Below are 144,179 nucleotides of genomic sequence, written 5' to 3'. Positions count from 1 at the left end.
ATGGCAGGGTAGGGATTGTGAACACAAGGTTTGGAGAGCAATGTGCTCTTGATCTCGAACTAAGCGACACTCTGATGAAAAAGACAAACATGGGGGTACACCGATGGGCAGCTAACAACTTGGGAGAACACAAGATGACACTAACTACTACACGAAACGAAAAGTAATTATTTTATTCATGTGTTTCACTTATACATTTTTGCCAAAGCATCAGCCTTATACATTCCATAAGACAAACCACAAAGGTCCTACAAGAATGCATAAAAGGAAAGTGTGACCGCTTATACATTTCATTTGACACATGAGCCTCATTAACTTTTTGCAAGGCGTCTGCTTATTAGTTGACTTATACATTTTATGAATAATCAGCAATAGAAATTTGCCAAAAGGTATAAGGAGATTTCTTTCCGTGTAAATCCTCAGATCTATCCGTTTTAAAAACACATAAATTAAATTCAAATAGTCGAGATCTCGGCTCGCCAAGACATCTCTAACAGGTATAGCGGGTTGTTTTCCTCGGGCCCTGAGGGATGTGGATAACTCAGATCTGGCAACACGGTGTAAGGTACACGACCAAACAACATGCTCGATATCGTGATAACCACTGCCACACGCACATAAATTGCTGCCTGAGAGCCCAAATCGATAGAAGTGCGAGTCTAACGAGCAGTGATTGGACATGAGCCTTGATATAACGCGTATAAAGTCGCGGCTCATGTCCAACCCTTTGAACCATGGTTTGTTCGACACCTGTGGGAGAATAGAATGTAACCATCTTCCCAATTCACCATCATTCCATTTGTGTTGCCAACTGATGAGAACTTGCTTACGAGCAATGGAGAAAAATTCGTTGAGGACGATTTGTCGCTCAAAAATATCGCCTTCTATAGCCGCCCACCTTAGTCAACGAGTCCGCTTTCTCATTACCCGGAATTGAGCAATGAGATGGGACCCAAGCTAAGGTGATAGTATAGGAGCAGTTAGATAAAGCACTCACTTTAGATCGTATTGCAGGCAGGAAATACGAGGAGTGCTTCATCGGCCTCATTGAACGAATAATTAATTAATTTAATTTATCTTTATTAGGGAGGCTTTCAGCCTGAGGCTGGTTCGCCTCCAAATTGAACGAATAGCCTCCAATGGCTAAGACTATCCGTAAAAATGAAATAATGGTCAGAAGGTAGTGAGGCAATTCGCTCTACTGCGTAAAATATAGCTGCGAGCTCCGCAACGTATACTGAGCATGATTTCTGCAGTTTATAAGAGGCGCTATGAAATTGATTAAATACATCAAATCCAGTGGAAGCATTTATGGTTGACCCATCTGTGAAAAATCTTTTATCGTTACTTACATGGTGGTACTTGATTGCAAAAATTGAGGGAACAACCATCGACCGATGGTGATCTGGTATTCCATGGATTTCTTGCATCATGGTCAGATCAAAATTTACAGAGGAACTATAGATGGCTTGGAAGCAATCACGATTGGAGATTAATGAAGAAGGGCCAACCTCCAGCGTCATGTACTCATAGTACAAACTCATGAATCTTGTTTGAGCATTTCGGTCGAGCAGCTTCTCAAAGTTTTCTATTATCAATGGGTTCATTACTTCACAACGGATAAGAAACCGGAAGGACAGTTCCGCGAAACGATGCGTCAGTGGGAGAACACCCGCGAGTACTTCGAGGCTCATCGTATGCGTCGAGTGCATACAGCCAAGCGCGATTCGGAGGCAACGGTATTGAACCCTTTGCAGCTTCAGGATGTGTGTTTTTGCCGCGGATTGAAAGCAGAAGCTACCGTACTCTAGGACCGACAAGATGGTTGTTCGGTACAACCTGATCAAATCTTCCGGGTGTGCTCCCCACCAAGTTCCAGATTTTTGAGCAAGTTGAACTTGACTCTATCCATTCCTGGAGCTGAGTTGTTACATGAGAGGAGAGCAAGTGAGAATTCCACCATCGAAAACGGGAATCTATTTCGTTACTACCCGATGGACTATCACGAACGTTGGTTTGCACTGACACCGAATCCGGGCAAACTTTCCGCGCGAAGCTGAATATCCAACTGTCTGAGTACTCCTTGTCTTCGTTGACCGGTGATGACGCGTTTCGCATTCTCCTGCCAACATTCCAGAGTGTTCTCATGGAAGTCTCTCGCGAAAAACCATCGACGAACCTACGCCAGTAACCGCGTTTTTTTGGCTCTAATGAAACCCTTAAAAGTTGTCTCGAGGTCGGTGTACCGCTCGAAATCCTCGACCTTACCGTGTTTGCGGAAGCGTTTAAACGCGGCGGACTTCTCGCTGTTCGCGTCGGTGCAATCCTTATACCACCACGGAGTGAGAGGTCGTTTGCGAACGAAAACACCCGGAACGCGTTTCGTCTGTGCTTGAAGAGCGCAGTCAACGATAAGTCGCGATAAAAAGGAATACTTATCCAGCGGAGGGAGTATCTCAACCGAATCAGTACCACCGAGAACCGCGGATGCAAATTTTTGCCAGTCGATGTTTTTCGTGAGGTCATACGCGATGTCAACCGAGCGAGTGGAAGATGGACCATTGGTAATAGAAATTTTGATTGGCAAGTGGTCACTACCGTAGGGATCTTGAATTACTTTCCACGAGCAATCCAACGATAGTGAACTCGAACTGAGGGAGAGGTCTAATCTACTTTCTCTTGCTGGAGGTTTGGCCACTCGTGTTACTTCCCAGTGTTTAGAATTGTCATATTGAAGTTATCGCAAAGGTCGTATATCAGGGTTGAGCAGTTGTCGTCGTACAGTTCCCCCCAGCCTGTACCGTGGGAGTTAAAATCTCCTAAGATCAACCGAGGCTCAGATAAAGCTGAGCAGATATCTGAGAGACCTTGGCGAGAAATCGCAGTTCTTGGAGGAAGATATACTGAGGTAATACTGAGGCTTTTACCTCGAATATTTACCTGACATGCGACAACTTCAATGTCTGCCACGGAAGGCTGATCGATTCTATAAAAGGAATGGAGCTTATTAATCCCGAGAAGCACCCCTCCATACGAATCTGCTCGATCAAGGCGAATAATGTTAAAATCGTGGAAAGGGAGATCGGTGTCTGAAGAAAGCCATGTTTCATAAAGAGCAAATGCATCACAAAGTGAGTTGTGAAGTAAAAATTTAAATGTGTCAAGTTTCGGTATAAGACTTCTACAGTTCCACTGAAGAACAGAGATCATATCCCCGACCTCATTCGGAAAATTATCCATCAAAGGATATGATCGACGCAAGGAAGGACCACCTAGAAGCTAGTTGCTTCAAAAGAGTTTTCACAAATGGAATCACTAAATTAATAATGTTCCTAGTTGAATATATTGAAGATGCTCTCCACAATTCCAGAAAACGTGAACATGGCATCATGTTCTTGCTGGTTATTCAGCTGTTTTTCTGGCTGAAAAACTGGGATATCTGGGGTTTTAGATGATCCCGGAAGCGGCGGAAAGTCTTTGTTGAAATTACAAACTTTAAATCCCGGTGGTGGGGGTTTTGCTAAATTTCCGCTACCTCTTAAATTTGTCAAGGTAGGTTGAGAGTCCGTTCGAGAGGCCTTACGAGGTTTTTGGGTGACGTTTGTTTTGGATCGCTTCCTCGTGTTGCCGTTGAATACAAAAGGACTACTCCCACCAACCTATAAGTCAGAGCCCTGATCATCATCTGGCAGGAGGTGTAATGTTTGTTGCTTTTTGGGGTGGTTTGGGAAGATGAACCGGTCGTTTTCAAAATTTCTGCTAACGAGCGCTTAGAGCGAGCTTGCAAAGACCGCTTTAGTTTTTCTCCCTGCTGTTTGTACTTCGGGCAATCACTCAGAGCATGCGGAGCATCCTTACAGTAAACGCATTTTGGGGTAGCATGACAAGGACCCTCCGTATGCTCCTCCCCACATTGATCGCACCGCGGTTTATTGGAACAAAAGCCCGCGGTGTGACCTAGTTGTTTGCATTTCAAGCAATTCATTACCCTCGGTACAAACAAGCGTACAGGTAGTCAAACCTTCCCAATTGTGACGTAGTCAGGTAATGCCGATCCTGAAAAGGTCACACGAAACGAATCTGAGAGGGTATACTTTTTGTTAGTGCCTATGAGCGACACTGACTGCAGTTGAATGCAGTCCAGTATCTTGACTTTCGGGAGGGCACGGTTTTTGAAAATGCCGAAAGATTCAACTTGTAGGAAATCCTCACAAGTCAGACTCGATTCAGTGACCACTCCTTCAATTTCTACGTCACAACTGGGGACGTAGACTCGATATTCGATCGAAAAAAGCTCACAGGCAACAATCCGGTTTGCGCCTGTTTCAGGTCATCAACGGTAACGCGCAGTTTGTTTGACGTTACCTTAAAGATATCGGTTACGACCGAAAAATGTTTTGTCAGATCCTTCGAAATCCGAGAAATATTCAAAGGTTTTTGTTTGGGACGGAAAAAAACAACGGACCTTTTGAGTCGCTTGGGTAAGCTTTATGGCGGGGGGTCGCAGAAATTTTTAAGGGATCGGTTGGAGTAGGGGGAACAGGTGGACGAGGGGGCGATGGTGGAGAAGGGGGGGGGGGCAGGGGGTGAAGGAGGTTGTTGTTTAGACATCACCTTTGGGTAAGCTCCAGTGCTCGTTTTGGGATCTGAAGTAGAATCCCCTGAGGTATCCATTTCCTCTTCAGTGGTTTGGTTTTGTTTTTTTGGTTTCATCCATTGCGGGGTCTTAAGAACCTCCGCAACAAATTTCGACATAAAAAAGGAAATATATATATATATACATATATCATAAATATATATAAATATAAATATATATATAAATATAAATATATATATATATATATATATATATATATATATATATATATATATATATATATTTAATATATATATGCGTTGAGAGAAAAAAAAATAATAATAATAAATAAAAAAATATATAAGAAAAAAAAACTTATCCAAAAAATATAACGGTAAAAATAATACTTAATCCGGAACAAAAAATTAAAATGGAAAAAAATGTGCCAGGAAAGTTAATCAACACTACAGGGAGATTAATCAACTTGCAAAAAAAAACAGTAAATGAAAAAAAATTAAAAACTTTTTCAGGAAAAAACAAAAAGGTGTCAGAAAAGTTAATCAGCACTGTATGGAGATTAATCAGGTTGCGTAGAACGGAAAATAACCGTTTGTTACTTAACTCTCCACACAAGCGCACGGAGTGTGGCTGATGACGATGATCTATCCTGATGTGAGGATGATGGTGATGATCGTTGCCCTCGAGTGTTTGCAACAAAGCACCGCCCAACTAACAATTTTAGCTGCAGATTAGCTTATACAGCCAAAAATTGGCTTATACAGTTAATTTTTGCCTGTATAAGCTAGTCTGCAACTAAAATTGTTTGTTGGGCGGCTGGCTCGCCGGCTGGTGAACTCGATGACCTTGATTTTGCCGTTTCGTGATGCGATGAAACTTGTTGGTTAGAGATGTACAGCTCATCTGCCGGACTCGGCCGGAAATGACTGCTTCCTTTTTCGAACGATTGAGCGGCAATTACAATTTCGCGATGCTCACTACACTGTTGTAAACTACAATGATTGAAAGCGGATTGAAAAAAAAACTCAATAGGGGAAAAAACTAGTACCGATTACGGAGTGCAAGCAATACTTGACCGAAACAGTCGAGCTTTCGATGCCCTGATCATAACTATACTCCATTTGAACTTTTAATTGCAAGAAATGCCAATAACCCGATATTTATAACACAAAACACAACTATGAAACATATGATAAAGAAATAAAATTTAAACTGCAGGTGGCTCACAAAAAAGTATTAAATGCAATTCAAAAAATTAAAGAGAAACGGTCTGAAACTTTATATAGAAACAAAAATCAGGAAGAAATAAACGTAGACGATATAGTGTATCTAAAACTAGAAAATCGAAATAAACTAGATCAAGTCAACGAAGGTCCATATAGAGTTGTAAAAACCACATTTTCAAACGCTGCGGGAGCATTTCCAGTCGATGGTGTGTTATAATGCAATTCTTCTTTACTCAACTATTGGGTAAAGCAACACAATAGTTGGGTAAAGAAGAATTGCATTATTACACATCATCGACTGGAAATGCTCTCGCAACGTGGGGCTTTAGGTAGTGATGAAAACGTCGCTAGAACTATTCCACAGCTGCAGTCAGTTTAGGAGCAAAAGAGGGACGCACATTTTTTGCCTGTAGACTTGGAGACATACTTCAAGTCTCCGCGTACATCGTATGGGTTAGGCAAAAGAGTGCGTCTATCTCTAAAAACTGTCGCATTAATGGCCCTTCGCTCATTTTCAACTTCTATTCAATTTTCATACTGCCGTACTCTAACGGAACTATTCACCTACTCTCTTCTAAAAAGATCATTCTCTAGCTAATAAATTATCACACTAAAGCTTCATGTTAGCATTTCCAACCAACTCTGGAAATACAGTTAATTTTATACAAATCCAATAACACAAGTAATCAAGCAAAATTTGTGAGAGACATTTGAAGCTGAATCAAACACTTACATTCAACCTCTTGACCCGTAGGGGGATGGTGTGACATGTGCGTTTCACATGTCATAGTTTCCCAACAAAAATTATCAGGATGCGTAATTTACAGAAGACCTCACATCCATAAATTTAACACGCCATCGAAGTGCTTATGCAACGAGTGCTTACGAATGCATCAAGTGGTTCGATGACTTCAAGCAATTCTCAGCAATTCTGACCCGACACCCAATAGTGTCATATTTCCTATTTTACTGTCGTCAAGGCACACATGGTGCCTTGTCCCACGACGCGCTCAGCGTGATTTGCCTTCTCCGTTATGAATATGTTTGTCTCTTTTATCTTTACCAAATTCGAACGTCGATCGCTGATTGGTGATTGAACGCATATACTTAGTAAATAGCCTGGCTTCAGATGTCTCCCGTAGGTCAAATTATATTTTACATTTTCATGAATAAATACCTAGATTGATTCCAACCGTCTAAGTGATAACATGTCTATTAACGAGATATCATAAACCCGTTATCCCATGGACGTAACATTGGTGTATTTAATCAATTTCGTAACGCCTCCTATAAACTGCAGAAACCATGCTCCGTATACGTTGCGGAACTCGCAGCTATATTTTACGCAGTAGAGCGAATTGCCTCACTACCTTCTGACCATTATTTCATTTTTACGAATAGTCTTAGCCATTGGAGGCTATTCGTTCAATGAGGCCGATGAAGCACTCCTCGTATTTCCTGCCTGAAATACGATATAAACTGAGTGCTTTATCTAACTACTCCTATACTATCACCTTAGCTTGGGTCCCATCTCATTGGTCAATTCCGGGTAATGAGAAAGCGGACTCGTTGGCTAAGGTGGGCGCTATGGAAGGCGATATTTTTGAGCGACAAATCGCCTTCAACGATTTTTTCTCCATTGCTCGTCAGCAAGTCCTCATCAGTTGGCAACACAAATGGAATGATGGTGAATTGGGAAGATGGTTATATTCTATTTTCCCACATGTGAGTGTGTGTGTGTGTGTGTGTGTGTGTGTGTGTGTGTGTGTGTGTGTGTGTGTGTGTGCGTGCGTGTGTGTGTGCGTGTTTGTGTGTGTGTGTGTGTCTGTGACAAGGCAAGCGGCTGGTGATCGGAAGGTACATGGTTCGAATCCCATACAACGTCATGTATAAGTATTTAATAAAATTTCTAATATCTGTGTGGTGCGAGCACAATACACTTAAGAAACACACCCTTCCCTTCCCTGTCCCCGGTCCCTCTTATTTTTGGGTTAATTTTCCCACGGTTGAATAATCGTTTAATATAAATGTACAATAAAGTCTAATTAAACGTTACTTCGCATGATAATCAACCGTATACAGAGCATCACTGTTTTAAGGAAGCAGTGATGTCTAATAAACGCTAATATCGTATAAACTCTGTTACAACTCATATAAGTCGAATAAAAGCTTCTTGATATAGCTTATACAACACCAAGTAGACCAATGTTGTGGTTTAATAAATTCTCCAGATTTGTGTGAACAAAGCCTGAACAGAAGTTATTATTAAAAATCGTACAAGTACTGTTAAGCATGCAGTTGAATAAAATGGCCAAGAAGTCGTTTCTTCAATAGACGATTGTTTGTTGGGTAGTACTTCAAAAAGGGTAACTTATGAGGCAAGGCAGGGTGTCCTCAACAAGTTAAGGAAGCAGGATGAACTAGATGTCCACAACAGGTACAGCAAAACACCACATAGACGCCCTTATTCACACTAACTACTCAGGGGGTAGAAGGTCAAGAAGAGCCACCGCCACCAACTAAATCTAGAACCGGGTACCTGGGACTCCCACGATATACCCGCGGCAATGGTCAGCAGACGATGCCATGTGCGTATTTAGTATGTAATATGTTTTATTTGGATACACAAAATGTTTGAAGTCATGTGTCATCTAAACCATAATTTGCATCACCACAAATACGCTTGTCAATAATCTTCAACTGGAACGTACTCACCAAATCACTTCACCCGGGAGCGCATTCCCGATGCTCTCACGCATATTTTTCACTCCACTCCAACCACACAACAACCAAATATCACTTTTCTTTTTCAAGTCACTCCGTGCACAAAAGCAATGCACATCGCAAAACCCTAAGAATTGATCAGCGCCGTTCTCATCACCGCGTAAATAAACAAAAATTAAAATTTTCACTCGCGATGCCACAAACCATATTCTATTCTCCCGCAGGTGTCGAACAAACCATGGTTCAAAGGGTTGGATATGAGCCGCGAATTTATACGCGTTATATCAAGGCTTATGTCCAATCACTGCTCGCTAGACTCGCACTTCCATGGAATTGGGCTCTCAGGCAGCAATTTATGTCCGTGTGGCAGTGGTTATCACGATATCGAGCATGTTGTATGGTCATGTACCTTACACCGTGTTGCCACCCTAATAATAAAATAACCATAAACGAACGATAACCCTAATCATTGAACTATTCCACAAATGGTTTGGATGATACCCAGAACACGTCGTTAAGCAAATTAACCATACAATTTTTATTAGGGCAGATCTGAGTTATCCACATCCCTCAGGGCCCGAGGAAAACAACCCGCGATACCCGTTAGAGATGTCTTGGCGAGCCGAGATCTCGACTATTTGAATTTAATTTATGTGTTTTTAAAACGGATAGATCTGAGGATTTAGTAGTTAGTGTCATCATGTGTTCTCCCAAGTTATTAGCTGCCAATCGGTGTACCCCCATGTTTGTCTTTTTCATCAGAGTTTCGCTCAGTTCGAGATCAAGAGCACATTGCTCTTGAAACCTTGTGTTCACAATCCCTACCTTGCCATCCATTTGTTACAATTTGTTACCCCTAATCTCGAGATAGCCGCGAGTAATCGGCACCCGCTTTACTGACGTTAGTTTTAATTAATTTTGTAATCTAAACCGAGATCTAAACAATGAATATCGGCTTCGCAAAGCTACAGCAAATTAGCCTGGAAAAATAAAAGCAATATAAAATAAAAACCTTACTTGAAAATCTTTATAAACAATGCAGAAATTCATATGAGAATAAACTGCCAGTTCTACTGTGATCTGTCAAAAATTCTTGGTAAACAAAAAAGTTGGCTGATCGCAACTGTCTCGTGGACAGCCTTATAGCGTATGTTCGCTCTTCGATAGACTCCAAACTAACTTTTATAGAACATTATAATACTATCATTAGTAAAGCAAACAGAATGCTAGGCTTCATCAAAAGGTTCAGTCATAATTTCGAAGACCCATACACTATTAAGCTTTTATATACCACACATGTAAGGCCAATTCTGGAATACTGCCACCTAGTGCAGTAATCCATACATTTCCATACACGAAGAACGCATAGAATCTGTCCAAAAACAATTCCTTTTATATGCTTTACGTAAATTGAATTGGACTGCATTTCCATTACCATCTTATGAAGCGCGCTGCATGCTCATCAATATACAAACACTTAAGGAGCGCCGCCAATTTGCAATGCTTTTCTTCATCAACGACATTATTTCAATGCGCATAGATTCGGCAGAAATTCTCGCACAATTAAATTTTTACACACCTTGTCGATATCTTAGAAACATCGTACAGAACAAACTATGCAAAAAATAGCCCAATCAATCGAATGATGCGCCTATATAATTTGCATTGCGGAACTATTGACATCACTATGTCCAAGCAGCAAATACAAACTAAGCTAAAACAGAATAGAATTAATGCATAGTATGTAAGTAAACATTGTAATAATCATTGTATGTAGTCTACACTGGCTTGATGAAATAGAAATAAATAAACAACACGATAAGCTGCACACGCGGCGTGGAATATGGCCACAGAAAACGGGGGAATTCGGATCACTCGGACGAACTATTAATTAAACGCGTGGACTAGTTGGCAGTTTATTCACCCTCCTTACCTAGCTTGCCCTAGAGAGTATGTGTTCGGGTCAGACTGAAAAAATGCTCTCTTCTCTACACTAACACAAATGATTACAAGTGATAAGGACAGATAACAAAAGACATCAAGAGTAACTCTACACAAAACATCGAACCTTCTACCTAGCTATTCTAGTCGTTTTGTACTGAACATGCTGCTCCCATTGAAATAGAATGATTTCAATCTATTCGTTCTTAGTCGTCGTCGTCGTCTGCGTGGAGCTCATCATCGGGATGCACATTGTTGTCGTCGATCGGCAGTAAACACAGCTTGGCTATCGGTCGTCGGATCACCCTACTTCCAGTTCGCACGTTTGTTACTCGCACCAGTTCGTCTTGACCAGGGAATACGTCCTCGATTCTCCCAAGTTTCCATTTCATCGTCGGCAAATTGTCTTCTCGGATGATCACCGTTTGGCCCGGCTTCACAGGTACGGGTTTGTGCCATTTGTTCCGGTTCTGCAGCGTCGTGATATAGTCTTGCGACCAGCGAGCCCAAAAGTGTTGTACCATCTGGGTCTGCCGCTGCCAGCGCGACAGTGTTGTTTCCTTTCGGTCCGAAAGGTCTGGTTCGGCGATATCAGTCAGTGGACGTCCCACAAAGAAGTGTCCAGGGGTGAGAGGACTGGCATCATTAGGATCTTCCGATAGCGCAGTGATAGGCCTTGAGTTTAGCAGGGCTTCGATGCGGGCAAGAACGGTTGTGTACTCTTCGAAGTTCATGTTGGCAGTTCCAGTAATGCGCTTCAGGTGGTATTTGGCAGATCGCACGCCGGCCTCCCACAGTCCACCGAAGTGCGGGGCGTGAGGTGGGATCAGTTGCTATTCGATAGCGGACTTCGTGCAGAAATCGTCCAGTTTGATTTTGAGTTGCTGGGACTGGAACATGTCGTACATTTCCCTCAACTTGTTTTTGCTACCGACGAAATTAAGGCCGTTATCGGAAAACAGTTTTGCACATTTACCTCTTCGAGAGACGAAGCGTTGTAGGGCCGCAATAAAGGCATCAGCAGTCAAATCACCCACTAGCTCCAAGTGAATCGCTCGTGTAGCGAAACATACAAAAATTGCTACATACGCTTTGTAGGTGACGGTAGATCGATTGTTGTGCTGGTGAATGTAGATCGGTCCACAAAAGTCGACGCCCGCGTTAAGAAAAGGGTAGACTCCTTCCAAACGGGATCTGGGTAGGTCGCCCATCATTTGCTGCATCACCGTCGGCTTCACCCTGAAGCAAGTGACACACTTTCGGATGACGCTGCGAACAGTACTGCGACCGTGAAGAATCCAATAGCGACGTCGCATCGTTGCAAGAAGCATTTGTGGTGGAGCGTGTATGAGTTCGATGTGATACGATCGGACCAAAGCTAGCGTGAACGGGTGACCAGATGGAAGTACCATGGGATGTTTCTGCTCCACGGGAAGAGCGGCGTGACGAATTCTTCCACCGACCCGTAGGACGGCAAAGTGAGATTGGTCTAGGAACACAGAAATCGAGATTAATTTGCTTTTACTGTGAATTACCTTTCCACATTTCAGGCGGTTGATTTCATCGGAGAAGGTTTCTCGTTGAGCGATGCTGGTGAGGGCCAACGTTGATTGTTGAAGTTGAAGTCAATTCTCCGCATCGGTGCTCCTTTCGATTTCCTATTCGAATGTGATCGATGAATCGTAGTATCCATGCCATTGTTCGTTGCATTTTCCGGAACTTGCTCTCGATCTCGAACAGGATGAACGATACAGGAGGATCAGTGACTGTGAGGTTTACTGTTAGCTTTTTCGTTTCCGGGAGTTGCTCTGCGGGTGTGGGTTGCGGTTGGCTTGGCCAAGGTGAATCGATCTTGCGCAGGAATGGTGGTCCTGTCCACCATTGATCACACTGTTGCATCTCACTAGGTTGGAGGCCACGCGAAAGTACATCTGCAGGGTTGTCGAGCGTGTTGACGTACCTCCATTCCATATCATGGGTCAAATTTTGGATTTCAATGACCCGATTACAGACGAAGGTTTTCAGTCTGCCTGGGTCGGTCCTGATCCAAGTCAAAGCTGTGGTAGAATCGGACCAGAGAGTGATTCTGGAAAAGGCAATGTTTAAATTGTGTGTTATGTTAGAAATCAATCGTGCAAGTACAAGCGCACCGCATAGTTCAAGGCGTGCGGTAGTCAGTTTAGCGTTTTTGAGGGGTGCGACTCGAGACTTAGAGGTAAGCAATAGGATAGAGCACTCGTCGTTGCTGCCCACCGAGCGAATATAGGCACATGCTCCATAACCCAAGTCGCAAGCATCGCAGAAGCCGTGCAGCTCAACCAATCGTGGTGATGCATGTGGTAGTACGCAACGTGGAACCGAAATTTCGCCCATGTTGATGATTTGGTTCCGGAAAGACTCCCACGATTCAGCTTCTTCGATGCCCAAGACTTCATCCCATTGCACTTCAAGCTGCCATAACTTTTGTAGTCGAACTTTAGCCGCAAAGATCAGTGCACGGAGAACAAATTATAGCAGACGCAATTATTTTTCCGGTCAAAATAACTATATTGTTCAATTGTTTTAGAGATAACTCGAAACTATAGTTGATTTGACTATATATAGAGAGCAACAACTATATTCCATAGTTGGTTCAACTGTATTTTTCAGTAGATGAACATACGTCAAACTTCAAAATACAACTATGCTTTAGTTGATTCAAGAAAACTATTGTTAGAAAAACAAAATTTTACAATGTTTATTAGACGAACTGCTCTTCATTATCGACATATTTATGAAGTTTGTTTTGCTTCTTTATCGATCTCAAAAACACAACTGCAAAATCATTAAAAAGTGAACAAGAACATTCAAGTTAGGTTTGAACCGTGTTCATCTGCGTGAGAGCCAGCTATCTTATCGCCTGCTTTATGCATCACAAGTTAAAGATATGTGGATTTGTGATGATCACTTGAAACCAAATTATGTAAATAAATTACATTTGACGGTTGTTATAATTGATCAAAGTTATAGTTGAATTGAGTATAAGGTGGACAGTTGAATCTATTAGGTAGATATGATTGAGTTGACGGTCAAATTAATGTTGGAATAACTATAGGTTTCTTTGAAACAACAATCTTTTTCCATGTGAAATTAACTATTAGGATTGTTATCTTAACTTAACGAATTTGTTCTCCGTGTGGGCCAAGCAAGCCCAGTGGATCGTACAGTCTTGCAGTATCCGAATAAACGGACCATTTCGTTGGTTGCCCGTTGTGGAACTGAATCTCGTGAAGCTTGGTCAGGAACACATCGTTGCGAGGTTGCCAGGTTAACCCCAAGGTTCTAGTTGCCTTCTCGTCCTCGAAGAATGCAACTTGCTTCGTGTTGGAATTTGGCACAGACTGCAGAAGCGTCGGATGATTAGAGGCCCATTTATGCAACACGAATCCACCAGCGGTCATCATTCCGATGAATTCTGTTTGCATTGCTAATGCTTCTTGGACAGTATCAGCTCCACTCAAAAGATCGTCCATATAAAAATCTTCGGTTCCCGCCTTCGACGCTAAGGGGAAACGCTCATTCTCGTCTTTGCACAATTGCTCCAATACTCGCGTCGCCAGAAAGGGTGCACAAGCAGTGCCATAGGTTACCGTTGCCAACTGGTACACCTCTAAGAAAGCGTCTGGATGTGAACGCCAGAAAATTAGCTGGTACATGCGATCAAGTAACCTGATGAGAATCTGCCTGAACATCTGCGTAATGTCAGCAGTGAATGCGATCTTCGGTATTCGGAACCTCAGCACAGTGTCAGCCAGCTTTCTTTAAACCACGGGACCGACGTAGAGGTGATCGTTCAAGGAGGTTCCTGTTGTTGTGATGGCCGACGCATCGAACACAACTCGTGTTTTGGTTGTTGTGCTCGCCGGATTGAACACCGCGTGGTGAGGCATGAAGTAAGCGCTATAAATTGCCTGATTGAAACGGCGCCGGTGGTGTAGTGGTAAGCGTGATTAACTCTCACCCCAGCAGGCCTGGGTTCAATCCCAGTCAGCGCCGCCAGGATGTTCTGAGGCATAACATCTCTGATCACGCCTTCCTTCGGATGGGAAGTAAAGCCGTTGGTCCCCGGTTCATGAGTTGATGGGTCGATAGGTAGGGTCCAGGTGTGGGAGCTGCCTTCCTGGCACGTCGGTAGCATTGGTGCTCAGCACGGAAAACAAAATCGACGGAAAAAACAAAACCAAAGGAAAAAAAAACTGCCTGATTGATCTTGATTATGTGGCCTTGCCCATAGTAGTCTTCCATGAATGCTCGATACTGCTCGTAAACGTTCGGGTTGTAAATCAACCTCCTCTCGATCTGTACAAATCTGCGTAATACCATCTTCTCACTGTTGCCTAGCTCTCGGATGCTCTCCTTTACCGGAAGTCCAACTTCGTACCGTCCGTCTGGAAGTCTCCGGCAAGTGTCCTTGAAGCTTTGTTCGACAGCTTGCTCTTCTTCGGTCATCTTACGTGGTTCGGGAATTGCCTCAGTTTCCCAGAACTTGCTGATCTGCTCACTCAACGCTTTGTTTGTCACAACTCCACAATGGTTCACGGAAGACTGCTCTGCTTCCTGCTCGGTTACTGCACCACCAACTACCCATCCAAAAATGGTCTCCTTACACCAGAAAGTGTGATCATCTGTCAATGAAAATGTTTGACCAGTGAATAGCTCGTTGAACACTTGGATTCCCAACAGCATATCGATTCGTCGCGATCGATTGAACGAAGGATCAGCCAGTACTACATCTGCTGGGACTCGCTCAGGATCTACCTGGAATGATCGTATCGGTAAATCGGTTGTAACCATTTTCATGACCAGGAACTCTAGGTTGATCGGACATGAAGGTAGAGCGGATCGTTGCTCTGACCTTGCTCTTGATTATTTGTGGTGTCCCAGAAACACCTACAATGCTGACGTTTGCATTTGATCTCGGTAGCTTCAACCCATTCACAATATTTGTGATGATCAGATTGTGCATTGACCCACAATCGAGTAAAATTCTGCAGTTGATCGAGTTTCCATGGGCGTCCTCGACTAACCCTACTGCAGTGTAGAGAACGTATTGACTTGCTCGGGGGTTCGACAAAGCGACAGTCCCAACTAACGAATTGATCGACGAAGTAGACGGAAAAGATGTTCATCGACTTCCCGAGCTTGGTCCATAATGTATACGATTCTCATTTGTGGTGAACGACGAAGAATCAGATTCGTGAAGCAGTGTGTGGTGCCGACGGCCACATTTTCGACATGAACTACCTTTGCATTCATGCACGTGGTGTTTATTACTGAAGCAATTCAAGCAGAGCCCCAAACCCTTGATTTTTGCAAAACGATCGTTTGGTGCGAGCTTCAAAAACTGCTCGCATCTATTTAGAAAGTGTGAGCCCTTGCAAACAAAGCAGGTCACATTTCCATAGCTGGATTTTTGAGGATTTGATTTATCGGAATAGATTTTCACGACGTGTGATCCAGATCATTCTGGCCTGGAACGAGTAGACTGATTGGACCCTGGTTCTTTTCCATCCTGTTCAATGCTCTCCAGACATCGGCATCGAGACTGAAGAAAATCCAACAATTTCTCCCAAGACGGTAGCGCATTGTCGATCAATTGAAGCTCAAAATCCTTACGAGTGCGAGCATCTAGGCGAGTACATGTCAAGTGGATTAAAAATTGTTCCGATAATGGTTCAAGCTTCAATTCGAGATTGGCTAACGCTCGAATATGCCGAGTGACATCATTTAGCAAGCATCGCAACGCAGAACCAGACTCGCGAACAATGCGCTTCAAGTGGAACAATTGGGCAATGTGCTTGTCGACAAGGATCCTTTTATTCTCGAACTCCGAACAAAGGGCTTTCCAAAGGGATTCGGTCGATTGAACATGGCGAGCGGCACCATCTTGGACGGCAGCCTTGAGGTAGAACAGCTTCTCGCTTTCCGAAAGACCTTCACGACGCTTAACAAGGGCACAAAACTGATTTTTGAAGCTAATCCAATCTTCTAGTTGACCGTTGAATCGAGAAAGAGGAATGTCTGGCAGTTTGGGATGCGATGGTTGAGAAGTAGAAGCCACAACTGGTGCTGAAACGGGCTTCGGAGGATCAAGTTCGCGAAGCTTGTCCCGAATGAGACGACGCGTTTCATCAAACATGTCCTCCAACTTTTCACTCGTCATTTGCCACGATTCAACCTCATCTTTCTTGATTACCCCATAAAGCTTGACCTCTGTCTCATGAAGGTGGGAACCCATTTCTTCAACTGACTGAAGCTTGTCTTCGAGAAGAGATTTTTCTTGCTTCTCGGGATCAAAAGAACGCACAAAAATTAGCAACTTCTCCGCACGGGACTCAATACTATCCACCATGCGAGAGTAAGAAGTAACGGGAATCCTTCTCTCGGCCGCCATTGTTGGCTAATAGTTACTCCCGGAAACAACGCACCCACTTGCACGATCTTACCTGATTTCTAACCTTACCGATTCCACCTAGGATCGACCTGAAAAGCATGAAGGGCATCAGCGATCAAACCACGAGGCGATCCAGCTGGAACTCATCAATGGCACACAACACCCCTAATAAACGTGTACCATATACTGAAGATATCTTAGATGGTGCGACTATACCACATAAAATTGGGATGATATCCCGAATTGGTGGTTAGGCGCATCTTATGGTTATTGTTTATGCGGGACCGCAGGCCTTAGACCTTCACAGCACGATATCCCACTCACTGTATGATTAGTGAAAACAATTAATTTGCCCGTAGGCCACTTTTCGATCACTTGGCGTGCACTTTGATCGGGATCAGCGTTTTTCGATTTTGTTCGATTCGTATCAAATCGTTCTTTTGTTCATGCAAATAAATCGTACAGAATAGTACATACAATCACACAATAAAGGGTGATACGGTCAAAATTTGGTCAATATCAACTTGACGTATTTCTTTCAATTTTGCATTTAAAAAACCTGAACACCCCTCATTTTGAAGGTAAGTGTGTGTAGAATGTTGCTCCTATTTTGATTTTGGAATTCACTCTTCAGTTGTCAAAATGCCGTCGAAGCAAGAAGAGCAGCGTATCAAAATTTTGCTCGCGCATCGCGAAAATCCGAGCTACTCACACGCAAAGTTGGCAAAATCGCTAAAAGTTGCCAAATCAACCGTTACAAATGTAATTAAAGTGCAGGGTGCCTTCCATTCATTTTGGCGAAAAAAATGTTTTATGAAATTACGGAATAATAAGACATTATGATAATATTTTGTATGTGTAAGTAACAAGAAAAGATTGTATAGTTTATGTTTGACACACAAAACATGCAAATTTAGCTTCAACAGAGTCACAATGAGCGATTTTCTGATCGCCTCTTCGCGAAGAGTGAAGAGCGAAGAGTGGGTGAGATAAATGACAAAATCGCTTATTGCGACGCTAATGTATCAAAATTGGCAGGTATTATGCGTCAGACACAAACTTCACAATATTGTCTTGTTGCTTACACAAACAAAATATTATCATATAATCTTATTATTCCATTATTTCATAAAACATTTTCTTAGCCAAAATGAATGGAAGGCACCCTGTTAAAGTGTTTGGGGAACGTTTGTCGACAGCCAGGAAGTCTGGATCGGGGGGAAATCGAAAACCGGAAGCCGCTGAGACGACAAAGAGAGTTGCCGGTAGTTTCATGCGAAACCCTAACCTCTCTCTCCGAGATGCCGTAAATAAGCTGGGTGTATCGTCTACAACCGTGCATCGAGCCAAAAAACGAGCCGGACTATCGACTTACAAGAAGGTAGTGACTCCAAATCACGATGATAAACAAAATACGACGGCCAAAGCGCGATCCCGGAGGCTGTACACGACGATGCTGACGAAGTTTGACTGCGTGGTAATAGACGACGAAACCTACGTCAAAGCCGACTACAAGCAGCTTCCGGGACAGGAGTTTTATACGGCAAAAGGAAGGGGAAAGGTAGCAGATGTTTTCAAGCACATGAAACTGTCAAAGTTCGCAAAGAAATATCTGGTTTGGCAAGCCATCTGTACCTGTGGCTTGAAAAGCAGCATTTTCATAGCTTCCGGGACTGTCAACCAAGAAATTTACGTGAAAGAGTGTTTGAATAAACGTCTGCTGCCTTTCCTGAAGAAACACGGTTGTTCCGTACTGTTTTGGCCGGATTTGGCATCTTGCCATTACGGTAAAAAGGCCATGGAGTGGTACGCCGCCAACAACGTGCAGGTGGTTCCCAAGGACAAGAACCCTCCCAACACGCCAGAGCTCCGCCCAATTGAGAAATACTGGGCTATTGTCAAGCGGAACCTAAAGAAGACCAAAAAAACTGCTAAGGGCGAGCAGCAGTTCAAGGCAAACTGGCTTTCTGCGGCGAAGAAGGTGGACAAGGTGGCTGTACAAAATCTGATGGCAGGGGTCAAGCGTAAGGCCCGGCAATTCGGATTTGGTAAAGCGGAAGCCTAACTGAATATTTTTCCTGAATTTTATACTAATTGAGCTTGAAAAAGAAATTTAATTTGATTTTTTAAATAAACGATTTCACCGATTTACACGCGTTTTCCCTTGACCAAATTTTGACCGTATCACCCTTTAGGCGCACAATGTCCAGCGTTCATTTCACAATCACACAATGCACACGTCCGAACCCCACGTTTTCAGTGGTCACCGTCAGGGAAATTGTCCAATTGTCCAGTCCAGAACATCACCGGAAGGTAACATCCGGCTCGAAGGACCACTTTTCTATGTTCGCTCTTCGATAAGCTGCACACGCGGCGTGGAATATGGTCACAGAAAACGGGGGAATTCGGATCACTCGGACGAACTATTAATTAAACGCGTGGACTACACAGAAACGACCGTATCGTGCGGTGTTCAAAAGCCTAGTTGGCAGTTTATTCACCCTCCTTACCTAGCTTGCCCTAGAGAGTCTGTGTTCGGGTCAGACTGTAAAAATGCTCTCTTCTCTACACTAACACAAATGATTATAAGTGATAAGGACAGATAACAAAAGACATCAAGAGAAACTCTACACAAAACATCGAACCTTCTACCTAGCTATTCTAGTCGTTTTGTACTGAACAGCGTGTATACACGGAGAAAAAAATACTACCCAAACTTTGAGTTCTTGTTACTTAATTTTGAGTTGAGCCTCTCACCTGCACTCGATATTGTTGTCATAAAAGAAACGAGAGATTCGACCCAACGATATAGTTCAGCCCAATAAGTTATTTTTGAGTAAATTGCATATTATCAAATTAACGTGAATTAAGCTTAATTAGGGTAGAATATACTTAAGAGTAAATATTTTTTTGCTGGTGTTAAATGGGAACTACCAGAGACGATGTTTAATAAGAGACGCGCGAAGACTGAAGCCAAAAGTTCCAATCGAACCGTCAAACACGATTCCAATCGAGCAATGTAAATAAACGTGAGCGCTTCACGAGGAAAGCGTGAGGAGTATTGCGATGGCGGTTGATATTTAGCATTGGAGATTAAAATAATTATAAATTAGATTGCGTATGAAAAGTGCAATTGGATACTATTTGACTTTTGGAATACAAATAAAAAACAAGTAAATTTTTTTGAGATTATTTTTTATTTAGATCAATGTCAAATAGCAAATATTTATTTATTTTTTAATTACAAAGCCGCTGATCGACTGTCATGTTTTCAATCACTGGATTTGCATGGCTGATGAATGCAAAGTCAAAACATTTTGAACCTATCATCTAGTTTTATGTGAACATCGTGACAGTCTTCAGAAAAAAAGATTTGCAATAGCATCATAAAGGTAGCAAACTGGGCGGAAATATTATTGTTTTGACCAGCTGTATTCTCGTTATGTTCTCACGATATATGCACTCCAGTACAACGACACCCGGCGCCGGTGATGTAGTGGTAATCGTGACTGCTATTATACCCCAATGGGTCTGGGTTCAATCCCAGCCGAGGTCGGTGGGATTTTTCTGAGGCATAAAAATGTCTGGTCACGTCTTCCTTTGGAAGGGAAGTAAAGCCGTTGGTACCGGTCTATTTGTGTTTGAATGGGTGCAATATTCTACGTAGGTGTGGAAGCTGTCTTCCTTGCACATTCGACTGCCGTGAATGGATGGTAATCTATGTCCGTCGATGATTGGCACTAGATTGCGGAACAGAGACCGACGTTAAATAAAGGAATGAATGAATGAATGAAGTGCAACGAAAAACATATACACCGGCCCTGTAACGATAATCAAGGCGTTTCCGGTGTAATCTGTCAAGATAGTGAATTTAGTGAAAGACTTCAAAAAATGAATTTCTCGATTACTTTTTTCAAGGGACGTATCTGCTTATGTAAACAATGCATTTAATCGTCGGTTTAGCGTTACTGGTAGCTCACTCACGTAAACTAACACCACTAGCAGGTAGTGATGGTAGTGTTAGCATGCGTGGGTTAAGCCAAATCGACGAGTAAATGCATTATTTTCAAAAGCAGATACGTCCATTCGAAAAAGTAATAGAGATTTCATTCATACAGGGTAGGAAGCATGAACCGCAGATTGCATAGTTTTACGCAACAGTCTGTAAAATATTCCCTCCAATGCACAGAAAAAAAGTTGTTGAATATTACATCCAAACAGCTGCACGTATTTCATGCATCAGCTTGAATTACGTTGGTCGATATTAAATTTATTTCTGCACACCAAATTTTATAAATCTAGTTCGGTACTTTTTTGCTGGATTTGTTCTGTAAAATACAATTTTAACCGAAAGCTTAGTAAAAAATATTGTTTTACCAATTTTCGGCAATCGAAATTGCTGAATTTCTGAATTTACTGAAATTTACCATCAACTGTAATTAAAAATTACAGATTAAAACTGTAAATGGCTGAAATTCCGCATTTCCGTAAAAATGTGACGAATCAACTGTAAACCCAATATTTTACAAAACAAACAGTAACTGCTCAGCTGTCCCACAGCTGTCTACAGCAGCAGTCGATTTTTTATTTCGGTGTGAACCACGCGTTAGCCTGTTTTCGAGACTCGCTATTATATAGTTGTCCTTTGTTCGTTCCTAGCAGTTCGGTGCCGTTTGTTGCTACGGTGCAAGATGTGTGAAGTAAAAAACACCATCAAGTTTAGCTTCAGCCATTGTGATGCTAAACCAAACATCGGAGAGATTGTAAATTTCGCCAAAGCACTCGACGCGGATCCGGCTGAAATGAAAGCTGTTTATCGCATTGGTGAGGAAAGGGGAGTCTTCATGAAGTTCAAATCAGAGGAAGAGATGATCCGTGCTCTGACATTCAATTCGGATGATTTAATCTTCCACTATGCGAATGGAACGACGGCAAAAGTACGCATGTCGCATGCTGGTGAATTCATCCAATATGTGCGTGTATCCAACGAGATGGATAAAGTTCTGGGGAAATATGGAAAAATTAAACGCATCATCCGGGAGAAATTTCCAACTGATCTGTGTTTTGAGGTATATACAGGGATACGCGGTATATATATATATGGATGTGAAGAAGGAAATCCCCACGTCATTACATTTCTTCAAACGCAAAGGAAATATATTTTATGATGGCAACAAAGATAAATGTTTTCTGTGCAAGGCGGACGGACACCGGAAGCTTTCCTGCCCCAAGCGGAAGGCTCGGAAGGAACCGGAGAAGCAACTTAAGGAAAAACGAAAGCAGCAAAGTGAAATAAAACAAAACAGCAACAGTGCGTATGCTGGTGTAGTGGTGGTAGGTGCGTCCCTAGTCATTAGCGACCAGGAAACGGACACGGGGTTGGAGATGCTGAATGAAAATAACGAAATGGACGTGAAGACCCCGACAACCGACGAGGGTAGCGGAGAGCATGCAACGGGAAACGACGTTCAGAAGCAGCAGCAGCGATCACGATTCGGGTTCAATGAAAATCAGGAACAAATTCGGGAAAGAAAGAATTTGCGTGCACGGGAGAAGATCGATTTTTCACCGCTTCGATCGCACGGACGATGAAAATACCAAAACAGAAATAAATATTTTTGGGCCAAATTAATCTTTTCGTTTCCTTAGAGAAAGAAACAATGAATTAATCAATTAAAATCCTTTTTTTATCATTCATTCAGGAAAATAAAGTACAGTTATTTCGGTAAATATTATACTCAACGCTATTGGGATATTTTTGACACACCGTTTGATGGAAGAAGTAAGAAGGGATCGCAGAAGGCCGCGCTCGAAAGCTGACGTGTTTTTCTTTTGCTGCGTATTTTTCGTCAGCGAATTAAACATTTTTTGCTTTAAATTTGCTAATTTGTGTGCTGAAATTTAGTTTCAAGTGTTCATAAAGTAATCATTTAATGATATATCGTGTTTTGCCTGTGTTTGCCTTGAGTGACCTGGTTGACCTTGAATCTACCCTCCAAAATATACAGCGCAGCTTCAGTTCCATTGTTTGGTGCCGGTTTTGATTACCGCCCGGCAGCCCGGTTCTTCGAGTTCGGATGCTACACTTTCGGCGTGTAGTTCTATGGAGAGATCGGTCCGGTTGGTGAATTAGCCCGGTAGCTCGTTTTAGCCAGTCTCGTGCCCAATACTGCAGCCTGCAGTTCCAACCTCGGAATTGACATCGCCTTCAGAGGGGAAACCTTTGATTTTCCCGCCACGAATGCACACCTTGGTTTACCATCTATAATAACCCTGAAGTAGACGCATGCGAATGCCTACTCGCTTGCATCAACAAATACATGCAGCTGTTGCTGTTGCTGTGCAACGGAGAAATAACAACGGTCCAGTTTACGTAGTCAAGCTGATTGAAAAGTCGCGTCCAGATTCTCCAGTGATCCAGAATATCCTCTGGAATTGCATCGTCCCATCCTATTCCGGATCTCCAAATGTCCTGTAGAATTACTTTGGCATAGAACACGAAAAAGGCGATCATACCGAGTGGATCAAAAACACTCATCACGCATCGAAGCGCTTCCCTCTTCGTTGGAACCTTTTCACCGTAAACCACATCTTGAAGATTCGGTCGCACTTCCTTGGAAAAAGTGAACACGTCATCCTTTGGGATCCAAATCATTCCCTATACCCTTTCGCTTGTCGTTTCAGCTTTATCAAAAACAACAGGCATTTCCTGTTCAACACAAGTTTCCCCGACCCGTTCGAGAACTTCTACACTATTCGACATCCAGTTTCTAATGTGAAAACCTCCAGCAGCTTGAATCTCTTTCACTTGCAGCATCAATTGCACAGCCTCATCGACGGTATCGCAAAAATTAAGAAGATCGTCGACATAATGGCTTTTAATTATTGCTTCAGCCGCTCTCGGAAACTTCTCGGCGTGGTCCTCAGCATTTTTGTTTTTGATGTACTGTGCTGAACTTGGTGAACAACATGAACCGAAGGTTGCGACATCCATGATGTACGTGTCGGGCTCCTCGTCCAATGAATTTCGGAATGCAAAACACTGTGCTGACTTGTCCTGGTGTCTTATGAGGAATTGGTGATACATTTCCTGAATATAACTTATATACGCCTTTGACGGAAGCGGCCTACTACAGCTGACAAGGGAGTCAAGAAGTCCGGTCCCTTCAACAGCATTGAATTCAAACTGACACCTTTAACAGTGACCGACGCATCCTAAATTATTCTGACCTTGCCTTGCTTCTTTGGACTTACGACAACTCCAAGAGGCAAAAACCAAGTTCGTTTTGGATCCATTTCCTTCAACTCTGCAACCGCAGCCTTATGAGCATATCCTTCGCCCTGTTTTCTGACGTTTTCATAGAGATTTTCATCCTTTTTCAATCTTCGTTCCATACACTGCAGTCGGCGGATTGCCATGTCGTAGCTAGCCGGAAACTCGAACACGTCATAGCGCCAAAGAAGTCCAGATTCAAAGCGGTTTGTTACTCGAATCGTCGTGTCTTGTAGAATCTTCCGCCTATGGCATCTACTGCAAAATACGATTTCACTAGCTCCTGAAGATGCTCTTCAGAACAGCAGTCGCACCACCTCACCCCATGATAGCTCACCAGATTCTGCTTGCTCGAAGAACCCCCAAATACGGACCATCCCAATCGGGTTTTTACTGCTATCGGTTCACCAATATGACCTTCTCTAGATCTCATCGGAACCAGAAGATGCGCGTTGTCAAATCCAATTAAAACTTGTGGAATAGCATCCTTGTAACCTTTAATCGGAATTCCATCCAGGTGTGGGAACGCCTCAACCAGGCTTCCGGTCTGCATTGTCTGCTTAGGAAGTACCAATTCCGAGACTGTTCTGGCGTTGATGAGAGGGTACTTATCTTTGGCGTCATATCCAGACACTTCCAGATTCATCCTTCTAGAGTTGGGCTCAGTCCTGGTCCTATTTGCTGTCCAGACTAAACACAATGGGTCAGCTTCACCTTCTATACCCAACAGCTTGACGAGATTCTCTTCCAATAAGGTAACCGACGACCCATCATCCAACATGGCATAGGTGTGCACGACTGAACTTTTTCCATGCAGTGTGACTGGTATAATCCGGAATAACGCTGCATGTAACATCCGGTGATGATTAACTACCGCAGTTGTTTCGTGCTCCGACGGTCTTGAAAATGGCTTAGAATGCAGCCTATTATGTATTCTTGAACAACCATCAACACCGAGGGGGGCGACACATCTAAATCTCCATTCTAGATGCTCAAAAAATCTCACACTAGCGAATCAATCTTCGAAAAATCATCTTTCATCTCTCGCATCTACTTGCATCGTGCTTCATCTTTTTGCAGGAAATCCTCAAAATCGACATAAATTTTTCTTCTATCTACTTAGCGTGCGTGCAGCTAGCCACAGCAAAACACAATCTTTTCTGCGTCGTAGATAGAGTCGTCCCCATCGATCAACACCACAGTCCTCTCCGCTGGGGCTTCAACAGCCACGTCGAATATGCCTGCGAGAAGGCTTCGAAGGCCATCAACGCGATAGCTAGAATCATGCCGAACAACGCTGGTACCAGCAGTAGCAAGAGGCGTCTTCTGGCCAGTGTGTCATCATCGAAACTGAGATATGGAGGTCCAGCCTGGGTTCCAGCGCTGGAAACGAAGCAGAACCAAAGGAAACTGAGCAGTACGTTCCGGCTCATGGCCATGCGAGTCGTGAGTGCGTACAGAACCATCTCATCGGAAGCAGTATGCGTTATCGCCGGTATGATCCTTATCGGCATCAACCTGGCGGAGGACAGCGAGTGCTACAGGCGGAGAGAAGCCGGAAGAGTACGGAAAGTTGTGAGAGTGGAGTCATTGACTAAGTGGCAACAGGAGTGGAACACGACGCAGAACGGTAGATGGACACATAGACTAATACCGATTCTTTCGACCTGGGTGAACAGAAAACACGGAGAAGTCAATGCAGTTTATGTCTGGCCACGGCTGCTTCAGGGAATACCTGCATCAGGGAATACCAGCGTCACCCTTCTGTTTGGAGTGTGGCAACATCGATGAAACGCCGGAGCATGTGGTCTTCGACTGTCCAAGGTTTGAGGCAGTGCGAACGGAGATGCCCGTCCTTAACGTGGAGAATGTCGTCGTTGAAATGTGTCGAGAGGAGGGCACTTGGAATGCCGTCAGCAGGGCAGTCACGCAGATTATGTCAGAGCTGCAGCGTAAATGGAGAGAAGAACAGCGATCTAGCAACGCCAGCTAGCGCTGAGAGTACGACAAGTGCATGAGCACACCCGAAAAAAAAAATTACAGTGAAATTTTCAGTGGAAACAATACTCCAACATTAATATTTATTGTCGACAATAAAAATGATTGTTATAATGTTGTACTCTTCGAAAACGGCAAAACTGCTACCTAGATGTACAATGAATGTGCATAATAAAATGTTGTTACAATGATTTTTATCGTATTTTTCATTTATTTTATTGTTAACATGATTCGATCATGAACAATAATGAACAACTCTATTACAATAAAAATTGTTGTTACATTAAATATTGGTGTATTTTCATTGTGGGTTACTTCACGAACAATAAAAATAAATCTGATTGAAGCATGCAGACTATGAGAGGGTCAGCAACACTGCCAATGTAATTAAGATAGGCGCTGCTCGTATGGCTCTGGCTTTGACAGTTCGTTTGGCTCAAAACCAGGCAGTCCGCGTTCGCTCATATCTTATCCTAGACCCTCTCTAAAGCTTAATGGAGACCTTTTCCGTGCAGTCAATAATCATACAATAATAATAAAAAATTCCACCGCTTGAAGATGTCAGGAAAGAACTCTCAGGTGGAAGCATATTTCATGAGCGATTCTCTCCAGTCGAATGCATTAACTTATCAACGACGCTCAACCACCAAGGAGACGTGACCTAGGGATATCGAGCGCAAGGGAGTTGGCCTGTATTTCTCACAAGTTCCGGATCGAATCCCGATCCATAACCAGTAAAAAAAGGACCACTTGTAACAGACATACCACCCCCTTCCCTTCCCGGGGCAATGTTTTATTTTTTCGATTTATTTTTAAAGTCGATAAAGTAGATCTGTCATGCCAACACATACACTCTAAAGTACACTGTTATTTTTTTTAATCAATAAATTCGCCAACCAACAGTAAAATAACAATAATATATAATGTTATTGAAAAAAAAATATATGGGAAAATCACGAAAATTTCATTGTTATAATACTTAACAACCCCCCTTTTTTATTGTAAATTTTCCATTTACCATGAAATTTACTGTTTTGTACAACATAAATCAAGGTAAATTTATTGTAGACGTAACAATATAAATCATTGTTAGGACAATAATTTTTGTCTTATTGTTACATTGTTTTTTAATGTATTTTTGTTGTTATTTTTTTCGGGCAGCCACCCCCCGAAGTAGTCGCTTCACAGTGGTCCCGGGGGGATCCAGGTAGAGGAGAGAGTAAGGAATGGGTTTTAGTGGAGCTGCACTAGGAAACTAGTGGATACCACACCGTACCAACTTCACTACAGGCCAGGCTTCTTGAAGCTTTCCTAAACCTTACTATAGAAAAAGGGAAAACACACACACACACAATTGCGGGTTGCCAAACCTTGCAGACAAAATAACTTTATTGGCCGTGCAACCAGATTTACTTTTATAAGGTGATCCAAGAGACGTTTCTCAGTGGAACTGACAGCTAGAAATCTAGAGTATGTGAGTGATATGTTGTTAATGGTGCTGAATGTAATTATAAACAAAGCAGAAATTGATATGAGAATAAACTGCCAGTTGTGATCTGTCAAAAGTTCTTGGTAAACAAAAAAGTCAGCTGATCGCAACTGTCTAGTGGACAGCCTTATTCTCTCCGCGCGTCTTTTATAAAACATCGTCTCTGGGAACTAATATATTCAATTTACTAAAATTTGGGTTATTGGGCTGAACCCAGGAATTGAGGGAAAGGTACTTCATTTTAGATAGATTCATCTCCGTATAAGTTATTTAGTATTGCCGCTATAGCGGTTCAAAGGTAGGGGATACTAATAAAAAATACCATGAACGAACGATAACCCAAATTATAGAACTATTCCACAAATGGTTTGGATTATACCCCGAACGCGAAATAACCATACAAATTTTATTAGGGTAGTCACAAGCATTAAAACTTAAATATCACCGTTATAAGCAAGTATACTGTTATTATTTTTATTTTTTGCACGGTTTGAGGACCACTATTACTTTGTTTCGGATTAACCATGAGCTACTCAGTCACCCTCTATAACCTTGTTTTTGTTCCTTCAAAATAATACATGGTTTTAAAATGCTGTTAATTTTCGACTGTTTTTTATTAAATTAAAAAAAATAAAAGACATATTATTAGCTACAACTGGACAATAGAACCAAGACATATCTGTCGGTGTTTTGTATTCTGGAACAAAGCCCTTATAAGGTGTTTTATCTCCTCGGCTTTATAGTTTAATGTCAGTGGCCCTTTGCCTTCAGCCCATAGTTCAGTGATTTCGATCAAGGATGCATCCAGAATTTTATGCAGTTGCATTAGTTTCATCCAATTTTTTACTACAATTGATATGTCAGTGGGATCCTGGAATGCATTAAAAAACGTTAACAATCTTTATATGTATACACTAGGTTCGATATAATAGTCCGAACCGATTTCAATTTGACTGTTTCTAATATTGTTACGTGTGTGTGCTGTTATGACAAATATGTTCAATTTTGCGTGAAATATGAAATTGATACTCAGCGAGATAGGGTTTTTCATCTAATTTCCGTCCTACTGAGGAACAACCAGTGCTTTGTCTCTCTTTTTTTGAACGGGTTTGAACAAAAAAATTAATATTTCTGTCAAAGATGACTTATAAATTTATTCACCTTTCCATACGTACCGTTGGTTTGATAAAGAATAACACATTGTTGAGATTTTGTTTAAAATCTAATACTGCTTCTTGATTCTAAATTCGTTCTACCAGTTTCAATTCCTTCCAAACGCATTGAAACGCCATTAGATTTTCTTCGTCCTACGGATAAACGTAGAAAAAGAGAATTCGCTAGGACCACTTCTTTTGTTTTGAGTACAATAAGCGTAAATGTTCAAACAATTCTCTCTAATAGGATTTATGTTGTAGCTTGTGAACTAACGCATCGGAAAAAAAAACCTATTATTGATTTGTGGACGGTAAAATAATTGATATTATTGATCATTTCTGATCGAAAAAACGGAAATGGGCGATTACGACGAAGTAGCACTCTAACCTACTCGGTTCAATTGTTCGAAATAATATCAGATCTAGAATTGCGATTTTAAGAACGACTATTATTTCGAACAATTTTATTTATTTTTGACGAAGGAATGGCGGAAAGGAGGATTCACCAGTTATAGTTTATTTCATGCTACATTTATAGAGGGATCAATTGAACCGTGAACTCCCTTTTGTGTTATAAAAAGCTAACAAGCCAAATCCCTCTGCTGTGTACGCTCTATATTGGAACGTTGGAGGCGAACCAGCCCCAGGTTGAAAACCTCCCTAATAAAGATAAATCAATCAATCAATCTATATTGGAATCTGCAGTGATAGTCCATACAGCAGAAACTGAATCGACCGCTTCGAGTTTGTACAGAAAAAGTTTGTGCGCCAAGCTCTCCGGCACTTAAGGGTTCTATAGATCATGATTAAGACTTGTAGAATGCTATAGAACCTCCTTAAGCACTGTGTTTTGTAGCTGCGCTAAGGGCGTATCGTTTGCACCCTTTGAAAAAAAAAAAGATCTTCAGATATTTATGTTATTGGTAGTATAAATTCTGAGTATTTAGTGAACATAATAAAACACCCTTACATTATGACATTCCATTGAATAAAACCTCCCTTGATTTTCTGAAACATTAGTTTAAAACATTTAAGCATTTTCATTTGAAATGCAAATCAATTTTAAAATGATTAACATCCAAATCCCAATAAAAATAAGGTGCATAGAACAAATTACCATGCAATAAATTTAATTTGAGGATTTCATTTTAATGAACAATATACAGGAAAAAAAATCTTAGGAGTATTCAAAAGAGTTCTAAAGATTTGTTTACGATAATTCCAAGGGAATTGAATTCTGAATTCCGAGAACAGTTCCAACATAACGTTGAGGAACATTTCTAAGGAATTTGTGTAATAATCTGGTAATCCGGTGATAATTTTAAAAAACTTCAAAAGAGAGTTCTATGAAAATTATGAGGAGCATGTCAAATAATTTATGGGAATTATGAGCAGAACTTAAAAGGAATTCCTTTGTTAATTCCACGGGAATTTCATAAGAATACTGAGTGCTTACTCCAAGGTATTTTTCAGGAGTATTTTTCGGGAAATTTCTAGAAGTATTAATAATATGAAGAGCATTGTAGAGTGAAGTCAAAGAGTGTTCTACACATGGGCCGGGACCAACGGCTTTACTTCACTTCCGAAGGAAGACGTGACCAGAGATTTTTATGCCTCATAAAAATCCCACCGACCTCGGCTGGGATTGAATCCAGACCCATTGGGGTGAGAAAGCAGTCACGCTTACCACTACACTTTCTCGTATTTCTTGATCAACTGATCGAAAACATCTCATTTCTGCATCAAACCGTTGTGCAGTACAGTCGGTTGTTTAATTCGCTCGCTCAGTGCCAGTGATATTAATAGTGCTACGCGTTTGTTCACGTTTTCGGTCGTTTCGGTGCATCGCGTGTGATGTCGAAGCGGAAGAAGAATACAGACTCGAACCAGGGTTCGAACCCTGCAACCCAGTCTAACGCTGCCCAAGGCGGCAAAAAGACGAAGAGAGACGCATCCGACCGTGAATAGTAGTCCGCAGGATAACGCCACAGCAATCAACGCTAGTGACGTCGGTAATTTCGGCGGGTCCGTTGAAAACTTGACCACGGGGGGCCAGAACGGTCCGAAAGTGAAACTTCCACCTCTGGTGATGAAGTCAGTACCACTCGACAAGCTGGCTCAAGAGATGGCATCCCTTGGCGTCGCTGCCGAGTACAAGCTGTGCGGAATTGGCACGAAAATCATCCTCCACACAAAAGCGGACTACAACAAAGCTTTGGCTTCGCTGAATAATTCCAAAGTGGAATTTTTCACACACGACATCCCGGGCGACAAACCATTTAAGGTAGTCATCCGAGGCCTTCCGAATTTCGAAATGAAGGTGATCGAAGCTGAAATTAAAGATAGATACAAGCTAACCCCCATCGCCGTCCTTCGGATCAAGAGGAGGAACGAAAGCCAGAGGAAGTACCAGGATTGCCTTTTCCTGGTACACTTCAAGAAAAGGACGGTTAGGCTTAATGCGTTGCAAGCAATCCGCTCGCTCTTCAACGTCATCATCCGTTGGGAGTCCTACCGTGGTGGCCGCCGCGATGTAACGCAGTGTCAGCGCTGCCTCAACTTCGGACACGGCACCCGAAATTGCAACATCAACCCACGCTGCAGCTTCTGCACCAAGGACCATGCCTCCTCCGACTGCCCAGATGACAGTCCTGAGGTTATCAAGTGTGTCAACTGTGGCGGTGCTCATCAGGGCTCTGACAGGCAGTGCCCCAAACGCGAGGAGTTCAAGCGTATCCGAAAGGATGCATCGACCTCCAACCAACCAGGACGTAAGAAAAATAAGTCCCCGACTTTCGGGCCAGGCGATTTTCCGCCTTTTCGAACCAACCAGCAACCGCGAGTGCAACTCGCTCCCCTCCAACCAACGCCCGGTGTACAAATTCCACTCTCCCTTGGATCCTGGAGAACACCACCAACGCTAGAAGGTATGTCCTCGATGGACGAGTGTTGGAACATGTTCGTCCATGTTACAAGCGTCCACAAGTGCATCAAAAAGAACGAACAGTTCGAAACTATCGTTAAACTGGCTATGCATTATGGCGTCTAAACCACTATGCATAGTCACATGGAACGCTTGCTCCTTAAGAGCAAAAACCATCGAGCTTGCGGACTTCCTCCGCAAGCATACCATCGACGTGGGCCTCCTCACCGAGACCCACCTCAAGTCCGGCGACAGTTGCTGGTTACCGGACCACAACATCATTCGGCTTGATCATACCAGCTCCAGGGGGGGGGGGGGGTGGTTTTGCGATCATCGTCAGAAAGGGGATAAAATACCGCAGTCTCTCCCATATCCGCACCTCTATCATCGAGGCCCTTGGTGTGAAGGTGGAGTTGGCGACTGGATACGTCCAGTTCATCGCCGTCTACTGCCCTCGACAGTGTGCCGCCAGCAGCGGACTAGCGACTAAGTTCAAGAAAGACCTGGCCACCATCACCCGTACCGGTTCCCGCTTCGTTGTTGTAGTAGATCTGAATGCTCGCCATGAGGCCTGGCGGAACTACCAGCAGAACCAGAAAGGTTGTCTGCTGTTCGACCATTCGCAGCATGGGCTGTACTCCGTTTGGTTCTCGGACGAGCCAACATTCATCTCACCGGCAGGCAACCCATCGACGCTAGACCTGTTTCTTACAAATACTGGCTTGTCCAAACCGGGAGCCTTGAACGAACTCAGCTCCGACCAGTGGTGGCTGAACTGGGATACAACGTAGCTCCTGCTCCAAGCCTGCGCAAGGACTACCATCGCGTAAACTGGGCCCAGTTTGGACGCGTGGTAGACAGGCACATCATCGACAACCCGCCGCTTGACTCCGTGGAGGACATCTACCGAGCGTTGGGGGGACTTCACCAAACCATAACCGTGGCTGACGAGGCGTGCGTCCGACGAGTTCCTGTGAGGGGTAAGTTTATTGCCATTGATTCCCACACCCAACTATTGATTCGACTGAGAAATGTTCGTATACGCCAGTTCCAAAGAACCGGAGATCTAGCGTGGAAACGTGAAATGGCCGATCTGAACAAGGAGATTGCTTCCAGAATGGTCTCACTCCGGAACGAAAGTTTCGGGCGGCTCATCCAGAATCTGGACGACTGCTGCAGATCATTCTGGAAGGTTGCCAAGGTACTAAAGACGCACCCCAAACCCATTCCTCCACTCAAAGATGAAAATGATGACGATCGGCTCATAATCACCCCTCAGGAGAAAGCAAATGTGATTGGTGAGCATATTGCCAAATCGCACTTGCTTGGCTTCAACATCCAAAGTCCGCTCGAAGTTCAGGTTGAGCAATGCGTACTCAACCTTGATTCCTCCCCTTGTGCCATTCCTTCCGGAGGATAGAATCACAGTGGAACAGATTTGCTCAACGCTGAAATGCACCAAAAACATGAAGGCCCCGGGTTTGACGGAATATTCAACCTAGTATTGAAAAATCTCAGCATGAAGGTTAACTCTCTGCTGGCTGCTGTCTTCAACAGATGCTTGGAACTGCACTACTTTCCAAGTATCTGGAAGACAGCGAAAATCATACCTATCCGCAAACCCGGGAAGGACCCAACGCTAGCTTCAAGCTACAGACCAATCAGCGCTGAGCAAATTGTTCGAGAAACTTATTCTCAATCGTTTGCTCAAGTTTGTCGAGGAACACAACATTCTCCTACCGGAACAGTTCGGGTTCAGGAAGGGGCACTCCACAAATCATCAGCTAGTACGGGTGATGAATAACATCCGAAGTAACAAGGCTGTATCCAAGTCTACAGCCATGGCATTGTTAGACGTTGAGAAAGCGTTTGATAATGTCTGGTACAATGAGCTTGTATACAAGCTTTGTAACTTCAACTTTCCTTTGCATCTTGTTAAAATCACCCGTAACTACCTTCAGCAAAGGTCGTTCAGGGTATCGTTGAATGGTTGCAATTCAAGCACATTTTCCATCCCAGCAGGTGTTCCGCAAGGAAGTCTGTTGGGCCCTTTGCTATACAGCATCTACACTTCCGACATTCCTCCCTTAAACGGTTGCGTGTTATTTCTGTTCGCAGATGATACTGCTATAACCGTCAAGGAAAGGATGCCTCGTGAAATAACAAACAAGCTTCAACGATGCCTTGACGCCTTTGCTGATTATGCCACCACGTGGAAAATCAAAATCAATGCTTCCAAAACCCAAACATCGGCAATCTCCCAAACTAAAACCAGCTCCCTCTTGTACTGTAATCATGGATGGCACAAGGGTTGAATGGTCCGCCGAAGTAACCTATCACGGGATGTTGTTTGACGAAAAGCTCCTATTCCGCTCGCATGTGGAGAAAACCGTAATCAAGTGTTCCACCTGGGTTAGGTCTCTGTATCCGCTGATTTGCCGTAGATCTCGCCTCTCAAGGGTGAACAAACTGGCTGTCTACAAACAAATCATAGCACCTGCGATCCTCTACGCAGCTCCGGTGTGGGAATCATTGCGCAATAACATTGCGTGAATTCAAGTGTAAAAATGATCGTCAAAAGTTTTGTTACGCGTGTGGCAACTATATATTTACAAAATCGGTCAATTTCACTGCTTCGTTGCAAACTGCATACAGGCTTTATTTTAAAATTGATCCTGGAGACTTTGACGAACCGTGGATTCCAAAAGTATTATGTAGTTCGTGCAAAACGTGCTTGGCTAGGTGGATGTCAGGCGCAAGGTAAATTGATTTTTTGAATAACTTTCATATTGTTCTTTCCTGATCGACATTATCTTACTTCATCTATTTTTGATAAGTGTTAATGTCTTACTTACTAACTCACTTATTTGTTATCTGTCAGTCGCTATTTGTCCTTTGACATGCCCACCATATGGCGTCGACCGTTTTGTCATGCAACGGAATGTTATTTCTGCTTGACAAAAGTTAAGCAACAAGGACGTCACAAAACAGTTGAGTATCCACAAGTGGCTTCTATGACAAAACCTGTTCCACATTCATGTTCGGTCCCGTATCCTGTTTATCCAAAGCGGAAACGAGCGCCCTCTGTTGAATCGACCATTACAAAAAGTGAGGAGGAATTCAAGGAGGAATGCGAGGAAGACTTCGAGGTGGAATTGGAAAGAAACCCAAAACTGTTTACACAATCCGAATTTAATGATTTGGTGCGAGATCTCGACTTATCGAAGGAGAAATCCGAATTGCTGGCATCACTCTTGAAAGAACACAACATGCTGAGCAAGGAGGTCAAAATTTCTTGTCACAGGAATCGTCACAAGAAATTTGACAAATATTATTCTACAAAGGACAAGGCATGGTTTTGCCATGACGTAAACGGCTTGTTTGAAGAGTTTGGTGAGCCATATGATCCAGCTGAATGGCGTTTATTCATCGATAGCAGCTAGTTGAGCTTGAAAGCCGTTTTACTGCATCAAGAGAATGAGAAACCTTCTATTCCATCAACTCATGCCGTTAATATGAAGGAAACGTATGAATCAATGGCTCTATTGCTCAATTTGATAAATTACAATCAACACAATTAGAAAATTTGTTCCGATCTTAAAGTGGTTGCCATGTTAACTGGATTGCAACAGGGATACACAAAATATATGTTTTTTTGTGTAAATGGGACAGTCGAGCTCGTAAGGAACACTACGTCCGAAAAGATTGGCCAAAACGGGATAATTTCACAATTGGTAAAGACAACGTTAAAAATGATCCTCTTGTGGTAAAAGAACGCATAATACTTCCACCACTACATATCCAGAACAACATGTGAAAAGGGCATACAAGCTTTTTGTAAACAAACCCTTGTAGGCCCTTTTCTCACCAACCGAGGGTCGCCCACGCAAACCAGTAATATCATCGGGAAGGGGAAAATGTCCCCTACCCGGTGATGTTAAAGGTTTGCGTTGCTGTCATATGGGTGGCGAGAAAAGGGCATAAGAAGGTTTGTTTACAAAAAGCTTGTATGCCCTTTTCACATGTTGTTCTGGATATAAAACTTGGGCTATTCAAAAATTTCGTCAAAGCCTTGCAAAAAGAAGGACCGGCATTCCAGTACTTGAAATCAGTATTTCCAAATTTATCTGACGCAAAGATAAAGGAAGGTGTATTTGTTGGCCCACAGATCAAAAAACTGCTCAATGATTCCGCATTCAATACAGTTTTGACACCAGATGAGAAAGAAGCCTGGAAATCGTTGCAGCGTGTTGTCACAACCTTTTCAGGAAATTTCAGAAGCCCAGATTATGAGGAAGCCGTCGATGAATTGCTCAAAAATTATAGGTATAATATAGGTATAAATCAAAAATATTGTGTTTGTTACATATAATTAATTTCAAATCCTTTTATTTCACTGAACACAGGTGTGAATATGTCTTTGAAGATACATTTCCTACATTCTCACATGGATTTTTTCCCGGAAAATCTTGGTGACGAGAGTGATGAGCACGGCGAACGTTTTCACCAACAAATGAAGATGATGGAACGTCGTTACCAAGGGTTTTGGGATGAAGCAATGATGGGTGACTATTGTTTGTTTCTGATTCGAGAAACAAGTTCAAAACATCGAAGATAAAGTCATTCGATTCTCAATCATTTTTAATAAAACCTAAATAAATTTCTTTTGTATCAACTCGGTTTTAAATCCTGATATGCCTTAATCAAATTGATATGTAGAGAAAAGAATCTCCTATGAAAACTTTACATGCGATTTGGATGCTTACAGCGACACCTAGAAAAGGAACTCTAAAGCTGTTGTATTTCAGCAACATTTTTAAGTGTTTTACAAAAATGCTCATAACTTCGACAATTTCCAACCGATTTCATCCATTAAAGGCTCATTTTCTCCGGTTTTGAATGGACTTTAAGAATAAATTATGGAATGATTTTTTGAATCTTTTTATCCCATTAAAAATGTTGATTAAAACAAGATTTTTATGGAAAATTCGCAGGAAAAATAAAAAAAAATGCTGTAAATTTTTAAATGACTTCAAAATTAAATTTTTAATTAAGACATAATATTCTAGTGAACGATAGCAAATTTATTTAGCTTCACTTTCATAAAAAAAGATTTAAAATTGGTGCACTAGTTCCAAAAATATTGACATTTTAGTAATCGTACTTTTGTCCAAAATTCAAAAAATCAAAATTTTTGTATATCTCAAAAATGGCTCTACTTTAATTTTTTCTGACCACGGCATTGAATTCAGCGTAGGATTTTGCATTGGAAATGATCATCACCTTACCGAGTTCAAAAATGCTGTAAACTAGTGTTATTGTTATTTTACTGTTGGTTGGCGAATTTATTGATTAAAAAAAATAATAGCGTACTTTAGAGTGTATGTGTTGGCTTGAAAGATCTACTTTATTGACTTTAAAAAGAAATCGAAAAAATAAAACATCGCCCCGGGAAGGGAAGGGGGTGGTATATGTCTGTTATGGATGAGTCCTTTTTTTTTACTGATTATGGATTGAGATTCGATCCGGAACTTGTGAGAATTGCAGGCCAACTTCCCTGCACTCGATCTCCCTAGGTCACGTCTCCTTGGTGGTTGAACGTCATTGAAAAGTTAATGCATTCGACTGGAGAGAATCGCCCATGAAATATGTTCCACTTGAGAGTTCCTTCCTGACATATCTTCAAGTGGTGGATTTTTTTTTTTATTATTATTGTATGATTATTGACTGCATGGAAAAGGTCTGCATTAAGCAGGATTTAGATGAGGCAGGTGAGTTGAATTCAACTCAAACCGATCTGGTCGTATGCGTTCAATTTACTTGGCAACGAATAGAGCAAGTCCGATATCGGTGATATTTCTGGACGTTCATTTCGCAGTTCAAGTGAATTGAACGCTGAATTTAACCATCTTAACCCAGCTTTAGAGAGGATATAGGATAAGAGCTGAGCGGACGCGGACTGGCTGGTTTTGAGTCAAACGAACTGTCAAAGCCAGAGCCATACGAGCAGCGCCTATCTTGATTACATTGGCAGTGTTGCTGACTCTCTCATAGTCTGCATGCTCAATCAGATTTATTTTTATTTTTCGTAAAGTAATCCACAATGAAAACACACCAATACTTAATGTAACAAAAAAAATTGTAATAGAGTTGTTCATTATTGTTCATGATCGAATCATGTTAACAATAAAATAAATGAAAAATACGATAAAAATCATTGTAACAACATTTTATTATGTTGAACAGCTAGGTAGCAGTTTTGCCGTTTTTGGAAGGGTACAACATTATAACAATCATTTTTATTGTCGACAATAAATATTAATGTTACAGCATTGTTTCCACTGAAAATTTCACTGTAATGTTTTTTCTTTCGGGTGTGGACTTAGATACATCTTTGTTACTTCGGATGTTATTCATCACCCATACTAGCTGGTGATTGGTAGAATGCCGTTTTCTGAATCCAAATTGTTCCGGAAGGAATGTTATTTTCCTCGACAAACTTAAGCAAACGATTGAGAATGAGTTTCTCGAACAATTTGCTCAGCGATGAAAGGAGGCTGATTGGTCTGTAGCTTGAAGACTGTGTTGGATCCTTACCGGGTTTGCGGATTGGTATGATTTTAGCTACTTTCCAGATGCTTGGAAAGTACTGCAGCTCCAAGCATCTGTTGAAGATAGCAGTTAGAAAAGACTGCACTTTCATGCTGAGTCTCTTCAAGATCAAGTTGAATATACCGTCAAACCCGGGAGGCTTCATTTTCTTGGTGCATTTTAGCGCTGAGCAAATCTGTTGTACTGTTATCATATCCGCCGGAGGCACGACACAAGGGGAGGCATCTAGGTTTTGAACGCATTGCGCAACCTCATCATCGAGCGGACTTTGAATAGTCGAGCCAAGCAAATGTGATGAAGCGACATGCTTACCGATCGCATTTGCTTTCTCCTGTGGGGTGATTAAAAGCCGATAGTCATCGTTTTCCTGAGAGGTGGAACGGGTTTGGGATGAGTTTTCAGGACCTTGGCTACCTTCCAGAATGGTCTAGAGCGGTCGTCCAGATTCTGGACAACACGACCGAAATTTTCATTTCGGAGTGAGTCCATTCTGGAAGCAATCTGCCTGTTCAGGCCATTTCACATTTTTTTTGCCCAGATCTCCAGTCCTCTGAAACTGGCGTCTACGATCATTTCTCAACCGAATCAGTAATTGGGTGTGGGAATCAATAGCAACAAACTTACCCCTCACAGGAACTTGTCGAACGTATGCCTCGTCAGCCATGGATATGGTCTGTTGGAGTCCTTGCAACGTCCAGTCGATGTCATCTACGGTGCGAGCGGTGGATTCTCATCGATGTTGCTGTCCACCATTCGTCCGTACTGCACCCAGTTGACATGGTGATAGTCTTTACGCAGGCAGCTTCTAGCAGGAACCACGTTGACACCGACTTCAGTCACCACCGGTTGGTGGTCAGAGCTGAGATCGTTGTGCGCCTCCGGCTTGGATGGCCCGATGTTTGACAGTAAAAAGTCCAGGGTGGAGGGATTTCCCGCCGGAGAGATGAAAGTGGGTTCGTCCGGAAATTGCACAGTGTACAGTCCATGTTGTGCGTGATCGAACAATAGACATCCGTTCCGGTTCCGCTGGTAGTTCCTCCAAGCTTCATGGCGGGCGTTCAGATCGCCCCAACGATTAATCGGGAGCTAGTACGAGTGATGGCGGTCAGGTCGTTCTTGAATTGGATGCCTAGGCCGTTGCTTGTGGTATACTGGCGTGGGCAGTAAACAACGATAAACCGGACGTTTCCAGTTGGTGATTCCACCTCCACACTAACGGCCTCGATGATAGAAGTGCGGATGTGGGGAAATTTAATCCCTTTCTGATGACCGCTACACCATCCCCCTGGAGCTGGTGCAATCAAGCCGGATAATGTTGTGGTCAGGCAACCCGAAGCTGTCACCTGACTTTAGGTGGGTCTCGGTTAGAAGACCCACGTCGATGCTATACTTGCGGAGGAAGTCGGCAAGCTCAATCTGTTTAGCTCTTACAGAGCAAGCGTTCCAGGTAGCGATAGTTAGCGGTTTAGACACCAAACTAGATGATGAACTTACCGAGCTTTTGGATCTGTTCGGGCTTATTGCGGAACTTACGTAGAGCACTGGTCAATTTGATGAAAATCTCCATCAATTCATCCGCTGAGAACAGATCGGGATTATTTGGTTCAGCTGTAGGTTGCCTCCAGAATCCAGGTGGGATGGAGAGCTTTGTCCAGCAGAAGATCCAGACGTTTCTTGAGAGGGGGGGGGGGCGGATCGCACCATTGGATGTCCATGAAAAGGTGGAAAGTTCTCCGCCCTGAAAGCCGGGGCCTTATCCTTCCTTCGTGCTGGTTGATTGTTGGTGGACGCCTGATGTTCGAGACCTAACACCACTGCGACCAGTAATTTGATCTATTGTAGTATATCTCGTGTCCTTAGTTTAGTGCATGTCGTATTACTTCGTCACTATTGATAAATGATGAATTATTCGATTTTTTTTACAGTTGTCATTCTTGCATTTATCGCAAGAATCCGACTCAATTGAAAGGTCCCGCTATTTATACCCCCCTGGAGCTGGTGCAATCAAGCCGGATAATGTTGTGGTCAGGCAACCCGAAGCTGTCACCTGACTTTAGGTGGGTCTCGGTTAGAAGACCCACGTCGATGCTATACTTGCGGAGGAAGTCGGCAAGCTCAATCTGTTTAGCTCTTACAGAGCAAGCGTTCCAGGTAGCGATAGTTAGCGGTTTAGACACCAAACTAGATGATGAACTTACCGAGCTTTTGGATCTGTTCGGGCTTATTGCGGAACTTACGTAGAGCACTGGTCAATTTGATGAAAATCTCCATCAATTCATCCGCTGAGAACAGATTGGGATTATTTGGTTCAGCTGTAGGTTGCCTCCAGAATCCAGGTGGGATGGAGAGCTTTGTCCAGCAGAAGATCCAGACGTTTCTTGAGAGGGGGGAGGGGGCGGATCGCACCATTGGATGTCCATGAAAAGGTGGAAAGTTCTCCGCCCTGAAAGCCGGGGCCTTATCCTTCCTTCGTGCTGGTTGATTGTTGGTGGACGCCTGGTGTTCGAGACCTAACACCACTGCGACCAGTAATTTGATCTATTGTAGTATATCTCGTGTCCTTAGTTTAGTGCATGTCGTATTACTTCGTCACTATTAATAAATGATGAATTATTCGATTTTTTTTACAGTTGTCATTCTTGCATTTATCGCAAGAATCCGACTCAATTGAAAGGTCCCGCTATTTATACCCTTCGGAGTGTTGAAACATCCTCCAAAGGCACGCCCCTTTGTCAGTCAAAATTGGATTCCTTAGCAACAAATTAAGGAATGACACCGATAATGACCAGGCATCAGAACCCTAGTCTCAATGATTTCAAACTAGGGAACAACGAATAGAAGATTAAGAATCACATAGATGAAGATTAACTAACTAATTTTTTCCTTGTTTCAAGATCATCCTCGGTGGACAAAGCCGAGTCTTGTCACTGTCAACAAGGCATAAAAAGTAACAAGGACGAAGATGTGTTCCTTTGATTACTGAAAAATCCTGTTCCCCTAGTTTGAAGTAGTCAGGACCAGGAATCGGTGGTAGATCTTACATCCCGTAACGTACCACGAAAAGGTGATCTACCCACGTTACGGGGCATGATGGAATTTATGAAGCGGATGGCTTATCGGTCGAGCGTTATCGTTCCCTTCTGGAAGTGTACCAGGAAAAGGCAATCCGGATACGCCTTCACACTTTCGTCCTTCGTTGTCATCCGATAGACGGCACTTGGGGGCCAGCTTGTACCGGTCCCTGATTTCAGCTACGATAAACTTTGGGTCGAAATTTGGTAGGCCCCTGATGGCGACCTTGAATGGTTTCTCACCGGGAATGTCGTGGGTGAAGAATTCCACCTTGGAAGTACTCAGGTGGGCGACGACCAAGTCATACTGCGCTTTGGTACGGAACACCACCTTGGTGCCGACTCTGCCCAACTTGTATTCGGCTTTAAAGCCCAGCGTCGCTAGATCCGCGATGAGCACATTAAGATGGGCACTTTTCACTACCAATGGAGGTAGCTTCACTTTTGCTGCACTCGAGCCGGCAGAGTTTTCGTTGTCGATGGCGTCGCCGAAATCACCGATGTTGCTGGCGTTCGTCGCTGTGACGTCGTCACGTCCACTCGCAGCATTGGCCTTGATTTTTCTTCCTCTTCTTGGATCGCTTCACCGTGGCGGAGATGGTATTCTCAACATCGGTGGGAAGATTAGCGTACCTATTTGAAATAGGTACACTCGTGCTACCTTCACCTGATTGCTTGCAATTTAGAACGAAACGTGGATCTATAGGTCTACTTTCAGGAATGGACCATTTTCCCGGTGATTCCGGACCCTTTTCTGGTCACTTGTATCGATATATGGTGATGGCACATGTTCTCTTTGCTCATGATTGCTTGCAATTTAGAGAAAAAAATCGCAAATCTGCAGGTCTACTTTCAGGAATTAACCATTTTTCCGGTTATGGGGCTAATAAGCACTGCACTCTGGTTGTACAACCGCTATGGTTTTATCATATACCGTATGGTACAACCACATTGCAGTGTGTATTGGCCCCATTATTTACGCTAAGCTAGATAAACTTGAAAGCAGGTCGTCTCAAATCTGCAAAACTGTTGTTCTTCCCAGCGTTTAGGTTTAATTTTTAACCATTTTACCTAGTACCTTATAAGGTGCTTCCAAAAATTTTATATTTCGAACACGCAAAATCGAACATGTTTGTAGTTTTGTCATCGAGATTTCAACGCAATTCAGCATAACAAAACAAGGTTGTGACATGTTGGCTAGTTTACACAAGAATCGGCATATATTATAATATCGAACGAAAATATGTATACATGTACCTCGTGATTTGTATTGCTCTCCAACAAGGTTGGAAATACTCGTTATTTGTAATTATGTTTTTTACACGATTATTATGTTTTCAATTATGTTTTTACACATTTTTTTCGATTTGGTCCTAATTTAGGATGAATACAAACGCTAATACTACTATTTTTCTTTGATTTTTTTAAAATTATTTTTTTAATCAAGTTGCACTAAATTTGATAACAATATAATAATAAAAAGATAACACGATCAAAATTTCGGACGAAAAATATCGCTTAAAAAAAGAATTGAGTGTATTTGAAACCATGCTCTTTATGAAAAGATTAATGGGCTGAAACTTTGCAGGATGTGCATGAACGTTTCTAAAATTTTACTGCTAGTTTATCAACTATTCAACATATGGTTTTGGGTGTGATTGGATGAGTTTGTATAAAGTTTAAGCAAAGTTAAATGTTTTTTAGTGCCCTAAACTGCTATTTATCGAGGAATTAGCCAAAAATTAGCCCATTTGTAGTCAATACATGTAGTATTTTTTCCTTTTTATAACGTCGACCTCTGCAATCGAGTGCCAGTCACCGACGAGCGTCGATAGCAAGGGAAGCGACTTCAACATCTGGAACCTATCGAACCCATCAACACTTCACTTCCTTGCCGAAGAAAGACGTGACCAGATTTTATTTAACCTCAGAAAAATCCTAGCGACCTCGGCTGGGATTGGACTGGAATTGGCACTGACAGAGCAATCAGGCGTAACACTCAACCACTGACGTCGTCTTCTGCCTCTAATTATTATTTTTCATTATGTAGTCAACAAACTTATCATTCCTGTTCTAAAAATACTTATATTGTAGTTTATTCAAAACTATTTTCAAAACTGGAAATTATCATTTGGAGTCATAAATTATATTAAATTAAATGAAAAAAAAAACCAAAATATTGTAACTTTTTCATTGTGAACGGATTAAATTTAAAGGCGTTTAAAAGATCAATATTTTGACAACAAATGAGCAAAGTTTCAGTTGATTTATTAATTATATTTTACGAAATAGCAGTTTAAAAAAGGATTATCACAAAAAAACATTTTACTAAAATGTTCAACAGTTGATGCAAAGATTGATGTACTAGCAGGAAGGAATTAAAAATATCTCAAAATGACGATCGATCAACGGAGAGAATTATAACGCTATGTCAGAAATGAAAAGCAATAATATAATCTTTTTACCTGTTTTCCATGTCAAACTGCCTCTGAAATATAGCTTGCTCGAGCCGGTAGAAGGAAACGACCAAATTTTTGTCAAGCTGCTTCATGAAGTTGCGCCAAAGATGATACACGAGTGTTAGGGAATTTTTGATTATGTATTTTCTCGATTCCGATCAAGCTATGTCCTCAACCGTATATATTGCAAAAAAGCAGGCAACCAATATATCATTATGATTCTACAACTTCGATCAAGCTATATTACAGAGAGAGTTTGTCGTGGTAGTAGTAGCAAGCGTTTTGTTTTTATCATTGGTTGCTTTATGTGTTTAGATTCACTGACTAGCAGTCATGATTTCAGAAATTTCGATGCATATCTTGAAAAGTTACAGATCATTGAACTGTTTCAGAGAGAAACAAAATAACAGGTGATATGCAGTTTTCCACGGTCGGTAATCTCAACTCGTATGGGTTTTAAAATGCATCGTTCATTGTACTATTCGACACTAGAGGTTGGAAATCGTTTTCATTTTTCTGTGTTCTAGGAGAAGGGAAAAGGAGAAGTGCAAGTCCAAACCTCCAGATTGGGTCAAAAACTACAGTGAAAACGATGCATTTTAAAATCTGTGCAAGTCGCCATTACCAAGCGTGGAAATCTGGATCCTTTGTCCGGTGGTTAAAAGTGACATTTCGAAAGTTATTCTTGATGTTTGAAAATCCGGTTTTCGAGAAGAACTCAGTCACGGTTGTCAACATTTAACTTCTTGTCTGTCAGAAATAACCACGCTCGGATAGCAGGGTTAATCGATAACTTTCCATCTGTTAATTTTTAACCAAAAGTTAAAATAATCCACCAAATGGTTCAGAGCCTTAGTTATCTGCTACGAAAGAACAGAAAATTATTCACTACCATCAGAAATTTCGTGTGTTGCCTAATTACGCTCACTCCCTTAATTTTACGCAGTTTTCCTACTGTGTTACCGGACTTATGACGAATACTACGAAATACTATCAATATACCAATCTCTTCTCATGCCACATATACCATTCCGGTTTAAAAAATAGCTATTTTTTGGATAAATTGCTATAGGTAGATAAAAGACTTTTAATTCAATGTATACACATATCGCTAATTGAAAGCAAGGTTGCAAATGTTGGAGGTGAACCAGCCCAAGGCTGAAACTGAGGGGTTCAAGATTTTGTGACAAGCAATGCATTAGGTATAGGAAAAACGTCACGATAGGGGGGGAGGGGGTAATTTTTTGCTCGATTTAGCGTGACATAATTAATGCATGGGCCCTTATTGCATATCGCATATTAGCTTATTGTGTGCTCTCAACTTAGTGTTCTAGATGCACTTCCACAGTTATTAATTGAGAGCTTTCGATGCCTGTACCATTTTTGCATTGATATGATTGTGTGGCAAGTCCAATCATATTTCTATGCCCAGGGAAGTCGAGAAATTTTCCAACCCGAAAAATTCCTAGACCGAACCGGGAATCGAACCCAGCCACCTCCAGCATGGTCTTGCTTTGTAGCTGCGCCTTTACCGACTGAGCTAAGGGAGGCCCCATAGCATCATAGCATCTAATTATTTCATAATTAAAAAAAAAAAAACATTGTTTTAGCTGAAATGAGTATTTGCAACCTTGATTGAAAGACTTTTAATTTACAGTCCGCTAACTTAAAGAAGTTCACCATCAGACACTTATCTGTCAAATGTGTGCTTTCCAAATTGTTTAGTTTTCCCAGCTGTACACGAGACTGAACATTGTTGCATTTTAAATGCAGGGGGCGACTCCGGCGTAGTGGTTAGCATCCATACCTCTCACGCCGGAGTCACGAGTTCAAATCTCACCCCCGGACAAGTCACGAATGACCCAAGAGTGTTAAAGTGACTATAATAAAAAAAAAAAAAAAAAAAGCATTTTAAATGCTTTTGACAGCTAGTTTGACACATGAAATAATGTAAATAGATGTAGCCACTGCATGATGTGATAATGTATGTTCGCGGATCGTAGCAATACCGTAGACCTAAAACAGATCAAAGCAATCTACGGTAACTTTCAAACTTCATTATCAATTAAACCGTTCACAACTAAAGACGTGTTTCCTTCATGTTCCCTGTATTACCATCAGGTTATGAGCCCAGAAGACCATTAGCATAAACTGAAGATCTGAAAATGAAAGAGTTTAAAACTTTGCTGCAGACTTCAACTATCCAGTGTGGAAGTTTCGAATGGAATGATTCAAGAAGAGCTGCAGACCGTCGTGAGTACACCGAAGCCGAAGGATGCGGATGCCACTTGGTCGGCAAACGACGCGAGAACACGAGCACTTATCGGTCTGTCGATTGACGATAGCCAGCTTTATGACGTCATTCGAGCAGAAACTCAACTTGTGGGACGGATTACGGATGTATCACGAGTGGTCATCACTTTCGAGCAAGGTTCACGTACTTCGGAAGCAACGACTGCAGGAAGGAGGAAATATGTCAGACCACCTGAAAGCGTAACGGTGCTGACGAACCGACTGATGACGATAGGCGAGGAACTCAATGAACATTTTTTTCGTGGCAAATGAATCAAATGGGTGAGACTTAAGGTGAGACTTCATTCCCAAATTTCTTGGAGTTGAGCCAGTCCAAATCCTTGTGATTCGCGCAACGAGATTTCTAATGATTTTTATTTAGTTCACTTCAAGTGATGCTATGCCTCAGAACATCCCAGCGGTGCCGACTGGGATTAAACCCAAAGCTGCTGGGGTGCAAGGTAATCACGCTTACCACTACACCACCGGCGCCGATGCTATTGCAGCTGGTAGAAATCAAAATAAAAATTCTAGCCATCATAAATTTAACGAAAATTTTGATGTTTTTGACTTAGGTCTCTTGACCTAAAATTTAATTTTTATAGAAATCATTTATCGACATGATAACTGATATGCTAAAAACTGACTCCATGTTTGATGCACTTCAAACTGGAGTTAAAGTTGCGAACTTTGAAAATTTAGTAATGAATTTTAAATCATTAATTTTTTTGAATTTCCATCTATTAAAAATAATGAGACGAGCTATATAACTTTTTGAGATTTCATAACGTGCATATCGCTGTTATAACTGAAACGTTCCTCAAACCTGACCATAAGGTTGGAAAAGACGTAAATTATTTCATTTATCGAAATGATCGTGATGGCGTTGCCATCAATGTTCATTTCCATTGTTTTTGAAACTTTGGGAGTTTCTGACTAAACAAAATGTGAACAACTTACGTTTATAGCTGCCTGTTTGCCGTTCCAATGCGTAGGCCAGAAACATAATATTCTCAAGGGTGACCTTCAGAAACTAACTCGTCATAGGTCTGAATATTTCATTATTGGTGATTTTAGGCAAAAACACCGCTAATGGAATAATGCTCAAAGCAATTCAAATGATAATATTCTGTTTGATGATTGTTACACTATTCAATGTCCAAACAGCCCAACATGCTTTTCTTTAACAAGAAATCCATCAACCATTAATTTGGTCTTAACTGATTCATGTCAATTTTGTAGCCAATTGGCTGCTCATGCTGACTTTGGTTCTGATTACCTTCCAGCAACTTTTGAAATATCCCAAGAAATGATTTCTAATCGCAACAGCTCTACTTTCAAATACCAGGGAGAAATATCGAACATTTATGGAATAAAACTTTGATCCAAATATTCCTTTGTAAACAAAAGATGGTAATAATAATGCTCTTGAATCTCTTACTACTTCTATAGTTGAAGCTAGAGCTGCATCAGTACCAAAATGCGAGGTTAAATTTGATTCAATTATAATAGACGACGATCTTCAGCTTTTGATCCGTCTGAAAAATGACCGTTGGCGGCAATATCGAAGAACTATTTTAAATTAATTTAATTTAATTTTTAATTCCAACCCCTTTTGGAAACTCACAAAAAAAAACCTAAAAACCTATTATAGCGCTAAATTGACCACAAATTCGGAAAAAAATCTCCGAAACTTGCTAAGCAATTCGAGAGTTCTCTTAATTTCAGTTTGGGTCTTACTAGTCCTATTGATTCTCAGATTGCTTAAAATATCAAAAATATGTTTGATAACTCCTGGGGGACTGATTTGGATGAAGTAAGATCTATAACTAAAAACTTTAAAAAACATGAAAGCTCCACGTGATGATAGAACTTTCAATATCCTCATCAAACAAAAACTCGAAGAGAGTGCCTGTATATCTTGGTAAAATTATTTAACAGATGTTTCCATTTGGCATACTTTCATGATAAAAGGAAAAATACAAGAGTTATTGCAATTTAAAAGGCGGATAAAAATCCAGCTAAAACTTCTAGCTACCGTCCAATAAGTCTGCATGTATCAGTAGTAAGCTTTTTAAAAATATAATTTTGAATAGAATGATGAAATCTTCCTCTTCTTCTTAACTCTGGAACGAGCTGATTGACAGCTCAGGTGAGGGCTAGTCAAGTCAGTTTCACTATATGCCCTGTTGCTTTTGCGATGCGTTAACATCTTCCAATTTGACGCTTATAATTCCAGTTTACAGTTTCTAACGAAGCCGGCAATTTCCTTAAAACTTATGTATGCTTAAGCACATCCACTAAAGTTCCATAAGTACATTCGAAGCTGTAAGCCATTCTCATGTGGCCTAACCTTAGACATTTAGATGATCAGCTTTCTCGTCTTCCTGGCAAAGTTCATATTTCCCGTCTTCCACAATCTTCAGCCAGTAGCGTGAATACTTATGTCCTGTCATTAGTCTGTTGATCAACATTATTTCTTTGTTATCTAGCCTTTTCCCATGGAACCATGGTTTCTCATAGTATTCGTTTTGTATTACGAAATTCGCTTGCCCTCGAATGAAAAATCTCTATACCACTGCATCGTGGTCTGTAACATTTGGGTTTTAAGTATGTAGTAAACATCTTTCGCGAACAGATCGTGCTTCAACATCACAGCATTTGGCCTCAGTCCCAGCCGAGCTAGTTAATCTGCTAGGTCGTTTTCATAAGTACCAACATGGCTCGGTATCCATTGGATCGATACATCCCATTTGTGTGCTATCTTCTATATTATATCTGGTATGACAGTTTCTGCTTTTTCGTTGTTGTTTCAAGTGAATTTGCTACCATGTGACACGCAGTCATGAAGTCAGTTATCTTGAGTTGAGCTTCCTCTATTAATTCTAACGCCGTTTTTAGACGTTGGAGTAATACCATAGAGGTAAGACCAGAAGGTCCCGAAGAAAGATGCTCAACTTTTTGGCTCAGCTCTGGTACTCTCTTCGGTCCCAAACTAATCGATGCACCCCTCGAAACATAGGAAAATCCACGAACCCCAAGTTTGGAGAACGCTTGGGGTAATCGGCGTGACGGATCACTAACCGTCGCACCCAAGGAAAAGTATGCAATAAAGATCATCGAAAACATGACTGCTCTCACGGATACAACTCCGGTCATCGTTAAACTCGACCCCAACCTCAAGGGCAGTTGTCGCCTGCAGACAGCTTGCCAACCTTGAGGAAAAAGACATTATTTCGGCATTGTAAAACCAAAACGTCACTAAGGTACAACACATATCCAAGGCAAATGGTGACAAAAAACGAATCAACACCGGCGTCGTTATCCTGACTTTCTCACACGTGATACCGCCCGACAAGGTAAAAATCGGATGGCGAGTGTGCCGTACGAGCAAATATTACCCCAGACCGATGCAGTGCTACCGCTGTTACGAATATCAACATATCAGCAAAAATTGCAAAAACGAAGAACGCTGCCGAGACTGCTCTAAACCCGCCCATAAAGAAGACGAAACATGCAACAAAGAACTGTGTGCATCAACTGCTCTAAAATCCACTCCTTAACCAGCAAAACCTGTAACGTATTCCAGACAGAACAAGATGATGATGATGGTCCCACCTCTTACAAAGGTTTGAGCTGGACGATTTATCTTTAAGATAATTAAATGTAAACATTTTAACCAGGTAATCAAAAAAAACGAGCTGGTTACATTTACAGATATAAATTCCCTCTAGAGTTTACAGTTGCTTCACAGCGATATAAATGTGAAAAAGCTTAGGCATCCACGTCTTAGTTCGCCTTTTTGTCCACCTAAAATATTCATAAGTATTACAAGCGATCAAGAGTTAATGAACAATTAACAAAGCATCCTATTACACTAGCAAATGCTATCATAATTTTCAGCAATGTCAGGAATGCTCACGAGCCCCCAACATTTGCCAGAAAACTTATTACTAACTCAAGGTATCTTCCAAATAACCTTCAAATTGCATTTTTTTTCAAATGTTAAATTCAGTCCTCTATATCCGTAAAACACGCGCACGAGGCTCAATCCTTTGTAGACTACTATTTTTGTTTACTACTACTATTAAATCAAATATCAAAAATACATCATCACCATCGTGGCGAACATGGCCGTTGGAGGCGAACCAGCCTAAGGCTGAAAGCCTCCTAAATAAAGCTAAATAATAATAATCGTGGCGAACAAAATAGTTTTTGCAGTGCTACAATAATTATTAAAAAGTCGTTATAACAGATATCCATACAAAATAATCCGTTAAAAATAACTTCGTCAAGATACATAATTTGTCAATACATATCACTGGATAACCGTTCAAAAGACAGTTTTAACGTGTGAAATGCAATGTCTTTTAAATTCTGCTAATGTTGTTGCACGTTTAATGTGTCTAGGCATCCAATTGAAAACATTTATTCCTATAAAAAATTATGAATTCTGTGAAGCACAAGTCAAGAAATGTGGTGTTCTTATTTCATCCGCGTTTGTAGTATTATATCTATGATAGTCACTTCCTCTTTCAATTCGAGCACACAAATATCGAGGCAGCAAATATACAATTCTTTGCTTCACCGACAACCATTGTAAGGCGTCTAGCATCAAAGTTGAGGAAGTGAATCTATTGCATCGCAAAATCAAACGCATTATTTTATTCTGCAAGCGCTGTAATCTCGATATTTGTGTTTCATTGGACAGAAACAGAGATAGAAATTCTTACTCAGCTGCACGATAAACATTTCCTCACTCAAGCTACTTTTCGGTGAGTTGTGAACCGTTCAAATTTTCATCTCTCCTTTTTCACCGATAATTCATTATCCTCTCTCATACATAATCCGAAAATATATCTCTTCAAACCCAACGAAAATACTTTTTCATCACCCATTTGGCACCAAGAGCGAAAAAAATACCACCTCAAATTGTTCGGCTCCAACCCAATGTGATGTAAACAGTTGAGGCTTGAGAATTCACCGTCTCTTTTGTTCTTCCGCTTATTAAATGATTGACGGAGTGTGACATCATACTGTGTTATCCATTTAAACAGCGGCAGAACGAAAGGGACAACGATTTCACATAGCCTCACCTGTTTGCATTTCATTGGTTTCAACCAGCCGGCAGATTTTTTTATTATTTCCTTTTTATACCTTCTGTCAAATCATAAGGGTCGTCCATAAATGACGATTCAATTTTCTTACCAATTTTAGACCTTCTCCTCCCCCTTCGTGGCGTTTTTTTCTATACCTTATGCATGGTCCGTCACAAATGTTGAAACCGCCTCTTCATTACTGCTCAGATTCTACGAAATTTATGGAAGTGCCCTAACTGTTGTTTTGGTTCTAAATTTCGGATTATCGTTTGCGTGCGGAAAGTGAATTTTCTGGTGTATAAAAGAAGTGAAAAATCATTATCGGCATCAAGAGTTCACTGAAAAAGAAACGATTTATCTGCAGCTCATGCTCTCCGAAAAAAATAAATCGTTGTTGCTTTTCTCGCGAAAACTGATGTGAGCGTATAATATTCTCTAGCTTCTCACATTCTCATCTATTTCTCCTACCAGGTGAAAAATGACGTTTCTCTTCTCAAGAAGGCGAAAATTTCGAACTCTGGACAGAAAGCAAAAGTGTAGATGATGAGAGATGATTGATTTGTATAGCTGTATTTTACTGGCAATAGTTAAATCGTTTTTCAGTCGACATAGAATTCCATACTTCTTGGCAATTTTCTTGATGACATTGTCAATGTGAGAGTTGAACTTAAGTTTGTCATCAATAATCACGCCAAGATATTTAATCTCCTGAACGCGATCAATAGTCTCATCATCAAATACAACAGAGACGTTCTCATTTAATCGATTCCGTGAAATTACCATAAATTTAGTTTTACTTGTATTCAATTTTAACTGCTTACACTTCAACCATCTACTTAGATACTGAAAATCTTCATTCAAGTGTGAGACGGCAACTTCTAAATCCTTAGCTGCAATAACACAGTATCATCTGCAAAAAGATTAATGTCGCAAAACCGTAAAACACGTCGCAAGTCATTAATATACATAATAAATAACAGGGGCCCTAATACACTTCCCTGGGACACTCCAAGGTTATTCCAGAACAGAACAGAACAGAATCATTAAAAACAGTCCGTTGAGTTCTGGCAGACAAATAGCTTTCAAACCATTTATATGCAGTACTCGTAATTCCAAAGCGCTTTTTTTTAACTCTTTATTTGTTTCAAATTCAAAATAAATTACATTTCATTTTAACCTAGGTGCTCGAGTTACTACAGTAACTTACCAGCCTTAATTGTTATGATATATATCTAAGTATTTTTACATTGTTCCTGTCTTGGCAATTCAGTATTTTAAACAGCTTTTTTAAACCTGCATGTCAGCATAACAATTGATATCTTAAAACTAAAAACTAAAACTAAATCTTATCTGAAATTATTAATTATTTTGTTGGACATTTGTTCTAAAGTCTCAACATTCGAAATTCTATGTACTTCGGTAGTACTGTACCAGGGAGGCAACTTCAAAATCATTTTCAGAACTTTGTTCTGAATCCTTTGAAGTGCTTTTTTCCTGGTAGTGCAACAACAAGACCATATTGGCACAGCGTAAAGCATGGCCGGTCTAAAAACTTGTTTAAATATTAGAAGTTTATTCGTCAGGCAAAGTTTAGATTTCCTGTTTATAAGAGGATACAAACATTTTATATATTTGTTACATTTGGCTTGAATGCCCTAAATGTGATCTTTAAAAGTTATTTTTTGGTCAAGTATTAATCCAAGATATTTCACTTGGTTTGACCAGGAAATTGGAACTCCGTTCATAGTGACTATGTGACTACTACTAGGTTTCAAAAACGAAGCTCTAGGCTTATGTGGAAATATTATAAGTTTTTTTTTTTTTATTGCGTTTATTTATAAGGCCCCCTCGCCTATTAGGCATTGCTTGGGCCGATGACCATTATTTACAATGAGGTCCCTTCCCGCTTTTATTTTTCAAATAAAACGTATTATCCCCTATTTGATAAGTTGCATTATTTTCATCTAAACGATCTATTTGCTGACCAGTCTTCTGGGTGCACTGATCAGCACGAACTTTCTTTTTTTCGTTCTCCTTGTGTTTCGACAGCCGGCGTTTGTTGGTCTTTTCATTGAAATCCTTTGTTGCGTTTGAAGACCTGGTGCTAGAGTTTTCGTCGTTGCTTGAAGTGTGATGATCCTCGGTTTGATTGTCGGTGTTTCGCTGTTGTTCTTCTGCTGAGAACCCGGTGAAAGCAGGAGATGATTGACCCGATGTCGTTGGCTGGTTTTGTTCGATATCAATCGACGGGAAATCATCGAGACTGAATACCCCCTCGGTTGGTGGAGCTGCTGGAGCGGTGCTATTGTTCGATGTGGCTACATCCAAACATTTCTGTTTGGGATGTGCTGCTCGGCCACAATGGCGGCACGTTTTTGGTTGCTTGTCATACGTTACCAACGTTGTTTCGTTGTCGACCGTGATGTACGATGGAATGGCGCTTTCGAGTCGCATTCGCAAAACTCGAACACCGCTCATGAATCCTGGGAAGTAGTGCTTCCATTTCTCATGTCGACTGGAAATCACTGTCCCGTACTTTGCCATGTGGTTCATAACAGTGGCTTGTGGCCATGCCAGAGGAAGATCATGCACTCGAACGGTCACTGCTTCACAATCCACATATACCGGGATTTTGAACTCACTCTTCGCACAGAGAATCGCGTGTTTATAGTTGTGCGCCTTTTCATAGCGCAAGGCAACTTCATTGTCTATCATCTCAATAAAAACACAATTTCGGACGTTATGAAACTGAATGCATCTAACGTCCGAATATTGAAGCTTAATATAGTTCTCGAAGAATTTTTGCACTTTTCCCGCATTGGGACGAACTGGAAGGACACTGAAGTCAACAACAAGTGTGTTTTTACGAACTACACTCATTTTCGCTACAATATTTCACCAAGTTAAGCAGAGCAGAAAGAGAACACGTCCGATGAATACGAGTAATGGCTGTCGAATGAAATATTATAAGTTGAGTTTTGGAATCTTCCATTTTTGTAAATAAGAAGAGAAAATATCTAAACTTTTCTGTAGTTTGCTGCAAATAACACGAAGACTTCTTCCTTTAGCGGAAATGCCTGTATCATCAGCGAACAAAGATTTGTGGCAACCCTGAGGCAAATCAGGGAGGTCCGAAGTGAAAATGTTATACAATATAGGCCCAAGAATGCTACCCTGAAGAACTCCTGCACTAACAGGTAGTCGATTGGATTTGGAATTTTGGTAATTTACCTACAGAGTTCTGTCAGTTAAATAATTTTGAACTAATTTCATAATATAAAGTGGAAAATTAAACTTTTTCAATTAAGCAATCAAACCTTCATGCCAAACACTGTCGAATGCTTTTTCTATATCTAGAAGAGCAACTCCAGTTGAGTGGCCTTCAGATTTGTTTGAACGAATTAAATTGGTAACTCTTAAGAGTTGATGAGTAGTTGAATGCGAAATCCAAACTGCTCATCTGCAAAAATTGAGTTCGTATTGATGAGAAGCATCATTCTATTTAAAATTATCTTTTCAAAAAGTTTACTTATTGAAGAAAGCAAACTTATTGGACGGTAACTAGAAGCTTCAGCTGAATTTTTATCCGGCTTCAAAATTGGAACAACTTTTGCATTTTTCCATTTATCAGGAAAGTATGCCAAATGGAAACATCCGTTCAATAATTTTACCAAGAAAGACAAGGTACTCTCTGGGAGTTTTTTGATGAGGATATAGAATATTCCATCATCACCAGCAGCTTTCATATTTTGAAACTTTTTAGTTATAGACCTTACTTCGTCCAAATCAGTCCCCCAGGAATCATCAAAAATATTTTCCCGAGACAAAATATTCAGATAATCCCGAGCAACCTGATTCTCAATAGGACTAGTAAGACCCAAACTGAAATTATGGGAACTCTCGAATTGCTTAGCAAGTTTCTGAGCTTTTTTCCAAATTTGTGATCAAAATTTTACCACCTTCTTTAAGCGCTGGAATAGGCTTTTGAGGTTTTTTCAAAAATTTTGTGAGTTTCCAAAAGGGTTTGGAACTCAAGTCTAATTTAGAAACATTATTTTCAAAAGTTTTGTTCCTCAGGGCAGAGAATCGCTTTTTAATTTGTTTTTGTAAATCCCGCCAGATAACTTTCATGGCAGGATCGCGTGTTCTTTGATATTGTCTCCTACGGACATTTTTAAGACGGATCAAGAGCTGAAGATCGTCGTCTATTATAATTGAATCGAATTTAACCTCGCATTTTGGTACTGAGGCAGCTCTTGCTTCAACTATAGAAGTAGTCAGAGATTCAAGAGCATAATTAATTTCATCTTTGGTTTGCAAAGGAATGTTTGGATCGAAGTTATATTCCATAAATGTTCTATATTGCTCCCAATCAGCTCTATGGTAATTGAAAATAGAGCTGTTGGGATTAGAAATTATTTCTTGGGATATTTCAAAAGTTGCTGGAAGGTGATCAGAACCGAAGTCAGCATGGGTAACCAATTGGCTACAAAGTTGACATGAATCAGTCCAAATCAATAGTTGAGGGATTTCTTGCAGAAGAAAAGCATGTTGGACTGTTTGGATATTGAATAGTGTAATAACCTGCAGAACAATCGTCAAACAGAATATTACCATTGGAATTGCTTTGAGCATTATTCCATGAGCGGTGTTTTGCATTAAAATCACCAATAATGAAGAATTTAGATCTATGACGGGTAAGTTTCTGGAGGTCACCCTTGAGAAAATTCTTTTGCTGGCCTACGCATTGGAATGGCAAATAGGCAGCTATAAACGTAAGTCGTCCAAATTTTGTTTCAACAGAAACTCCCAAAGTTTCAAAAACTTTGGTTTCAAATGAAGAAAGAATTTTATGTTTGATTCGTCTATGAACAATGATGGCAACGCCACCACAGGGTCCATCAAAACGATCATTTCTATAAATTAAATAATTTGAGTCCTTCTTAACCTTATGGTCAGGTTTAAGGAACGTTTCAGTTATAACGGCAATATGCACGTTATGAACTCTCAAAAAGTTATATAGCTCGTCTTCATTAGCATTCCAATTTAAAATATTTAAAGCTTTAAAATCCATTACTGAATTTTAAAGTCATGACAATATTATTAGCAAATTTTACTCCAGTTTGAATAGCATCAAACATGAAGTTAGATTTAAGCATATCAGAAATCATGTCAATTAAACAATTCTGTAAAAATTCCATTTTAGGGGTAGTAATGCTTCCTAAGTCAAAATTGTCAAAATTTCCGTTAGAACGTTGCTTAGTATTTTGATTTCTACCCGGTACAATAGGTAGCTCCATTAACTCGCTGAACATTGTTAGCAGCGAGGGGAGTAGGTACAGATGAAACATTTGAAGCAGGGGTGATATTTGTACCTACCGGTACGAATGTAGAATTTGTTCCTCGCTGACCGTTGTTAACAGCAGAGGAATTTGTACCTGGTCGGAAACGTGGAGCGTTTCCTACCTGACGATTAGAACGAGATTGTAGGATCGCTTTGCGAGTCTTACATTCCCAAAAATTGGATTTGTGGTTTTCACCACAATTTGAACATTTAAATTTCTTAGGATCTTCCTTCACAGGACAGTCGTCCTTTGCGTGAGAGGAATCACCACAATTCATGCATTTAGCTGGCATGTAGCAATTTTTAGTTCCGTGACCCCATCCCTGGCACTTACGGCACTGAGTGAGGTTTTGGAAATTTCCTCCAGTCTTCCTGAAGTGTTCCCACTTCACTCGGACATGGAGCATAAGGCTAGCTTTTTCTAAGGCCTTAAGGTTGTTTAGTTCACTAGACTTGAAGTGAACTAAATAAAAATCATTAGAAATCCCGTTGCGCGAATCGCCAGGACGGGATTTCATTTTCATTTTGATTACTTAGAGTGGCACAACTCCAAGTAATTTTGCCAGTTCATCTTTAATCTGATCCAGGGATTCACCACTGGGCAGTCCTTTCATGACAACCTTGAACACACGTTCAGTTTTAGTGTCGTAAGTAAAAAAAATTGTGCTTCTTCTCAGTAAGATACTTGAGAAGACATTTAAATCCGTCCAAGGTTTCAGCCAATACACGGCATTCACCCCGACATCCAATTTGTAGTGAAAACTTAACTTTCACGAAATTCAAAAGTTCCATGCGAAGAGCATGGAAATCGGAAATGGTTATCACAATAGGGGGAATTTTTTCCTTCTTGGCATTAAGCCGGGAAAGTTTACTAGATTTTTTCTTGGATGATGGATCATTCTCAGCATCCGTGAGCAAATCAAATTGATTACTCAAATTAATTTCATCAGAAGGGGGATCAATAGTTTGCCCCTTTCTTTTGCGCTTAGGCGCCATGGCGGCAGTAAATTTTTATCCAAATCGACTTCCAAGCAAATTACTATAAGAATCTGAAGGATCGAAGAGGAATTTTCCAAATCGATAACCAAGAAGAATTACCTCGGGTAGGGTCCAAACAAGGATCGAAGAGGAATAAGAGTTAAACAAGGTAGAAAATTTTTGCAGGTTGAGCACTGAAAAGTGCTGTTTAAATTGGTTGTAGCTTTAGGTAGTAGTAACACTTCCTTAAGCAAAAAGCAAATAGATCCGCACGGCAAGAGAGCACGATGCGGACTGATTCCAAAGCGCTTGATTGTACTTAACAGTAAGGGCCTAGAAATTGTTTCAAAAGCGCGTTTCAGATCCAAAAAAACAACAACAATCGTATCTTTACGCTCCAAGTGTTCTTTCCACTTTGCTAACACCAAATTCAACGCAATTTCACAAGAATAACCTTCCTGGTATCCCGATAGTTCTGGTATCAACAAAGAGTTGCTATGGCAAAGATTTTCTCTAATGTGTGCAACATGTTGATGGGACGAAACTCTTCGGCTTTAATCGTTCCAGCAACTTTTTGAATAGGAACCACTAAGGATTCCTTCCAAATTTGTGGCACATGTCCATTCTGCAATGATTTATTAATTAGATCCAGAAAGATGTGACCAATGACATGAAAGCAATCTTGAATAACTCTAGCATTAACAATATCTACTCCAGCCGATTTTCCTAATGAAAAACAAATAACTCGTTCATAAATGTAATTGGGTGAAAAACTTCAAATCTACAACTACTATTAACTGGCTGTTTTATTTCGTAAGGTTCATCGACCAATTCAATTGATTGATTATTCAATGAAACACTTTCGACAAAATAATCACTAAACTTAGATGAAATTACTTGTTCAGACTGTTCTAATGTGCCATTAAAAGTAATGGACCGCGGTTTGCAATTACTAGGTTTTAATAAAGATTTCAAAATTTTCCATAACTCTTTGCTGTTGTTTTGATGCTGATCAATCTTCCTTTGTACATATTCACAACGAATTTTCTTAATCGATTGTGAATACTTATTACGAGCGATTGTGTACCTAGTCCAATGATTGTCATTATTAGATCTACAAAACTTTTTGTACCATTTGTCCCTTTTCCGTTCAAGACGCAAAAGATCCAAATTGTACCAGCTGTTCGAGTTTTTTAAAGAAACAAACTTTTGCACAACTAGTTGATTGGTACACGTTTTCAAAGCGTTATTAAGAACAGCTGTAGCTTCATCTAAGTTACCGGCCGCGAATGGAAAATCCAGGCTCCTCTAAACAAGATTCAAAACAGCTCGCTTCGAATATTTCCTCCAGCATTTCAATTTTACAAAATTATCGTCATCGTTAACATGGTCTAAGATATTAATCACTAAAGTCTCATGATCGGTTATTTTCAAATCAGTATCCGTAACTGAACAAATGGAATCAAAATTGGAATAAACGTGATCAATTTAAGTTCTACTGTGCCGGGAAATACGCGTATATTCATTTACCGTTTGCTTTAAAATAAACAAATAACTCAGCTAAACGCTTCAAATGATTCGAATTATGTTTATCACGCCAATGAATATTAAAATCACCAGCCAATATATTTAATTCACTAGAATCAAGGAATTTCTCGAGCCAGTTCTCTAAAACTTCAACAAAACGCTGGTCACTAGAACTGGGAGAATGATACAAAACACCATAATTACCCATCTTTATGCCACGTACAACTGTAATGCCATCAATAACTTCGTTGGTACAAAGGTTGAATTGAACTGATTCTTTGACATAAATAGCAACACCGCCAGTGTGTCTAGAATGTGATAAACAAGCAGCAACAATATATCCCGAAATACTATACTGATCAAAAGCTTCAGTTTCTACAATATGAGTTTCAGATAATAAAAATAAAAGAGGACGTAAAACCAGCGATGCCAAACGACTCATTATGGAGGCACGTTTTAAATGGGAATGAGAAATGGAAGAAAAAATTAAATTTATAACTGAGAAAATGGAGGAACACATTCGACAGCCATTAATCGTATTCATCGGACGTGTGCTCTTTCTGCTCTGCTTAACTTAGTGAAATATTGTGTAGTTCGTAAAAACACACTTGTTGTTGACTTCAGTGTCCTTCCAGTTCGTCCCAAATGCGGGAAAAGTGCAAAAATTCTTCGAGAACAATATTAAACATCAATATTTGAACGTTGGATGTATTCAGTTTCATAACGTCCGAAATTGTGTTTTTATTAAGATGATAGACAATAAAGTTGCCTTGCGCTATGAAAAGGCGCACAACTATAAACACGCGATTCTCTGTGCAAAGAGTGAGTTCAAAATCCCGGTATATGTGGATTGTAAAGCAGTGACCGTTTGAGTGCATGGCCTTCCTCTGGCATGGCCACAAGCCACTGTTATGAACCACATGGCAAAGTACGGGACAGTCGACATGAGAAATGGAGCCACTACTTCCCAGGACTCCTGAGCGGTGTTTGAGTTTTGCGAATGCAACTCGAAAACGTCATTCCATCACGGTCGACAACGAAACAACGTTGGTAGCGTACGACAAGCAACCAAAACCGTGCCGCCAACCGATGGAGGGGGGATTCAGTCTCGCTGATTTCCCGTCTATGAATATCGAAAAAAAAACCAGCCGACGACATCGGGTCAATCATCTCCTGCTTTCACCGGGTTCTCAGCAGAAGAACAACAGCGAAACACCGACAATCAAACCGAGGATCATCACACTTCAAACGTTGAAGGCAACGACGAAAACTCTAGCACCAGCTCTTCAAACGCAACAAAGGATTTCATTGAAAATACCAACAAACGCCGGCTGTCGAAGCAAAAAGAAAGTTCGTGCTGATCAGTGCACCCCGAAGACTGGTCGTTTAGATGAAAACAATGCAACTTATCAAATAGGGGATTTTCCTTTTTATTTGAAACATAAAAGCGTGAAGGGATTTAATTGTAAATAATGGTCTTCGGCCCAAGCAATGCCTAATAGGCGAGGGGGCTTTATAAATAAACGCATTGAAAAAAATGAAGGAACTCTCCAGAAAGAAAATGATGTCAAAAAATGGATAAGTTACGTCAAGAACAAAGAAAATAAAATGAAAGCATTTATGGAAAAAAAAAAAAGATTTTACGGCCATTGAAGCACACTGCAATTATTTGAACAAACGAAACGCAAAAGAAAGATGAGCTGATTTTGACACTCAAGCAACAATTGGAAAAATAAGAACAAAAAATAACATTGATCACACATGAAAAAACCTAACATGGAAAAAAACACGACTCAACCCCAGAACGGGAACTTGACGGTACCCCTAAACGCAAAAAAAAAAACGGAAAAAATGAAAAAAATAAAAACGAAACACAACATCTAATAGCGAATTCGTTTATTATTCAGTTCCAACCTGGATCGGGTATCAGGATTGGGTCTGCTTGTTTTCTGACAAACGTCAGTTTGCTCGTTTGTTTTTAAAACCTAGCTCAGGTTGAGGTTCGCACTGACAAAAAGTTCGGTTTCGCACTGGATTGGAACTGGTTCCAACCCCGATAATAAACGAATTCGCTATAAGATTCTGAATCTGATGACACATTGAAACCCACAAACAAATAGCCCAATAACTACGATAATTCAATGGAACTGTAACGGTATCCGGAGCAAATACCCCGAACTTCAACTACTGATCAAAGTCACATCCTACACGACCCCACAATAATCGCACAACAAGAAACAAAAACGAAACCCGGAACAATCATGAAAATCAAAGGATATAACATTTTATTCACACACCGCCCTCAGGACAAGACGACGTAGCCATAATGATCAAAAATGGAGTCAATGTCACCGAGAACAATTTAAACACTCGCATGGAAATTATTTTCATTTTACAGCGTTTGGTGGGGCAATGCGAGCGCAAGTCAATCCAAAGCCGAGGATAAAGGAAGGGTCATGGCTGAATAGTCTATGCGGACCACTTGAACGCCATGGGAAAAGGAAGGGATTGAAGAGGGGGGAAAACACTCGCATGGAAATTATTGCAATAAATGTAAAAACACCGTACAAAATAACAATTGCATTAGTATATCTCTCTGCAAACACACCCATAGACGCAGATGAATTCGACAAAGTGATCGCTTCATTAACAAAACCACTAATAATAACTGGATACCTTAACACCCATCATCACAAATGGGACTCACAGAAACGAAATTCGAAAGGAAAGAAAATAGCCAAAACTGATAGAAAAGCACGGGCCACCATTAACGACGGAAATATCACTTTCATCCACTCAGCAACAAGAAACGATCAATGCAGTAAGTAAACAATAGATGCCACAATATGCAGCCCTGAGCTTGCTGCAAAATTAGACTGACAAATACCTAATAAACGATCCACAACAGGGACCCTTTTAAAATAGCCAACACCCGAAAAAAAGACAATTACCCAAATGGAAAATTGATGAGGCAGATTGGAACAAATACGAAGAAGAAATCGAAAAACTAATTCTAACAGACCAGGAATACACTATTGAAGAAATTACTGATTCAATTAAAAAAAAAGCTGCCACCGCAGCCATTCAAAGAACCTCCAACTATACCAATCCTAAGTCAGTTTCCTGGTGGAATGAACTTACAAACACCGCTGTCCGAAATAGACGAAAAACGCTTAGAAAACTAAAAAAATACGTCAATAGATAACTCTAACTTCAAACTTGTCGAGGAAGAATTCCGAAAAACGAGAAATGAAGCAAGAAAATCATAGAGGAAGAAAAACAAAAGTCATGGCAAGAATACGTCTCCGGAATTAACGAAAACACAACTCCCAAAGAAGTATGGAGAAGGATCAGAAGTATATCCGGAAAAAATCAACCGACCCAATATGGGCCATAACATCAGAAAACAGAAGCACAACAGATCCCCAAGAAATAGCAGAATTTATAGCAATCCACTTCGCCAAAGAATCAGCTGATGAATCATAGACGGCCCACGAAAAAAAGACGAAAGGAACAGAAACCAGTAATATACCCTAGTCAAAGAAATGCATCATACAACAAGATATTCACTATTGCCGAGTTACTATATCAATTGGACACGCTTAAAGGTTCATCGCCGGCCCAGACGAAATTCATAACGAAATGATTAAACGTCTACCGTTCTACATTAAAAAGAAACTACTTCAAGCTTACAACCACAAATGGACATCCAACAGCTTTCCATAAAACTGGCGGGAATCATACGTAATTCCAATCCCGATACCAGGAAAACCGACAAACGAACCCAAAAACCTTCGCCTCATACACCTAACAAGCTGTATTATGAAACCATATACCACGTTCACACTACAGATTCATAACATGTTATAGTAATTAACGAACAAGAAAAATGTCATCAAGATGGGCTTTTGACATGGTATAACTGCTCAGTCTGACCTAGAACGCTAAATAAATAACGATAAATAAATAAATAAATTAGATGAAATAGGGTAGAGAACTACTTCGGCCTAATCACCCGTTTTGGGCCTATCGAGCAGAAAACTTCAAATAAATCCATTATTTCAGAGTTAACAAGTCAATTATGCGTTTGGCACGATACTTTAGTTAATAAGTTACCGAACGAAGTCAATGAGAACACGTGATATGAAGGTTTATTTTTATCTTCATCCGATAGGCCGAAGTCAATGCATTGGCGTTTCAATGTGCTAGGCCGAAGTGAATGCATTGGCGTTTCAATGCGCTAGGCCGAGTTTAGAATCCGTAGGCCGAGTTTGGCGTCAAGAAGCAGTGTTAGACTTTTGACAATATCTCAACGATTGGTTTCTCTTTACCAAATCTTACGGTACATACGGAAAGGTAAATAAATTTGGAAGCCATCAGTAATAATAACATTCCGTTTGGTGCTAAACTACGCTAGATAAAGAAGGACTAAGTGCGGGTTGTGCTTAATGGGGTAGTTAACCCTAGATGTTCCCGCGGATTAAACGAATTTTTGTTATGAGTCAGGTAACACAGTAGAATTAGATGAATTATATTAAAATGTCATCTGCATGCTTAGGGTAAGGTGGGTTACTTAGTACATTTAAAAATTTAATTGTTATTCATTATCATTCAATGCAAGCAACCCCAATAAAGGTTGGCTACATTAAGCCTGTTGGCATAAAAAAAAAACAAGTAGATGACCCATCTTGCCCCACTTTACACAACATTTTGATTTTATAACATAACGCCACTTGGCCACAAGCTAGTAAATTTTTATGCTCGTCCATAAACACTTCATGCGCGCTTATGGCCGAGCATGTCTAACTGGGCAGGTAAGTATGTACCAGGCTTTTTTTTCTGGTACACTCGTAACATAATACAATGAGAAATAAACATGAACTTCATCATCTTCATGGATTTTGTTTCGTAGTTTACGTTTTGCTATTAAATGAAAATTTTCCTTAATGCACACGATTTTTTTCTCAAATTGAAGGCTCTATATCAAGAGCCACATGTGAAAAGGGCATACAAGCTTTTTGTAAACAAACAACCGAGGGTCGCCCACGCAAACCAGCAATTTCATCGGGAAGGGGAAAGTTTCTTCAACCCGGTGATATTAGAGATTTGCGTTGGTGTCATATGGGTGGCGAAAAAAGGGCATAAGAAGGTTTGTTTACAAAAAGCTTGTATGTTGTGCTTGATATATGATTATTTTAAGACTGAACCCAATTATTACTTTGAAAAGCAACGGTGCTTTCTCTTTGGCGACATCGATCACACTAACGAGGCCACTTCCGATTTCTGCGGTGATGTCCTCCAGGTTGAATATTCTCTTAATAATCTCGGCACTGAAAATCGTTATCAATCCACCGATGCTGCTTTTATAAGTATTTTCAGGTAAAACCGTTTGCCACACGCTTTTCAATAAATCTAATTGCCGAATACACTGCCTCACTGATTTCTGCGGCTCAGGACCAAGCTCGACGATGCCATTTTTAAGTTCTATAATGTAATGAAATGTAGAATTAGTTAATCAAACACATATGCATTTCAATTATGCGGAACCATATGGTGGTAACTAAGGCTGTGTTCCAAATGGATTACTGGCAAGGATTATAACAAGTAGCCGTAGCGAGCATAGACGCGGGCCTGCTTAGATTGATATGTGATCACGTTTTTATGCTGGCTACGGAAAGAAGGCGGCGTGTCAGGCCCTTGACTACTGGATGCTTTCAGCTTTGATTGCACAACTACTAACAGCATGGCATAACTTTCCTACTCAGGGTTTAAAAGTGAACCAAGAAAATAATATGTGGAACATTTTCCAAATTACAAGATTTTACATGTACAAATCAAAGCCACCAACACTACCAATTCAATGTTGCTTGATCAAACTACACAGTTATAACAACAATCAATACGAAACTAACGATTTTAAATTGGCTCACTACTTGACTAGCCTATTGGTCCCAAGCAAACGATTAACGTACCCCATTCTAGTCGAAATTCTAGTACTACGCATTGTTTGTTTTGATTCGCTATGAAAGTTTGACAAATAAAATGAGGGGTTATTGGGTTTTCTTATGTTTCGAGGGGTGAATCGATTAACTTGGGACCGAAGAGAGTACCAGAGCTGAGCCAAAAAGTTGAGCACGTTATTTCGGGACCTTCTAGTCTTAGAGTTACCCCTATGGTTATAACATGTTATAATAATTATCGACAAGAAAAATGTCATCAATATAGCCTTATAACACCTCGGTTATAACTCTTCAGTCTGAACTAGCATTATGCTATGATCGCACTACAGAGTTATCGAGGGAGTTATAGCATATGCTACAAGGCTAAAACCATTTGTACGACCTCTTTATCAATATTTACCTTAAGGGTTATGAATCAAACTGGAGGATGGTTTGATTGCAAATCCATTTTTATGAAGCGCCGTAGTGACTACCGGCTGAAGCGGCTTCTATCCGTTTTAACCGTTGGATGTTGCTTTTGCATAAATCACAGGTTAAGGTATTAGACTGGCCCACAAAAATAAAAGTTCAAATTTTCCACGGGCCAACCCCTATATTTGTGCCTTTAGGTGAGAAAACCATTCTCTGGAAGTTTCAGCTTATTTGGTTCTAAGATGAGCTGGCGCTTTTAGTTTGAATTTTGTATGGGGAATTTGGATAAAAAACATGAAAAAAAATAACACACCTACCACAGACAAACAGACATAACACTCATAAGTTGCTCATCAAACAAGCATTTAATGGTCACTTTGAAAGTATCTCAGTTGGTAGTACTACCACCTGTGGCGTGCATAGCAAATTCCCTTGCGTTTGACGTTTACACACTACCGCCATCTGTTCAGCGTACTACCCACCACAGTGTACTTAACAGATGGCGGTAATGTTTTACAATGAGAAATATGCGATGTGTCATGTATGTTTGTCTGTGCACCTACACTCTATCGATCATAAAAAAGTTTCCTTGTTCTCGATTTGATTCAGATTTTCAAAACTTGTAGTTAAGGAGTTTGCTGAAGATTGCATCATGAATCCAGTTAGTTTTATTGAGATATTCGATTTTGAATGTAAATGAGCATTTTCTATATAAAAATATCAACCAAATCTCATATGTGAACATTAAACCAAAAACGCCAGCCCGTGTAACGTCAAAAAGGGCTGAAACATTCAGAGAGTGGTTATCTCATTTACTGACCCGAGTCTGGATGTTGGACTGTGGAAAATATGAGCTTTTATGTTATTGGTAATCTAGTTAATATATTGAATAAGCTGCCTGTATGTTTTTTGATGCATATATATATGCATAATGAACATAATTAATTAATATCTCCCTAATACTAACTTGAATCTTGATGCTCTCTTCAGCAAAGTTGTTACTTATAGTTGAAGCTACGTGTGCTGAAATTTTGAGCTTAATCGAGTTTGCTGAACCAGTTCTACGAAAGAGTGAAGGAATGTTATTTCTCCATACATTTCAACCAATATTCCCACATAAATTTTAAATCAAAAGTGCCAGCTCGTGTTACATCCGAATGAGCTGAAATTTTCAAAGAGTCGTTTCGACTTTTATACCTAGGGGATGAGTACTTAAGGGGGTTAGATTTTGATAAGTTCTTTAGTGGGAATGACACTGATGAAGACTGCACATTGTAGTCGAAATACGTATCTGCTATGTTTAGTGGTAACTAACATAGAACTTACGATTTCTTTTAGTGTACGGACTAAGAAGTATATCAGTTAACTTCCAATTCAAGACTAATCTATTCAATCCATTTATTCAGTTTTTCTTATACTCTACTTCGAAAGTGCATATGGCAAGAAATACAAATTTAGTTCATTCGAAAGCTATTCAAATTGACGGTTAATTATATAAAGAAATGCTATTACACATCAGTATCTGTCATGGATACCAACATTAATTAAGTGGAATTAAATGGAAGATAACCTTTTTTTGCTGTTTTATTCAAAGAGTCGTTTTTTTCACCTAATGGCACAAATCCGTTGAAAAAAATTATAAAAATTTCCCCCATATAAATGTGGACGGTATGTAAAGAAATTTTGAAATATATAGACTCGGTAGTTTTGAATGTACTTTTGCTCGAATATCAAACGCGTCGGCGATTATCCCTACCATTCGTGGTTTCTGCAACTTAACACCGAATGTCACTTCCCCAATCGCCATTACACCGAATAGCCACTTCCCCGAATGATATTCTGCCTTTTTTTGATTGCTGCTCGTTCTGTTCACGTTTAGGGAAGGAATTGTGTTTATTCCATAAAGAAAAAAAAATCTAATCTTGAAGGAGATTATTATAATAACTCATATTAATACGGAATCCATTGGAACACAACCTAAGTGATATAAATTGAAATTTAAAATTAAATACCAGCTTTATTTAGAACATTTTATAAACAGAGATAGTAACAAAATTAGTCAATAATTAACATAAATAATACGCATTTCTTTAACGTTGAATGTCATAATACCGAATATATACGACAGTACTATTAGTAACCATTACCGTGACAGCACCATACTTTGCACGGTTATTTAATCTGCAGACTAAATCATTTTAAAATCAATATTTTTAAAATGTTTCCACTTCAAAAACTATTTCGAAAATATCTTGTCAAAACCAAGATTCGATCGAAAATATATGAATGCGCAAGTAGTAAGCACTGCGTAAAGTATGGTACATGCCCGGTAAACCAAATATCATTACCTTTATGGGCGCATACCCGAGCAAAGTCCAGCATCAAAATGACAGCAAATTGAAATCAAGTTTTGATATCAACATCAAACTGAAATCCTAATTTGATTTCAGTTTATGCAATAATAAATTTCGTTTTCATTTTGCTGTACATTTGCTCTACAAAAATATGTTGTTGCGGGTTTGTTTTCATTGCCTTAGCATAACATCAAATTTATTACTTGTTTTGTTATCAACAGGAAAAATTGATATCAAATAGAGTTTTCAGTTTGCTCTCACTGATAGCAGAAATAGTTTTCAATGTGATGTCACAGGAACATTTTTTTGCTCTCAATTTTGATATTTTAACCGTTAAAACGACCAAAACGACAGCAACCTGAGTAATCATTATCAGCGAAATCACAACATCAAATTTAGATTTCCATTTGATCTCAGACTTTGCTCGGGATGGGAAACATCATTTCATTTTGCCTTTACTAAATGAGCAAAGTCCAGCATCAAAATGATAGCAAATTGAAAGCAATCTTCCTGTGACATCACATTGAAAACTATTTCTGCTATCAGTGAGAGCAAACTGAAATCAATTTTTCCTGTTGATAACAAAACAAGTATTCAATTTGATGTTATGCTAAGGCAATAAAAACGCACATCGTTTTCTTAGAAAGAGAAAGTATAGTTTGCTCTCTCTTTTTACTCTTCACCGATGGCAGACATGAAGTGACTGCTGCCAGCCGTTATGGAAGTTTCAGTTGCATTCTGGTGTAAATCAAAAATTATGAAACTCAATCTCACCACAGTTTGTTGAGATTTGCAGCTGGTGAGTTTTGTTAGCTTGATATTCCGAGCTGCGTTATCACAGCTTGGAAAATCAACCGCAGTTGTTTGCTTGTTGATTTTTGTCTTCGAAAATCAAGCGTGATCTTGGGCGTAGGCCAGATTTGATTTTTTGATATTTTCCCAACACTGTTTACTAGTGACAAAAGTCACTTCGACTCTCGGAATAACCCCTAATCTCTATATAAAATAAAAATAATACAAACAATACATACAAACATATTAGTCTTACCAAATCCTTTTAAAGATTGCAATAGCAAGGCACGCTGATTTTGCAGCTGGTTATTAAACATCTTCGTACTCTGGTCACGGAGTGCACTTCCAATTAACATAAACGAATTATTACCGTCAAGTTTACTAGCATTTTTCTGCAGCCAAAATGAAAGATACATACAGTTGTTATGATAGAGAGCGGTTTGCTGTGGAATTTTCAACAATAGCTTTTCATGATTTTTCTCAACTTCGATACAGTAGCGTTCCAGAATGGTTGCAATTGTTTTCACCAAACGTTCCGATAGTTCCTTTTCCGCAGAGGAAACTTCTGAAAGAATTTTATCCAACAATTTTTTCAATTCGATTGTACTTTTCGAAACCATACAACTAGAGAATATATCCGATCCGTTGGAGAAATGAGTTTCACGCTCTTCGACAAGAATCATATCGTGTAAATCTTTCCTGATTACATCCAAAGCAGTGGACACTATGTTGGTACAAAACTTCTTTTGAAACAGAAATTCAACTTTACTGGCATACTCATCCAAAACATGGTCGTGCTGATAATCCAAAAAAAACATTTCCGTCAAAAATTTATTAAATTCCTGAATGGAACGAACCATGCTCGATTCGTTCATTTCGTCGATTGTGTCAGGAATATCGTTTTGCAAGCAGTTTTCGATCAAAAGTTTGCACAATGTTCCTTTGATATGTTGTGCAATAATAGAGAAGATGCACTGTCGTTCCGAAATCAATATGTTCATATGTCCCAAGCAATAGAAGGTCTCCATCATTCGCTGAAATATGGTCTTATGATTGGGCCGCAAATCGTCACTTGACTTCAATTGATATGATAATTGGATTGAAGCATAACCTGCGTCATCTTCGTTGCACGTTAGAGAAACTGGTCGCGTTATAATAGGCTCAAAAACGTTATCCATAAGAAATTTGCACATTCTGTGCACGTTATAGTTGGTATTAACTAGGGCTACAATGACTTGATGCAGTTGATCTTCATTTTTCTTGATTTTGATGGTGACAGCTTTTGTGTTTTGGAACAGTTTTTCGTTGAAGTGTATTAATGATTCAAACTTCTTATTCAAGTTATACAGAAGCATTTGATATTCCTCATGATATCGCAACCTAATGCTCTGGTAACAATCGAGTTTTGAAAAAATAGGGTCACTTCCATCGTTCAGCAGAAGTTTTATTTTATCCATGATACTTATTAACTTCTGATAATCATCACCGCTTCTTGGAATCATCTCAAATAAACTGTGAATTGTTTGCAATTTATATGATGTTTTGTATCCTGTGATTGCATCACTCAGTTCCTCACGGTGCTGCTGAATGTGCTCTTGTGCCATAGATAGCTGCCATGTGGTATCATGATTAACCATTGTAACTACTTTATTGATCTCTTCCTCAAGCATTTTGCCATTTTTCATTATAGTCATGTTATCATAGCAATTGGGAAGAAAATCGCCGTAATACCCTGAAACGATCTGCTTCACCTTATCCTGGTAATCTTTTATTTTGAAAACGATTCTACCAATTTGTTTCCTTGCATCCAAATCTTGCTTCAGAATTTCTACCTCCATGCTTTCATCAGAAGTGATCATTTTTGTGTGACAGCAGACCTAAAAAAAATATTAAATCATAATTATACATACTGAAAATTAATCGAGAAAAATTGATTCTACAACATTCGCCCAATGAATGGGTCATTTACCCGAAAGGACCATTTCACAACAATCTCTCACATTGAACAATTGTATATAACGATGGAAAGCAGTAACCTTGAAATACAAAATATATCGAATAGTACTTTCTAAGAGGTTCAGTGAGTAAACAATAGATGTAAGTCCGTTTAATAAAATAATACAGAATGAACCCGGATATAGCCCTTCTTATGGACCTACCCCATTTGGCTTGGGTGCCGTTCAGTATTTATTATGGTGAACATACATTTTATTGCCGTTATGGACCTGCTGACGGTTTATTACAATCTGTACGATCTTCATAAAATATGGAATAACAGCTCATGCTCAGAAAAAAGGATAAAATAAATAAAATTATGCCCTTATTTTGGTACAGCCGTGAGACTATAATACTACTAACACTTTTGGTACTTTTACTCAGTGTAAAGGCATTTGAAGATACGGAATTTGGGGTGCTGGCATACCTAATGCTACACGTAGAAAAAAAAATCGATCTTATTTTTCATTTTTCATTTTGCAGCGTTTGGTGGGGCAATGGGAGCGCAAGTCAATCCAAAGCCGAGGATGAAGGAAGGGTAATGGCTGAATAGTCTATGCGGACCACTTTAACGCCATGGGAAGGGATTGAGGAGGTCGGTTTTTGGGGGTTTTGAGGAAATGACACATAGTACTAGATTTGTGCTGCAAAATGTAAAGAAACCGAAAATCCATCTCCCACCCATTCATCCTTTCACATACATACCAAATTGATATTTTAAAGCAACCATCAAAATAAACAGACAATATATGAAAAGGCTAGTTGCCTCCCTAAGCGGACCCCCGCATCCTAACTCTTTTGTTAATCTACTTAATGTTATTAGGCTGTCTAAATTTTCTTATTTAAGTTCGTTTGATGATTATGATATCTCATTAGCCTAATTTAATAAATAATTGAAATCTCTAATCTACCTAATCAATTATAGCCCATGCTTTATTAAGTACCTGGACTTGTGTATGTAATCTAAAATTTAACGTGTATCAAATTGTTTTTGCCTTTGACCTATATTTATTATATATTTGTTCGTCCCAGGTGACACCTTCAAGTGACTAAAATGCTTCACTTTGAAGATAGATTCCTAACTGATTTTTAAATTATATAGGATATATGCTCCAACTACGCTCACACGTTTCCACTATGTCGTCCCACAAAATTACGTATGGATATGTCACAAGCACGCCACAATGTGTAACCGTGCGGGAAAACTTCCTGAGATAATTGTAAACACGGTGGCTTAAGCGCCACTCTCACGAAGAGAGACCACCGGTCGTGTTAAACTTGCCCGACACTTTGAGACTAAATCTCAGAGGACTCCCGTACGGTACGATTCTCGAAGTCCCTCAACGAATCAGCCCCGAATTTTCGCTAACGCCTGAGATCAAATGAACACTTTTATCCGCACTTCCTTTTATCACGAAAAACCTGCAACCCCGAAAGGATCCAAAATGCTAAGCTCCATCCAAACGAATCGGGTTAAAAACAAATATGTGTGAATCGAGAGAGATCTTACGAATGGAATACACAGTGTCGTATGAAACCAGCTAAGAGACGCAACGGTATGAAGGAAAACTATAGACTTTACAACAAAAACAACCAATTCAAACTATATTCACGTATTTGATAATTACATTCGTGTTGTGTTGGACAAACCCAATAACAACGGAAAAACTAAATTCATGGCCTTAAAAACAAGAATACGGACATACCTGCGCAGGATTTAGGTTCCGTGAGATGCGATGCGATGCGATGCGATGCAACGGCGACGGATGAAGCGGTGATGGCGACGGATGGATCGGTGATGGCGACGGATGGAGCGATAATGGCGGCCGGAGACCTTACCAAGGTCCTAGCGATGGCGACTGTCGACCTTCCGATGACCTGTGATGATGGCGGCGGTCTCGGAATGGCGCCGAGCTAGCTGCGGAAATGGCGTGCAGCGACGAAAAGTGACCCGTGTGCGGTATGGCCGAAATTAGAGGTGCGGAGGTAGTGGCGGCTGGACGGAAGGCTTCCGATTTTCTTTCTTGAGAGCTGAGCATCGACGCAGTCGAGCTTTTCCCGGGAGATTCGCTCCGCGGAAGAGAGAGACCAACGTACCGTCGCACGGCTTCGCGTACTGTGTTTCCGCTTTGACCGCCCGAGATGGAATGAAATCCTCTCCTCTTTGGTTGAAATCCGAACCGAGGTACGCGATTGGCTTCGTACTCCTACGGTCCGAGCCCTCGAATGTCACGGTCCCCGGGGTTGTAACGGGACCTTACCGACGGCTTTTGGCGACCGTCGGGAAACAATTCGCTAAGCAGAAATTTAGCGTCTACACTCTCCTCCGTTTGACTACCTACGAGAGGCGGGCCTTCGCTGTGCACACGGGTCTGATCCGTCCTTCCCGGACAAAAAATGTGGCTTTGATGACGCCACGAAGCCAAAGTTCCGGCGATGATGACTGCCGAACTCATCAAAAATCCAGCCCGTACAAAAAAAAGCCCGTTGAACGAGCTGTCCAACGCGAAAAACACGAAATTACAAAAATGCTAATGTTTAAAAGTTTTACAAATTACCTTTTTGTACGATAAAACACTAAAAACGCAGATGTCTGCGACGCAACTACTTTGAACAGTACAATTAACCTAAACGTACAAAAAAAACCACACGTTAGATCACTGAGCTGGCTCAATTAACTCCTTTTAAACTAATCACCTTAGAGTACGTAGATTACTTTCACAGAGTCCACTTAACGAACTTAAAAACCGCGTCACACACATCTGCTTTCCAGCCGATTCGTTAGCGAAATGGAAGAGATTAGAAGTTTTGTTCCCCAAGAAACCACAGGTTTTCTTCAAGATAAAAGAATCGGATATGGCGCGAAAACATATGTCGATTAGCCATCTTATTTATGTGTTCATTTGAATCCTATCTCTTTCGCGTATTTAGCAATTCTCCTCTTTAGCCATCTTATTTATTGTTCCATAAAAAACGCTAGCTTGCTATAAAACCTTACAAATGTATATACAAAGCTAAATGTAAAACATAGCTTAGACACAAACCAGCTTCTTCGCACAAGATTACAACCTATATGACAACACACGTTACCTAATATTTACAACTTATACAACTCATCCCTAATATTTACAAATTCCATTCTTTTCCACAATCTTTACCGCCAACTCAATTGAAAACAAACGCACAGCGTTACAAATGGAAATCCCAAATCAAAATGAAGCACGAATAAGATTAGTTACAATACCATGTACAAAAATGGTGTTTAACATTGTTCCCTGAGTAATACCTACTTCAATGAAAACAACAATGAAAGCTTGTCACACAAATAGAAGGAGCACTGTTGGGCGTTTTCTGAAATATTCCATTTATATAATTCCCGTGTAAACCCAAATAAATCTATCTGCGTAAAAAAAATAAGAGTGATTTGCGGCAAAACCCGCCAGTATCACACCAAACGTCAGTGCCTATACGTAAGCGTACTACGACGCGGCTCTCAATCAAAGGAGTAACAAGTGTGATACTATCACTGCTAGACTAGATCTTTGGTTCTCTCATGCAGTGGTGGAGGGGAAGCTTAGTAATCCCCATTGCGTGCCCATGGCGCCATTCTACAGCGGCATGAGCCGGCAACGCCGGCCAAAACCTACCGTCTCCAACACTTTACTAAATAGCATGAAATTAAGCCCGCTCACCAACAGCAAGGTGCAAAAACTAGCCAAGGGGAGGGTACACGTAGAAAAAAAATCGATCTTTTTGAATCAAAAATAAATATATTTGGGATATATTGTAGTGTCAAACTTATGGTTATTAATATGAATAATTTTCGGTTGTAGCCCCAACGATGGTTTTTGTTGTTTACACGCAGAGTAATGATTTTTAAATTCAAATGGATATATTTTTGGCTCAGGGCCTAATATATTTTTGGTATTGATTCTAATATATTATTCGGTTAATTCAAAGAAAAATATTTTTGAATCAATAAACAGATTGAAGAGTCAATACTCTGTTTGTTGATTCTAAAAACCATTTTGTTGATTCAAATTTTTTTTTTGTTGAAATAGTGATACAATATGTTTGAAACAAAAACAAAATACATTAGGCCCTGAAACAAAAATCCATTTTTCTGCGTGTATGATGCATATTTAAACAAAAAATATGTAGTACACATTAATTTTTATTTTTTTGTTTTCAAAAACTCTTTCAATTGATTTAAAAATAAAAATTTAGATTAAAAAAACGAATTTCACTTTGTCAGTGTATGTGTATTTTCAATATACGCTCATGCGCGGTTTCACAGGGCAGCCTTAAGTATGCACCTTTAGAATTGATAAAACGATCCATTAAATATTGAAAAACGTTCCATTAAAAGCATTCAAATGATCCATAAAACATCGGAGAAAATCCCTAAAATAGTGTGGATGATCCATAAAAAATATCAATATTATCAATATTTTATGTAAAATTTAGCAACACAATTGTAAAAATGTACCGCTAAATTTCTAAATAATGAGCATTGGAATTCTACGAATTACCCATAAACATATTGCAATTGATCCATAAAACATTCAGCAATTAACCTTAATCTAAAGAAAGTGATCCATAAAAAATCAAGTTTGGGCACTTAAAAATATAGGCATGATCCATGAATTAAACGTATATTATTTATGTTTAGGACATTATTTTTTAAATTTTAATCCGTAAACCTACTCTTTTTGATTTTTTGATCCGATCTGCTTAGATTTACTGTCCTGCCCGTTTATTTTAGGTAGAGGTGCGAAGCGACGGGCAAGCGTCTAGAATTAGCTTCCAAAGAAGATTCTATAATAATATCTTAAGAAGCATCCTATGGAAGCGTCATTTAGAAACTTCTTTAAGAAGCTTATTCTAGACGCTCGCCCATCGTTCCACTCTTTACACAAAAAAAAAACGGGCAAAACAGTAAACCTAAGTAGCTACGCAGTAATGTAGCAATTTTCCAAGGTTTATTTATCAAATTTAAAAAAGTGTCCAAAACATGAAAAACATATGCAAATCAGTAAATCTAAGTAGCTACGCAGTAATACAGAAATGTTTCATGGTTTATGGATCAACATTAATAATATAGTGCCTCAAACGTTAATAGTATAAGTCTAACGTCAGCGACAACCCTGTGGGAGATTCGGAGAGCTACGGTAACGGTCGCTGTCAGAAATGACAGACGTCAGGTTTGGTTCAACAGAACTGTGAACTCACAATTCTATATTTGCTTAATCTAGATACTACAATTTGAACCTAAAATCTGGTAACCTACAATTTGTTTCTAAGTGCTATATACTTGATTTACTCTAAGTAACTAGTAAGTAGCTCATTCTACATCGTTTGCGTTCTTAACTAAAATAATAATTGATCTAGCCAAAATTTTGTTGAAAGAGTGACGGAAGATAACTCTCGGTTTGAAAAATCTCCCACTCAGCCTCCTATCGCTTTTCATGGAGGAATTTCTCTTTCTCCAGCGCTTTCTCCTTTGCGCTTTTCTCCTGCTGCAACTGGTCTAGGGATTCCTCCAAGCTGACCTCATTGGTACTTCCTTTTTCCAGATTCGGATCCGGCATCACTCCTCGCACTATTCTTTCTGCTAGGTGGTTTCTTTGGAACCTCCTTTACAGATGTTGTCTTACCAGCACAACTTTAATGGGTCCAGAAATCGCAGACATCACACTGGACCATATCATCTACGTGGTCATGGCCTTCACAAAGTGTACAGTTCCGATCGCTGTTCTGTTCTTCAATCAACGTTGGTGTTGATCCCTCTGACATTTTGAGATTATATCCGATGTTGTTCTTCAAAAATGTTCAGATTAATGAAATTAACTTTCTCAGAGCAGTCTAGTTTTGGACAGCTGTAAGCTGAAATAGGTTTTATTATAAGCATTAAGATAAGATTGGTTTAGACTTTATATTAGTTCAATCCGAACATGGCAATATTTTAAAGTGCGCAAACTTGAATGTGTTATGGATCAATTGCAATATGTTTATGGGTAATTCGTTTAATTTCAATGCTCATTCTTTAGAAATTTAGCGGCACATTTTTACAATTGTGTTGCTAATTTTACATAAAATATGGATCATATTGATGTTTTTTATGGATCATTCACACTTTTTTAAGGATTTTCTCCGATGTTTTACGGATCATTTGGATGTTTTTTATGGAACGTTTTCCAATATTTTATGGATCATTTATTGGTTTTTATATTCAAAAGTATGTTTGCCGTTTCACAGTCGCCATTTACAGACTTTCTTTAAAACGCAAAATTGACTCGTCGGAAGAAGTACTTTTCGCAGAAGTGGAAGTAGTTAACGACGCGCTAGTCGATTTATTTTTGAGTGTTGCACTCTCCGAACAAACCGTGAATTGCTTTCTTGATGAGAATGAGCATTGACGACCATACATTTCAGTAGTTGCTACTCCGTGATTGACCAGATTTAGCGAAATTTGCACAAAGAACCATAGGAATGGGACTTGGGACTAGCAATCCATCACATAACATATGTGGAACTTCATGCAAAAAGCTGACTCAAATCTGACCCCTTTTTTGTTTTGCTTCACTGGTATAACTGGCATAGTTGGACATCGATCTGTCAAAATAAAATTTTCGTGATATCGACACTGAGCATTCATTAAGACCAATGTCGAAAACATAAATAATGGCTTTTTTCGTAAATGTTTCGTAGGTCAAAGTCAATCCATGTAAGCCACTAATTTTATCGGATAGGAGGACTCTTTCTCTATACAATCATGGTGTTGGTTTTCTTGAAGGAGTTTTCAGTTTTCGAGAAATTCACACAAAAAGTAATTGTTTACGTTTGCAGCATTGGCCTTTACGAAAGTAAGCATTGGCGTTGACGGCGACTCTGCAACTCTTTACTCCTGGTAAAATCCGATAAGCATCTGACAATCTGTGCATGAAATCTAGCGGACTTTGTCTTCATCTCTTCATTCCTCCAGCAAGCCGCCGTTTATTCACGCAAAGATGGACATAATCATATGAGATTTTCATAGAAGTGAAAGGGTAAGGAAATGTTCACCAAGTTTCACGCACAGACTGATGTTTGCTTATGGGATTTTATCATAGGAGTGAAGAGTTACAGAGTGACCGAAGAGGCGAATTGTCAATAGTCACGGTAATGCGTAATGAGATGGTGTTCGTCCGCTGTTAAAATGCTTGAAGGATTTGGCATTCTTTTTTCGACTAACTCGACAGGGGGCTTTTGAAAGGATTTTTAGCTAGTATTTTCAATTCGATCAGAAGCCAATAGAGAACGTTGTTATTCAGTAATATTGCCTATTTACAGATGCGTTATTTCTTCGTCTAATTGGTTTGCATTGGATTTATGACGGAAATTATATTAATTGAATATAATTTAATGCAAACAAATCGAAGATTTAAGGATTACTTTGAATAGGTGTAAAACTATCAATTTACCCGTGGTATGTTGAAATATTGTGAACTGTGCTTGTAGTGAGTCAACTTATGATTACATCACGAAATATCGAGTTGATGCATATTAACGATTATTTTCGTTAGTAAATAGTGTTTAACTTTGATACAGCTAGCTAGGAGTCCCACCCTGGGACCTTGGCCATAGTAGTCGAAAAGAAGTTTGTTATGATTGTGTGTAGCTCCTCTTTTGCCTTTTCAATCAAAAAGGATCAGCCTAACCATGTTTTTTGTTAAAAAGTAATTGGAGTAGTTCTTTGTGTTGGAATTTTTGAGGAAATTTACATTTGACGGCAATTCAGAAACATAGGGAAATCTTGGATATTGCAGGTATCGATAAGCACTTGATTTTATTTATAGTTCTGCTTACAAAATTCTTACGAATGGAACGATGCAAAGTCAGCTCAAAACACTGAATATTTTTCAAATGGTACTTCTGACTCTTGTTCCAAATTTTGCTGCTTCTCTCTAGACTTTTAAATGTAAACACTTAATTCCAAATTTACGCGGTCATGTTTTTCCTCCTATACGAAACCTAATGAAATCAAAGTTTGATGCAATTGGTTCCAAAAGAATAGAAAGTGTTCAAGGAAGGAAATGTTACATACATGTTTCTTCTAAGTTTACCACAGTTTTGCTGTGTGAATCAAGGTGATGAATTTGATAAAGTTGCTGTATAATTATAAATAAAGCACATAAAAACTAGGAACACATAAAATTATAAACCACGATAGAATCATTCAAAAGAATTGACAAGCCCCTTGATCCCCTTTCTCATTTTACAGCTGGTATAATCAATTTGACTGATCGATGTCCTTCTATACCACTTGAAATCACTGAAATGGGGTCGATTTTTGATGATCGAGTTCCACATATGTTATGTGAATCCATTCTCAGTGTCCATATTTTTGAGGTCACGGCCACGTCCTTACGGTCATCTGGGAGGGAAAGGATTGTTATTTCAACAACCGTTGCTACTAGAGACCGAGTAAACCTCTGCATCTCCATGGTTTTCACGGGAAGGACGTTTTTGTTAGTGGGAAGGGTAAATTAGATCTGGATTCACATAGGAAAGTGATGCGATCTTTTAAAACCTGTTAAGCAAATGACACGACCCTATCAACTCAGTATTGTAAAGAGGCTTGGATTACAACCCACGATCTTCTGCTCAGTAAGTCGGACTAAGACCACCGTGCCCCTTACATCACAACAAGCTACGATCGACGATCGTTCATTATCGGTTACAAGAAGCTATTACAATAAAATGAAATTATCCAAAGTAGTTAGCAATGTCTTCCGAACCGATTCAGGCGTACGTCACATTTGCCTAAATATAGGGAAATGAAGGCAATCGAACAAGCCGTGAATTGCTTTCTTAGTAAGAAACCTAATATTTGCATTTGAATAAGATTCAGAATGACTTCTTTTTATTCATTTTCAGCAAATCACTAAACGTTGGAAAAATTGTTGAACGGAAGCAAACAGAAGAGCTGATATCACCGCCAGTGTTGGGAAAATATAAAAAAATCAAATCTCACCAACGCTCAAGATCACGCTTGATTTTCGTACACAAAAATCAACAAGCAAAAAACTGCGGTTGATTTTGCAAGCTGTGATATCGCAGCTCGGAATATCAAGCTAACAAAACTCACCAGCTGCAAATCTCAACAATCTGAGGTGAGATTGAATTTCATGATTTTTGCTTTACACCCGAATGCAACCGAAACTTTCATAACGACAGGCAGCAGTCACTTCATGTCTGCCATCGGTGAAGAGTAAAAAGAGATAACAAACTATACTTTCTCTTTCTAAGAAAACGAGGTGCAACGGAATCATTTTTGTGTCGAGTCAACTCTCAGCTTGATTTTTGCACGTTGTGAATAGTCTTGCAATATCAAAGGAGCTTGTAAAATCAATATCAAGCATGATATTTTGTTCCAATATCACGCGTGATATTGCGAGCGCATGAGAGCGGGAAAATATCAATTGATTTGTGATTTTGCCAACACTGATCACCGCCATTTTTTGCTGAACGGACTAAATGCATACACGGATTAAAGGCATGAAAGAAGCACATGTAAAATTTTACGAAAAACTATGATTTATGACAATAATTAAGACTGATTCAATTATAATCAAAGGGATTTCCACTGTTATCGCCGACTCAATCATTGGACAATTTCACGGTTTCATCGCAACCGGGGAGGGAAAATTTTAAAGCAGCAATTCTAACGCGAGAACGTTGCAACGCAAATTATTTTGGTCAAGTGCTGCTAAGAGGACCATCACTCATAACGTGGTTGATGATTTTAAGGATCGATCCGGAAAACTAATCCCATCTGAGCTGCGGAACAGAGCATCCGAGCTGGGAAAGCTATTTCCAGGCGAGCCAGAGGTAATTTACTATTCCTCGACGATCTTAACAGCTTGGAAATAGCCATAAATCGGTTTTTTATACATCCCCCGAAATTAATGCATATTGCACAAAGTAAAATAATAAAATAAACGAGTTTTGATTTCTGTCGATCTTGTTTTCCGTGTCGAGCACCAATACTACCGACGCCATGGAGGCAGCTCCCACACCTGGACCCTACCTATCGACCCGGTCCCGGTCTCAGTCGCGCGGCATCTAGTTTTTTTCGGTGTTTTTTTCCGCCCGAGCGGTTTTTTCACCCCCCCCCCATTGGGTGCCCCAAGTGACCAGTGTGCAACAGAGGAAGTGGAATTCCATGGGCCGAGCCCATTTGCCTCCCTATTGTAGTTTAATTATGCCTCGTGGCGCGTGACTCTGTCTCTCACCCCTGGTAGGGGAGTATGGGTCATAGTGAGACAACTTTTTGCAAGTAGATATAAGTTTTTTTTTTTTTCGATTTTTTTTTTCTTTTTGATTTGTTCGTACGTCGGGCAAAAAATTTAATTACTAGTAATTAAAATTAATTAAATAGTGAAGGTTTTAATTTTTTCCCTTCTTAAGTGGTTGCGCACCGCGTTTGCGCAACACTTATGGCATCTTCCGATGCCTACGTTACGCGAACCAGATACTATGAACCGTCTTCGAAAGGACCATGGGTTGTCTTTTTTCGGCCCAAAAATAAACCTTTGAAAACTCTCGACATAACGAGAGATTTGCTGCGTAAGTATCCGGGAATCTTGGTACACAAAGAAAGATTCAACAAACTGCGTGTAGAAGCACCGACTTATGATGTGGCAAATAAAATTGCTGAACACGAGCTTTTTAGTGTTGAGTATAACATCTACATCCCTTCTCGAGATGTGGAGATAGAAGGCGTGGTCTCCGACGCGAGTCTGACTGTCGAGGACTTGAAACATGCCTCGGGAACTTTTAAAAACTCGACATTCGCTACCGCACTAGTGAAGATACTGGATGTAAGGCAACTGCATTCAGCATCTTTGCTAGACGGTAAAAAAGTTTATAAACATTCAGACTCGTTCCGGGTGACTTTCGCAGGTTCAGTTCACCCAAACTTTGTTAAAATTGATGGTGCTTTTTTTCCGGTGCGGCTGTTTGTACAGAGGGTATATAATTGTACCAACTGCAAAAGGCTGGGACACTCGGCCAGCCATTGCGGCAACAAAACTCGTTGTGGCAAATGTGGTGAAAACCACAAAGAGGATTCTTGCCACAAAGAATCAGTAAAATGCGCTTACTGTGGCGAGAATCCTCACCCCTTGCAGGAGTGCCCGATGTACAAGCAGCACTCCGATAAAGTGCAGCGTTCAATCTCTGGACGCTCCAAGCAGACTTATGCGCAAATGGTGAAGGCTGCATCAGCCGTCCAAGATGCAAACCAATTTTCGATTTTGTCAGCTGAAGAATCGGACTCTGACTCATCGGATGAAGGTGATTCTACGGTGGTACACGCACCTTCAAAAATGGACGGATCCTCAAAAATAAAATGCCCCTCCCCGAAAGTGCGCCGTAAGAAAACTAAAATCACCTCCAGAAGATTGCCAAATTCCCAGGGTAATGGGGATGAAAAAACAAAACCGAAGGCTCCTGCTGATCCAATCCCTGGATGCAGCAAGAATTTTCCGCCATTGCCCAACAAAGATAAAAAAAATAAAAAAGCTGCTCCTCAAACTTCTCAAAAGAAATCCAAGTCCGAACGAGGTTTGCTAGCTTTTTCGGACATTGTGGAATTCATATTAAACATGTTCACCATACAAGACCCTCTAAGAAGCTTAGTTTCTGCCTTGCTTCCAACGTTAGAATCATATCTTAAGCAATTGACTGTTTCATGGCCCCTCCTTGCATCAATCATATCTTTCGATGGATAATTCGTCGAACGAGGTTGAAGATATGATCACTGTGCTACAGTGGAACTGCCGTAGTCTAGTGCCTAAACTAGACTCGTTCAAATTTTTACTTCACAATTCTGATTGTGATATATTTGTTCTCTGTGAAACATGGCTTTCTTCCGATAAAGAACTCAACTTCCACGATTTTAACATTATTCGCCTGGATCAAAAAGTGCTACCCTTTCTACAAAATTTCCCTTCCTGCTCTATCAGGCGTCGAAATCGTCGCTTGCCAAATAAATGTGAAGAACAAAGATCTTTGCATAGCTTCAGTATACGTTCCACCAAGAACCTCCATTAGCCGTAGTCAACTCTGGAATCTAGTTTCGATTCTTCCATCCCCAGTATTAATTCTGGGTGATATGAACTCCCATGGTACTGGGTGGGGTGATCTATATGACGACAATAGAGCGGCTATTTTTTACGATTTATGTGACGATTTCAATTTGACTATTTTGAACACTGGTGAAGCGACACGTATAGCAAAACCTCCGGCTCGAGAAAGCCGACTCGACCTATCTTTGTGTTCAAGATCGCTATCATTGGATTGTCAGTGGAAGGTTATCAATGATCCCCATGGTAGCGATCATTTGCCAATCATCATTTCAATAAAGTGTGGCCCTCACTCTGCAGAACCATCTCGAGTTCCATTTGATCTTACAAGGAACATCGACTGGCAGAAATATGCAACGGCGGTGACAATCGGTGTCGAATCAATAGATGCGCTTCCACCATTGGAAGAATATCGTTTCCTAGCCGATTTGATTTACAAAAGCTCACTGGAAGCACAAAAAAGAAAAGTTCCAAGTGCACCCTTTAAAAGGAGACCAGCCACACCTGGTTGGGACGAAGAATGCACAAAATTGTATGTAGAAAAATCTGATGCTTTCAAAGCTTTTCGTAGACACAAAACCTCCACTTACTTCGAGGAATATTCAAAGCTTGAGACAAAGCTGAAACAATTAATCAAAGCAAAAAAACGCGGTTATTGGCGCAATTTCGTCGAGGGACTCTCACGAGAAACCTCAATGAACACCTTGTGGAGGGTGGCTCGCAACATGCGTCTCGCTCATCTTTCAATGAGAGTGAAGAATACTCCAACCGATGGATATTCGATTTCGCTAAAAAGGTCTGTCCGGACTCAGTTCCAGCACAAAATATTCTTCGAGAAGCGTCTCCTAGCGGCGGCTCTCTGGATAGACCATTCACAATGCTGGATTTCTCTATGGCTCTTCTTTCATCGAACAACTCCTCACCGGGAAGCGATATGATTAAATTCAATCTTCTGAAAAATCTCCCAGATATCGCTAAAAGACGCTTGCTAGATTTATTCAATTCCTTGCTAGAAAACAACATTGTACCGCCTGAATGGAGACAGGTCAAAGTAATAGCCATTAAAAAACCTGGCAAATCAGCGTCTGACCATAACTCATACCGTCCGATTGCTATGCTTTCGTGCATTAGGAAATTGTTGGAGAAAATGATCCTTCGGAGACTCGATCACTGGGTCGAATCAAATAACTTGCTATCAAATACACAGTTTGGGTTCCGCAAGAGCAAAGGAACAAACGATTGTCTAGCGCTGCTGTCCACAAATATTCAACTGGCCTTTGCGCACAAGGAGCAATTGGCTTCAGTATTCTTGGACATCAAGGGGACTTTTGATTCACTTTCCATTGAAATTCTGTCAGACAATCTGCACAGATGTGGACTTTCTGGAATGTTAAATAATTTCTTGTACAATTTGTTGTCAGAAAAGCAAATGAACTTTTCTCTTGGAAAACTGACAACTTCCAGAATTAGTTACATGGGCCTGCCCCAAGGCTCATGTCTCAGCCCTCTTCTTTATAACTTTTATGTCAAAGATATCGACAACTGTTTGGCAGAACAATGCACGCTAAGACAACTTGCAGATGACGGTGTGGTTTCCGTAAGAGGTCCACATGCCGTGGACTTGCAAGGACCATTGCAAAATTCCTTAGATAACTTGTCTTCTTGGGCTATGAATCTAGGGATCGAATTCTCGCCGCAGAAAACTGAACTGGTAGTGTTTACTCGAAAGCGGTACCCAGCCCAAATGCAGCTTAATCTTTTGGGCAGAAACATTACCCAATCATTGTCTTTCAAGTACCTTGGGGTCTGGTTTGATTCAAAGTGCACTTGGAATGCCCATATTACGTATTTGAAGCAAAAATGTCAGCAGAGGATCAACTTTCTCCGTTCAATTTGCGGCACATGGTGGGGTGCTCATCCGGGAGACCACATAACGCTTTATAAAACAACTATTCTCTCTGTTCTAGAGTACGGCTCTTTCTGCTTTCTCTCGGCAAGAAAAAGTCACCTAATAAAATTGGAACGAATTCAATATCGTTGTCTGCGTATTGCTCTAGGATGTATGCACTCAACGCATAACATGAGTCTCGAGGTTCTGGCAGGAGTAACACCCCTCCAGAACCGTTTCTGGGAGCTTTCTCTCAGAATACTAATCAAATGCGGAGTGACGAACACACTTATAATTGCTAATTTTGAAGAAATTCTTGGGCTGAACACACAATCTCGATTTATGAGAATCTACCACCACTACATATCATCAGATATGTGTCTTCCTTGTTATACTCCAGACCGTGTTCACTTCACCAATCGCAGTTCCTCAATTGAATATGATCTGACCATGAAACAAGCAACTCATGGGATTCCCGATCAACTTCGACCTATTATTATTCCGCGTATTTTTACTGAAAAGTACCAACAAATCAATTGCATGAAAAGATATTTTACAGACGGGTCCCGTCTCAATGGATCCACTGGCTTCGGTGTCTTCAATGAAAACTCTAGCGCCTTCCGCAAACTTCAGGAACCTTGTTCCGTTTTTGTTGCTGAGCTGGCAGCAATCAACTTCGCATTGGGGATGATTTCCAACATGCCCGCAGACCATTACTTCATCTTCACGGATAGTCTCAGTTCGATTGAGGCTATTCGGTCGATGAAACAAGGTAGGCACTCATCTTATATCCTTTCAAAGGTAAGGGAGCAGATGTGTGTGCTGGTCGAAAGATCATATATGATTACCTTTGTATGGGTCCCCTCACATTGCTCAATCCCAGGCAATGAGAAGGCGGACTCTCTCGCAAAGATGGGCGCGCAGGAAGGCGAATTGTATGACAGGCAAATTTCACACGATGAATTTTACCATTTAGTGCGTCAGAGTACCTTTTCGAGTTGGCAAACCGATTGGGACACTGGAAATCTTGGACGGTGGTTACATTCAATTATTCCTAATGTTTCTTCGAGAGCGTGGTTTAAAGGCTTGGGCTTAAGTCGTGACTTCATTCGCGTGATGAGTAGACTTATGTCCAACCACTACTCGCTAGATGCTCATCTCAATAGAATAAACCTCGTGGACAGCAACATCTGCCGGTGTGGAAACGGTTACGATGACATCGAACACGCAGTTTGGCAATGTACGGATAATGACGCCGCCAGAGAGCGACTTTTGAATACCCTCGAGGCCCAAGGAAGACAACCCTATGTTCCTATCAGAGACGTGTTGGCAACCCGTGATCTCTGCTATATGCAGTCCGTTTATGTTTTTCTTCAAATGTCTAGTATAAGAATGTAATTCCTTTTGTCTTTTGTCTCTCTTTTTTAGTTTTTGTTTCTCTTGTCCCCCCGTCTCGATGAGTCTCATCGTCACCCACTGGTCACCCACCATAGCCGGTCGAACTCCGGACGAAGCTAGAACAGCACTACCGTTCATACTGGCGACAACGCTCTGATGAGACAACGAAACCCTACCCCAAGCTCCTCCCCTGATCCTATCCTTCGAAAATGTACCCTTCTAACCTCGAGTTAGCCGCGAGTAATCGGCCTAACTCCTACTAGACATAGAATTAAGTGAATTTTGTTACACACAGTGAACAATGAATTATCGGCTCCGTAAAGCTAACGCGATTGAGCCTTCCAAATAAACGAACTAGAGAAAAAAAATAAAAAAAATAAAGTTATTAAAAAAAACTTTCCTGAGACAATTTTAATTTTTATTTGAAAACAATAATATACCATAAATAAAATAAAGAAGCGAAAAATACATTCTCTCGAATAAACCGTAAGTATATTTCCATTTTATACTATGGAACGCATAAACCATTTTTATACTAAGTTTGCATTCTCTCCCTCTATACCGACCTTTGCGTCGGTATGGAAAGTTGCAATTTAGCGTAACTTTCATACTATTTAGATTTCAATATTTTGTGAGTGTATATGTTTCCTTGCAATATGCATCAAATTTTTCCGGGTTTATTGGCTCTTGGCAGTTAATAGCAATTAATATATTCCGGAATCTGAAAATTAAATCTTCATCAATGTTCAGCACGGAGCTTAAAAGCTTGGGATTTCCAAATGCTTTTCGACAAACGTTTCCTGTAGTACTGGTACCTGCTCCACCCGATCGAGGTTGATCTACTCTTACTCCAAATTTTTCGTAAAGCTGTGTCGTCACATGTTTTTTTCTTTGTTCGTATAGTTCTTTGAACGGTTTCGTTACCTTCCATTTTTTGATATCCATTCTGTATGCAATATGCAAAAGGCATTCGAAAAATCTTATCCAAGCATGAAGTGGAGATATGCCGTAATGCAAGGCTTCTTCGTTTGATATAAATCCTTCCTCGAATTTCTCTGCATCATTCATTACATTTGGTGTTGCCCCACATATTGGACAATTCTGCATCGACGAATTTCCAGTGATATAAGTTAAGACTTTTCCGTCTATCATACTGAGGACAAAATCAAAATCAACAAGTATAAACTTGTCGTTTGAGAGTTCAATTTTCACTGGCGTTAGTTCACTCATTTCTTTTTCTACATCCTGTTTTGTAGCCAGAATAACTTCTTTACTCTCTTTAATGAATTCAAGGATGAATGGCCTACAAAATCGAATACTTTGAGGCATGGGATTAAACCACATAATTTCCTTTCGATCATTGTACATGAACAACTGAATTGGTGTTAAAGTGGACGAAAATGCATCTGAATCATCCTGACATCCTTCTGGTAGCACTTGATGATATTGCGAATATCCAGTTGATCCGTCCATACCCCAGCTACATAGAAGAACCAGTTCCGTAGAAACTAGATCGTTGCTATCCATATACTCGTTGAGCTCTGCATCAATTATTTGGACGATTCGTTTCACTGTATTTTCCATCAGCGCCTGGAGTTTCACTCTTATTTTCAATGCACTTTCTTCGATGAATTCACTAGGAGGGGCGCATATTTTTTCACTGCTCCGATCACATAGTAAGGTGGAAATCTTGAAGGTGATTCACTATGTATTACTTCGTATTGAAATCTACTCAATCCAGCCTCGATAAGTACACTAAAAGCCTCTTCTGGTGACATCATTCCTCGTTGATCAGTTAGTTGAGCCAGCATGGTTTTAGAGCTTTTTTGGTTTTGTTTAAATATGCCCAATAACTTTAACTAAATTAAAATCCTTACGATTATAAGCGGTCCGTCTTGCAAATAACAAAGCTTTCTCGATGGTATCGAATTTTGGATCAACTGCTTCTGTTTTCCTCTTTCACTCAAATCCCAGAAAGGTTTTGAAGGTCGTCCACGTTTTGTTCCCGAGGCCGAGGTTGAGGCAACACATTGCTCCTGTTCGATGAATTCCTCGATGCCAAATTCTCCATCAAGCCAATTCCGAAAATACGACTCAAATCGCTCTTTCGTGCGATTAGCTTCATGCCATTTGTTGATGTATTTAAAGGGTGTCCACGATGAAATTGCCACACACAAAATTGATTCGCAAAATTCGAGTTTTCATCCGATTGCCATCAAATTTTCAGGGATTGAGAAATAACTATTAAACTTCATTTTACCATTTTACTCGTATTTTATTTACAGTCCATACGCAAATGCCCGCACCTTGGCCTTAACCCCGGCCATAAGATTCTGCACAACCTGTGAATCAACCGTTTTTTGCATGTAAACCCATACTTTCTTCAGTTCCTCGACTGTCTTCACTACCTTAGGTCGTTTAAGAAGGTGCTGCTTCATAATCGCCCAGTACTTTTCGATGGGCGGAGCTCCGGAGTGTTGGGAGGGTTGAACATTTTCGGCACGAAATTGACCTTATTGTCCGCATACCACTTCAGCACGTCCTTGGAGGCCAAATCCGGCCAGAAGATTTTTGGGACGTTGTGGGCCTTCAGGAGAGGAAGCAGCCGCTTCTGGAGGCACTCTTTTATGTACACCTGTCCGTTCATCGTGTCCTGGGTCACGAAAGGTGCACTCCGCTTCCCGCACGTGCAGATGGCTTGCCAAACCAGGAATTTCTTCGAAAATTTGGACATCTTCTGAGTGCGGACATGCTCCGGAACGCTGAACTTATCCTTGGCCGTGAAAAACAGGTTGCCGGGGATCTGTTTGAAGTCGGCCTTCACATATGTTTCGTCGTCCATGATGCAGCATTCAACTTTCGTCAGCATGTTGAGGTACAACTTCCTGGCACGGGTTTTGGCGGACTTGTTCTGCTTCTCGTCGCGATTAGGGGCCTTTTGTACCTTGAACGTTCGAAGCCCAGCCTTAGTTTTGGCCTTCTGGACAAAACTTCGGCTTAGGTGCAGCTTCTTAGCCACATCCCTAACGGAGGCGTTCGGATTTCGGTTGAAGGCCCCAACTACGCGGTTGTGATTTTTGGTGTTGTACGGAATACTTTTTCCTTCACTTCTGGGCTTCCGATCGGTGGTCAACCGTTCCTCGAACCGCTTAATCACTCGCGACACCGTGGAATTCGCGATTCCCAACGTTTTAGCGATGGAACGATGCGAGAGATCCTTGTTCTCGTGATGAATGCGCAAGATTTTATCACGCACGAGCTGTTCTTTCGACTCCATTTCCGCGAGTTTTGATCACAGGACTTTAAACATTGCAGGATGTAAATAATGCACTATGAACTAAATCCACCCAAATTTTCATTAAATTCTACCCAACGGTTAAAAAGTTAGAGCAATTTCATAGTGTGGCAATTTCATCGTGGACACCCTTTAGTAACGATTTTATGGATCTTTTCATCGAGACGTTTACGTTTTTCCACCGAGATGTTATAATTTTCACAAATGAATTCAATGGCTCTGTGAACATTGTCACTATGGCTTAATTTTGCGTCTAATAGATTAATAATGGTTCTATTATCCATGCTCACACTTGGTCTCAACCGTAAATTTGAATTACACTGTAGTAGTTTAAATAAAAGCTACACAAAATACACTATGGCTTCAAATTGACACTACAGTAGGTTAAGTACAGACTTAGGTATAAATTAAACTCATCCGCGCATATGCGTAGGTACATACTTACGCATATGCTTCTATAATCGTCATAACACAGGTACGTAAAGGGCGAACACGAAATTATTGCGACACCGAAAATGTCATGCCAATTTTCTTATAATGTTTAGAATCAAACCAAAATTTTACGGTAGTTTTATACATATATTTACTTCAAAAATCAAAAGAAAAGTTAATCGATGGAGCCTTGAGTGTAAAATTGAACGCATTTTCGCTTGATGCCCTCCATCAAAGTCTTTACAGTGTCTCCGGTACCAGTTTCTCAGTTGTTTTTTTCATTTTCTTAACATGTCCTTCTCGTCTTTGACTGTCTTCTTGCTCTTCCGCAGTTCCCGCTTCATTATTGCCCAGTACTTCTCCACCGGGCGCAGCTCCGGACAGTTTTGTGGATTCATGTCCTTTGGAACAAAATGGACAGAATTGGCCTCATACCACTCCAGGACACTTTTAGAATAGTGGCATGATGCCAAATCTGGCCAAAATAGCGGAGCTTCGTCGTGCTGCTGCAAGAACGGCAAAAGGCGCTTCTCGAGGCACTCAGATTTGTAGATCTCGCCATTTACTGTGCCCTTTGTCACGAAAGGCTCACTCCTCAGTCCGCAAGAGCAGATGGCCTGCCAAATGAGATATTTGGAGGCGAACTTCGACATTTTCTTCTTCTTAAATTTGTCATCCACATCGAACTTGCTCTCCAACCCCGGAATTTGCTTAAAATCGGCTTTTATATACGTTTCGTCGTCCATCACACAGCAGCCATATTTTGTCAGCATCTTCTCGTAGAGCTTCCGTGCCCGAGTTTTGGCCGTTGATTGTTGCCGCTCATCGCGGTTTGGGAATTTCTGTGCCTTGTATGTGTGTAGTCCAGTTCTCTTCTTTGCATTCTGGACGTAGCTCTGCGACATGCCGATCTTTTTAGCCAAATCACGGCTTGAGACGTTGGGATTTGCTTTAATCATCCGCTTCACCTTTCCCTCCGTCTTTTTGTTATCCGGTCCCGGTTTTCTTCCAGCTCCTTTGCCGTGGTCCAACGTCAACCGCTCCTGGAACCACTTCAACACTCTGGAGACGGTTGAATGGTGAATGTTCAACATTTTTCCCAACTGCCGGTGCGACAGGTCAGGAAATTCCAGGTGTTTGGAAAGAATTTGTTCTCTCAACTCGCGTTGGTTCACCTCCATTTTCGTTGAATCGAAAAACACGACTTCGAGTTTGACAGCATGTACACAATACACATCAATGAGAAAGTGTGCACAATTTGGTTGATTTTTACCCAATGGTAAAAAAGTTATGCCCTGTTGAATGTGTCGCAATAATTTCGTGTTCGCCCTTTACTTTAGAATAAAGCATAAACGAATGTAGTTTTACGTTCATCCAACAGTGAACTTTATGATAATGATGACTTCTTTTTGTACAAAAGCTTCAGCCCTTTTTAAAAGTTGGTCATGAAATATTAGAAAATGTTCTTTAACAATATATTTCGACCATACCAAAAGAATATAACTCCAAAAGTTGCAAAATAATTGCTGAAAAAGTTTGTTTCCAAGCCGGCTCTTGTACAATTTGAAATCTCCCATAATAACCGAAAATTTTCAAATCGCTTATATTTCCAATGGGGCAGGTTGGGGCAGACAAACTCTTCAGTACTTGTTAGAGTACACTCAAAACTTCATTCAGAGCTGAGAATTAGCCTGGGAATGTGCGAGACTCGAAAGTTTGTGGTCAATAAAGTTAAATTTTCATTAATTTTCAATTATTTTTCTTCTATTTTATTTTTAAATTTTTTTGTCTCTATCGAATTTCCAAATGGATTTTATTTTCGGAAACCTTATTAAATCACCTTACGATGAATAATGATGTGGTAGTTATATGATAAATAGTGGATGAAATTTTATTTGAGTGGTAGTGTATTTTTGCGGCAAAATTTGTACTTTTCTTACTCTTTTTTGACTTCGACATCCGATATCTCAGAAACTAAAACTGCTAGAAGCTTGAAACTTTCAGATTCTCTTAGTTGAAATGTTTACTATCGACCAAAAATAACGAAATAAGGATTAGTGAAAGTCGATTTTTTGATTTTTGACCGCCTGATATCTGATAGTGCTGCCGTGGTGGCCGCCGCGACGTAACGCAGTGTCAGCGCTGCCTCAACTTCCGGCACGGCACCCGAAACTGCAGCATTAAACCACGCTGCAGCTTCTGCACCAAGAACCATGTCTCCTTTGACTGCCCAGAGGACAGTCCTGAGGCTATCAAGTGTGCCAACTGTGGCGGTGCTCATCAGGGCTCCGACTGGCAATGCCCCAAACGCGAGGAGTTCAAGCGTATCCGAAAGGATGCATCGACCACCAACCAACCAGGACGTAAGAAAAATAATGCCCGACATCCAGGCCGGGCGATTTTACGCCTCTTCGAACCAGCAACCAGCAACCGCAAACGCTCACCCCCCCCCCCCTCCAACCAACGCCCGGCGGACAAATTCCACTCTCCCCTGGACCCTGGGGAACAATACCAGCGCTAGAAGGTATGTACTCGGTGGACGAGTGTTAGAACATGATCATCCATGCTACCAGCGCTTTTCGAAGTGCACCAACAAGAACGAACAGTCCGAAACCATCGTGAAACTGGTTATGCATTATGGCGTCTAGACCACTATCCATAGTCATGTGGAACGCTTGCTCCTTAAGAGCAAAAATCTGGGTCTCCTCAAGTCCGGCGACAGTTGCTGGTTGCCAGACCATTCGGCTTGATCGTACCAGCTCCCCCTGGGTGTGTTGCGATCATTATCAAGAAAGGGATAAATTACCACAATTTGTCCCATATCCGCACCTCTATCATCGAGGCCCTTGGTGTGGAGGTGGAGTCATCGACTGAATACGTCCAGTTCATTGCCGTCTACTGCCTTCAACAGTGTGCCGCCAGCAGTTGACTAGCTGCTAAATTCAAGAAGGACCTGTCCACAATCACCCGTACCTGTTCCCGGTTCGTTGTTGGAGGAGATCTGAATGCTCGCCATGAGACCTGGCGGAACTACCAGCAGAACCTGAACGGTCGTCTGCTGTTCGACCACTCGCAGCATGGACTGTACTCCGTTCGGTTCTCAGACAAGCCAACATTCATCTCACCGGCGGGCAACCCCTCCTAACAAATACCGGCCGCGTGGTAGACAGCCAATTCATCGACAACCCGCCGCTTGACATCGACCGAGCGTTGAAGGGACTCCACAATGCCATAACCTTGGCTGACGAGGCGTGCTTCTGACGAGCTCCTGTGAGGGGTAAGTTTATTGCCATTGATTCCCACACCCAAATCTTCTTCTTCTTCATTCCTTTATTTAACGTCGGTCTCTGTTCCGCAATCTAGTGCCAATCACCCACGGACATCGATTGCCATCCATTGACGGCAATCGAATGTGCAGGAAGGCAGCTTCTACACCTGCGTAGGATATCGCACCCATTCAACACACATGGGCCGGGACCAACGGCTTTACTTCCCTTCCAAAGGAAGACGTGAAAAATCCCACCGACCTCGGCTGGGATTGAACCCAGACCCATTGGGATGTTAGAAATCAGTCACGCTTACCACTACACCACCGGCGCCGGCTACACCCAAATCTTGATTCGCCTGAGAAATATTCGTAGACGCCAATTCCAAAGAATCGGAGATCTAGCGAGGAAACGTGAAATGGCCGAACTAGGAGATTGCTTCCAGAATGGTCTCACTCCGGAACGAAAGTTTCGGGCGGCTCGTCCAGAATCTGGACGACCACTCCAGCCCATTCAGAAAGGTTACCAAGGTTCTAAAGACGCACCCCAAACACATTCCAATCTCATAATCACCCCTCAGGAGAAAGCAAATGCGATTAGTGAGAATATTTCCAAATCGCACTTGCTTGGCTCCAACATCCAAATACTCAACGTTGATTCCTCTCCTTGTGCTATTCCTCCGGAGGATAAGATCTCAGTGGAACAGATTTGCTCAGCGCTGAAATGCACCAAAACATTAAGGCCCCCGGGTTCGACGGAATATTCAGACCTAGTGTTGAAAAACCTCAGTCTGAAGGTTCACTCTCTGCTGGCCGCTGTCTTCAACATATGCTTGGATTTGCACTACTTTCCAAGCATCAGGAAGACAACGAAAATCATACCTATCCGCCAACCCGGGAAAGACCCAACATTGGCTTCAAGCTACAGACCGATTAGCGTTGAGCGCAAGTTGTCTCAATCGTTTGCTCAAGTTTGTCGAAGAACACAACAGTCTCCTACCGGAACAGTACATCGATTTTGCGATCAACGTTAGAATTCCATAAGAAACACTTATGAATTTTAGCCATAAGAAATCAGTGTGTGAATTTCATTGATTTGCCTTAAGGCCATCGTTCGGACATTTTGAGCCGTTTGTCTGTGATTTGGGTGGTTTTCCAGGAAACTTCCCGAAAATCCTGTGAAGGAAAGCGAATATCGGGAAACAAATTCCGTCCGATTGTAGCCAAGGATTTTGTTTTCCTAGTGGTGTAAAATTTGGGTGGAAAAGTGCATTCAACTTCAAGTGGTGTGCTTTTTCCGGGAAAGTGGCAATTCCACCCAAAGAGAATATGCACGTGGGGTGTTTGATACTACTGGCTATTTCTCCCGTCAGTGTATATGTGCGCGCAAGGAAATGCAATCTTGCGCCTATGTTTTCCCGAGAATTTCCCAAGAAAGTATACCATATTTTCATACCAAGACATTCTGCAGACAATGCACAACATGTTGGTATACATAAACATATGATTCTCGAAAATTTGTAGCATGGTTTTTCAATTTCCAAATCATGCGCCAAACATTCTCGCTATAAATTCGTCACGGAAGCAATATATCAATAGAAGCAATCAGCAATTACGCATTTGTTTTACCATGTTGCCACATTTTCTTGTTCTTTTGCTACCGGATCACATGTTCGTAGGTCCACGGGTGCTTTTTCGCTAGTTCGCTCATCATATAAATTGATCAGGAATTCTTCCGAAATGTCAAAAATTATATCGAAGACCTACGACGGATCGGAAATTGAAATTGAGATCTCCATATATTCTTTCATCACATCAAACTGAACAGGATTTCTTCAAAATCTTATCTTATCTATCGAAGACCTACGACTTATCGGGAATTGAAATCGAATCCTGCATATTCCCTCATCACATCAAATTGATCATTAATTCTTCCGAATAATCAGAAATTATATATAAAACGTATGACTAATCGGAAATTGAAAATGAGTTCTCCATATATTCCATCAACACATCAAATTGATCAGAAATCCTTCAGTAGACATTCGGGCAGTTAGAATATATTTCAAAATACAAGGATGGTCAGAAATTCTTCCAAACTATCAGAAGTTATATGGAAACCCTTCGATTGATTGGAAATTGAAATCAAATTCTCCATTAATTCCGTGATCATATCATATTGATCAGGAATTATTCCGAATAATAAGAAATTATATCGGAAATTGAAATCGAGTTCTCCATATGTTCCCTTATCACATCAAATTGATCAGGATTTCTTCCAAATTATCAGAATTAATATCGAACACGTATGACTAATTGGAAATTGAAATTGAGTTCTCCATATATTCCATCAACATATCAAATTAATCAGAAATCCTTCTGAAGATCTTCGGGCAGTTCGAATGTATTTCAAAATACAAGGATGATCAGGAATTATTTCGAAATTCTACCGAATTATCAGAAGTTATATGGAAACCCTATGACTGATTGGAAATTGAAATCGATTTCACCATAATGTGTACCCTATGTACCCTACCACAGTGTTCAGAAATTCTTCCGGATTATCAGAAATTATATTGAAGGTCTTCGACTAATAGAACAATTGCAACCGAGTTTCCATATATATCTCAATCAAATCAGGTTGATCAGGAATTCTTTCGAATTATCAGAAATTATTTAAAAAAAAAACTATTTCTGACCAGAAATTGAAATCGAGTTCTCCTTATTCCATGACCATATCAAATTGACCAGGAATTCTTCCGAATTATCATACATTATATCAAAGGCCTACGACTGATTCGAAAAAAAATTATATGATGGGAGAATTTGGAATAATTCCTATCATTCTTGTATGGTGGGATACTATTCAAACGATGTAGATTCAATTTTTGGTCATTTGAAGGTCTTCGACATAATTCCTGAGATCCTTATATTTTGAAATACATTCTAACTGAAAAGATCTTTAGATGAATTTATGATCTATTTGACATGATAAGAAAATATACGGAAAACTCGATATCAATTTCCGATCAGCCGTAAAGCTTCCAACTAACTTCTGATAATTCGGTCTTCGATGTAATTTCTTATAATTCGGGAGAATTCCTGATCAATTGATGTGATGATGGAATATATGGAGAACTCGATTTCAATCATCAGAAATTATATAGAAGCCTTACAGCTGATCAGAAAAATTTCCTCCGAAACACTTTTTATTGTAATTCTGGGTTATTGTAAGAATCTCAATCACATGAATAGTGCATCGCAATTTCATAAAAAAAAATAATAATTAGGAAGTCATTATCCAATCTTAATCTAAAGAATTTGAGCGTGTGTGGGTAAAAACAAATATAGCAGGTGAAACTTTTATATTCGCCACAGATTATGATTGTAATATTCTTCCAAATAGCCAAATAAATATATAGTATCTCAATTTCCTCCTGAAATTAAAATTCATATCTATGGCATTTTCAATCAATGCAATGCTGATTTCATTCATTTCTGATTCAGAAAATGAGAGCATTCTGCTCGCAGTCATTGGTGTAAATGAGACATTGCAGTTTATTTAAAAAAAAATGTTTTCTTAGGACTAAACCAAATAAATCAAGTAAACATCAGCAGAATCGCTTTCAAGATTTTTTACTTGGTCTAGTCACACGATATTATATTTAAGATGTATTCATATTTGCTCACGTTTCTTAAACTAACATACGAAAAGATGTTGTATATAAGGCTAGCAAGTTTTCACCAAGTTTTTTTTTTATAAATATGTTATAAACAGATAATTGATACATTCAATACCGAATTATAACTTCAAGATCAACAGCATGTCAGAAAGGTTGAATACTTCACAAAAACAATACAACGGGTCTAAAACAAGACGTTTTGCAAGCAATTAATATAGAACTTATTCACAACTGGGATTTCTTTTATTTGTTAAGAACGATGTTGCAAGTGATACTTGGGAACGGACCGTCAGAAAATTGTAAGATACTGCGAGAAAAAATCTAATTCATTTCAAGTCCTGTCAAGAGTTCCTCAGGGCTCGCACTTGGGACCTCTTCTTTTAATTTTGTACGTTAACGATATCTCTCTTGTGTGTGTACAATCTAACCCCCACTGTCCGGCAGTGTTATTATGGAAGAAAACTGCTTTTTGTTACCCTTTTCGTCACTAAAATGGCTCTCAACAAAGCTGAACTAGCCTGTGTGTACTCGGCGCTCATCCTCGTCGACGACGATGTCGCTGTTACCGATGAGAAAATCTCGACCATCTTGAAGGCCGCCAACGTCGAAATCGAGCCATACTGGCCCGGTCTGTTCGCCAAGGCCCTCGAAGGCATCAACGTCAAGGACCTGATCACCAACATCGGATCCGGCGTTGGTTCCGGTGGTGCTGCTCCGGCTGCTGCTGCTGGTAGTGCCGCCCCGGCCGCTGTCGAAAAGAAGGAAGAGAAGAAAGAGGAAGAACCCGAGGAGTCCGATGACGACATGGGATTCGGTCTGTTCGGTTAGATCCTTCGCTCTCATCGGAATGCAGAAGGGAAAGCAGGCATATTATCCTGTGTTTGGTCCCCGTGGCATTTTCATTCATTCGTACAGTTTTAATGTACAAGTGTACAAATAAAATAAGTTTCCATAAATTAAAGCAGGTTTAGTCCGGGAGTTAGAAGGTGTTAGCTCTATTGCAGCTCCAGTGACCCATTTCAGAATGCCTGGTAATTCACGACCACTCCGAGGTCACTTTTACTTACAATAAGCCCCGCATGTTCACTCTACCTTTATCAAATGGATAATGGTATCATAAACACACTTCCAGATTCAAAAAATATTATTTCCAAATCTGGCACGTATATAGTTTTTAAAATTTTTTCAACTGTATTAAATCGATTTGAATGGACATTTCTTATTAATTTTGTTTCGAATACCTCTTGATTCATCTGCTGACAGCACTTACTGGCCCTTACCGGCGACCAACTCATCTGCCCGCAAATGCAACAACGCCTAAATCTCAAAACTCTCCGAACGTCCCCTCGAAAATGCAATCGAGATATGTATAAGAGCAATCTTCAACTGGAACGTACTCACCAAATCAATACATCCGGGAGCAAATTCCCGATGTTTATTTTTCTCTCGCAAACCTGTCGTCGTCGAACGGCAAAAAAGGAAACTCGGTGAGCAATTTTGTGACACGGAATTTTCACTGAACATAAACCGCGAATTCACGAATTTCACCACAACCAACTGCGAAACACGTTCAGAAGCACTTTTGGTACAATTACGATCAATTTCTTTCGAAAACACAACAAAAAAAGTTACAAGCGAGCCAACATCAACACCGATTGTGCCGAGCTCTTTCACGCACCTTGCAGCGCGTAAAAAAACTGAAATTAGAAAATTATCACTCGCGATGCCACTAATTTCTGGTCCGGGAGAAAATCAAACAACGCAGATCGCGACATCTCTTCTGATGCTTGCAAACATGTTGAATCACGTTTTCTTTCTCTATTCTAAAACTTCCCGGAAAGCGAGAAAACTACCAGTCACACACGTATAAACGTCCGAGAGGCAGAGCGCCAGCGATAATCCGGCAATTGCAGCCGAAAACTATGAGAGCGAACGCACGCACAATACAGAGAACAAACTTAAAACACAACCGTATCCAAAGGCGTTCGAAACTGCACCCGCACTTTAGGTGAATCATCCTGTCGCAAAAAGCCATGCAGGAGACGGATTCTTCATCGCCTTTAACTGGTTTAGTGCATTGGTCACAGGCGGAAATCATGCTGACTCAGTTTCCAAAAGTGATTTAGAAACAGCGGTGGAGATGCTCTAATACGCAAAGAGGAATTGGATTCTCAAGATCGCCCAATGCTAGACAGTATACACTACACGCAAAGATCAGTTTACCCAGACGGTACAAAGAGATTACCGAGATTGGCCGTAAATTGCACAAACTCACATATGGGTAAATTTTTTTAACTCAAATATGGGTTCTTATGATCCATAAATGATTTATTTTTAGGCAAATTTGACTTAAATTTACCCATATTTGGGTTAAAAAATTTACCCATATCTGAGTTTGTGCAGTTTACGCCTGATTTGGGTAAAGTAAACCTTCATTTGGGTTATCTGATCTTAGCGTGTACAATATGTGTGATTGGATAACTTTTTCACTGTTTTCACAACACAAAATATGCTCTAATTAGACGAGTATCGCAACGAACTGCACTTTCCACTAACAACCAGAACAATATTACAGGTATACCGAACGGAAAAAAACGAATAGGGGAAACGCTCCTATAGTTGCGGTACGTTAGAAGCGTTAGGTTCCTATAGTTGTGTATGGAGACGCAATACACAACTATAGGAACCTAACGCTTCTAACGTACCGCAACTATAGGAGCGTTTACCCTAACGATAGCCCGTGTGATAAAAAATCGGCAAATTTAGCAGCGCACAATCACGACGATGTGAAGTTGAAGCTTCCTGGTGGCTTCCTCTACGTTAACGATATCTCTCTTATTTTGAAAAACCTCAAAGTGCTTATTCATGCTGATGAAGTACATGTTTTTTTTAGACGTGGTGTTGTAAAAGTTTGTTTGATAAAATAAATACATAATATATAAAAATAAAAGATTTACGAGTTTTTCTAGATTCTAAATAAGCATTTGTGGATCATTATAACACAATAATTCTTAGAGCAGGCAATTCATATTTATTTTATAAAGCAATTTTATTTTATAAAGCGTTTTGGTTTCCACTTTACACCTTACACAATTGAACGAATAGAGTCAATCCAAAAGTAGTTTTTATTATATGAGTTAATTGGGATGGACAGCATTTCTTCTCCCATCTTATGAAGCATGTTGCTTGTTAATTAACATTCAGGTATTGAAAGAGCATCGGTATAACATATATGGTCTCTTTCGTAAACAATATAGCTTCGCAACGCATTGACTCAGGTTATTTATTATCAAGACTTAATTTTTATGCACCTTTTCGAAAATTGCGTAATATACATTTGTTCGCGGTAGATCGCCACCGCACTAGCTACGCGAAATATGGATCGATAAGTCAAATGATATCTATATATAATGAAAACTGTGAAATGATAGACCTAAATATGTCACAGCTAAAATTGAAAAATAATTCCAAGCACTGCGAAATCATAGAGCATAAGTAATGATATTATAATGTAATCTACGCTTTTGATTAACGACTAAATAAATAAATAAATAAATAAATTGATAAATTGATATAACATTTCCTTATCAAATCGAAATTATTTAAAATTCTTATGAAGATCTTCGGTCAGCAAGAATGCATTTCAAAATATAAGAATCGTAGATCTTCAAATGATTAAACATTAAAAATAATTCCTTTGAATATTCTCTCATCATATGAGGTTGATTAGGAATACTTCCGAACTATCAAAAATTATATCGAAGACCTGGACTAATAAAAAAATTGAAATCGAGTTCTCCATATATTTCTTTATCATATAAAAAAAATCCTTGGTTTGTTTCCGTCGATCTTGTTTTCCGTACTGAGTTGCTACCGACACCAGGGAGATAGTTTCCACACCTGGACCCTACATATCGACCCATCAACTCATGGACGGTTTAACTTCCGTTGGAAGGCGTGATAAGAAATTTTATTCCTCAGAAAACCCCGGTGGTGCCGACTTGGATTAAAGCCAGGCCTTTTGGGATGAGAGGGAATCACGCTTACCACTACACCACCGGCGCCCCTTTTATAACAAATATATCAGCAATTCTTCTGAAGATCTTCAGTCAATAAGAACGTATTTTCATAATAAAGTGTTGATCAGGAATCATGTCTAAGATCTGTAAACGGTCAGAAATTGAAATAAAATCCTTTGAATATTCGAATTTTTGCTACATTCTATCTGACCGACGATCATCATAATAATTCCTGATCACTTTGATATGATGAGCGAATATATGGAGAATCGATTTCAATTTCCTGTAAGTCGTAAGTCTTCGGTATAAACTCTGCGCTAATATTCAAAAGATTGAATTTAAAATTTTAGATCATTTGAAAGCCTTCGACTAACCATCTTTATATTTTGAAAATACATTCTAACTGACCGAAGATCTTCGGAAGAAGACTTGATATGAGAAGATAATATATGGAGAACACAATATAAATTTTTCTATAAGTTGGAAGTCCTCGAAATAATTTCTTATAATTCGGAAGAATTCCTGACCAATCTCATATGATGTAAGAATATTCAAATGGTTTTATTTCAAGATCATTTGAAGATCGTCTACAATGCTAAATTTTGAAAATACACTCTTACAGACCAAAGATAATCAGAAGGACTCCCGATCACTCTGATTTGACCAGGGAATATATGGAGAACTCGGTTTCAATCTCCGATCGTAGATCTTCGTATCATTTTTTCGAATGAATTATTTATCAAACTGACATTGTTGGATTGTATTCAACGGGTTTAAATCAATTTTTTGATGATTTGAAAGTCTTCTATATGATTCCTGATCATTATTACATTTTGTAAATACATTCTTACTGACCAAAAATGTCCAGAACAATTTCTGTTCAATTTTATGGAAAAAGTATATACATGGAGAGCTCGATTTCAATTCTTCTTTTAATCGAAGGCCTTCGGTATAATAATTGTTTTGGACACGGTATCTCTGTTCGAAACATAATTAACAGTCAGAGTACTAAGGATGCAAAACGCGTGACGATGCTGTGAACAAGCATGGTTCTCAATAACGGGACAGTCATGCAGTGTTGCAGCATCGTCATGCATTTTGCTCCCTTGGTCTTCTGACTGATTAAATAAATAGCACCGTAAGACGGGGTGACATTGAAACTAGGAAGGGCCAAAATTGAAAAATGTTTATTGATGCAAATATCTTGAATATACAAAAAATGATGTCTAGTATATGTTTCTTGAGCTTCTGGAGTCAAGTGTCGATAACATTAACTAGTTGTTTTATTTAATTTGTGCTGTAAAGTAAAGTGTCATAAATAGTAGTAGATTTTTTTTAAATGTCCACAGGCAAACAAATGTTTGAACAAACTTTTATGAAAATAGACGATGGCTACAAGCGATCTTTAACCATACACACGAAGAATGTTGTGATCATAACAAGTGTACTACTAATAGCTACGATAAATTTATATATTTTAAGATATGTTAAGATATTTTAATTAAATTTATGTGTTGGCCCAATGTCAGCCGCCATAAGGTTTTACATTGGTCTATTTTTTAATTAATTTTAGTAAAATGAGCTTTCAATTTCAATCAACCATTTCCATGACAGTCGTAAATATATCATTGATGATGATTCACATGCTTAACATTGTTTTCCTTGCTAAAATGTGAACGTTGTTAGGTAGGGAACGAATTTTTTTGATTTTTTGGCCCAATGTCACCTCCACTTACGGTATCACTGAAACACTAACCAAACAAAATCTTAGATTATCCCATTTAGTTTAAGGGTAGTGTCAAAATGTTCCCCCGAAATTACATTTGAACACTACCCTAAAATGAAAGGGGATAACTTAAGGCTTCGTGGGATGATACTGATTTTTTTTATTATCCTGAAATATTTTATTTGATGATGAAAATGTGTGTCAACCTGTTTGCCAATCGATTTAAATACATGCGACGTTTGTGTGACTTACACACCTACACACTTGCTAACGACTACGCCGGAGCTGTCCTCCTACGAAGCAATTAATTTTACTGATGTTAGAATGAACAGCTAATATATAAATAAAAATCACCATTTTACCACATTCCATATAGTTGCAGAGAAAAATCAAGGCCTACTTCGTTCAAATTTACACCGAAATCAATTTTACGAATGTTCCTGATCTTATGACGGACCATCTGGTGACTACTCAGAGCCATTGAACAGCTAGTGTATCTATAATTATCATTTTACTTCATTTCACATAGTTGCAGAGCAAAATCAAGGCCTGCTTTGATCAAACTTACGCAGCGATAAATTTTACGGATTTTCCGTATTTTCTGGACCACCTGATGATAACTCGAAGCCAATGACCAGCGAATATATAAAATATCACTATTTTACTACATTCCATTTAGTTGCAGGGAACAAGCAAGGCCTGCTTTGATAAAATTTACACATAAATCAATTTTACGGATGTTCCGGATCTTCTTACGGACCATCTGGTGACTACTCAGAGCCATTGAACAGCTAATGTATCTAAAATCCCCATTTTACTACACTCCACATAGTTGCAGAGTAAAATCAAGGCCTACTTTGATCAAATTTACACAGCAATAAATTTATCAGATTTTCCGGATCTTCCAGTGGGTTATGTCGTGACCACTCGGAACAATTGAACCGCTAATATAACAAAAATCACCATTTTACTACATTTCACGTAGTTGCAGAGCAAAATCAAGGCCTACTTTAATCAAATTTACGCAGCAATACATTTTACGGATGTTCCGGATCTTTCGGCGAGCCACTTGGAGCCAGTGAACAGCTAATATATAAAAAATCATAATTTTACTACATTGTATACAGTTGCAATGAAAAATCAAGGCATACTTTGATGAAATTTACTTAGCAACCAATTTTACGGATGTTCCAGATCTTTCGGTGGGTCATCTGGTGACCATTTGGAGCCAATGACTAGCTAATATTTCAGAAATCACCATTTTACTGTATTCCATATAATTGCGGAGGAAAATCAAGGCCTACTTTGATCAAATTTACACAGCAATCAATTTTACGGATGTTCCGTATCTACCAGCGGACCATCTGGTGATAACTCTGAGCCATTGAACTGCTGACATATGAAAAATCACCATTTTACAACATTTCTCATTGTTGCAGAGAAAAATCAAGGCCTACTTTGATCGAATTTATGTAGCACTACATTTTACGGATGTTTCGGATCTTCCGGCGGATCATCTGGTGACCACTTGGAGCCATTGAAACGCTTATATATCTAAAATCATTAATTTACTACATTTCATATAGTTGCAGAGAATAATCAAGGCCTACTTTGATCAAAAATACATAATAATCCAGATTAAGGTTGATCCAGGTCATCGGAAGGCCTTCCGGTGGACGCTCAGTATTTAGAACCAGGTTATGGGTTGATTTTGTTAAAATATTAATCAGCACTACCCATAGATGCCTGTTGCTGTGGATTTTCAGCACCACCTTGATGTAGACGACTGGTACCTTTTCTCCCCCCGATGGCCTCTCGGAAACCCGGAATAAAACCGGAACCACTTGGCCAATCTGTTCCAATTTTTAGTAGACCAAAATTTCGAACATTTTTCTACTCACTGTGAAAATTTCAACCAATTTCATGGTTAAACAAAAAAGTTATACCTATGCAAACATTGCTATTCGTATACCTGTTCGTAAAAATAAAAACTGCACAAGCGCGTTAGGCCCTCCCCAGAAGTGAAGCAGATGGTGTTCGTTTGAAACGCTAATAACTTTTCGGAGGTAACTCGGATTCACATCCGGTCTTCAGCCAAGATGTTCCCAATACTTCAAAGGTGCTACATTTTGTACACGAAGAAAATCGAACCACTACAGCGCCACCTTGAGCCGCGAATGTGAAAGTGGCTCGCTCCCCCATACATTTTGTCGATTTTCCCCATACAAACTTCAAGCCGTTTGAGCGAGGGGTTCCCGTGAACCAAATTACTTCAAATTTTGGCAGGGTGTTTCTGACCCCCAAAACTACCATTCCAGAGGGTAGCGTTTGAAATCCCAGATTTGACCTATTTTGAAACAGTCTAATGTTTATGTATACCATCATGTTGTGCATAGTCTGCAGAATGTCTTGGTATAAAAATATCGTATACTTTCTTGAGAAATTCCCGGGAAAACATAGGCGCAAGATTGCATTTCCTTGCGCGCACACTGACGGGAGAAATAGCCAGTAGTATCAAACATCCCACGTGCATATTCTCTTTGGGTGGAAATGCCATTTTCTTATTTCAAAGCTATCTTATTTCAAAGCTATCAACATATTTAGCACACCTTTCCTAAAACTTCACTTATTCGTAAGCGCCAGATTGAAGATATGACTTTCGCTATTGGCATTGCCTGTAATTAACAAATATACTAAATATGGGGGGAGGATAGGGGGGGGGGGCGGTCTAGGAATTTTTCGGATTGGAAAATTTCTCGACTTCCCTGGGCATAGTTTCCTTTGGTTCTGCTTCGTTTCCAGCGCTGGAACCCAGGCTGGACCTCCATATCTCAGTATCGATGATGACACGCTGGCCAGAAGACGCCTCTTGCTACTGCTGGGACCAGCGTTGTTCGGCATGATTCTAGCTATCGCGTTGATGGCCTTCGAAGCCTTCTCACAGGCATATTCGACGTGGCTGTTGAAGTTTAGCCGGTCATCGATCATCACTCCCAGGTATTTTAACACACGCTTCGAGGCTATGGTGTGCTCCCCGACGGTGATTTCCGCCCGCTGTACCGCTTTACAGTTACTGACCAATAACACTTCCGTTTTGTGGTGGGCTATTTGCAGCTTCGCTCCTTTCATCCAGTTACCAATCATGTCGATTGCCTCGGTTGACAACACTTCCACCTCTTCCAGCGTCTCGCCTGTTACCGTCAAGACGACGTCGTCCGCAAAGCCAACGATCTCAACTCCTTTGGGCAGTTTCAGCGTTAGCACGCCGTTGTACATCCCGTTCCAGAGCGTTGGACCAAGGATGGAGCCTTGTGGAACTCCCGCTGTGATCCTAATCGATCTCTGTCCCATGTCTGTCTCGTAGACCAGAACCCGGTTCTGGAAATAACTCCTCAGGATCCTGCACAGGTAGTCAGGGACCCTCATTCTATGCAGTGCTTCGGCGATGGCCTCCCAGCTGGCGCTGTTGAACGCATTCTTGACGTCGATCGTTATGACGGCGCAATATCGATCTCCTCTCCGCTTCTGTTTGGACGCCTTTTCAGCTCTCTCGACCACTGTCCGAATTGCATCCACCGTCGATCTCCCTTTCCGGAATCCGAACTGCCTCTCCGACAATCCGTGCTCACGTGTGTGTGTGTGTGTGTGTGTGTGTGTGTGTGTGTGTGTGTGTGTGTGTGTGTGTGTGTGTGTGTGTGTGTGTGTGTGTGTGTGTGTGTGTGTGTGTGTGTGTGTGTGTGTGTGTGTGTGTGTGTGTGTGTGTGTGTGTGTGTGTGTGTGTGTGTGTGTGTGTGTGTGTGTGTGTGTGTGTGTGTGTGTGTGTGTGTGTGTGTGTGTGTGTGTGTGTGTGTGTGTGTGTGTGTGTGTGTGTGTGTGTGTGTGTGTGTGTGTGTGTGTGTGTGTGTGTGTGTGTGTGTGTGTGTGTGTGTGTGTGTGTGTGTGTAATCTAACCCCCACTATCCGGCAGTGTTATTATGGAAGAAAACTGCTTTTTATTACGCTTAAATTAAAGCAGGTTTAGTCCGGGAGTTAGAAGGTGTTAGCTCTATTGCAGCTCCAGTGACCCATTTCAGAATGCCTGGTAATTCAACCACTCCGAGGTCACTTTTACTTACAATAAGCCCCGCATGTTTTCTCTACCTTTATCAAATAAATAATGGTTCATAAACACACTTCCAGATTCAAAAATATTATTTCCAAATCTGGCACGTAGGGGAATTTACGTATTCTCGGCAACCTAAGCAGCGATCTTCTTTCTATAGCCTTTTTCTCTAAGGAACGCACACATATGCAGTATTGGTTTGTTTACAATCTATTGCTGCCAGCTGCTCTAACAATTTCAGTCGAAAGAATTGTCAAAAACTGTTTTGAAACGCTTTTACAAAGCTCCAATCTTCTCTAGTGAGAGCGAGTATTGTCGGCAACCAGTTTTTCTTCGGCAACCGTTCCATTTGAACTGCATGTAAATCTGCTGTTCTATTATCGGCAACTCGAAATCAGCTACAATTTGTAGTGCGTGTGTTTCATTTCAAGAAAACCTTGCTAGATTGCTTTTTCTCAGTGGTAAAAATATAGTCAAATTGAAGCTGAAAGCATAAAGAATCGTTTGCATGCATTCAGCGAAGTGTTTTCGTAAGAAAATCCAGTGAAAATAGTGTTTCAATTTGGGTTGCCGAAAATAGTCTGTCATGCCGAAGCCGTCATTTCCCCTATATAGTTTAGAAATTTGTTCAACTGTATTAAATCGATTTGAATGGACATTTCTTACCAATTTTGTTTCGAATACCTCTTGATTCATCTGCTGGCAGCACTTACTGGCCCTTACCGGCGACCAACTCGTCGGCCCGCAAAAGCAACAACGCCTAAATCTCAAAGCTCTCCGGACGTCTCCTCGAAAATGCAATCTAGATATGTATAAGAACAATCTTCAACTGGAACGTACTCACCAAATCAATACATCCGGGAGCACATTTCCGATGCTTATTTTTCTCTCGCATGCCCGTCGTCGTCGAACGGCAAAAAAAAGGGAACTCGGTAAACAATTTTGTGATACGGAATTTTCACTGAACATAACCCGCGAATTTACGAATTTCACCACGTTTCACGTTGAATCACGTTTTTTTTCTCTATTCTACAACTTCCCGGAAAGCGAGAAAACTACCAATGACACACGTATAAACGTCCGGGAGGCAGAGCGCCAGCGCTAATCCGGCAAATGCAGCCGAAAACTATGAACGCGAACGCGAACCGTATCCAAAGGCGTTCGAAACTGCACTCCGGCATAGAAGTATGATTGGACTTGCCACACAATTATACCAATGCAAAAATGGTACAGGCATCGAAAGCTCTCAATTAATAACTGTGGAAGTGCATCTAGAACACTAAGTTGAGAGCACGCCAGAAGCTAAAAAATGCGATAAGCATTAAGCTTGAAATGCGAAGAAGAAGAAGACTAAATAGGAAGATTTATTATACAACTTTAAAGGCTAGTCGCCTCCCTAAGCGGACCCCCCGCGTCATATCTATTATGTTAATTGACTTTCTGAATTTTCTTATTGAAGTTCATTTGATGATTATTTAGTCTTATTTAATAAATAACTGAAATCTCGAATCTACCCACACAATCATAACCCATGCTCGTAATCTAAAATTAAACGTGTTTCAAGTACTTTTGACTTTGACCTATATTTATTATATCTTAGTTCTACCCAGGTGACACCTTCAAGTGACTAAAATGCTTCACTTTGAAGATAGTTTCTTAGCTGACTTTTTAAATTATATAGGGTATATGCTCCAACTACGCTCACACGTTTCCACTATGTTGCACCACAAAAATACGTATGGGTATGTCACAATAGAAGCACGCCACACTGGAAATCTCGAGCCATAGTTCAAACATTTATCCCAAATCAAAATGAAGCACATATAAGATTAGATTAGTTACAAAACCATGTACAAAAATGATGTTTAACATTATTCCCTGAGTAATACTTCAATGAAAACAACAATGAAACCTTGTCACGCAAATAGAAGGAGCATCATTGGGCACTTTCTGAAAAATTTCAATAGTATAATTCCCTTGCAAACCCAAATAAATCTATCTGCGTAAAAAAAAAAATAACACACAACGTCAGTGCCTATACGTAAGCGTACAACAACGCGGCTCTCAAACAAAGTAGTAAAAAGTGTGATACTATCACTGCTGGACTAGATCTTTGGTTTTCTCATGCAGTGGTTCATCAGAGAGGGGAAGCTTAGTAATCCTCATTGCCTACCCATGACAGCATTCTATCGCGGCATGAGCCAGCAACGCTGGCCATAAACCTACCGTCTCCAACACTCCACTATTAAGCATGAAATTAAGCCAGCCCACCAACAGCAAGGTGCCAAAACTAGCCAAGGGGTGGGACACCCCATTGCTGATTACGTATTAACAAATGTATTTTGGCAATATAATTGATTGCCACACACTTGAATAAATAAGCATTTATGTTCTTAAAAAAAGTGTTTTTTTTTTATATTTTTATTTCTAGTAGAAAAAAAAACACGAAGTCATAACTTAAAAAAGCATTTTGCTATTTAAAATCACGAGATTTAAAAAAATAAATATCCATGTACCATCGGAGTGAAAACGTAAAAAAAAGTAACAAATGAAAAAATGTCGAACATAAGCATGTGGCAAAGGCTAGAAAAAGGGAAAATCTATTATTTCAAATAAAAATAAATGATAAACGATAGAACAGATGTTGTTATTTATTCTTATCATACATTGTTCGTGCAGGCGACTACTACTGCCTCTACCCTTAACATAAAGTAACTACTGTACCTACTCATAGATGTAACCATTTGACGTTTAATCGGCGCACACTACTGTACCATTTAAAGCGAACAACAAACAAACCGTCCAGATGTGTGCTAGATAGAGAAAGATACTTAAACTTAAACTTAAACGTCAAAAAGGTCTATGAGCACTTTTCTTCGATTATCGTTATTTTTTACCGACTTTTAAGTATTCCTGTCTAAGCGTGTGTTCACCAATTCAGTACCAACATTTCAAAAGGGTGAATATTGCAGTATTTTTTATGTATATGTCTCGTAACCATAGCGTTTTCAACGGTGAAAATAATCTCCGGGGTTACTGCACCTACGTCTTTCTAGTTGTAGTTGCTAAAATGCATTATTCTCAAATGAATATTACAAGATTGCCCAAATTACCTTAAGATTGGAAACCCCAGAACCCGATTCGGTTATGTTGTTTTCGCGATTCCAAATTAAAGATCATGAATCGTGCCATCAATCGTCGCAAATGGAAAACCAGCTGCTGGGTCAATTCCCTGCTAACGACGTACAATAGGTCCAGCTGATTTCTGATGGATGAAACAAACATAAAACCAACGCAATCAGCATCATTTCCTTGATCCTTTGTATGGTACCACTCAGAAGCAATTTCTTACTGAAAAGCAAGCTGAAAAGTACCCACATACAAGTGGCCTCCGTTTGATCTATCATGTTCAGTTTCTATAATTTTTGCGCGTTCATTGCCGCTGGGAGATAAAATTAAAACTTTGACAATTTCATCATGACATGGTGATTTCTTTTTTTTTGTTTTCACATCCATTCAAATTAATTAAAAAATTAAAATTAGGCGCTGTCGTTGGGCCAAATTGACAGTTTGTCAAACAAAAGGTACAAAAACATAAGGGCGTAATCAAAATTGATGAACAAAATTTAATTTTGAGGATTTTTAACATTAAAAACACAAAATAAAAATCCAAATTTCTATGAACTGATTAACAAGGGTCAACTCAAGCTGAACGGTGCAAATAATAAACCTACACTGCTTACTGATTTAAAATAAATCCATTTTTTCGCTTCGAAAACTTTGACAGCGTTTTTCACAGCTTGACATCATTTTTCGTTTCGCCCTTTTGAATTGTTTATGCCGAATTCTAGAAAAACCAGATTTTTGCCATATTCATACTCGAATCGGTTGAAAAATACAAGTAATTTTCTAGTTTACTCGATATCTATAAATATTGCAAGCAATATTTTGATAATTATTTATGTTTTTTGTTGTTGCACAGGCAGATTGAGGTTAAGAAAACGCCACTGGGCTGAATCAGGAATTAGAAACATTAAAACACACTCAAAAAATAAATCACATTTCCAATGGAAAATATCCATTAGAATTTCACATAACTTTCATGTGATCTCATAATTGGGAATCGCACTACAAAATCACATGAACCTTATGTGTCCAATGAAATTTATGGGATTTATGACATAGAGTCCATGTGATCATATGAATGTTATGTGAATTTCAGATAAAAATCATTAATTTTGTTATTGAAAATAATATCATGTGCGTTCCCAATGGAAACTATATGAAAACTTTTTTCGGTGCACCTATATGTAATCACCTTGCTGCTGTTGCGGCGCTGATGGCGTACGCTGCGTTTGAGTTTCTGCAAGTTCCGTAGGTAAATCACGAAATGAAATGCAAAGCGTAGAGAAAAGTAAAACTATGGAACACATGGATTAGAGGATCAAATTAACATGGTGAGATCAGTCCAAATACTTTTCACAATAAAATAAATAAATAAACTAAATACGTGCCAGGATTCAAAAGAACATTTTGAAACTGTAAGTGTGTATGTAATACTAATATCCAATTGATAGAGGTAATACTACACGCGGGGCTTATTGTAAGTGAAAGTAACCTCGGAATGGGCGTGACTCTCCAGACATTCTGAAATGGGTTGCTGGATCTGCAATAGAGCTATCACCTTCTAACTCCCGGACTAAAGCTGTCTACAATGACCATAAAAGCGACATTGTAGAGAGAGTTCTTCCATAATACCACTGCCGGCCAGTGGGGGTTAGAGGGAACACACACACACACACACCTATATGTAATCACCTTGCTGTATAGAGATTGCTGACGTTTATCGTACGAACACTACATCGATTCTATAACATTCCCCAGAATTCCATTCCCCAGAAAAGGTCATGAAATTAGTAATTTATCGCTTTGTTTTTGATTATTTGATATTATATTTCAGTTTTATATTACAGAACAGGCGTCCATAAATAAACAGGTTCGCAAGTATCTTTGATTTAATATATTTTTCATGATAAAACTCTCTGATTAGTTTCACTTTACTATTGATGATACACTACGTTTACTTTTATGGAACTATGTATTTATCAATTCCAAACCATGTTATAGCTCTTTAGAAAATGACAACCTTCAAGCACTTCGTTCATCATTTAAAAAGTCAAAGGGTCTATTATGCAATCCAATTCAATCAGTCGGAAACTGTTAAACCTTATCGAAGAATTGTTCGACCTGAGTTGTAGAATTTCTCGTGATGGATTAAAAAATCGGTGCATGGAACGTTGAACTACCGATTACAAATTTATAACATTATTCATTTTCATTTTCAAGCACAGAAGGGGGTCATAGGGCCAAGTCACCAGCGAAAAATAGCTGTCCATACTGCACCAGGGTAGAGGTATAGATTTGGCATCACAGAATAATAACCACAGGGGTCAAATGAATCCTGTTTACGATACCGGATAGTAAGGAAAGCTGTTGAACATAGGGGATAGTCAGAGTAACAGCAATAATAGTGAAAGTTAGGAAAATAAGCAGGTAGAGATGGTTGATTTGCAATGGCTATCGACTCTGTTATATGGCCTACCGTATCAGATTCAAATTTAATGTCGTTTAATATTGCGCTTATTACTTTTATCTTTATTCTAAGCAATCTCCTTTCATACTTGTTTGTTTTAAAGTGAACTGGATGAAATGATTGTTTTATCAAAATTATGTTAAAGTTAACTACTATTCATATTTGTTAATTAACACCTAAATGTAATTTTTAACTTTATGAAGATAAGTTGCTCAGAATAGCAGCCTGTAATTCCGTACCAGAATCCGCCTCCAATTTAATGTATTTTGTGGATTCGTAGTAGCAAAGTTGTGCTAAAAGCTAAATAGTTACCTAAAAATACTACCTAAATCGTTCACAATCAGAGCCGGGCCACTAATGAAAACCAAAACTACAACCCTGGAAAAACGAATCGATATTTTCGAAGGCGAACACAACCTATTCTTGCTAGTGATTCTGTCCAATTGTTAGGTATCCAAATTATAGTCATTCGTAAATTTATTATTGAATATATGGATGAATTATCTATTATTGAATAACTATTATTTACGATAATTACATGAAAGAAATAACATATAAACTACAAACAAAACGTGACTACTAAAATCTCAAAAAGATATTCTCACAAGTATATTTCACGCAACCAGGAATCTCAAAACCATTAGACGCTATAATGATACTCTGCACATGTTAGACACAAGAAAAGGCCAAAAAGCAAGCGTCCGACACACAAAACCCGCCAAATCCACTGGCAGTCACAATCAACGATTCTACGAATCGCAAGCGCTCACGAATCATAAAACCGCTGACTGCGACACTCTGAAAGCGAAATTGACAGGCTCTATGCGTCAAACACCCGCCCTCCAATCTCCTCCCGCATCCAACAACACAAACCCCCATTACAACATCTAACGAATTCAAAACTCCGAAAATCACTCATCTATAGAAAGTGAGTGGAAACAACCCTGCATGCAACTATTCTTCATGATACGCTTTGTCTGTCTATCTTTCTATTAGGCCTGTGGACATGTGTTAGCTTCGAAACTTCTAACCAAACTAGGAAAATTTTGAGATCACAAAAAAAAAATTCAAAGGTAATTACAAGCAAAATACATATTGATTATTTTACGCAAAACCGAGCAAGTAATATTAAATCTCTTGTATTGTATGCTAATGCTAATTGACTGTAACAAAAATAATATGCTTAAATAAATAAAATATTAATAAAATGATATGCAAAATTTACTAGAAGGTCATTACTTTATTGGTGAGAAGTTTCTAATAAGCCCTCCCAGTTCCTCTGTATACAGAACAAATCTGATACTATAATCAGAATTGCTCAGTCTGCATGAAGCAGCCGATTGCATCAAGGAAGTTCTATTAACAACCAAGAATTAATCGTTTGAGGTATACTGAAGCATTAAGAAGGTGATATGTGTCACTATGGGAAATCATCATCGTTGCAAATATAAAGAAATTAAACATAACCCTTTGCTTCAGTACCGTCAACCTCCATGTCCATGGGGAGGGATTACAAATTTATAACATTATTCCACGTTATTATCCCGAATGGGCATTACCCCGAATTCCTTGCGAAAAACTATTGATTATATACTGCCTATAATCGCATATCAGTCCCATATGGAAAAAGTAGGCATTGAGAAAATGGCAGTCAAAGATACGAAGTGCAATTCTCATGTAAATATTTGAAAAATCTCAGTTAATTTATTGTTATTTTTTCAAGTTAAAATCTGTCACAATGAAGCTTACATGATCTGTTATATCAGCGAAAAATATGGCAATTCGAAAAGCAGAACTTTAACTTGAACTATGGACGATTGAATTTCAGGATATAACTGATATGTGATTACTTTGCTTGATGGGACAAACTGACTTGATGTTGTTTTCATATTTTTCATGATCAAAGTCCATAGTTTTATCACATAATATGAAATAGATGCCAAGTGATAGTGGATAGCGTTGTTATCTCAAAATTGACGAAAATCCATATGGGACTGATATTTTACTTATATATAAAGAAGGGAATATTCCATTCTTTATCGTTTATCCAAAGAATTAATTATTTCCTTTTCTTATATTTTCAAAGAAGGGAAAACCCCTTGATCCATTGATGAATTTACGTTACGGTCGACCAGCAGATGGAAGTGATGTGAAAATGATAATGACGTTTTGCTACCTGTCAAAGTTTTACCTTTGCGTAAATTAATCAATTAAGAAGTTTTTCTCTTCTTTTTATATACCCGAAAGAACATTACAGGAGTGACTATAATAAACAAGAATAGTCAATCTAATATTGCTGATTGCATCTGAAACTGGACTGTCCCAAAATGCAAAAAGTGTGATAAAAGTGCACGTTTCCGTCAAATCGTTTTGATGTCTTCGGAGCACTTATTGCTTGCATCATAAGGAATAAGTGCACCGAAGACACCAAGACGATTAGACGTAAACTTGCAGTTTTATCACACTTTTTAATAAGCGAAAACGCGCTTATTAGTCCAATTTGGTGTGAAACGCGCATACTTTTCTGGGGAATGTTATAGAATCCACTACGTCACGTATACGTATATGCAAAATGTTTTCATCGAAAAAAAAAACTTCATAGCGGAAAATTTTCCCGATGAAAACAAATCATTGACACAATCATACTTTAGCAATACTCTATACGAATTCGTTTATTATTCAGTTTCAACCTGTAATATCGATCAATGTAATTTAAGCTGATGAATGAAATAATGATACAATATTATTTCAATGGATGAAATTTTGTTCGCAAAATCAATGTACATCGTACAACGTTATATTACACAACCAATGGATTGATCTGGTTGCAGCAGTTTGGATGTAATATTCAACAACTTTTTTTTTCTGTGCAAGTTTTACACATTTTACCGTTCGGATTGTTAAAATGTCAGTTTGGTTAACGTTTGTTACATACGACCTATTCAAAATGTACTCCAAAATGTGTTTACGTTTGTTATACACGACCAATTCAAAAAGCACTCCAGAATTTTCAAACCGCTCTTGCATAGCTTTGAGAAGATTGAAAATAATTTGCTACAGCTAAGCAAAACAATTTTCTAGAATTTGTTCAATGCAGAGTTGTAACAGGTTGTATTGGCTATCAAAAGCAACATCAAACGCACCGAGAAACGTTAAATCCAGCAAGTTTTTAACAAAAGAGAATCGATCATCTCATATAGGCCCTTATGCATGCTCACTGTCGAAATAATCCCAAAAAAATAAACGAATCTTACTTACTGTTTTAGATGGTACCGCATACAATTTCTTGCTTTTCGACGTACTTTATCGATATTTCTATTGTTTATTTTACTGGACGTGCACTATTGAACGACTCAGATCCAAATACACGGATATCTTGAATAAATTAAGAATAATATATATCTTACTCTCCCTTTATATGGCACAGACCTGTTGGTCCATATTAGATATATCTTACTCGTTGCAGTATGCCATTCAATTTTGAAATAATGACAGCGCACCACTAGTAATGGGCGCGGATGCATCGCTGTTAAATGCGCGGACAATCGATCCGCGCGAGCAATGATATTTTCCATGGGCACCAGAAAGGGGGCAACTTGCGTACAAGTGCGCGAGCAAATACAACATTATGAAATCTTGTGTGCAAGTTTGTTCGCGCGACACGAAAAAAAATACTACTCAAATTTCCGTTTAATTTACTCTAAACTGCAGAATGAGTAAACTGTTGTTGGAAAATCTTAAAAAAATATTAGTGTCATTTAATCAAATTTGAGTAAACTTTAACTCATTCATTCCAGTAAATCCTCTTTTTGCCATTTTCTAGTAAACCGAACTCAAATTTGAGTATAATTTTGTGTCCATGTTAAGAAAAAATATTTTACGGGCTACAAATGGTGAGTCGACAACCTGGAAGGAGTGTTGTTCCAACAGCTCTGGTCCTCACAAGTTCCTACCTCACGCTTCCACGGGTCAACCGATGACAAAGACCGCCAGCAAAAGATACTGGTAGCGTAGCCTGGGCAATGTCACCACGATAAAAACATGGATCCGGATCGTGGTGATAGCAAAGTGAGTAGGTGCGACCCTCGAGCGTCTGTTCACCATGGAGGAGTATCACGTCAACAGGTGGCAGCCCCACCAACATGATGTAGGTATCGCGACCCCAGTAATGAGTAGCCCAACCTAATGGAATCCCGTAAATTTCCCAGAAAGGAATTCAAACAGAACAAGAAGCTGCTGTAAAAATCACAAAAGTGGTGAAAGCTTTAAATTTTTTATTAAATAAAATACCAGTAATGAGTAGCCCAACCTAATGGAATCCCGTAAATTTCCCAGAAAGGAATTCAAACAGCACAAGAAGCTGCTGTAAAAATCACAAAATTGGTGAAAGCTTTAAATTTTTTATTAAATAAAATACTCACACAGACACACACATTTTTTGACACATACAACAATCATTACTATCGAAAATCTGCCAGCAACGTTTACCGAACGTATCCTATGGCTTACCTTCCAACCAACCTCCAAACTCCTGTGACACTTATGAGAGGTCGTAGAGTTCTCTGCATCTCTCTTAAGTAAGTGTCCAACTGACAATCCTGCCCATCCCCACCAGTTTCAAGGACGTGGCCAGGACAGTTCTCGATTGTTGGAGATAGTGATTCTTCCATCTAAGAGGCCGAGATCAATCCCAAATCTCGGACAAAACGGTAACGGATGGAGGTGGCAATACTCTCAAACAATAGTCTGGAACTTGTATCACCTACGAATTTGTGCAACTTGCTTAATGCTAATGCTAATGTTAAGAAAAAAAAAATTACGCTAATTTGAAACTACCCTAATTTGATAAGCATTTACTTTTTAGGAAAAAAGACAACATCATTAAATAAGGTAAAAAACAACGCCATAGCTATCTTAATAAGTTAATAAATAGACATTATTCATCACCATGTGAGAAAATTGACTTTTTGCTAAATTGAGTCAAATTGAACTCAACTTTTATCAATTTTGATTCTCATCGACCGTGCAACAGTTATGGAAATGTGGAACTTTGCAAAGGTATACTAAACACGGTTACCGCAAAATGCCCAATAATGACTACAAAGTACAAAAATTAGTAGTAAGTATTCATTTATGAGTAAACAAATACTCATAAATGGGTAAAAAATTTACTCATTTAATGGGTAGTTCCAGTTTCCCTCGAAAATGCATACCTTGTAGTCAATATTGAGTCTTTTATAGTAATTATTGAGTATTTTGCGGTTACCGTGCATGCTGCCTAAATCACATATTACACCTCAATGTCTGCAATGTACATTACACAAGCATAACAGAGCATACACGACCGTTGAAAGCTATTCAAAAATTAATAAAATTCAATGATTTTTGAAAAAAAAATTGATAACTCATTACGAAGTTTTAGTGAGTGACAAATAACTCAAAACTAAGTGAAACCGTATGAAAATTGATAATGCTTTAAACTAAATAGTGGATAAGTCTACTTTTAGTCGCCTAACCTGAGTTGACCTAACGCTTTTAGAGATTTGAGTAAAATTGTGTATGGGGGATTATAGCATGCTAACAATGTAAACGATAATCATTAAAAAAAATACGGAATAATCTGTGAAAAATATCGATAATCTCAAAAAGTGCACACATCTAAATTATGGGTAAGCAACGATTACCTAACATTCAGCAAAAAATTACAATATTATTAGTAAAACAGTGCCTATGGTAAGCAAAAAGTAAAAAAAAAATACCGATTATCTTCATCGACTTTCCCATTCGATGAGTTTGCTATTGCTTTTGCTAGCCAATACAACATATTACAACACTGTATTGGAAAAATGTCGGGAAATTGGTGAAGAGAATCGATCATCGCAGTTAGGCCCTTATGATTCTTGACATAGTCTATACTACTACTTCAGGCCTATTTCATTACACAGCTTTTCTAAATTTAATGTACAGTGCACAGTGGTCGAAAACGCAAAAAGCTTGTCTTCTACAATTTTTATAACATTTAATTCTAAGGTGCTTCTTATTATTTTGTATGTGTTATTGATATTGATATTGATCATTGATATAAAAAATTTAACTTTTTTTTAAAGAAATAATGCATTTTTTTAAAGTTGTGGCTTAGCTTATTTCAAGCAACTTTGTAGAAAGAGAAGAGTTTGTATTTCTTAAATTGACCGGTTTAGAGTAATGTTCATAAATTAGGGTTAAGGTGACTTAAAACAAAACGTTTTATTTTGCTTTTCTTATTTAAAATTTCTCAGCAAAAGTGTCTTCAAATAACTTTTAGATCTTTTGAAGACGTAAATTTTTTGCCGTACATACCTTGTCGATATCTTTTGCCGAAAATAGAGGTTTGTTATTTTTTAAACAAGTATTAAATCAATTTGCATTTATTCATTTTTTTTTACTACCATCAGTGTGCCATTTACAGCTCGTGTTCCAATTAACGTGTCAAAAACTTATATTTCTTCGAATTCTAATCATCTAGTGTAGCAGGTTTTGGCGGTATACATATATAATATTCACCTCGGCAAATGCTGCATATTTCATCGTTGATCCAAGCTTCTGCACCGAGTCTATATAAACGTTGATTTGTTGGTAGGAAAACAATCTCTTCGGTGGAACTACGCTTACAGTAATCGAATGCCATCGACCATCCAGCAAGTGGGTCGACTGAGCGGTTGCGGTGAAAAATTCCTTTTTCGTGATGACACTAACCACAAAATTGCCGTTTTTCTGGATGAAAAATTCATACCCGGTCAAGTCGAACCCAAGCATGAAACACGAACCCATGGGCGGTATCCCATTTACGTATTTCGGGAATTGTAATGCCATTTGTGTTACCTTGGATATCCAGATACTCTATCGGGGTAATTCCAAGTGACAGCCTGTTGAGAAACCTTCATAATGACTTCCAGTAACTGTTTTCTATACTCAAAGTTAGCCTCGTTCCTGAGCAACCGGAGAAGACATTTCAGCTCAATCGGGTGGATACTATGCTTGGCGAGTTCTTCTATTAGTTTAAGCAAATTTATAGCGCATTTCGCTGACAATTTATGTTGATCTTCCAAGCAGTAATCCACGATACACTTAATCATCCGTTGCTCCGATATTGAATGTTTGCTTAAAAAAATAATGTCGATTTATTTGTTTGTTTTTTAAACAGGTTGAAGGGTTTTTTTTACCTTTGAATGCTGGCCGAACACTTCTTCAGCAGTACGTCACTGATGTAGTTTTGTTCCGCCTCAGCCATCACAGGTATCCACTCCACCAGCTTGATAACGATTCGAGCGTTCAAACTATGGTAATCGCCTCCCTCGAAGGCAAAGTACAAACAATCGCATACCAAATCGTGAGACGGTCGCCCGAAAAGTTTCAATCCATCGAACAAAACGTTCACGTTGTTGGTATGCATTAGATTGTAGTGGATTTTTTCAGAACTGCTGCAAAGCTTATGGAAATTCCTGACCAGTGTTGAGCCCAATGTTTGATGATCGATATGCCAGATCTGTTGTGGAGATAAACGAAAAGCCAACAACTATCTTGAATGTTTGTGGGCGGCGAGTAAGTGCAACTCTTACCTTAACTCGTTCCGGGATCAGCACTAGACTGGGTATAAATTTTGCTTCGAACATGGCATTGCACAGTACATGCTTGTTGACGTGCCCCTGTAGGAAGTGCTCTATCACTCCGATAATAGTAGTCAGAGCCCCGACGTCAATGTTATTATCATCATTTGGCGACACCTCGAAACTTTCACCTCGAAATATAACCTCGGCGATCCTTTCTGCAGGAAATGTTCCGTTTCCAGTAAGGTGTGAACGGCTCCCAGATACAGTTGAAAAATAGTAAGTAAATCGATTTGGCGCTAAAATTAGAGCGATGGTAATTAGCTACACGATTGCAATGCAGTCGAAAACTACTGTACCTGTTCAGGACTAGATTTTTGCAATATGATTGCCATCATGGTGAAACATTGCAGTACGAGCTGGCGTAAGCTCGAATCGCTTTCCCGCTTGGACAAAATATCCATAACTATGGTAACCGTGGCGGGACTAATGGCACGCAATCCGTTATCCTGTCCACAGGATAAACAGGTATTAAATGTCGAAATAAGTTGTAACAATGGGTGACATGCATGTTAGGTACTAGGTTTAAGCGTCGTATGATGAGTGATTATGTTAATCAAAATATGAAAACACGCAACTTGAAAGAAGATAACATTCAAAGCAGAGAAACTCACCACATTAGCATTTCCGTCACCAGTAGGATAGTTTAGATGGTAAGAATTAATGTTCTGATCCGGTTCATTAATAAGAGCAACCTACAAATCGGTATGATTAAATTTGGAGACATTAACGATTACTATTACCAGGGTTGCTTCCACTCACTTGCTATAAAAAAATATTATACGGAATTGTGCAATCATTAGATGCAATAATGCTATGTTGTACTTGTAAGTAACAAGAAGAGGTAGTAAAGTATGTGTTTGACTCATAAAACCTGTCAATTTCGCTTTGAGAGCGTCACAATTAGCGATCTTATGATTCGTGAGCGTTCACTCAGAGTGAGCGCTCACGAGCAGGGTTACTTCCACTCACTTGCTATAAAAAAATGTTTTTCGGAATTATGAAATCATGATATAGTATAATGCTAATTAGTACTTGTAAGTTACAAGAGGAGGTCGTGAAGTATATGTCTGACACATAAAATCTGTCAAAATTGCTTTCAGTGCGTCACAATCAGCGGTTTTACGACTCGTGAGCGTTCACTCTGAGTGAACGCTCACGAATCATAAGATCGCTAATTGTGACGCTCTCAAAGCGAAATTGACAGGTTTTATGAGTCAAACACATACTTTACTACCTCTTCTTGTTACTTACAAGTACAACATAGCATTATTGCATCTAATGATTGCACAATTCCGTATAATATTTTTTTATAGCAAGTGAGTGGAAGCAACCCTGCTCACGAGTCGTAAAACCGCTGATTGTGACGCACTGAAAGCAATTTTGACAGATTTTATGTGTCAGACATATACTTCACGACCTCCTCTTGTAACTTACAAGTACTAATTAGCATTATACTATATCATGATTTCATAATTCCGAAAAACATTTTTTTATAGCAAGTGAGTGGAAGTAACCCTGACTATTACAATGAAAAGGTATTACAGTTACGATCTAGGCACTAGGTTTATAAAAACTCCATATAGGTCTAAAGCCTTCTGAAGCAAAAACAATTTCCAATCAATGAAATTTAACACAAAAATCGCCATAGGTTTCAGGTAGGATTACCATAACAATAAATTGAAAAGGAGGACATTGCATTTGAACTCTGGAGAAAAAGCAGGACAATATCCATAGTTTTTATCACCAAACACAATTTTTTTTATTTTATTTTTAAAATATGCACGATATCACAAAATGTATGTTTTTCAGTAAGTAAAGGGTGATACGGTCAAAATTTGGTCAAGGGAAAACGCGTGTAAATCGGTGAAATCGTTTATTTAAAAAATCAAATTAAATTCTTTTTCAAGTTCAATTAGTATAAAATTCAGGAAAAATATTCAGTTAGGCTTCCGCTTTTCCAAATCCGAATTGCCTTGACCCCTGCCATCAGATTTTGTACAGCCACCTTGTCCACCTTCTTCGCCGCAGAAAGCCAGTTTGCCTTGAACTGCTGCTCGCCCTTAGCAGTTTTTTTTGGTCTTCTTTAGGTTCCGCTTGACAATAGCCCAGTATTTCTCAATTGGGCGGAGCTCTGGCGTGTTGGGAGGGTTCTTGTCCTTGGGAACCACCTGCACGTTGTTGGCGGCGTACCACTCCATGGCCTTTTTACCGTAATGGCAAGATGCCAAATCCGGCCAAAACAGTACGGAACAACCGTGTTTCTTCAGGAAAGGCAGCAGACGTTTATTCAAACACTCTTTCACGTAAATTTCTTGGTTGACAGTCCCGGAAGCTATGAAAATGCTGCTTTTCAAGCCACAGGTACAGATGGCTTGCCAAACCAGATATTTCTTTGCGAACTTTGACAGTTTCATGTGCTTGAAAACATCTGCTACCTTTCCCCTTCCTTTTGCCGTATAAAACTCCTGTCCCGGAAGCTGCTTGTAGTCGGCTTTGACGTAGGTTTCGTCGTCCATTACCACGCAGTCAAACTTCGTCAGCATCGTCGTGTACAGCCTCCGGGATCGCGCTTTGGCCGTCGTATTTTGTTTATCATCGCGATTTGGAGTCACTACCTTCTTGTAAGTCGATAGTCCGGCTCGTTTTTTGGCTCGATGCACGGTTGTAGACGATACACCCAGCTTATTTGCGGCATCTCGGAGAGAGAGGTTAGGGTTTCGCTTGAAACTACCGGCAACTCTCTTTGTCGTCTCAGCGGCTTCCGGTTTTCGATTTCCCCCCGATCCAGACTTCCTGGCTGTCGACAAACGTTCCCCAAACACTTTAATTACATTTGTAACGGTTGATTTTGCAACTTTTAGCGATTTTGCCAACTTTGCGTGCGAGTAGCTCGGATTTTCGCGATGCGCGAGCAAAATTTTGATACGCTGCTCTTCTTGCTTGGACGGCATTTTGACAACTGAAGAGTGAATTCCAAAATCAAAATAGGAGCAACATTCTACACACACACACCTTCAAAATGAGGGGTGTTCAGGTTTTTTAAATGTAAAATTGAAAGAAATACGTCAAGATGATATTGACCAAATTTTGACCGTATCACCCTTTATTTAATTAATGATAGAAGGTATTTACTAATAATTTGAATTTGTCAATTTGATGACCAAATATATACATTTACTGCCGCTCATCGCAAGTCGGTCCCATTTGCGTTGTAGTCAAAACTAAGTTTTTGAATGAAAATGGTAGCTAATCACCCATAGTTTCATAATACTGGATAAACTCAAAAGCTTTGTCCTGGAAAAGTTTGAAAAACAGCCAAACGGGTGCATAAGAAGCAATGGTATGAACCTAACTTAATACGTGTTGTTCTCGGCTAGCTGATTTATGCCTGGACTTGCCATGAGCGGCATGTAATTGAAAATTGAGATATGCATGTATAAATAAGATCATTCAAACTTAATACACATTACAAATTTGACTAGAAATACAATGGAAACCACTTAATGGGACCATCGCAGTTGCTTTATGTCGCTTTATGTAGCTTTATGTAACTATGGTCCTTAACTCGACTTGGCGAATGTCAAGCTGTAGATAGTGGATAAGTTTAAGTGTCAATCATTCCCTAGTTATGGGTTTTCTTGTTTGGGCACTTTTGCGACACAATGTACACTTCAAAATTGAAGAAAAACGGAGAATATAAACTTTTAATAAAATGTTTGAACTTTTTTTCACCCAATATTTATGTGATTTGTGCATAGTAAATGATTTTCTGAACTAAAAAATATACAGAAGAAACAATCAAAAATATTTATGGAAAAAGTTTAAAAACATACGAACATAAGTTAAAAATCTAAAAAAATGTACTTTTTTTTTGTTATTGAAGTTTTAACAGTTTTCTTTTTAACAAATATTTTTATTTCTTGTCAGTGTTTTTTTCTTCTGAAAAGGCACTCTAGATTCCCCCAACTTTGTTTCAGATGTCATTTTGATTAGATGAACTTATGGAAAATGAAAATCTTGGACACTTAAAAATTGACAAAAATCGTAGAATTATTTTTAAGTGTTCAAGGTTTTCAATACCTACTTCAGAATTTTTTATTTTTCATAAGCTCAAAAAAATTATTCCTCGTCGAACGTTCGACAGAGTAAGTTTGCTTTACGCTACTCTCTCGACGCCGCAAAAAGTTTTGTTTTTTTTTCGGATTTCGATCGGAGTTTTTTTTATTCACCTTCTGGTGTGCAGTGCCACAGGCATACCGGCATATAGAGTAAAGTTAAAGCCTTCTGAAGCAAAAACAATTTCCAATCAATGAAATTTAACACAAAAATCGCCATAGGTTTCAGGTAGGATTACCATAACAATAAATTGAAAAGGAGGACATTGCATTTGAACTCTGGAGAAAAAGCAGGACAATATCCATAGTTTTTATCACCAAACACAATTTTTTTTATTTTATTTTTAAAATATGCACGATATCACAAAATGTATGTTTTTCAGTAAGTAAAGGGTGATACGGTCAAAATTTGGTCAAGGGAAAACGCGTGTAAATCGGTGAAATCGTTTATTTAAAAAATCAAATTAAATTCTTTTTCAAGTTCAATTAGTATAAAATTCAGGAAAAATATTCAGTTAGGCTTCCGCTTTTCCAAATCCGAATTGCCTTGACCCCTGCCATCAGATTTTGTACAGCCACCTTGTCCACCTTCTTCGCCGCAGAAAGCCAGTTTGCCTTGAACTGCTGCTCGCCCTTAGCAGTTTTTTTGGTCTTCTTTAGGTTCCGCTTGACAATAGCCCAGTATTTCTCAATTGGGCGGAGCTCTGGCGTGTTGGGAGGGTTCTTGTCCTTGGGAACCACCTGCACGTTGTTGGCGGCGTACCACTCCATGGCCTTTTTACCGTAATGGCAAGATGCCAAATCCGGCCAAAACAGTACGGAACAACCGTGTTTCTTCAGGAAAGGCAGCAGACGTTTATTCAAACACTCTTTCACGTAAATTTCTTGGTTGACAGTCCCGGAAGCTATGAAAATGCTGCTTTTCAAGCCACAGGTACAGATGGCTTGCCAAACCAGATATTTCTTTGCGAACTTTGACAGTTTCATGTGCTTGAAAACATCTGCTACCTTTCCCCTTCCTTTTGCCGTATAAAACTCCTGTCCCGGAAGCTGCTTGTAGTCGGCTTTGACGTAGGTTTCGTCGTCCATTACCACGCAGTCAAACTTCGTCAGCATCGTCGTGTACAGCCTCCGGGATCGCGCTTTGGCCGTCGTATTTTGTTTATCATCGCGATTTGGAGTCACTACCTTCTTGTAAGTCGATAGTCCGGCTCGTTTTTTGGCTCGATGCACGGTTGTAGACGATACACCCAGCTTATTTGCGGCATCTCGGAGAGAGAGGTTAGGGTTTCGCTTGAAACTACCGGCAACTCTCTTTGTCGTCTCAGCGGCTTCCGGTTTTCGATTTCCCCCCGATCCAGACTTCCTGGCTGTCGACAAACGTTCCCCAAACACTTTAATTACATTTGTAACGGTTGATTTGGCAACTTTTAGCGATTTTGCCAACTTTGCGTGCGAGTAGCTCGGATTTTCGCGATGCGCGAGCAAAATTTTGATACGCTGCTCTTCTTGCTTGGACGGCATTTTGACAACTGAAGAGTGAATTCCAAAATCAAAATAGGAGCAACATTCTACACACACACACCTTCAAAATGAGGGGTGTTCAGGTTTTTTAAATGTAAAATTGAAAGAAATACGTCAAGATGATATTGACCAAATTTTGACCGTATCACCCTTTATTTAATTAATGATAGAAGGTATTTACTAATAATTTGAATTTGTCGATTTGATGACCAAATATATACATTTACTGCCGCTCATCGCAAGTCGGTCCCATTTGCGTTGTAGTCAAAACTAAGTTTTTGAATGAAAGTGGTAGCTAATCACCCATAGTTTCATAATACTGGATAAACTCAAAAGCTTTGTCCTGGAAAAGTTTGAAAAACAGCCAAACGGGTGCATAAGAAGCAATGGTATGAACCTAACTTAATACGTGTTGTTCTCGGCTAGCTGATTTATGCCTGGACTTGCCATGAGCGGCATGTAATTGAAAATTGAGATATGCATGTATAAATAAGATCATTCAAACTTAATACACATTACAAATTTGACTAGAAATACAATGGAAACCACTTAATGGGACCATCGCAGTTGCTTTATGTCGCTTTATGTAGCTTTATGTAACTATGGTCCTTAACTCGACTTGGCGAATGTCAAGCTGTAGATAGTGGATAAGTTTAAGTGTCAATCATTCCCTAGTTATGGGTTTTCTTGTTTGGGCACTTTTGCGACACAATGTACACTTCAAAATTGAAGAAAAACGGAGAATATAAACTTTTAATAAAATGTTTGAACTTTTTTTCACCCAATATTTATGTGATTTGTGCATAGTAAATGATTTTCTGAACTAAAAAATATACAGAAGAAACAATCAAAAATATTTATGGAAAAAGTTTAAAAACATACGAACATAAGTTAAAAATCTAAAAAAATGTACTTTTTTTTTGTTATTGAAGTTTTAACAGTTTTCTTTTTAACAAATATTTTTATTTCTTGTCAGTGTTTTTTTCTTCTGAAAAGGCACTCTAGATTCCCCCAACTTTGTTTCAGATGTCATTTTGATTAGATGAACTTATGGAAAATGAAAATCTTGGACACTTAAAAATTGACAAAAATCGTAGAATTATTTTTAAGTGTTCAAGGTTTTCAATACCTACTTCAGAATTTTTTATTTTTCATAAGCTCAAAAAAATTATTCCTCGTCGAACGTTCGACAGAGTAAGTTTGCTTTACGCTACTCTCTCGATGCCGCAAAAAATTTTGTTTTTTTTCGGATTTCGATCGGAGTTTTTTTTATTCACCTTCTGGTGTGCAGTGCCACAGGCATACCGGCATATAGAGTAAAGTTATTTTTTTTTGTCTCGCCTAATTTAATTTTTTTTTTTTTGGTTTTGAGTTTCTTTATGTTTAAGTAATCCCCCTGTAGTGTTGAATTTCCTTTCCCTTTTTTTATTATTATTCATTATCTTTTTAGTTTTTTTTGTTTCTTCTTCTTCCTTCATCGCATTTCAAGCTTATTGCTCATCGCATATTAGCTTATTGCGTGCTCTCAACTTAGTGCTCAAGATGCACTTCCACCCCGAGCAAAGTCCAGTGCAACGCCCCATTTCCCACTAACTCAGCGTAAACGTAAGCATAGAAAAGATTAGCAAATGAATAACCACCACACGCCAAACAGGTGGAAATGTTTTCATTCGGTTATGTAAACAAATAAACATTGAAGGGCAGCGTAACGTTCATAGTGGCGCTACAAATGGGAACAAATAACAGGGCCATGCAGAGTAGCAAAATTAAATATCAATATAAACAAATGAAGACGCCAGAGTATATCGCTACGTTCGAACAGGGGACATGACTCATGAAAGAGACTAGAATATATGCTAATGAATTAATGAATGAACACTATGTACTAAGAATTAAGAGGCGGGTTCAAGTGACTTAAAAGAGGCGGTTTGGCCCGCTGAGAGCATGAGAGTACACATAGAGAGAGAGAGGAGTTGCATACAAGTTATGGCAAGAATTGTGGCTTGCTAGATACAGGTGTGATTGAGAGGAAGGTTCTAGAAATAAAGAGAGTATAAGTAGTAAATGGTTAAGTACATGTGAGAAAAAGGAACCAATGTATCGTTGATTTTTATATGTACATACTGGAGAAAAACTATTGTGTAGAGTTTAAGTAACAAATTCATGTATAAAAGGTTTCGAAGAATAAAGAATCGGGGCAGTTGTTCTGATGAGTTTATTATCCGAGGTTTGCTAGGTGCGGACGAGCACAGTTCCAACCTCAGGATAACTGATTCATCAAAGAGCTTTTTCCATACAGTAGAAATGGAATTGCACTGTCTTTCATTTCACGGAGAAAGAAAGACCACGCGAGTTGTTGCTCTACGTTGGGCACTTCAACACGGGAGTGAAACATGGATGCGCAACGGAGTATGGGCGCTTCACCAGTATCAAAATGACAGCAAATTGAAATCAAGTTTTGATATCAACATCAAACTGAAATCCTAATTTGATTTCAGTTTATGCAATTGATAAATTTCGTTTTCATTTTGCTGTACATTTGCTCTACAAAAATATGTTGTTGCGGGTTTGTTTTCATTGCCTTAGCATAACATCAAATTTATTACTTGTTTTGTTATCAACAGGAAAAATTGATATCAAATTGAGTTTTCAGTTTGCTCTCACTGATAGCAGAAATAGTTTTCAATGTGATGTCACAGGAACATTTTTTTGCTCTCAATTTTGATATTTTAACCGTTAAAATGACCAAAACGACAGCAACCTGAGTAATCATTATCAGCGAAATCACAACATCAAATTTAGATTTCCATTTGATCTCAGACTTGGCTCGGGACAGTTATTAATTGAGAGCTTTCGATGCCTGTACCATTTTTGCATTAGTATAATTGTGTGGCAAGTACAATCATACTTTATGCCCAGGGAAGTCGAGAAATTTTCCAACTCGAAAAATTCCTAGACCAGACCGGGAATCGAACCCAGCCACCTCCAGCATGGTCTTGCTTTGTAGCTGCGCCTTTACCGACTGAGCCCCATATTTTATTTTTTATTAACACTTTGAGCAATTCACCCACAGTGTTGACTTCCTTTTCTTGTTGTTTCCTTTCCAATTTAAATCCATATATTTGACATTTGTGTCCGTTGCGGTGGTATCTTAAGTCACCGCAATGGATGATAAATATAAAGGCGGGGTCTGTCGCTTGACATCTCTGATGATGAGTCGATAAAGTCTCCCTCATTTGAAAAGCTTGATAGCTCTGAGGAAATGGATACCCTCGAAGAGCACCTTGATCAAACCACCAGCAAGAGCACTGGAGCCTATCCAAAAGTGAAATGTCTACCACTGCCCCTTTCTCCTCCTACGCACCCTTCCCCTCCATCGCCGCCTTGTCCACCTGTGCCCCCTACTCCACTCGTTCCCCCGAAAATCTCAGCGACCCCCCGCCACAAGGCTTACCCTGATGACTCGAAAGGTTCGTGGGTTGTTTTTTTGCGGCCCAACCAAAAACCTTTGAATATTGCTCGGATTTCGAAGGATCTGACAAACAAATTTTCGGCCGTAACCGATATCTTTAGGGTGACACCAAACAAACTGCGCGTTACCGTTGATGACCTGAAGCAGGCAACCCGGATTGTTGCCTGTGAGCTTTTTTCGATCGAATATCGAGTCTACGTCCCCAGTTGTGACGTAGAAATTGAAGGAGTGGTCACCGAAGCGAGTCTGACTTGTGAGGATTTCCTGCAAGTCGGTTCGCTTGCATCATGTTTATTGAACAGTTAAATTTTTATGAATGGATAAATCATGTATCTTGACGAAGTTATCTCTAACGGATTATTTTGTATGGAGACTGTCATAAAGACATTTTAGTAATTTGTGTAGCATATACAAAAAACTACATTGTTTGCCTCGATGGTGATGATGGATTTTTAGTTTTTTGATTTTGTATTAGTAATAGTAAAAATAGCTTTGTGTAGTCTACAATGGTTTGAGCCGCGTGCGAGGAATACAGGTATAAATGACTAATACGTGGAGATTGTGGCAAAAGCCTTGAATTAGTAAAGGGTTGGCTGGAAATCGTTTCCTTGGATATAGTCCTGACACGGAAGCTTAAACGTGTAAATCCCAGGTCACGTGTAAGTGGAAGTATTGTCGAGGATTATACTTGGACTCTTGATAACTTGATAACAGGACTTTTATATCTGTAATTGTAATAGCTCGATTTTGTTTGCAAACCTGGTTAAAATGTTTATATTTAATTATCTTAAAGATAACTCGTCCAGCTCAAACCTTTGTAGGGGTAAGAGGTGGGACCATCATCATCATCATCATATATCCCGATATCCTGACCAGATAAAAAGTTACTGTCTTTGACAAAGTTGCTCAGGAGATCAAGGCCTTTTTGCTGATGGACAGTAGTTCAGAGTTTTCTCACTTAGTGGAGCTAGTATACATGTACACATCTCGCATATAAAATATCTCTAGATCCTGACCAGCTAGAAAGTTACTGTCTTCTGCAAGCTTGTTCAGGGGATCAAGTCTTTTTGGCTGGTAGACACTTGTTCAGAATTTTCTCACCACGTGGCGTTAGTATACATGTACAATTCTTGCATATGCTATATCGAGCTTTCTCTAGAAGCTTTTCAATACGTGGCGTGCAATTCTCGCATATAAAATATCATGAGTTCCTGACTAGCTAGAAAACTACTGTCTTTGACAAAAACTAAATGACACGCAAGTTATAGTCAAATAATGTAAAAAATATCAAAAACATATATTTAGACATTTTCAAAATAAGCGAATACGAATATCAATTTTAAATTGGGAAAATTTAGGTGTGTTCCTTCAATATTATGGATTTTTCAAGGTGATTTTGCATCGGCGTAAGTGGGCTAAGAAAAATATATTTTGGATTTATTTTAGAAATGGGATTTCCATGCAGATTTGAGGATACATAAATTAGGGTGGCCCCTGTATGCTACTGATACATTTGTGGAAATACGGTATCTCTGATGGAAAACATTTTCTAAAAAGATCAGTATCGCTGAAACTTCACCAAATGAAAGTTTGGAGTCTGCCATTCATTTTAGGGTAAATTCAAAATGTCCTACCGAGGGGTCTAGAACAAATAAAATTAATTATTAAGAAACAATCTCACGAGCAAGAAGGCGTTCCCTTGTTGTTGTAAAGATAAATAAATGTAGTTAAAATGTTGATCTATTATCTTTCAGTTTTTACTACATTTACTTTTCAATCATATCACGTAACGTAACCGGTTGTTCTAAATTAGTTTGTCGACCATTATGTACCATGTGTTTACAGCCATCCCCCGATGAGCACGGTGGGTGGTGTCGTCCACCCAACGTTATTTCTCTGCTGTCTTCCAACCCTAACGTCAACCCTTTTACAAAAATATTAGTTTACTACCTGTCTGATGATGAAACAATTTTTGTAGTGCTTCCTAGTGCTTTGTAGAAATGGATACCCTCGAAGAGCACCTTGATAAAACCACCAGCAAGAGCACTGGAGCCTATCCAAAAGTGAAATGTCTACCACTGCCCCTTTCTCCTCCTACGCACCCTTCCCCTCCATCGCCGCCTTGTCCACCTGTGCCCCCTACTCCACTCGTTCCCCCGAAAATCTCAGCGACCCCCCACCACAAGGCTTACCCTGATGACTCGAAAGGTCCGTGGGTTGTTTTTTTGCGGCCCAACCAAAAACCTTTGAATATTGCTCGGATTTCGAAGGATCTGACAAACAAATTTTCGGCCGTAACCGATATCTTTAGGGTGACACCAAACAAACTGCGCGTTACCGTTGATGACCTGAAGCAGGCAACCCGGATTGTTGCCTGTGAGCTTTTTTCGATCGAATATCGAGTCTACGTCCCCAGTTGTGACGTAGAAATTGAAGGAGTGGTCACCGAAGCGAGTCTGACTTGTGAGGATTTCCTGCAAGTCGGTTCGCTTGCATCATGTTTATTGAACAGTTAAATTTTTATGAATGGATAAATCATGTATCTTGACGAAGTTATCTCTAACGGATTATTTTGTATGGAGACTGTCATAAAGACATTTTAGTAATTTGTGTAGCATATACAAAAAACTACATTGTTTGCCTCGATGGTGATGATGGATTTTTAGTTTTTTGATTTTGTATTAGTAATAGTAAAAATAGCTTTGAGTAGTCTACAATGGTTTGAGCCGCGTGCGCGGAATACAGGTATAAATGACTAATACGTGGAGATTGTGGCAAAAGCCTTGAATTAGTAAAGGGTTGGCTGGAAATCGTTTCCTTGGATATAGTCCTGACACGGAAGCTTAAACGTGTAAATCCCAGGTCACGTGTAAGTGGAAGTATTGTCGAGGATTATACTTGGACTCTTGATAACTTGATAACAGGACTTTTATATCTGTAATTGTAATAGCTCGATTTTGTTTGCAAACCTGGTTAAAATGTTTATATTTAATTATCTTAAAGATAACTCGTCCAGCTCAAACCTTTGTAGGGGTAAGAGGTGGGACCATCATCATCATCATCATATATCCCGATATCCTGACCAGATAAAAAGTTACTGTCTTTGACAAAGTTGCTCAGGAGATCAAGGCCTTTTTGCTGATGGACAGTAGTTCAGAGTTTTCTCACTTAGTGGAGCTAGTATACATGTACACATCTCGCATATAAAATATCTCAAGATCCTGACCAGCTAGAAAGTTACTGTCTTCTGCAAGCTTGTTCAGGGGATCAAGTCTTTTTGGCTGGTAGACAGTTGTTCAGAATTTTCTCACCACGTGGCGTTAGTATACATGTACAATTCTTGCATATGCTATATCGAGCTTTCTCGAGAAGCTTTTCAATACGTGGCGTGCAATTCTCGCATATAAAATATCATGAGTTCCTGACTAGCTAGAAAACTACTGTCTTTGACAAAAACTAAATGACACGCAAGTTATAGTCAAATAATGTAAAAAATATCAAAAACATATATTTAGACATTTTCAAAATAAGCGAATAGGAATATCAATTTTAAATTGGGAAAATTTAGGTGTGTTCCTTCAATATTATGGATTTTTCAAGGTGATTTTGCATCGGCGTAAGTGGGCTAAGAAAAATATATTTTGGATTTATTTTAGAAATGGGATTTCCATGCAGATTTGAGGATACATAAATTAGGGTGGCCCCTGTATGCTACTGATACATTTGTGGAAATACGGTATCTCTGATGGAAAACATTTTCTAAAAAGATCAGTATCGCTGAAACTTCACCAAATGAAAGTTTGGAGTCTGCCATTCATTTTAGGGTAAATTCAAAATGTCCTACCGAGGGGTCTAGAACAAATAAAATTAATTATTAAGAAACAATCTCACGAGCAAGAAGGCGTTCCCTTGTTGTTGTAAAGATAAATAAATGTAGTTAAAATGTTGATCTATTATCTTTCAGTTTTTACTACATTTACTTTTCAATCATATCACGTAACGTAACCGGTTGTTCTAAATTAGTTTGTCGACCATTATGTACCATGTGTTTACAGCTATCCCCCGATGAGCACGGTGGGTGGTGTCGTCCACCCAACGTTATTTCTCTGCTGTCTTCCAACCTATCTAGCTGATTTTTTGCTTTCAACCCTAACGTCAACCCTTTTACAAAAATATTAGTTTACTACCTGTCTGATGATGGAACAATTTTTGTAGTGCTTCCAACTTTTAAAATATACTTCTTCACATGACTCAGGAGAAGTTTGCCTACTTACTACTTTTTTTCCTCTGAATGCACACGTATTAATGGAGATTCGTGGGTTGACATATGTTTCATCCACTGATATTCTTGCACACCCAAAAATCTGTACTAATACTTAGAAATTCAAATAAGCCTTTTACTACTTCCTGTGCACTATGGTTATGTGTAAAATATACTGTAAAATAATTTGTTTTGACTTGTTCTTTAAATTTGAATAATAAAAAATATTTCCATCTTTTAATTAAAATAATAAACAAACGGCACTTTTAGGGAGATTATTCAAGTAGCAGCTGCCATAAACACCTAACGGAAAGTTAAGTTAAAGTTCAGTTAAATATCATGTTATATTCTGTTTATAGTCACGAGTGCGTTTGTGTGCGTGTGTATTAGACCTGCTCATTTTAATTGAAATGTTCGGAATGTAACGGGTCAACCGTGATTACTGTTCGTCATGTTAATTTGAACTTTTGTGCAAATTTTCGGCAAAATCGGTGTTGATTTAGAGGTGCTTCTAGTTAATTTTATGTTTTCAAGGTAATTTACGGCTTATAATATTTGTATCTCGAGACTGAAACAACGAAAGCTGCTGTAACAACTTTCATAGCAAAGCTTAATGTGTTATCTACCAACTTTGTGACCAAAGGTTGACTATTCGAAGTGATTTTATTGAATTTTGACTTAGTTTCATGCTCGAAGATATCTTAAAATGTGAAGAATTTTAAAGTATTTGTTCTACGAATTTTCCACCCGTATGATATAAAAATGTGTAGTGTACGGCATAATGTTCCTCATATTGTTGAAAGTTTCATTCCAACATAGTTTTCGTGTTTATTTCATAGATTGAGAGATAACAATCAGAAAAGAGGCCGTTTTAGCTAAAATTCACAAGACAACAGAACCAATAAAAGTCAATTAGATTGACAGAACATAGTTGCATTGCTTTTCAATGACGACCGATGACTGTTTCATTGATATATGATTTTTTTCATAAATATGAATCCTCAGTAGACGTGTTTTTTATCAAAGGCAAGTGTCACTCGAACCATATCAGCAATTTATAAAATAACGAATATTTTGAATGGCTCGAGTGACACTTGCCTTTGATAAAAAAAAACACGTCTACTAAGTCAAACTTCAATAAAATCACTTCTGATAGTCAACCTTTGGTCACAAAGTTGATACATGACACATTAAACTTTGCTATGAAAGTTGTTACAGCAGTTTTCGTTATTTCAGTCTCGAGATACAAAGTTTGTAAGCCGTAAATTACCTTAAAAACATAAAATTAACTTGAAGCACCTCAAAATCATCACCGATTTTGCTGAAAATTTACACAGAAGTACAAATTAACATGACGAACAGTAATCACGGTTGACCCGTTACATTCCGAACATTTCGTTTAAAATGAACAGGTCTAGTGTGTATGCGTGCGTGTGTGTGTGTGTGTTTTTGTGTTTGTATGAATGTTAGTCATAAACATCATCTGTTAGTTCTCTGTGTAATTGCAGCTGATCTGGCAATAACAGAGTAGCAACCGTGGGCGGTCAATCGGGATAAACCAAGCATGCAGAACTCTTCCTAAGACCCTCCTCGATGAAGTGCATTCGGTGTGGTTGTGCAACAATCGCTCCAATATACTTTTTTTTTCAATAAGTGGGCAATATATGAGAAACTTACCATTTTTCTAATATTTCAATAAAATCGACTATTGATCAGCACTCCAGGCCAATCGGGATAAACCAAGCATGCAGAACTCTTCCTAAGACCCTCCTCGATGAAGTTCATTCGGTGTGGTTGTGCAACAATAGCTCCAATATACTTTTTTTTTCAATAAGTGGGCAATATACTTTTTTTTTCAATAAGTGGGCAATATATGAGAAACTTACCATTTTTCTAATATTTCAATAAAATCGACTATTGATCAGCACTCCAGGCCAATCGGGATAAACCAAGCATGCAGAACTCTTCCTAAGACCCTCCTCGATGAAGTGCATTCGGTGTGGTTGTGCAACAACAGCTCCAATATACTTTTTTTTTTTCAATAAGTGGGCAATATATGAGAAACTTACCATTTTTCTAATATTTCAATAAAATCGACTATTGATCAGCACTCCAGGCCAATCGGGATAAACCAAGCATGCAGAACTCTTCCTAAGACCCTCCTCGATGAAGTGCATTCGGTGTGGTTGTGCAACAATCGCTCCAATATACTTTTTTTTTTCAATAAGTGGGCAATATATGAGAAACTTACCATTTTTCTAATATTTCAATAAAATCAACTATTGATCAGCACTCCAGGCCAATCGGGATAAACCAAGCATGCAGAACTCTTCCTAAGACCCTCCTCGATGAAATGCATTCGGTGTGGTTGTGCAACAATCGCTCCAATATACTTTTTTTTTCAATAAGTGGGCAATATATAAGAAACTTACCATTTTTCTAATATTTCAATAAAATCGACTATTGATCAGCACTCCAGGCCAATCGGGATAAACCAAGCATGCAGAACTCTTCCTAAGACCCTCCTCGATGAAGTGCATTCGGTGTGGTTGTGCAACAATCGCTCCAATATACTTTTTTTTTCAATAAGTGGGCAATATATGAGAAACTTACCATTTTTCTAATATTTCAATAAAATCGACTATTGATCAGCACTCCAGGCCAATCGGGATAAACCAAGCATGCAGAACTCTTCCTAAGACCCTCCTCGATGAAGTGCATTCGGTGTGGTTGTGCAACAATAGCTCCAATATACTTTTTTTTTCAATAAGTGGGCAATATATGAGAAACTTACCATTTTTCTAATATTTAAATAAAATCGACTATTGATCAGCACTCCAGGCCAATCGGGATAAACCAAGCATGCAGAACTCTTCCTAAGACCCTCCTCGATGAAGTGCATTCGGTGTGGTTGTGCAACAATAGCTCCAATATACTTTTTTTTTTGCAATAAGTGGGCAATATATGAGAAACTTACCATTTTTCTAATATTTCAATAAAATCGACTATTGATCAGCACTCCAGGCCAATCGGGATAAACCAAGCATGCAGAACTCTTCCTAAGACCCTCCTCGATGAAGTGCATTCGGTGTGGTTGTGCAACAATAGCTCCAATATACTTTTTTTTTGCAATAAGTGGGCAATATATGAGAAACTTACCATTTTTCTAATATTTCAATAAAATCGACTATTGATCAGCACTCCAGGCCAATCGGGATAAACCAAGCATGCAGAACTCTTCCTAAGACCCTCCTCGATGAAGTGCATTCGGTGTGGTTGTGCAACAATCGCTCCAATATACTTTTTTTTTCAATAAGTGGGCAATATATGAGAAACTTACCATTTTTCTAATATTTCAATAAAATCGACTATTGATCAGCACTCCAGGCCAATCGGGATAAACCAAACATGCAGAACTCTTCCTTATACTTAAAAACTCCTTCCTTGATGAAGTACTAGTGGTCTACTTGTGCGACTTCAAACAAACAATGTGTCAGAATCCGCTGCACACAAGATTTTGCACGCGCGATACAGCGGTACAGCGTAAAGGAGCGCCGCAGTATGTGCACTATCAGCATTTTGGTTTGCTCGTTTTGAGTTTGTCATCGGATTAAGGTATGCATGTCACGATTCCCCCTATAATTACGTAATGCTAACGCGCAGCCTCTGAAGCCCTAGATAGTCTAGTCGGTAAAGGCACGGTATCAAAAATCGGAGGCGGTGGAGTCGATTCTCGGTCCGGTCGAGGGAATCTTTCGGGTTGGAAATTTTCTTCACTGTGCATAGAGTAGCTTGCCACACAATATACAAATTCATAGAAAGCGCTCAATTAGAAACTGTGGAAGTGCATCTAGACTAGAACACTAATTTGAGAGTAGGTGGAAGCTCGTTCAACGAGCGTCAAAGCCTGATATAATAAGAAGAACTCGCAGCCCCCTGACTTGTTTTCAAGATTAAATAAAAAATCATATTTATCAGTTTAAATCGTTTTTATTATTTTATAAATACAAAGGATGCAATTGACAGCTTTTTTCGTTTTTGATTTGTTTTTCCTTCGGTCAATCTGTTATCTGGTATGTAACATTTCAAATTAAGCAACCATGCGTAACGTTATTCGTATATGATGTCTTAGGTTCTCCTTAATAAAGTTTCAACAATTGAAGATCAACAGTTGAGCATTCTTGGTAGAATATAAACATTATTTTAAAAATGTTTTGTATTACCTGAGCATTTTAAGTATGTATGATTTCGACTAGGCAAAACTATCATCATTTCGATTGTACTTAGTTGAACCACAAATGCTCAACTATTGATCACCAATACAGTCCTGAATCCGATCGATTTTGTAAAATACATCTTTCAACTAAAAACTGAGTAGTCCCAGAATACCGTGTATATCAGTATGAATCTTGAGTGCAAGTCGTGCCCCTCTGTTTCTCTACGCTCTTATTGCTCGCGCGGTCCGGCTGTTCGCGCATTTAACACGGCTTTGCGATGTTCTCATTCGATTAATCGATTTTTAAGAAAACCTATCACGGAGAAAAAATACTATCCAAAATTAGAGTTATTTTTACCCAATATTGACTTCAGCCTCTCACTTGGACTCGTTATTGCTGTCAAAAAAAGGAACAAGAGATTCGCAAGGCCTATTGGAAGATTGCCGTAAAATCTCAACGCAGATGTCGCCACTGCATGATGATGATAATGTTGACAGACTGCATATAAAATTCGTGAAAATTAGCGTTAAATCATAATTTTCATCAAGCCTGTGTAAAATCCTTCCAATATAACATTCGAATTGAAGAAGAAAACGTTTTCACGATCAGACTGATATGCATCTTTGACTTTTCCAGTTGAACTTTCATTAGATATATTCATTTCATTTCGCGGCTCCATCAATGCTGCATTGTAAATATGATGTAAACAGAAGTAAATTGCTCAATTACTCAAAATAAAGATGATTTGTATTCTTGTTATCACTTTGAAGACCATCTAGCACCATTTTATAGTATGGTGCGTGTTGAGTAAAGCAAGTTCCGTTGCGTTTTCCGTCGAAAATTGTGAGTATCAATATGTTTTCTTAGAAAAGGCCAAAATGAACATTTATTTAATATTGGCGTCCTATACAACCAATTCTCCATTACCACCAGCATGATACAACCTTTCATAAGTAAATGAACTTAATTTCCACTTTCATCTTAGTGTAAATCTCACATATTTACCATTTTCTGAAAAATGCAGCTGCGCAGGAGGTAACCTCTCCCTGTGGGTGCAAACTTGTTATGCATAATTTGCCATGAAAACATCTCCGATCCATACCGAAATAATAACAAATAGTTTTCAAACACGTTTTCTTACACGATTCAAGCAAAAGTTTCCACGGGAAATTATTAGTTTTTCTTAATGGACCGATTTGCCCCAAAAAGCGTCTGTTTTACTTGGAAAATTTGGAAACTATCCTCCTTCTAGTAGTTCTCACTTCGAAATGTAGGTGGCGAAAGCTTGGAAAAGTTTCACTGCAAGACGCCAATACCATCAGCAGCGTTTGACAGTAGGCAGCATGTCCCGGGCTCAAATCGTTTATTTTGTCATATGATTTATTGTCAAAATTTCAATCGCATGAAAAGCCCAGCTAAAATGAAGGAAATATATCAACATTTATTATGCTCATCCTTTTCGGTCATTCTGGCAACTGAAACAAGCTGGGACGAAAGCGTAAAAAGTGAAGAAATCTTTGGAAATGCCTTTAATGTATTCAGAGACGACAGAAATTTTCATGCAACACAGAAGAAGTCAGGTGGTGGAGTTCTTATAGCTCTTTCGGCCAATTTTAACTCAGAAATTATCTTTACACCAAAATTTACAGAATTTGAGCATATTTGGGTGAAATCACACATAGCCGGTGAAACGCACGTGTTCGCCTCAGTGTATTTTCCACCAGACCATGCTCATAAAAGCACTTATGAAGCCTTCTTCCAAAGTGCTGAACAAATTCTATCTGACCTTCCTCCTGAGGTTAAAGTTCACATCTATGGAGACTTTAATCAACGCCATGCTGACTTCATTCTGGACTCTGAAAATGAATGTATCTTACTCCCAGTCGCTGGGGATAATGAAACATTGCAGTTCATTTTTGACAAAACTGCTAATTTAGGACTGAACCAAATTAACCACATCAAAAACCAACAAAATTGCTATTTGGACTTTTTACTAACGAATATTTATGAAGATTTCTGTGTGACCGAATCATTAAATCCACTGTGGAAAAATGAAGCGTTTCACACAGCAATCGAATATTCTTTATTTATGCATGAAAACCAAAGACCCAACGACTGCGAATACGAAGAAGTCTTTGAATACAAATTAGCAGACTACGAAAAAATAAAATTTAAATTAAACAGTGTCAATTGGCAATTAATTTTAAGGAATGTAGGAAATGTCGAAATTGGTATAGACGTGTTCTACAAAATTTTAACAGAAATAATTTCGGAAGAAATACCTTTGAAGAAAAAAAGACGTAACAGAAACACACAAAATCCAGTCTGGTTTAACAGACAAATAAAAAACTTGAAAATCGGAAGCAAAAAGCACATAAAATTTATAAAAAACACAATAGTAGTAATAATTTATTAATTTATTTGGATCTATGCGATCAACTGAATTTAGCTATCAGTACTGCATTTGAAGAATATAATGCAAAAACTGAACGTGAAATAAAGTCATGTCCGAAGAACTTCTTTAATTACGTAAAAACGAAATTAAAATCTGACAATTTTCCTTCAATAATGCATCTAGACGAAAATGTCGGTGATAGTTCGGAAAAAAACTGTAATCTATTCGCAAAAAATTTTCAAGAAATTTATACGACATTTTCTGAAGAAGATCGTGACCGCGATTATTTTGCATTTTATCCAGAATTTTCAAGGGACATTGGTCTCAATCAACTTCAAGTGCAGGACATTTTGCAGGCTTTAAAAAATTTAGATGCCTCAAAAGGTCCTGGACCTGACGGAATTCCTCCAGTATTTATTAAATGTCTAGCAATGGAACTCACTGCTCCATTGTTTTGTCTTTTTAATATGTCCCTGGAATCCGGAACCTTCCCTAAAATTTGGAAAAGCTTATTTCTAGTACCTATCTTTAAATCTGGTCGAAAATCTGACGTACGTAATTATCGTGGTATAGCCATTATCTCTTGCATTCCTAAGCTTTTCGAGTCAATTATCAACGAAAAATTATTTCTCCAAATCAAAAATAGAATTACTGACATGCAACACGGCTTTTTCAAGGGTCGTTCGACCTCGACCAACTTACTTGAATTTATAGACTATTCATTGAATGCAATGGATAATGGAAACCACGTAGAAGCTCTCTATACAGACTTTAGCAAGGCATTTGACCGCATTGACATACCAATGTTACTCTTTAAACTGCAAAAAATTGGAATTAAGTCAGGGCTCCTGAAATGGCTTGAATCATATTTAACTAACCGCCAACAAATAATTAAATTCAACGGAAAGAAATCGAGCCCAATTCAAGTCACTTCAGGCGTCCCCCAAGGCTCTCATTTGGGACCTCTCCTTTTTATTCTATACGTAAACGACATATCTTACATTCTCAAAAAACTTAAATTGCTTATTTATGCCGACGACATGAAGCTCTTTTTGGAAATAAGAAATGAAGAAGACATCAATATATTCCGGAATGAAACACACATATTCTACATATGGTGCAAAAAAAGTCTACTAGAATTGAATGTAAAAAAATGTAACTTAATATCATTTAGTAGAAAAAGAACAACTTCAAACATTTCAATTGCTTTAGGAAATCAAACTGTAGACAAATGTGAAAGAGTTAGGGATTTAGGAATTATCTTAGACTCTAAGCTAACTTTCATAGACCATTACAATACAATTATTCACAGGGCAAATAACATGCTAGGCTTTATCAAGCGCTTTTGCTATAACTTTCAGGACCCTTACACAATTAAAACACTATATATTGCCTATGTGAGGTCAATACTGGAATATTGCAGCATTGTATGGCCTCCATTTTCAATCACGCACGAAGAAAGATTAGAATCAGTACAAAAACAATTTCTATTATACGCTCTTCGTAAATTAGGTTGGACTTCATTTCCTCTTCCATCATATGAAGCACGCTGCATGCTTATAAACATACAAACATTAAAAGAGCGTCGTGAATATGCAATGGTTTCATTTGTAAATGATATCGTTTCGCAGCGAATTGACTCAACAGAACTTTTATCAAAATTAAATTTCCATGCACCCACTCGGCAACTCCGAAATCGAAATTTATTTGCCATAAAACATCATCGCACAAATTATGCAAAATATGGGCCATTAAACCGCATGATGGCCTCTTACAATAAACACTGCGAAACCATTGACTTTACAATGTCTCGGCATAAACTAAAGCAATATTTTTATTCCATAAGAAATAACAACTCATAAAAGAAAAGACAAGAAAGCTGACACTACTTTTTTATATAAATATATATTTAAGAAAACAAAACTGTACTAGTATACGTTGGTTGACGAAATAAATAAACTAAACTAAACTAAACTTTTTACACATTTTGCAGTAAAAACCGTAATTGAAAATAATGTGTAAAAAATACACTTCTATTGACGTTTGATGGGTTTACACATAAATGTGTAAACACAGTTTACACATTTTATGAGTAGACCCCTTTTTTCACGAAATGTGTGAATTTTTACACATTAATGTGTTTACGCTGGTTACCATGAGGGGTCAAGATGAGTGCAAACGGTGCAAACAGCCCAGTGGCAGGCGCGTACACGCTAACTTCTGCTTACTCACCAGGTGAGTCGATCGTACGCACTTTCGTCCGATGTATCGAGTTGTCAAAAATTGAGTAAACGAGAAATGTCAAACTGAGTAAAAGCCACTCAGTCCGCAAAATCCTGGACTTGGAAAAAATGCCAGTCATGTCGTACACTGAACCAATATGACATATTCCTGTTATGTGGAAGTCTAATAAATTTGCACTATAAGATAATCCATTGAAAATGATATGATTGAAAATGTGTCAGGTAAATTCTATATGAATATCTGATACATTTACAATGCTGATAATTTGGTAACTTTTATATGATCGTCATATGATAAATGAAAATCGGTCAAATTATAATAATTAACTGAAATGGATTTGAAACCCATAAGCATAAGCTTTACTGTTCACCACAATATAATATATGTGTCATAAATCAATCGAAGTAAAGTATATGTGAAAATCACATGAAATTTTCTTCTTCTTTTGACTCATATATTTAATCGATTTCTAATAATAAATCGAAAAATAAACATCAGGCAGTGGGAGCTTTCACAGTTGTGTCTTTTTTTTATTGTAGGCTGATTTGGGATTCGATCAAGAACTGTTGAAGTGTGATGCTTTCGGTGTGCGCTCGATTCCACTGGGCCACGGTTGACTTCAAGATTGAGCTCGTTCAATTAGCATGAACTAAGAACAGCTCTCCTGACATGGAATGTAGTGCAACGTTATGCTGGTTTTGCTAGAGCGAAGAAAATTAACACTGAAAAATGTATGCTCCGTTTCGGTGGTGTATTAAAATCTTGCTTTATGTTCCTGTGTGCAATAAAACAACGACTACATTATATGAGTTCATGGAACTGGTTCATGGAGTTCGAGTACTAGTGCTGAAATTTGAATTAGCCGTGTAGAAGGCTTACAATTAGAATTTTAGCAAAGTTAATATTGCAGTAGAATCATGCTCATTTTTTCAATCTCAATACATTCTTTTCCGGAACCCCTTATCTTATGGAACAATAACAAACAAAGATTATTCAATACAGTATCATTGTTGCTAGCAATATTTAGTTCGACTAATCATTTCAATGAGTGTATGACAACATTGTTGAAAATTGTTTCAATAATTCATGTAAGATGTTTTTTATTGGGAGCGATACCCTAATAAAATTGTTATGGTTATTTTGCTTAACGACGTGTTCTGGGTATCTTCCAAACCATTAGTGGAAAAGTTCAATTATTTGGGTTATCGTTCGTTTATGGTTATTTTTAATTAGGATATTCATCCCGGAAACCCATTCCAAAACAAATGTTTGCTGTTGAATTTCTTAAAATGCACATCTATACACAGCAAAAAAAGTTGTTGAATATTACATCGAAACTGCTGCAACCAGGTCAATCCATCGGTTGCGTAATATCACATTGTACGATGTACATCGATTCTGCGAACAAAATTAAATCGATTGATGTAATATTGTATCTGATTTTTGCTATTACATCATTATTTCATACATCAGCTTGAATTACGTTGATCGATATTACATTTTTTTTTGCTGTGTATGACTATATAATGATTGGGATAGATTTGTTTACAATCTTTAAACCTCAAAAATCAAAGGAAGCTATTTCAATGAGATATACATGTTTTCCTATAATGCAAAGTTAAATGACAGTCCAATAGTTTCTACATGTCTGTTTACATGTGACATATCAACAAACGTCAAAAATCGTTAAAAGCAACTCCAATAAAATATACATGATTATCTTATAAGATATATCTTTTAGTGAGCAATATTCATCATGAAAACATGTATATTTTACTGAATTTTCTCATAGTGCAAACTTATATAATTTTCCATTAGTTTCTAGATGTCTGTTCCCACCCATGACATATCAACAGTTTTCACCATGAAATATATCAGACAATATTCATATACATCTTACCTATCGCTAACCATGTTTGAAGCAAAGTTTTATCAAGTATTAAGTATGTGAAATTACGATATAAATCATTCCATATCGCAGTCATAGTTTTTAAGTGATAATCCGATGGAATCTATAAATCATCACATAAAATGGATAAATCTGCTAACATTGCTATGTTATAAGATGGATCCAATATACGGTACATGTCGATTTGTTTCAGTGTAGGGAACCTCATAGAA

The 144,179-nt window shown here is 39.3% G+C and overlaps 2 protein-coding genes and 1 long non-coding RNA gene across 5 annotated transcripts; 1 reads left to right on the top strand and 2 right to left on the bottom strand.

The window, feature by feature from the left end:
- Nucleotides 1–28,292: 28,292 nt before the first annotated feature.
- Nucleotides 28,293–115,688, bottom strand: Zw10 (Zeste-white 10). Of its 3 annotated transcripts, XM_065238165.1 has the most exons (5): nt 115,639–115,688; nt 115,440–115,556; nt 68,911–70,531; nt 64,356–64,621; nt 28,293–28,549 (listed from the first exon to the last, which is right to left on the bottom strand). In XM_065238165.1, exons 3-5 carry the CDS (start codon nt 70,511–70,513, stop codon nt 28,328–28,330), a joined length of 2,091 nt encoding a protein of 696 aa, XP_065094237.1. In that variant the 5' UTR covers nt 70,514–70,531; nt 115,440–115,556; nt 115,639–115,688; the 3' UTR covers nt 28,293–28,327. The 3 variants fall into 3 exon arrangements, with proteins under 3 accessions (XP_065094237.1, XP_065094238.1, XP_065094239.1); XM_065238166.1 differs by lacking the exon at nt 115,639–115,688 and having other exon boundaries at nt 115,440–115,589; XM_065238167.1 differs by lacking the exon at nt 64,356–64,621 and having other exon boundaries at nt 28,457–28,549.
- On the top strand, nt 97,210–97,644 carry LOC135714801 (large ribosomal subunit protein P1-like). The gene has a single exon (XM_065238168.1). It carries the CDS (start codon nt 97,234–97,236, stop codon nt 97,567–97,569), a length of 336 nt encoding a protein of 111 aa, XP_065094240.1. The 5' UTR covers nt 97,210–97,233; the 3' UTR covers nt 97,570–97,644.
- Nucleotides 115,689–118,969: 3,281 nt separating the features above from the next.
- LOC135714798 (uncharacterized) lies at nt 118,970–120,518 on the bottom strand. The gene is made up of 5 exons (XR_010518893.1): nt 120,442–120,518; nt 120,127–120,276; nt 119,780–120,066; nt 119,384–119,706; nt 118,970–119,321 (listed from the first exon to the last, which is right to left on the bottom strand). It is a non-coding gene; the product is annotated as an uncharacterized LOC135714798 (long non-coding RNA).
- Nucleotides 120,519–144,179: the final 23,661 nt, after the last annotated feature.

Source organism: Ochlerotatus camptorhynchus, unplaced genomic scaffold (genome assembly GCF_037179485.1).
Source record: "Ochlerotatus camptorhynchus isolate MF236.1 unplaced genomic scaffold, CSIRO-AGI_Acam_v1.1 ptg000726l, whole genome shotgun sequence".
NCBI lineage: Eukaryota > Metazoa > Arthropoda > Insecta > Diptera > Culicidae > Ochlerotatus > Ochlerotatus camptorhynchus.
This window is presented reverse-complemented; position numbering and strand designations above follow the sequence as displayed.

Bases quoted from the DNA above. Each gene is read 5' to 3' on its own strand.
- Zw10 (XM_065238165.1), bottom strand. From the start codon at position 70,513: ATGATCACTTCTGATGAAAGCATGGAGGTAGAAATTCTGAAGCAAGAT. The intron at 64,622-68,910 runs GTAAGACTAATA...ATTACATTATAG, and splicing joins GCAATCTTTAAAAGGATTTG to AACTTAAAAATGGCATCGTC. The intron at 28,550-64,355 runs GTAATAATTGGG...AATGCATTCCAG, and splicing joins AAGCACCGTTGCTTTTCAAA to GATCCCACTGACATATCAAT.
- LOC135714801 (XM_065238168.1), top strand. From the start codon at position 97,234: ATGGCTCTCAACAAAGCTGAACTAGCCTGTGTGTACTCGGCGCTCATC.